The 121,896-nt window shown below is 38.3% G+C and overlaps 7 protein-coding genes and 3 long non-coding RNA genes across 15 annotated transcripts; 9 read left to right on the top strand and 1 right to left on the bottom strand.

Annotated features, from left to right (window-relative positions):
- The first annotated feature begins 2,891 nt into the window (after positions 1 to 2,891).
- Positions 2,892 to 17,592, top strand: LOC139144181 (uncharacterized). The gene is made up of 3 exons (XR_011554781.1): positions 2,892 to 2,957; positions 16,308 to 16,450; positions 17,051 to 17,592. It is a non-coding gene; the product is annotated as an uncharacterized lncRNA (long non-coding RNA).
- On the bottom strand, positions 16,140 to 121,040 carry LOC139144180 (uncharacterized). 4 transcript variants are annotated; one of them, XR_011554779.1, is made up of 3 exons: positions 82,104 to 82,307; positions 76,825 to 76,927; positions 16,140 to 16,399 (listed from the first exon to the last, which is right to left on the bottom strand). It is a non-coding gene; the product is annotated as an uncharacterized lncRNA (long non-coding RNA). The 4 variants fall into 4 exon arrangements; XR_011554778.1 differs by lacking the exons at positions 76,825 to 76,927; positions 82,104 to 82,307 and adding an exon at positions 120,861 to 121,040; XR_011554780.1 differs by lacking the exons at positions 76,825 to 76,927; positions 82,104 to 82,307 and adding an exon at positions 116,738 to 116,949.
- Positions 18,418 to 24,797, top strand: LOC139143138 (uncharacterized). The gene is made up of 6 exons (XR_011554543.1): positions 18,418 to 18,614; positions 19,472 to 19,516; positions 19,789 to 19,918; positions 21,592 to 21,677; positions 23,813 to 23,895; positions 24,250 to 24,797. It is a non-coding gene; the product is annotated as an uncharacterized lncRNA (long non-coding RNA).
- LOC139144179 (uncharacterized) lies at positions 33,127 to 36,255 on the top strand. The gene is made up of 6 exons (XM_070714833.1): positions 33,127 to 33,233; positions 34,389 to 34,616; positions 34,743 to 34,781; positions 34,932 to 35,078; positions 35,491 to 35,580; positions 35,794 to 36,255. The coding sequence occupies exons 2-6, from the start codon at positions 34,394 to 34,396 to the stop codon at positions 35,952 to 35,954; spliced, it is 660 nt and encodes a 219-aa protein (XP_070570934.1). The 5' UTR covers positions 33,127 to 33,233; positions 34,389 to 34,393; the 3' UTR covers positions 35,955 to 36,255.
- LOC139144174 (uncharacterized) lies at positions 43,233 to 47,175 on the top strand. Its single transcript, XM_070714826.1, has 4 exons — positions 43,233 to 43,371; positions 44,008 to 44,337; positions 44,517 to 44,669; positions 45,546 to 47,175. The coding sequence occupies exons 1-4, from the start codon at positions 43,368 to 43,370 to the stop codon at positions 45,677 to 45,679; spliced, it is 621 nt and encodes a 206-aa protein (XP_070570927.1). The 5' UTR covers positions 43,233 to 43,367; the 3' UTR covers positions 45,680 to 47,175.
- Positions 50,156 to 53,730, top strand: LOC139144177 (uncharacterized). Of its 3 annotated transcripts, none has more exons than XM_070714828.1 (5): positions 50,156 to 50,316; positions 50,731 to 51,041; positions 51,451 to 51,615; positions 52,031 to 52,135; positions 52,300 to 53,730. In XM_070714828.1, exons 2-5 carry the CDS (start codon positions 50,789 to 50,791, stop codon positions 52,425 to 52,427), a joined length of 651 nt encoding a protein of 216 aa, XP_070570929.1. In that variant the 5' UTR covers positions 50,156 to 50,316; positions 50,731 to 50,788; the 3' UTR covers positions 52,428 to 53,730. The 3 variants fall into 3 exon arrangements, with proteins under 3 accessions (XP_070570929.1, XP_070570930.1, XP_070570931.1); XM_070714829.1 differs by having other exon boundaries at positions 50,760 to 51,041; XM_070714830.1 differs by having other exon boundaries at positions 50,881 to 51,041.
- LOC139143139 (uncharacterized) lies at positions 59,314 to 62,024 on the top strand. The gene is made up of 5 exons (XM_070713281.1): positions 59,314 to 59,456; positions 60,188 to 60,472; positions 60,885 to 61,055; positions 61,427 to 61,498; positions 61,756 to 62,024. Exons 2-5 carry the CDS (start codon positions 60,214 to 60,216, stop codon positions 61,845 to 61,847), a joined length of 594 nt encoding a protein of 197 aa, XP_070569382.1. The 5' UTR covers positions 59,314 to 59,456; positions 60,188 to 60,213; the 3' UTR covers positions 61,848 to 62,024.
- Positions 77,687 to 80,932, top strand: LOC139143140 (uncharacterized). Its single transcript, XM_070713282.1, has 3 exons — positions 77,687 to 78,010; positions 79,016 to 79,231; positions 79,742 to 80,932. Exons 1-3 carry the CDS (start codon positions 77,818 to 77,820, stop codon positions 79,897 to 79,899), a joined length of 567 nt encoding a protein of 188 aa, XP_070569383.1. The 5' UTR covers positions 77,687 to 77,817; the 3' UTR covers positions 79,900 to 80,932.
- On the top strand, positions 93,591 to 101,372 carry LOC139143186 (DNA-directed RNA polymerase I subunit RPA34-like). Its single transcript, XM_070713317.1, has 10 exons — positions 93,591 to 93,733; positions 94,209 to 94,320; positions 95,027 to 95,146; positions 95,601 to 95,655; positions 96,158 to 96,292; positions 97,472 to 97,707; positions 97,782 to 98,374; positions 100,033 to 100,091; positions 100,470 to 100,588; positions 101,181 to 101,372. Exons 1-10 carry the CDS (start codon positions 93,624 to 93,626, stop codon positions 101,370 to 101,372), a joined length of 1,731 nt encoding a protein of 576 aa, XP_070569418.1. The 5' UTR covers positions 93,591 to 93,623.
- On the top strand, positions 112,500 to 115,184 carry LOC139144178 (uncharacterized). Its single transcript, XM_070714832.1, has 3 exons — positions 112,500 to 112,859; positions 113,720 to 113,912; positions 114,891 to 115,184. The coding sequence occupies exons 1-3, from the start codon at positions 112,610 to 112,612 to the stop codon at positions 114,925 to 114,927; spliced, it is 480 nt and encodes a 159-aa protein (XP_070570933.1). The 5' UTR covers positions 112,500 to 112,609; the 3' UTR covers positions 114,928 to 115,184.
- Positions 121,041 to 121,896: the final 856 nt, after the last annotated feature.

Genomic DNA, 121,896 nt, shown 5'->3' on the forward strand with positions numbered 1-121,896 from the left:
TGGCTAAATGTTTTTGAGATTGGCTAATCAAGTGGGCTAAAAGTTTACTTCGGCTAGGGGGAGCCCTGAGTTTAACATAAAATTATTCTCGTTTGTAGAGGCCATCTGATCTGTGGTGAATGTATAGTGCCCACTGTAACAGTACTAGAAAACGGCATTCATAGGTGAAATTTTTAGACGAAGTTTCGCCAAGGGTCTATTGAAAGTGTACCATTTCCAGTAAAATAGCTCTGTGAAGTTAAAATTGGTATACACAATCAATTGTTACTGAAAAAGAACACTGCTGAAATTTGATCGGTGTTCCAAGATTCCGGAAGACCTTACTAGCCCCGTTTTCTCCTTCATAGACAGACACAAATCGTGTTATGCAACAGAAACTATTCAGTATACACATCGACAATCTTTTGAAGGTAGGTTTTATTTTTACATGACAAACTGTTTATATCAGAAACAAATTCCTAAAAAACAACATATGACCTATAACATTCACTCAGGTCCGCTGTATAGCTGAATGTAGGCATGTTTAGGCGACCCATGCTTGTGTTACCCCTGCGTACTACTGCGACCCTTTGTTTGAAATGAAAACGAGGCTATTTTTCTGAGGGGCGCTGTTCAAATTACACCCCCAGCATTCAGACTGCATTGCATAGAAATATTGAAAAATAATTATCAACACTTGCAGCTTCTGCCCCCATTGCAAGGCCAACTTGTTTTACGAAAATTTAATGGATTCATACATTTTTAGATTTTTTTTTTCGAGATTAAAGACTCAAAATGTGACAACGTTCTAGATTTGTTTCATTATTACAAACATTAGAACCATTGGACGACATCAAAATGTCAGGAGTCAAAATATTTTCAGGTCCCCCTATAGGCCGAGCAAGACTTTCAATTCCCCCCCCCCCCTCGACGACCCCAAATTTTTGAATCCCCCTGAATTCCTCCAGCCCCCCACCATTTTTTGAATGCGGCCTTAATTTTGAAGAATGGGGCACTAAGTGCTTCTATTAATGAAACTTTCAATGAACATGCAGAGAAAAACACTGCATGGACAGTGTTAGTGTTAATGACATATAATACGAAATGTCACACAGACCAATGCATCACGCCCTGATCCGACGAAGTCAGATCCCGTAAGGAGTGCGGTGCCCAGAGGACAGTGATCCAAGGTCAGCGACATGACGGGAAACTTACAAGCACGGAAATCGCTTTTCTGCATGTTCTGTGAATGAGCAAAATCTGGAGTTTTGGCTGAAGTTTCACATGGTATCGTGAGTCTCCTGTATCCAGTAAACTGACGCATAATACACGTGGCACAACGCTGATAATGGGTCTCCAACATAGCTTAGATACGCACTCTTTCAATTCAAAAAATGTTCATGGCCGCCCCACGAACCATGACTGGTCCTTGTCGCAAACATGTTCCATTTCAATGACTACGGTCATTGCGGAACCACAGTTACTCCATCACGGATTATGGCTTAACCAAGCAGATCTCCTCTTATATTTAAAGCGCGGTGTGTTCCGTACCGTCGTACCACCCAAGCAAGGAGAGTTCCTTGAAAAGCTGAACAGCCGCAAGCGTAACTCTCGGGATCGCCAGCAGGTTAACACGCCGCTATCATCGATTATATCCAGTTCGTGTACACTCTAAAATAGGAGACATTGGCTGAAGTCATGACCTTTTGTATTGGCCAATGGCAGAAGGGAATTTCTCATGAATATTTAAATTTGTAAATGCGGAAGTGAAAGTACGATTTTGCTGGAACGAACCCATTGGCAACTTTCGGCGGGTTTTTTTAACCCCAGTTGACAGATATTCGGTGTCTTTCGAATGAAAATATCTCCAAAATGGTCTACACTTTAAAATGGCAGCTTTGGAGTGTGGTACGTGCGAGATTTTTCTCGTTACGTCATTTTGAAGTCAGTCATTGAAACACGCAAATCGCCATCACACTTTCCCGCGATTTTAACGTTGACAGTCGACTCATTTTTGCGGGCGTTTTACGATCGTAGTTCTAGCTTACTTAGTTATATCTTATATCATTCAACGGGGCAGAAAACCAGCTTTCTAATGATGCCTAACACTTGGGTCCCACGGATAGGTGCGCAACGGTGCGCGGTTTTGAAAACGGGAAGCATTGTTGATCGCAGGTCGTGACTAGTATTGCAGCCGTATAGCCCTGCGTACAGGTCTGTTTTCCCGGCGTTATATCGAACCATGGACGAAGACATGCAATGACTGGCCATCCGATGGTTACATCAATTGTTAGTCCTCAGCTCAAAACGTCATGAAGACCATGTGAAAGTGTCTTCCGTCCGTGGCATGAACTTTACGATGTTTAAGTTCCATGATTCTGTTGCTGCGACTCCGTCGTTTTTCTCGATAGGCGGAGTCAAGCAGTCGCGATATGCGCATGTGTCAGACCACAGACGTACGTCTCAACGTTGGCGGCGGTGTTCCGCACGACGTTATCGACACAGTGATTGGTTTATTTTAGTCACATGGGCGTTTATGGGATATATTTTGAACGTCTCCTATTTTAGAGTGTACACGAACTGATATCGTCTGGTGATGTCTGGCGCTATTTTTAGCTATCAATAGTAATTTCAACTAAGGCCTAAATCTATCCGCGTATGTTTGTTAAACATTATATTCAAGCTTAATTTTCCTCTGTAAATTTTAGTCGTTCGACGGTGGAAAAATGCAAATATAAAAAAAATTCCGATCTTGATCATCCGAGGAAACTGCGAACGATGTAATGGTCGCGATTAGGATTTACCTTTTATGTAATTCGGCGGAAGTATAGACTGTTGTTGATAGCTGAGATGCAACTCGGCCGGCGGTCGTCGACCTGTGTAGGCTAACCCAAAAATCACAAGCGACGACTGTGGACCCATCATGGCTATGATAGCCCCGGCCTTACTAGGATGCTGAAGATATGCCAGTATACATGGTATAGTGACCTGTTCCTTACCTCGCGACATTGCATAACAATTACTACTGTTTAGGGACGGACGTAAATTAGCAGGGGGAGGGCCAGGGGGATTCGGGGAGGGTCACACAATGTTTTGAACCACTGTTGGGGAGGGTCACACATTTTTTGAGCTCCTCTGAGGAGGGTCACAAATTTTTGAGCTCCACTGAGTGGGAGGGTCACAAAATTTTGGGCCGAGTGTAGTGGCGTGTAGAAAAAATGTTTAAAAGACAATTTGCCCACATGAAGTACTTCCTATATAATAAACATTCATCCCCTACCACTCCTATACATTGCAAACTCTATGAACATATCAGTTATACTTTCCTACCAACATCTCAACTAAAATTATTTCCCATTTTAATCATTTTCCTGTCCATCATCATCATTGTCCTCATCATCATCGTCCTCATCATGTTCACAATTGTCTTTATATCATCATCATCATCATCATCATCATCACCATCATCATCAGTATAAGTGACTTCCAAATTATCCAGTATTTTCAGATTTGCTTCTTTCGTCACAAACTGTAACTAAAAAAATGTGTTTTAATATCTGAGATCTCGTTTTTTCAATGAAGCTACACTCTCAATGTCAATGTCATCAACATTTATGGCATAGTGGTATTACCCGGGAGCAATATTTCGCAGAACTCTTTTTTAGTTCTCTGAATGTAATTTTGTTCTCCGTTTGCAGGCCTTTCTCTTGTTTTGCGTCCTCTTCCGTTTTGGTTTTTGTCTTTTCGAAAATGACAATTGCACATCTCCTTCCCTTTTCAATAAAACACCCAATTTTTTCATGTTCTTCATTGATCTGTTTCTGAAGGATCAAGCATGATGGAGATTAATTTGGTATTAAATCAGTGTTCTACCTCTTTTCCTGTTATTAGTTTTTGAGTCTTGGTGAAATTTTTGTAAACGATGTTTTCACAGTTACAATCATTTTTTCGGTGTCCTTATTCACTTTTTTTTCATTGTCTTCATTTTATCCAAGAATAACTGTATCGCCTGGTTTAAGGTTCCAAGACAAGAAATTTGACCTTTTTAATCTACAATTCTCTAACAGTTAATAAGCTCAGAACCCCCGTAATGTATACATTTTCTGAAAGCCTAGATATACGGGAACATTTTGGTAACCACAGTGTCACCATTGTTTACATCTCTATCACGTGACAGGTAATTTGCATAACTTTCAAAAATCGGTTTTCCCTACGTTTTGTCTCAATACTTCAAAATATCTGACTCAAACTTGCTGGAATGCAAGCTGTTACAACGCTCTTCCAAAGTGTGTCTCAGATTTTTTATATCTTGCTTAGTTTTTTTGGAGCACAATTTTAAAGAAATCAAGTACGGTTAAATTCACTGCTCTGGAAGTTTTTCTGGCATAAAAACTGTTTAAGAAGGTTTAAAAAAATTCTGAGACACACTTTTGAAGACCTTAGGACAGCTTGCGCTCACACAAATTTCAGCCACATATCTCAAAGCATTGAAACAAAACATAGGGAAAACCGATTTTTGAAAGGTTATGCAAATTACCTGTCACGTGATAGCTATGTCAACAATGGTGACACTATGGTACTCAAAATGTTCCCCTATATCTACGCTTCTGAAAATATATAATTTACGGGGGTTCTGAGCTTATTAAACACTAGAGAATTGTTAGTTTAAAATGGTCAATTTCTTGTCTTGGAACCTTAACCACATGATTTTCTTGTAATAACTGACCGGTCGATGAAGGATCATTTTCTGTTCTGTATTCCTGCCACCTTTCCACTGCCCCTACTGTTTTCTTCAGATCATACTGCCGCCGTCCCTCTGAATGGAATAATTTTACAATTTCCTTTGAGTTTTTGCACCTGAATTTTGACTTGTACACATCTGGTAATATATCATTCATGAATACACTCTTTCAGTTTTTGAGTGTGGCTGCCATCCAAATTTAGTACTTTCCCGTGAGATGTATGAGAATGATCGACACAATCGCTAAACAGGTCTCTATCCTAGACAAGTATGTTCAGCACAACAGTCTGAATTCAAAAGGTTTGCTAAAGGCAGATAAAGTTAGACTGATTAAAGCCCATATTGCAAAGTCTTACATTGAGGACAAAGATACCAGTCAGTATGAGGAGGAGGACGAACAGACTACTGATCAAGACAGTGATGACAATTAGGATGTAATTGCAAAATTTTCAGAATCAGTGTCTTCAACGTCCGATTCACTTTATCTGGTAGGAATGCACTGATTCTGAGAATGATTCACAACCATTAACAGTAACCAGATTTAGCCGTACAGTGACAACATACCGAAGCAGGCTGTTCTTTGGCGATATGGATTAAAATAAAGTTTTGCCATAGATTTAAATTTATAACCCAGTTCTTACCAATCACCTCTTATTATTGAATTGTTAGATGCTGTGCTGTTTGTCTTAGAGTCACAGCATGAATTTCCTTGTTAATGTATTATTTTTGTGCAGCAAGTACATCTTTGTTGTGAACCAGTTGTGTATCAAAGTCACAGTATGTACAAATTTGATAGCTCAAAGATTAAAAGCTGAAGAAACCATACCAGAGCATAGATACCTATAGGTCTGAACTTTTTGTCATTTGTAACATTGGTTATTTCATCAGTGTGTCTTATGTACATCCTGTCAAACTCTACAAAAATTAGACATTCGTAATCTGTGGTATAATTATTCGAGGCTTAACAGAATTCGAGGAATGTATTTTTGAAACTGTGGGAGAGTCACAAATTTTTCAGCCTTACTTTTGGGAAGGGTCATAAATTTTTGGACAACGTGTCAGGGAATGGTCAATATTTTTTGAGCTCTGTCGCTCCGAATTTCACCCCCCCCCCGGCCCTTCACCTGAAATTTACGTCCAGTCCCTTACGTTGCACAGGCGCTAGCGCTCGGCCCATGTCTAATTGCAGACTTCCAAGGTTCATACATAATAAATATGTAAATGGAAAGTGAGGTCGCAGGAATGGGCATGCATGGTATATCAATGGTGGTGCCGAGTATCCATATGAACTCTGGCGATGATCAACTGCTTGATTGTATTTGAGGGAACCAGCAAAATTATACTCTCCAACAACTAAGAATTTTCAGAGCACTGTCCACCCGAATTTCACCCCCCCCCCCCCCGGCCCTTCACCTTGAAATTTACGTCCAGTCCCTTACGTTGCACAGGCGCTAGCGCTCGGCCCATGTCTAATTGCAGACTTCCAAGGTTCATACATAATAAATATGTAAATGGAAAGTGAGGTCGCAGGAATGGGCATGCATGGTATATCAATGGTGTGCCGAGTATCCATATGAACTCTGGCGATGATCAACTGCTTGATTGTATTTGAGGGAACCAGCAAAATTATACTCTCCAACAACTAAGAATTTTCAGAGCCCACCCCACCCCCTGCTGACAAGGAAAAATGTAATGGGCATCCCAATATAACAAACTAGAGTTGACAGGCGCTATATACATATATCTGTCCGCTATCTACCTGTCTATCTACATTTATATATGTATGATACAGATGGATTGATCGATCGATCGATATAGTCTTATAGGCCTATGTGTAACACACACTCACACAAAGCAGCAGTTGCCCCGCTCAGAGTGTTTTATTCGGTATGATTTGCATCGAATAAAACTCAGAGGGCCACATGGTACTCTGGATTTCAATGCCCCACCCTTTGAACATTGTGGCATTTTTCACAGTGACTTATTATGGCGTACGCACATTGTCAATTCCGAGCACCCGTGCCCCTATAAAGTAAGACTGGCAGATCCGTCGCTCGAGGGCGCTCTCTACGCTCCCCTGTACGGCGCCTATCTGACAAAATGTGCTTATCTGACAAAACTCTTTTTAGCAATAAGCTTACCCTGGGGAGTCACTTTAGCCAACGCACTTCACGCGCGCGGGTACATGTCGCTTCGCGCTTCGTACGATGTTGTGTACACGGAGTCTGCCAATTTAACGTTAATACGAATCTGTAAACAACTCTCAAATTGTTGACATGTAATTTATTCTTTTGTAAATTGTATTGTGGTTGTTCTTCCATCGGCCGGGCTCGCGCTCGCTCGCTGCACAGGTTATCGTAACGTTGCTTGGATAGTCGTTCGGGGCGGGCGGCCGCAGGCCGCCGTTTGCTTGGTAAGCGGCGCCAAGTAAACGGCGACCTGCGGCCGCCCGCGTCGAACGACTATCCAAGCAACGTTACGATAACCTGTGGCTCGCTGTACTGTAGTCGAGACCATGGAGACAACTCCGTATTGCAACATGTACAGTGTATAAGTGTAGGCGCTTTTCTTCTCATCCACTTGCATGTTTATCGAGTATAATTTAATGACAAAATGAGCGATCGAGGAAGGTGATGAAAAACAAACACAAGTACTCTTCTTGCCATTGTGGCGATTTTGATACTCCTGCCACCGTGAGAGCGGACGACCTCATGTGACCTCGTGCCCTCTCCTCTACCCCCTAAGACAGCCTCTATGTGTTGGTCGATGTATACACAGTGATTAATTGAGGTGCTCGGCGATTTTACGCAATCAATGAAATTTACTGTATTTTTTAACTATTTTATGGCTATTTTGTGATGTTTGTGATTTTAGACTGCTCCAATTAAGATTTCGTTTGTGTGTTTTAACAGACGAAGTATTGTGTGAGGGATTACTTTCCCCTAATGAGTAAGGCTACAAGCAGTAATTCTCGACCGCGGAGTGACGTCAGTAGGTGAAACACATACGAGCGCGGTGAATGAGTGATCAGACGATACAGAAGAGCGAATGATACAGAAATTGTGTGAAAAAAGTAGAACTAAAAGTTATGTCATTTATGTATATTGAAACTTTGAATATTGCTTTGGTGGTTGAAATATCCGAACTTCACCACGGCGCCCGTGACGCAAAATGACGTAAAAAACCGCAAGTACCCGGATGACCCGCGGTCGCGAATTAGTTATTTTTGTCAGATAAGCACGTTTTGTCAGATATAAGCGCCGTACACTCCCTTCTGAGGCTTAGGGAGCGTCCTCTCGAGCGATGGATCTTTCGGTTTCCTGTGCCCCCTCCTGCCGTTAATTGTGCTCATTCCTTCATAGTCTGGCAGAGACCCTGCCATTCGCGTTCTTCCGGTTGAAACACGCGCGCGCCCTTCAGAGACGCGACGCGAATCCCAGGGTCTGGACGTTCTTGCAAGCGACCGGTCGGATTTCTGCCTGATCCGGGTACTTTATAGAACTCCACAAATCCGTTAATCAAAACAAAAATGACAGGTAGCATAGCCAAATAAAATTAAAAATGAAAAATAAAAACATACCGCGTATATAGGTCTACCAACTACTAGTATACTAGTATATTCTCTCCGCCCAGTTAGATAGGTGTTTCTTTGAGGTCACTACCCTTATGAATATTCATATCCTTGCAAGAACGGACAGTCGCTGTGTCTGGCAGCGCGTGCTCACAGCTGCATAGCGTAGCCTTCGAATGCAGGCCCATCGTAGGCGCGCACAAAACAAGGCACAGCGACTGTGGAGAGTCTAATTCCTTCAGTGAGGGCGACCGAACATTGAAGAACGGAGGGATACTCGAGCATATGGCTGTACCCTCCTTCCTTTACTAACCTTAAACCTCTGTTTGCATGTTTATAGAGTATAAATGTGTTTGGACCTGTAGCCACAGGCGCTTTACTAGTCGCTTCGCGAAGCCTCTGAGAATTTGGTTAATCACAGTCCCTCTATCCACGGACTGTGGGTCAATCAAGAAAAAATGTGAGCAAGCGAGGAGCTATGAAGGCTTGGCGACAGATTTCGACGATCACTAATTTCTTGCTCACAAATCCACACTACAGCACATCATTACATAGGGTCGATCAACCACAGCTAAGCTTACTTGTTGGCTTGAACTCCGCTCTGCAACTAGGCGGCCCGTATACGAGTGTAATACATATATATATACACACACACGTCGATGGGCCATGACGGTGCAGAGCGGACTTTCAGCCAACAAGTAACTGTGCGATCAACGATCAAGTTAATGTACTTTTAATATATTACTCAAACTTTAATATGGGCAAAATCTCACCTGGACTCTCTCACGGCCCCTCGTCCGCTACGCAGCTCTGTCCTCAACCATATGATGACGCGCCTCAACGGTCTTTATAGCAAGCGAGGCTCACCGAGCCAGCCCCAGCCGGTTTTTAGCGTAAACGTTGTCAATTCGTCACTGATGAATGATGTAAAACCAAACCTATAAAAAGCCAATGACCCTTGATCCATTGAATCATGTGTATCACCATTTTCTGTTTCTGTAATGAATCTGCAATTCTTAAAAAATGCATCAAAATGCATTTTTTGCCATAACACTAAAGAGACGTGGTCGTAGCAACTGCAGACAAATAAAGTTTGAAAAACTTTGACTTGATCAGTTTGTGTAATTGATAGTGAAGGTCGTGCTCCATACAGGACAAAAAGTGTAGGCATATGAAAGTAAACATTATCGAATGGTACTGCTCTCAACTTTATCAAAACATTTGGAATCCAGCAAGGGCAAACCAATGTGATAAACATCAGTATCAGAAGGATATATGAGAATACTCTGATACTGTGATTGGAGTGTATGATACCATATTCTGGAGTCACTCTCTTCATGTTTGGGTCGGTACAGAGAAATAATCGATCAATCTGATTAAAATCAGATGTAGAGTGTACGGCGACGTCTATACTTACGCAGTAGTCTCTTGCTGTTGCCTCTCACTACAGTAGTGAGAGGCGATAGAAAATACCGCGTAGGTATAGGCGTCGCCGTACTCTACATCTGATTTTAATCAGATTGATAATCGATATGACACTATTTGCATCTATTTGTTTGGTCCTGTCAGTGTCTACTCCATCAAAGCCACGAGCTGTTAGGCCTACAAGTTTCTGATCTCCTGAGATGTATTGCTTTACCTGCATCTCGCCTTGCCCTTTCGATATCCTTAGGAATTATTCTATTAAGTTGTGGGTGATCAAAGACAATGTGTATTTCATGAGTGCTTTCTTTACTGAAGTATGGTTTCACCCACCTTCTACACAGAAACGACACATAATCCTTGGTGTGATGGAATGTAAGTGATGATGTGTGTTATTAGAAACATTTAAGGAACTGTGTTTTATCATTTGATTGGCGTTCATATGCCTCAATAGTATGCTAGGTCTTTAATGGTTTGCATGACGAATAACAGTTAAATCACTGTGATTGATCTACCATTAAGAAGGCCTACTTTGAAACATGAAATTGATTTGTAAAACTTATTGACAAAGTTAAGGGGTGCAGCACTGCCAAACTCAGCGTATTTTGCTCAAATAACTTTTTTGCAAATATTCATTCAATTTTATTTAATTTGTTAAAACAAGACTAAAATATTATAGAAATAACGGGCGACGCGCGGACCATTAACGTTTATTTGTGGGCAAGGGCGAGAGGAAAGCCAAAAATTAACGGGCGAGGCTTGCCGAGCCCGTTAATTTGGTTTTCCTCGAGCCCGCGCCCACAAATAAACGTTAATGGTCAGAGCGGAGTCTGTTATTTCCATTATATTATCAGCGAACCCAAGAAAACCGTCAGAATTTCCGAAAATTTCACAAGCGAACGACAACAGGGCCAGAACTGAGAAACACGCGACGCACTGTTACGCGCGCTGTAAAATGTTGGCAAATCTGGAAATATTTCAGAAAAAGGTATCTCAACTAGGCCCACAAGTGCTCCATTTTATTTTGTAATTGATTATGATTTACGTTTGAGCTGTAAAGTTACGATACTTTGAGTTGTTAATCTTATTATTGATATTCACGGGCATATAAACAGACCATTACTGTGTATTTGTGGTCAGTCACGTGGTTCAGCTCGACCAATCAAAATGCGACAGGCAGGGCATGGTAATATAATGGTTAAGTTAACATTTTAGCTTGTCAAGCTGTCAAGTGTTAATTTATGCACATGTATGCAAATCACCCGATTTCCTGGCTTCTCTTTTCTCCCAATTGTGTGTATATTCGTCCCAGTATACCTAACAGTGTTAGGTATATTCGTCCCAGACTGCACACATACGTACGTACAGAGCGCGCGCGAGACTTGTTCTGGCACTCGTCCAAGGGGTCCCTTGAAACCGTTCTACAGTGAACGCGCAGATACAGCTGCAGGAATGGGGCGCCGTGAAACCGTGCCGTACGGTACGGGCGCGAGTTCCGTACGGCTTTTTTAGCGCACGCTAAATTCTATTGTTCTCGATGGTAGATGTATAATAAGGAATATTATCCTCCATATCCTCCCTTGTCATCCTGCATGCATAAAGAAGATTTAGCTGATAATCAATTAGGCCTAATAAATTCAATGTTCAAATTTTACCAAGCCTGCAGATTGGTTTAAACGCAAAAATGGCAAATATTTGAAGTCTGCAAATAGGTTTTGAAACACAGTACACCCAATTTAGCTTTACTGCAAGTCCATTCCATGACAGGTGAATAAATGGTAGTTCTATTGGGCAACCATTTCAAGAAACTGGTAGTAAAAATGCAAGGTTTGGATATTCTGCGACCAGGGACTACAATTAATTTCGAACCCTGCCTAACCTGCAGGCTAAGCTCTATCCGCGGGGCTGTTACTGTATATGTTCAGTTAGAACACAACCTCCGACCTCAGGCAGGCAGGCGTAGCCGACAACCACACACTGTAAGTTAGCAAAGCCTAATAACTGCAATAATACGGATGCGCTATTTTGCGGGCTGCGGGTTGCGGGCATGAAAAAATGTGGTATCATTTTCGGTAGTAATTAGAATAACTGCTAAAATAGTATCTACGTATTTGGTTATGGAATAAAAGCCGTGAACTTCTTGAATAATGCCGTTTATTTAAGTTTACATCTGGTAAAGCGCCACCAACGTCAGAACAGTCCATTTCCCATCCAACATTCGCCGTTGCCTACTTAGAAAAATACAATGTGTACGAAAAGTTTTGACCTAAAAAGGCTTAGAAGTGATGTGTATTTAAATGCCGTGTATTTTTCATGGCCGAAAAATGCAACTGAATGATGAAATTTGTGGCTGACACGATACATTTTAGGCAATGACGAGCCTGTGTCGAAATTCAAAAACACACTGACCCCCCCCTATTGGGCATTTCAAAAACATGGTGACCCCCCCTATCACCAAAGTCAAAAACAGGGTGACCCCCCCCCCCCATGAATCCACCGGCCCCCCCCCCCAGGCCGAAGAAACTGACCAGTCCCTTATGTACCGATGCAAGCTGCCTGAATTGTTGAATTCTTGTTAATTAATCATAGTGTAAAGACCCACAATACAGTTGTTAACAATCGATATCACAGATATGATTTTTATATTATCTTATATCTCGAATTACTTTACGATGCCAACTTCAGTGAAAGAAAAACATATGATGAACAAAACAAAAAGTTATAAAATAAAAAAGTTACTTCATTTACTGGCCACGATTATACCCTTCAGATCTCCCCTCCCCCCCCTTTCTTGGCCAAAGAATCATAGTATATCTGATGCAGACTAAAATAAAATGTTTCAGAATTTTGACGGATTTTTTTTTCCTTTTACCTAAGTGCGTCATCTGTTTTTCTCAAGTTTCTTTGGCTGATTATTTTTATTGAAATTGTGGGGAATTTTTTTTTCGAAAATTTTCCACTCCCCAATGGTCCACCCCTTGCCGGCTAAAGGCCTCCCACCACAGCCCTGCTGACCGCCATAGGCAAAACCAACCACTGGTTGCAACACGCAGTTTCTCCACCGAAAACAATCGGTTTTTTTCACCCAAATCGTGATCGATCTCCTATTTTGAGCACGCTCAACTTGTCTAGATGCACGATGAGCTAAGCTGTGCTTTTGAACTTAGACAAAGCCTATTTTCATCTCTCTATGCGATGGGACCATATCAGATGCGCCATATAGTAAATCTCGGTCTTTCACGATAAGCCTCCCACGCACGGTGCACAATAGACAAAACTGCTGATTGCAGCGCGCAGTTTCTTTTCCAAAAACAGGCAATTTTTAATTTATAATCGTGATCGATCCTAGTTTTCGAGCACGCTCATTTTGTTTAGATACACAATGTACTAAGCTGCGTTTTTAGACTTGTGCAAAGTTCGCATTTCTCTGTGCGAGGGGACCATTTCGCGTCCGCCATTTTGAATCTTGTTCGATAGCCAGTAACACTGCCCTGCTCCGCAGAGCTAGCTTTAGAATGGGATGTTGAATTGTGAAATAGGATTTGGAAGTCCATGATGTGTTGTCAAATAGCATGTTGAGTTGTGAAATAGCATGTTGAATTGTCAAATGAAGAGCATGTTGAGTTGTAAAATAGGATTTGGAAGTCCATGATGTGTTGTCAAATGAAATTGGGAAAAGCATGTTGAGTTGTAAAATAGGATTTGGAAGTCCATGATGTGTTGTCAAATAGCATGTTGAGTTGTGAAATAGCATGTTGAATTGTCAAATGAAATTGGGAAGAGCATGTTGAGTTGTAAAATAGGATTTGGAAGTCCATGATGTGTTGTCAAATGAAATTGGGAAGAGCATGTTGAGTTGTAAAATAGGATTTGGAAGTCCATGATGTGTTGTCAAATAGCATGTTGAGTTGTGAAATAGCATGTTGAATTGTCAAATGAAGAGCATGTTGAGTTGTAAAATAGGATTTGGAAGTCCATGATGTGTTGTCAAATGAAATTGGGAAGAGCATGTTGGGTTGTAAAATAGGATTTGGAAGTCCATGATGTGTTGTCAAATAGCATGTTGAGTTGTGAAATAGCATGTTGAATTGTCAAATGAAATTGGGAAGAGCATGTTGAGTTGTAAAATAGGTTTGGAAGTCCATGATGTGTTGTCAAATAGCATGTTGAGTTGTGAAATAGCATGTTGAATTGTCAAATGAAGAGCATGTTGAGTTGTAAAATAGGATTTGGAAGTCATGATGTGTTGTCAAATGAAATTGGGAAGAGCATGTTGAGTTGTAAAATAGGATTTGGAAGTCCATGATGTGTTGTCAAATGAAATTGGGAAGAGCATGTTGAGTTGTAAAATAGGATTTGGAAGTCCATGATGTGTTGTCAAATAGCATGTTGAGTTGTGAAATAGCATGTTGAATTGTCAAATGAAATTGGGAAGAGCATGTTGAGTTGTAAAATAGGATTTGGAAGTCCATGATGTGTTGTCAAATAGCATGTTGAGTTGTGAAATAGCATGTTGAATTGTAAAATAGAATTCGGAATGGCATGTGTGTTGTAAAATCAAAGTAGTAATTTTGGCATGGATTGGACACCATAGACTGTCGCCTGGCGCACTAGTCGCTTGGCTCTTCTCGGGCACAGGCACACGACGTCTTTTAAAATAACTTGTCTGTAATTTTAATGTTGAAACATGCATTTTATTAAATCAGTGCAAACAGAAAGCGTGCGGGCAGCTATTGAGACTAGCTCTGCATGCAGGGCTGTGTGTTCCCGGCGTTATGGCCTGGGAACACACACAGCCCTGCCATGCACAGCTACTATTGAGACATACAGTGAACAGTGCCCCGTGCAGGGCTGTGGCCGATCAGCTCTACTGTTAACATTATTAACTTTATAGTGTGTAAGTAACAGCAGAGCTAAACGGCCACAGCCATGCACTGCACTGTAGTGCATAGTGTAGTGATGGGCACTGTTCACTGTATGCCTCAAAATCTGGCCGCACGATTTCCGTTTGCACGTTTGTTAATAAATGCATGTTTCAACATTGAAAATTCAGATAATAGTTTTTAAAATTCACCGTGCGCCTATGCTCGGGGGTCCGCAGCTGACAGTGTACATGTGTAACGCCCTTCCATGTAGAGATTTTATCTCGAAGCATCCATCATGAGGCCAAGAGGTGTGAAGGTTGGTTCAAGGTCGTACGAGAAGGAGATAGGAGAAAGCGTGATACTTTAAATCAATTGTTTGTAAAAGTTGAATAAGAACAATCGAGAAGGGGATATTCTATGATGTGACCTTATTTAAGCTAAAAAACAATCTATTGGCGGGAAATATCCACGTGATGACCATTGTATAATGATGATAATTTTGTAGTTATGCTAGAAACGTATATAACTTTGTAGTGAATGTACACTGATGACTAAGACCCGGGACGCTGAACGTTACGTTTTCCATGTCGTGATAAGGATTTTAAGTTCCTACAATCAACACTTGGTGAGTCGATTTCAGTTACTGAAAGCATTTTCCATCCAGACTGGTACCTCAACTCGTAATTCCCTAACCAGGGGCGCAACACATGTACGTTACTGGTTGTGGCCCATCGCGTGTACGATCTACGCGACGTAGCTTTACTTTCGCGATCACCTCACCATAAGCACGAAATTCTGCTGGAATTTATTCCTTCAGTTCATTGTGGCTTTTATAGTTTAATATATGCCCCCAGACTTGGCGCTACACTGTAAGAGCAACTATCTCTCGTTGATTAATTTAATGCTTTATAAACAAACTACGATTTCGTTATAAATCAAATTTCCGATGTATTTTCTTTCACAATTAAATCACATCACCTGTGAGACTGAATTTGCGTATTTTTAAGAGCACGTAGACTTAGGCGTCATAGCTTCTTAAAACACGAAATTTATAACTTTTTCTGAACCGTTGTCCATCCTTCGATCAATCCCCCTACACCTAATCGCTCCCTTATCTATTTGTTTGTGCATTTGTGTGTATGGGAGAGTGTGTATGAGAGAGAGGGGGGAGACAGAGAGCAGGGATGATTGAGCTTTCCACCAATTTTCCCCCGTAGTTCCCATCTTTTTTCTGGAAAGTAGAATTTCGTTTCCATTGTACTACGGACTAAAGTACTAGCATTTGACCTTCCAAACTAATCCCCCACCCCCAACCCCGTTGTGAAGTACGAAAATGCCATTGCAAGGTACATAGACACACGCTTCACTGATTTAGTGACACTCGAAATACAACTTTGAATGTACAAATTGAAAACCCAGTCTTTTCTTCACAATATTTTCAAAAGCTTTTGGTCTTAATCCGTGAATTTTCAGTTTCCTGATGAATTTGCGGCTAATGCTTTAATCCAGGGACACTCAATTTGGTCAATCAAACCTATTTAAATCACTTGAAGGTACCAGGTAGAAAAAGAGAAACATGCTAATTTTATTAGTTATTTTAACAAACATTGGTGTGGTCTATCAGGGAATTAAAAGCAAACTGAAGACTTCGTGTTTTTGACTTCCTGCATAATATTCACAGCACTGCATTAGGTGCTCTGTCGATGACGTTGAATTTTTGACATTTTAGGATATCTTGGTGACTCTCTCAGACTTGTTGCTGACGTCATGTGTGTCATCGAATTACTCATAGCCGCCTCCGAGTTGCTGTTCACGGTCTGTCTGCAAAATAAAAGACGAGAAATATGACCTAGAGATACAAACGGGAGGGAAGTAAGTAACTGCGTTTTTGGTAAATTATATTTATATCCGTGTTCAAAATGTAAAGTTGTCAAATACTTACGAGGCAAACTTTCCTCAAGACTAAATATTAGATTTGCATTCCATATAAAGACCAAGATAAGGATTCAAAATAAATACTGATTTATTCGTCAAGAGAGAGAATAAAAGTTGTTTAAATTTGAGATGATAAATATTAAGTTTCAAATTTTATCTCAAATCTCCTAATTTCTGTTGAATCAAAACATGTTAATATTTATGCATTTTATTACAACGAGCTTTGAAAAATCTCATTTTCATTAAAAAGGTAGGAAGTACACGTGGAACCATGGGGCCATGATGTAACAACTATATAAGTGTAGATTGGATCAAACACTTTAAAAGTTTATTTCAAGTTCACCTTACTAGGAGGAAGTGAGATCAGCAAAAAATTGCAAGACTGGCAGTAGCATCTTCAGGAAGATAATTCCAAATATATGCCATCCCCTTGTAACTTTATGAAGACTATGTTTTCAATAATTCCCTTTGGCTGGCATAAGCGTCACACCTAAGTACTGCAATGCATGTGACATAATGAATTTAAATTTGTTTCAGGAAAACTACAACATTGAAGTTATCCGCATAACGTCAAGAATCTAGGAAGAAACGGGATTTTGACGACTGCATTGGAATGTTTCTCCGTACGGTACAATATGTGTCTCACGCCTCATCTCAACGAATAAAACTCAATCTATACCTGAAAAATGACGGCTTAACACTAAAAGGCGCGGGTCAACCTATAGATATATTGGCGAACGAAAGGTTTAAGAATGTTGTCGGAGCTGGCGCACATTACAATTGTCCTTTTTCATGAATTTAAAACTGTTCTTCTCACGGATGGTAAAAGCACGTGCATATTTCGCAATCACCTGGACGGTGGTCACGGTAACTTGTGACGTCATTCGCATTGTTAGTCTATATAATGTAAGCTGTGGTCTTCAAACTATAATCCAAAATCGGCCGTGACTTCATCAACATAAAACAACCTGTTCAAGTTGGCTGAGCGTAACCAGCAGGTGGTCAACTAGCAGTAAAATGAACGGTAAGTTCAGCACTTGCAATCTCTTATATTCGAAATACTTCGGTGTCTTTTGATCGTTTTTATACTTTTTCCACACGTGTAGCATCGGAAACCCTACAGGCAGAGTGACAGTTCTGCCTGACCACTGCTCAGTACCGGCCTGTCCTGACGATCCGAGGATAATAAATCTACTGTAAATCCTTTGCTAATTTGAAAACTTTCGGAATGTAACTGTAACTAAATGGCACGTCGATATATAGGAAATCCCAAAGACCTTAGCTAGTCTGACCTTTGAAAGTGGCTTCCGTCTATGGTATTATATGGAACTTTCGTATACTGGTCTGACGTGGTAGGTATACACTGGTCTGACAGGGAAAGTTCGTACACGACAGAATGTTGGCCTGAAGTAATAGACAATTAACTGGGCAAACAAAATGGACCGTGTTGCCGTTACCTTTCTTTGTATCATCGTATCTGTCCTCAGCAATGTTTTCAAAAGCATTGCCCTCCGTACGAAAAACACAGCGCATCTGATCCTACAGTTCACTAAATTAAATATATATAGTCCGAAGTTGCAGGTACCCATATCGCTTCGAAAAACTCCGGGATGGGGTTCTGACTTTGGTGCAGGTGTAAATACCATGCTAGAGTCAAAAAATATTAAAAGTCAACATTTTAACTGCACTTCCTTGGTCACATGTGTACACGAGGCAGAAATAAAACTCCGATTGGGATCAAATGTATCGGTACATACATGTATGTGTATACCTTGCTATGGCAGCCCCCGGGGAAAACCTAAAATAAAGAGCATGTTAAGACATACGTTGTAGCCAAGCTAATTGCATACGGAGTATCCTGTGGGCGGTGTTTTGACAATTCATATGCTCATTTCTCAGCCACGAAATCCCCGTTCTTGAGTAGCATCATTGGCTGCCCCTTGACCTGCTTTAGAGAACTGTATACGTTCTGTGTGACCAAGGAGAAGAAATAGCCCAGATGAACGATACCAGTGTGTACAGTGTAGTGATGTCTGCCCTGGACCGAACGAAAATCCAGACACGTCACAAGTTTCGGACACCTGTGCAACATTTTGTCGTGGTAAGTGTTATATGCATCAAGATGATAGGGGATGTAGCGGACCACTATCGAAGTAAATAGCCAGATTAAGAAGCGTTATGGTAGCAGCCTATTCAGTAATCAGTAATTGCATCGACGACCCAGGTATGAATCGAGGGTTTCAGAATCGATATCAAATTTCACGTGCTAACGGCTGCATAGTAGAGTGGACGTTGACGACATGTAGGCGTCGCTAGCATACACTAGATTTGACGAGATCAATATTTTGAAAATGGACTATAAATGTAAGAAGATTACTATTTTAAAATAAATATTTTTGAGTTCGTACTTCAATACGTGTGTTGATCTGAACTTAACAATAAAATTTACAGGTTTGTGTTTTGGGATCTGATATCATCATCATACATAGCATTTTTTATTGTAATTTAGTTGGATGAATGATTAGAGATATAAACATACCTACATGTAGAAGTCACGGCACAACTTTCACAAATAGTCTAACTGACAGTAAGGCGTTACTGACAACGCAACATTATTATTATTATTATTATTATTATTATTATTATTATTTATTTATTTATAGAGGGTAATCTGAGTTACAAATGAATTGTAATTTACATCAGAGCCCTCGTCAAGAAAGCAACAAATTAATACAAAGTAAATAATTATATCAACAGAAAAAAGAAAAAATACAACGAAAACATCTAATCCAGTGATGAACCCTTATTAATGAATTGTAGAAAAAGAAAATTGCGCAATTGATATTTGAACTGCGATAGTCTTTCATTAAGAGGTGTATAGATTTTCCCACAGACCATATTCTCTGAGGTCTATGCTCAAACTAAGATTGTAATCTACGCATTTTTTTTGTTCCTTAGAATACCTTCAAAAGCCGATATTGGACTCCAGAGAAGTACATTTAGGTGAGTATGGCACTAAAAGGAGCAAAGAAATGTGCATGCTTCACCAAGTTTTGGTGATTTTGTTTAACCCTTTCACCACGGTGGCTTGGCCCAAATGTTCTCAATGGTTAGTGTGGACCTGTTTACAGGCAACGGGGTGAAGAAGTTAATACTTAATCACAATGTCGTTACATCGTTTGATTTGCAGAAACTTTCCGCCTCCGGAATTTAATGATGGCCTTTCCACAGCATAATCATTGACATGTACGTTAATGTTTTCGTTTCGATTCCAGGTATCCTTGGACCGCATCGGGACGGGCAATTATTGGCTTATACGGCGTTCTGATAGCTGTCTGTATTGTCGTTATCATGACACTAGTATTTAAGAAAAGTGCGCCCCCGGTCGAAGGCAGGATGTCTCTGGTAAAATACATATTACTTGTAGTATGATTGTTATAGTTATCTATCTTGAACTTTGTATCGACCCATGCCCTTTATTTTCCGAAGGGATGTGACATCCTATCGTTCAGGGTTTGAGCCATCAGAGTAGAGATGTAACCGAGATTTTCTGGTGCACTAGCTCATCGGGACGTAACTCTCATTGAAGAGGAGGGTGTTACAGATGTAAAAGTGATTACAATATTATCTAAGGGACTGGTCAGTTTCTTCGGCCTGGGGGGCCGGTGGATTCATGGGGGGGGTCACCCTGTTTTTGACTTTGGTGATAGGGGGGGTCACCATGTTTTTGAAATGCCCAATAGGGGGGTCAGTGTGTTTTTGAATTTCGACACAGGCTCATCATTGCCTAAAATGCATCGTGTCAGCCACAAATTTCATCCAGTTGCATTTTTCGGCGCGCCGTAACTTTAATAATCAGACATATTTTTCAGCACGCCCAACTTTAACATATCAGGCATACATATATCAGAGATATATGTATGTTAAATATTTTTCAGCGTGCTCTTCGAGCGCATTACTTTAATATATCAGACATTTTTCAGCACACCCTTCCTGTGCATTACTTTAATATACAAGACATATATATCAGAGATATCAGGATGTTCAATATTTTTCTCCGCGCCCTTCGGGCGCCATACTTTAACCCTTTCACCACCATGGTTTGTCCCAAATCCATTGTTTTCTATGGTTAAGTTGGACCTGTATACAGGGAACTGGGGGTGAAAGGGTTAATATATCAGAGATATATGCCAGAGATATCTTGATGTTTGCTAAGTGAAAGTGTACTATTATGAAATCTGCACTTCATATGAAAAGCATGACAAATTCCTGATACTTTTCTGTTCTCTCTATGAGAATTCAGTATGAGAAAGCAACATGCACAAATATCAATGTTACAAAAAAAGGTCATCTCAGACTCTGCACACATCAGATTTGGCTAAAATGCCTCTCTATGGCTCCTCAGGAGATTTAATTGGATAGCTGGCAAGTCTTAACATCCATCAAAATTTTTGATTTACTGCTTTTTCCTGTTTGATATTAATATAATTAATGATTGACATCCATTTCTGTACAACAGTTCAGGACATCTGGTTAAGCATAGAAAGTGTGAATACATTCACAGCTCATTCAAAATGTACTGTATTCAAACTTTAAGATTGACACTTTGAAATTCCTATCTTACAACTGACATGCCAACAATTTCATTAAAACACTTTATTTATATATATATATATATATATATATATATATATATATATATATATATATATATATATATATATATATATATATATATATATATATATATATATATATATATATATATATATATATATATTACAGTATTATATTATTATATATTATTATATATCACAGTTGTCGCGTGCAGGGGGGTCACCCTGTTTTCAAAATTTGGAATAGGGGGGTCACCCTGTTTTCAAAATTTGGAATAAGGGGGTCAGCCACTTTTTGACGTCAGCAAAAAATAATACACCGCCCCCCCCCCCCCCAGACCGACGAAACTGACCAGTCCCTAACTCTCCCTGTACGTGGACGCAGACAAGCAAATGCCACAAAATGTGAGAACAAACGTTATTTCCTATAGTCAAACTAATGGCTTCGTTTTTCTATTGCAGATACAAGTAATGTACAGCCACCCAACCAAATGCAACGACACAAACTACGAATATTACAAGTGTGCATGTGACTCAGGCAAATAGTGGTGAGTAGCACTCTTCATCATTACAATAGTAACGCCAATAGTCCATCTTGCGGTGCTGATACTACACGACACAAAGTGGAGTCGCAGGGCGATTTTAGAAACAAGCACACTTTAAAAAAAGTAAAACGTGTCTTATTTTATCGAGTTTATAATTGTTTTAATTGTTGAAGCGTTATTTTTCTATTTTCTTGGTGAGTAGCCGTATTAAGTGGGTTTAGTTGCATTTATCGATAAGTGACGAAGCATAGCGGAGACTCCACTAAAATGCAAACTGCATGCAAATCACAGCAATGTGAGAGTCACTGACTTAATCCTTTTCGTCATTAAGATAGAACACGCATCGAGGATGATAGATATTCGAACTCTCAAACTTTTAAAATATGTTTTGGTCAACCACTTGTGAGAATTTATCTTGAAGCTCTTGGCATAAAGAGAGTTTTCACCTTCTAGGGAGCCGCATTACTTACGGTCTCGGGGTCGAGGAATGTTAAGGGGGGGTCACTCCAAAAATTGAAAACTTCAAGGGGGATTGCTCAAAATTGGAGAGGAAGAAGGGGGTTACTCAATTTTTGGTGCAAAATAATTGAAACACCTCTCAGATTGCACCATTGCACCCATCAATTTCTCAAAATTTTCGATGCGAGAGGGGGACACCCCCTCTCGTGCTCTCCCCCTTGGGTGTTCTAACAGTTTTATGTAAAAGACAAATTGAAAATACCTCTCAGATTGCACCAGACTGCACCATTGCACACTCAATTACTCAAATTTTTCACGGATCTTGGACAAAACTGAACTGTTGTGAATTCATCATTTATTATCAGAGAAACATACATTTCATTGACTTCAGGCTTTTGATTGGAAGCTAGCTCGCAGCTGGAGAATGACACAAGGTCACAGATTTTCCATTTCTGCATATTCGTTGGTCTTCACTCTGGCAAACTGAGAACAGTTTTTTACAAAATGTATTTTCATTGTTTGGTTGTTGAATATTGTGACTCAAACACTGATCATGCAAAAAATGTCATAAAAATATAAGTGTTCAATGTCATTTTCAAATAATTTTATCGAGTGCAAAATAAATTGAAACACCTCTTAGATTGCACCATTACACACATCAATTTCTCAATATTTTCTATGGGAGAGTGGGGACACCCCACTCTCGTTCTCCCCCTTGTCTTGTGGTGTTCTAACAGTTTTACTTGTAAATAAGAAAATTTTAACACCTCGTAGATTGCACCAGACTGCACTATTGCACACATCAATTTCTCAAAATTTCCCACACAAGATAGGGTACATCCCCCTCTGACACTTTCCCCCTCAGCCTCTCGCGTATTCTCCCCATGCACTTTTGAATTCTGCCCAGTCAGATATCCTAGTGAAAACCCTCTCATGATAGCCATCCAAATTAAACAATATTACATGGTTTGATACTGGTTATAGCGTGAGCTTTTATATCTGTATTTTGTTGTCACTTTGAATTTCATTTTGTTGGTTTCACCTTTTTCAACCGTCATGAGATAACTGACGATAATATAGCAGGGTACATCAGGTTTTGAAAAATTTTTACTATTGCAGCAGTATTTCGTAAATTTTACAAATACATATATTGGTATTTATATCTTCTAAGGGGGGAGGTTCAGTCAAAATTTCTGAGTTAGAGAGGGGGTTACTCAAATTCATCATTGTTGGCAAGGGGGGTACTCTAAATTTCGGAGTTTCGGATCAAATTCCTCTGATCCCCCCCCCCCAGGCCGTAAATAATGACGGTTCCCAAGTATTTTGAAAATCGAAAATTTTGCTTTCTTAATAGAGTTAACACAGGGATGACGGCCATTTTTATTTTCAAAAATCTATACATGTTGGTAATTTATTTCACTAGTACTGAGCTTTGTACGGTGACCCCTAACTTTTATTCTTGATTGGATAAGAAAATGGTTCTTTTGCCTCTATGATTGTGAGAAGTGGGTATTGTTGCCGCATGACGTTGGCGCTATTAATCAGTTATATGATTGTTTTCAATAAAGTGTGCTGTAAAGAATGAATGTATAGAAACTGAAATTTGAACGGATTTCTATGATGCAAATCGCTATGGTGTCAGTAACAATATCATAACACATGGTACTATTGTCTTTCAGTCACAAACAACCCTTCTCCACACGTAGTCGGAACCCTTCCGAATCTGAGACTTTACTTGCACATGCTGAGGAGGAACAAACAGGTAACATTTCAAACAGAATCCGACAGATTTAATGAATTAATCAACTTCGGAAATTTCCAATTGGAAATGACACTTGAGTTACAAGTTACGGAAACAAGCGACTGGCTACTGCAAAGTGAAATACATGTGATTCCAAATCATGGGCTTTTGTGAGAGACATCAGTCTATAGGGTTCGATTAAATCGTCATTCGCATTCTTGTATCGATTTTCTTCATCATATGTATACACAGGACTTCCAGTTATCACACAATGCCTTCTTAGATGTCGTTTCAGAACAAACATATCATACAAATAAGGACGCGTACATTACATATAGATGATGAAATAATTTCCTCTTTTCTCTATAAATACAGCACACGAACACACCGAGAGTATGCCACCACTCTCTAGCTCTCACAGCACAACATATGGAGTGCCGGAGGCTGCAGAAGACAAGTCCAGTGATTCACAGATTACTTCAGAGTAACTGACCTACAGCTGCCCCTACAGCTGTCATTGTATTATCAGTGACACCTTGCCGTTTATAAAAAAAAGTCCTTCCAAAATAATTGAAGGGATTACGTTTACACAAAAGGCCTTTTTCTATTTATAACTTTGAGCTATATATAGATTCCCGTTATGACAGCCGCTAATACCCATGTCTCTTTCTACGGTACGTGTCTCTGATAGATATGGAAATCTAATTCTCATATTCAGTGAAATCTTGTCTGAAACGTAAAAAGCCTGATTCCGCACAAGTGGTCCTTACCATGCATTTTGTTCTCTTTATTATATCTTGCGATGTGTAGTTTCATAACGTTCCTATTACTTTCCCTGTAAAGTTTCTGACAGCGTAGGTTTGAACACTGTGTCGTATTTTCTGAAGAATAGACATGAACTCCATTCAGTTGTGTAATTTCATAAAATATGTATTTAGCGTGGTTAGAAAGTCTTATTTCAGTCTTCCTATTGTCTTGACTTAGTCTTATTTCAGTATCCACCTATTCTGCGTTTAGTTTTTCCATAAACACAGAACAGTAACAGTCGACTGTAGTCCGGACTCTCATAGTCAAACTTTTGACTAGATAATCATGACTGTCATGCTCAAACGTTAGACAGTAGAAACGGGACTAGTGTCTATGTTTAATCGTACTCACTGGCTGCTTGGTTCCAGTTCCAAAGCTGTGAATCCATACAATTTCATACTCTTTCCTCGTTTAAGAAAGAGATTGCAACAGTCTCAAGCTGACATATCGATATTCGTGCAAGTCTGTTTCCAATGGATGAGTGAAGCGTCTGAATATTAGCACATGACCACAATGACCACACTCTCCTTTCATATTTTTGAGAAACGCATTGATTTATAAGATCACTTTCTAAGTTCGATAATATTACATGTAAACCTCAAAATTTACTGAATTTCATTTCTGTTTCATATTTCACAATTTAAATATGCCAAGTAATATTATAGGTGTTTTTACAAACATTTGTTTTCGATACTAGCTAGGACTGCAGGAAAATGGTGCCGGTGTTTTCTCTAGATGTTCACTGAAAAGGGCAATTTCTGCCCCATTCATCAAAATAAGGGGCAGACTTGACATTTTAGGACATTTTAGGGGGCGAAACAACAGCAAATTCAAAGGTCATTGCACTATGCGCTTGGGTCACCATCATATGTGCGTATTTGCTTCCTGTGTTAACGTTCTGTGCGCGATTTTCGCGCTGTCATTAACTTTTAAAGGGCAGACAATGGCTGGAAAAATAGTCTGTGTGAAAGTGCAAGATATGTGAAACGTAAAGACAGGAGGTCATAGGAACTGGGTCTGTGAGAATCTCTTGTTTACAAACAATGTATTCCATGCAGGATATTTGGATGCATCACATCAACATAGCTGCAACATTTAAATTTTACGATACAAAATATGACAAATATTTTCTAACTTTGATCAATGACCGACCTATCTAGGTTGTATGGGTCCCATACAAATATTGAGTGGAGTTCCAACGACCCCTGCCATTTAACATTGCTGCCGATTGTCCGATATTTGTATCCGGGCAACATTTTATGAAGACCACTGAAACATCTATTCTCTTGACTTCTATATTTTGCAAGATGAGTTCAGGCTGACTTTTAAATAAATTTAACAAAATAAAATATTGTCATCATTTTGTTATCTCGAATTGAAGTCATCTTATGCATGTCAGTTTGAATGGAATCAAACCAATTATTTAAGATAAAATTATTTTGACCGAAAATGAGCATATTGGCTCCAACTATTGATTTAAGCAAAGCCTTGAATAAAGGGGTGATGCTCTGTTACTTTAAAGGTTCAATTTCTGTTATCCTCCATTTGTTAAAGTGATTCAAAAGCGACTGTCTAACAGAACTTGAAGGCACAGAGTAATCCTTGGACCTTGATGGTGCCTCATCCTCCTGGTGTGAAGTACCTTCAGCAGTGCCAAAAGAAAATTTCACCAGTTTCAAGAAAGCCGGTCGAAGTCACGCCAGGCATTTATAGACCTAATTTGAAAATATAGACCAAAAAAGTCTCACAGAATTGACAGAAGACATTTTGACTTAAATGGAATAATTATGGTCCTGAAGAATCTGAATCAGAACACTTAGGAATGTTATGTAGGTCATTCCCCCACACTCATCATGACTTGAGTTCAATTAGTCTAGAACATTCTCAAGGTCACTGCCCTTGATGACCTCACAACCTTGAATTCAATTAGTCATGTTTGGAATGTTCTGGAAAGTTGATTAGTTGTGTAAGGGAGATAATTTTAGAACAGTAATTAGCATGTCAATAAAAGTTCTAGATTGTTCTTATATGCCTTTATAAAAGGGACGTGCTCAGCTTCCAGTCGGACTTTTGGATCGTGTCTCTTGTGTGTTACTATAAACTCCAGCAGTAGTCATTCTCAAGACTTTTCAAGACCTTCACTGTCAACGCTGGATTTATACTGTGGACTTTGTGCAGCTTGCAAGCCTGCAAGGACTGTTCATTCATTCAACTGACTGTTACAACTCTGAGACTGGAGCTTTGCCGTCCCAGCTGAGATAAGTAGTCTGTACACTTTTAAAGCTTGTACTCTATCCCTGACTTAGCAATTAGTTTTTTTTCGTAATAAATTTTGTTTAAACGTTAACTGCTGAGTTCACCCTTTTGTTCGTTTTCTCTGCACGTAACAAATTGGGGGCTCGTCCGGGAGACGAATATTTTGAGCCGTTTGACAACATTTTGACAGCCTTTTCAAAACTACTGTATACTGTGAACTCAGCGAAATTCAATCATGGCGGAATTCAAGCCAGACGAATTATGGATGACCTTGATCAGGACACATTTAATTCCCTCAGAAAAGACAACCTCATAGCACTGGCAAATTTCCTTAAAGTAGATGTCAAAAGATCTATGCGCAAGCGAGAAATTCAGTTCAAGATTGCAAAACATTTAGTTAATTCTGGCCATTTTGAGGAGTCTGCCTTAAAAGATTATGAGCCTGAGTCTTCCTTCGAACTCAAAAAATTAGAATTAGAAATACAGGCAGATTTGGAGCTTAAGAAATTGGAATTAGAAAAGGAAAAATTGCAAATGGAAGAAAGGGAAAGGCAGGAAAAATTACAAATGAAAGACAAAGAATTACAAATGAAAGACAAAGAATTACAAATGGAAGAAAGACAGAGAGAAAAGGAGAGAGAATTGGAAGAACATCGACTACAGTTAGAAATGAGACGTTTAGAGCTTGGACAATCAGGAAAATTCTTCCCTTCAGACAAGTTTGACATCACTAAGCATTTCAGGTTAGTTCCCCCTTTCCAAGAAAAGGATGTTGATAAAATTTCCTTCATTTTGAGAAAATTGCTCAGAGTCTGAATTGGCCTAAGGAGTCCTGGTCTATGCTTTTGCAGAGTGCTTTGGTGGGTAAAGCCAGAGAAATTTACATTCAGTTGTCAGTAGAGCAGGCTTCAAATTATGATTCTGTGAAGGAATTAATTCTCAAGGCTATGAGTTGGTGCCTGAAGCTTACCGTCAGAAATTTAGGGATTGTGAGAAGGTGAAGGATCAAACTTATGTTGAATTTGCTCGAACAAAAGAACAACTGTTTGATCGTTGGTGTTCTTCTGAAAAGGTCAGTCAGAATTATGACAAATTACGACAGCTTGTTTTGATTGAGGAATTTAAAAGGTGCATCCGGAGTGACATCAAAACATTTATCAATGAACAAAAGGCAGATACATTGGAGGTTGCTGCACGTTTGGCCGATGATTATTCATTGACCCACAAATCTTCATTTCTCAGCAAACCATCCCAGTCCTTTTCATACAGAAACAATGCAGGTAAATTTAACTCCTCCTTTTCATCCAAGAATTTTTCAAAGGAGAGTAGGAAATCAAATGACAACAGTTCACAGAGTTCAAGTAACACTCCCACATCATCAAATCCCAAGTCTCAATCTCCTTCTGACAAACAGTTGGTACACTTTCTTGTAATTATTGTAAGAAAGACGGCCATTTAATGTCAGATTGTTTCAAATTGAAAAGAAAACGTGAAGGTCAAAGTGGTCAAAGTGGATCTAAGCCCACCGGCTTTATTTCTTCATCAACTCAATTAGAGTCTAATAATGTGTGCAACACATTTTCTGAGGTTAAACCCCTCTCATCCCCAATTAATGAGGTCAAGGTCAATTCTTCTCAAGATAGCATTATGGGTATTTTCGAGCCATTTATTCATAATGGTTTTATATCACTTTCTAGTGATTTTCTTCCGCTACCCCTGTCAAAATTTTAAGAGATACCGGGGCTTCCAGTCTCTTTTGTTGGCAGATACCCTGCCGTTTTCTGAAAAGTCATTTTCAGGTTCTAAAGTTCTTATTAAGGGGGTAGATTGTAATGACTACATTCCTGTTCCTCTCCATAAGTCTATTTGTCTTCGGACTTTGTTTCTGGACCTGTGGCTTTAGGTATTAGGCCTTTTTTGCCTTTTGAAGGGATTCACCTTCTTCTTGGAAACGACCTTGCTGGGGACAAGGTCATTACTAATCCACTTGTGACTGATAATCCTAGTTAGATCAGGATCCAGAGCCAATTGAACAAGAGATACCCGATTTATTTCCTTCATGTGCATTACTCGAGCCATGTCAAAGAAAACTTCCGAGAATCAAAATACTCTCAAAAATAATGTCACAGATGTTGACTTAAATGACACCTTTCTCAGTCAGGTGTTTGACACGGATCATTCCGTTATCCCTCGTGGATTTGAAACTTCCAGTAAAACTTCTGCTGACCAAAGTCAGACATTTTCTAGATCAAATCTCATTGCAGAACAACACAAAGACCCAGATATTTTGTCTTTGTTTGACAGGGTAGATGATGAAGGTAAAACTTCAGATAGCTCTGTTTCCTATTATACAAAATCTGGTATTCTCATGCGTAAATGGAGACCTCCAGATGTCTTGGTTGATGACGATTGGGCTATAAAACATCAAATTGTGGTTCCAAAGCCCTACCATGCTGAAATATTGCGCCTGGCCCATGAAACGCCCTGGGCTGGTCACTTAGGAGTAAGGAAAACTTATCATAAAATTCTCAGTCACTTTTATTGGCCTAATCTCAGGCAGGATGTAGCACATTTCTGTAAAACTTGTCACACATGTCAAATGGTAGGAAAGCCGAATCAGACCATTCCAAAGGCCCCTTTACAGCCAATTCCTGCATTTCAAGAACCATTTAGTAGGATACTAATAGACTGTGTTGGGCCCCTACCAAAAACAAGATCAGGAAATGAGTACATGCTGACAATTATGTGTACATCAACTCGGTTCCCAGAAGCCATACCACTGAGAAATATAAAGACAAAGACTATAGTGAAAGCTTTAGTCAAATTTTTCACTTTATTTGGCCTCCCTAAATGTGTCCAGTCCGATCAAGGCTCCAACTTTATGTCTGGTATTTTTCAACAAGTAATGGATCAGCTAGGCATTAAACAGTATAGGTCATCCGCCTATCATCCAGAAAGTCAGGGTGCTCTTGAGCGATTTCATCAAACTTTGAAAAACATGATTAGGACCTACTGTTTTGACACAGAGAAGCAGTGGGATGAAGGAATTCATTTTCTGCTCTTTGCTGTTAGAGAGTCAATTCAAGAGTCTCTTGTTTTAGCCCATTTGAGCTTGTATTTGGACATACAGTCCGTGGCCCACTTAAGCTCGTTAAAGAGAAATTCCTATCAGACGATGATGATTGTCTGAATATTTTGCAATATGTGTCAGATTTTCGTACAAAACTCTCTAAAGCATGTGAATTAGCCAGAGAAAATCTTGAGTCATCTCAGCAGTCAATGAAAACCAAATACGATAAAAACACCTCAAAACGGAAGTTTGAACCAGGTCAAAAAGTTCTTGTTCTACTTCCAATTCCTGGCAAACCACTCCATGCTCGTTACTTTGGGCCATATCTAATCGATAAGAAATTGAGTGATTTAAATTACATCATAATAACACCTGACAGGCGAAAACAAAAAGCAGCTATGTCACATAAATATGCTTAAGCCATATTTGGATAGGGATAATCCTACTATAACTCAGCCTGTCAGTACCGTCAGTTCTGGCCATTATGAAGATAGTGATACTGAAACTGACTTGAGTGAAAATACTCTAAACTCAAAGCTGGGCTCGGTCAAGCTTCAGAACTCAGAAATCCTGGAGAAGCTGGAGTCTACAAAGTTGGCACACCTCCAGCCAGAACAACAACAACAGGTGAAAGAACTGCTCCACGATATAAACACCTGTTTCAAGATGTTCCAACGAGGACAAACGTCATCTATCACGACGTTGATGTGGGGACAGTAAGCCTGTAAAACAACATCCATACAGACTGAATCCAACAAAAGCGAAATATCTCCAGGAAGAAGTCAAATACCTGCTGGACAATGACTTTATTGAACCCAGTAAAAGTAACTGGAGTTCGCCGTGCATACTTGTTCCCAAATCAGACCACAGTTATCGTATGTGCACGGACTTTAGGAAGGTCAACACTTTAACAAAGACAGACACTTTCCCAATCCCGAGGATTGATGACTGCATCGACCGAGTGGGAAAAGCCAAGTATGTGACGAAATTTGACCTACTGAAGGGATTTTGGCAAGTCCCTCTGACGGATCGTGCTCGTGAAATATCCGCCTTTGTTACACCAGACGGATTGTTCCAGTACAAGGTGATGCCATTCGGAATGAAGAACTCTCCGGCAACGTTCCAACGGATGATCAACGACGTCATATCCGGGCTAGACGGGTGTGCAGCTTACGTTGACGACGTCGTCCTGTATAGTGACACCTGGGAGGAACACATCAAGCTCATGCGGAAGTTCTTTGAGAGACTGAGCAAAGCAATGTTGACTGTCAACCTTGCCAATCTGAGTTTGGTTGGGCAAGGGTAACTTACCTCGGACATACTGTAGGACAGGGTGAGGTAAAACCTGTTGATGCCAAAATCAGTGCCATTCAAGTTTTCCCATACCAAACTGCAAACGACAACTGATGCGCTTTCTCGGTATGGCTGGTTACTACAGAAAATTCTGTCCAAATTTCTCCACAATTACTGAGCCTTTGACTAACTTACTTAAAAGAAAGTAAAGTTTGTTTGGTCAGAGCAATGCCAACAGGCATTGATACACTTAAAGCCATACTGCAAAGTGCTCCAGTGTTGCCTCAGTGTTGTCCTGCACCCAGATTTCACTTTGCCATTCAAATTAGCTGTGGATGCTAGTGATACGGCTGCTGGTGCTGTTTTATTGCAAGAGGATAGTCATGGTGTAGATCATCCTGTTTGCTATTTTTCACGCAAATTTAACAAATCCCAGAGAAACTACTCTACAATTGAAAAAGAGTGTTTATCTTGATATTAGCTTTACAGCATTTTGAAGTTTATGTTACTTCTTCAAATCAGCCAATAGTGGTTTATATTGATCACAACCCTCTTGTTTTTCTGCAGAAATTAAAGGCAAAAATCAGAGATTGCTAAGATGGAGTTTAATGTTACAGGAGTTTAATCTTGACATTAGACATATCAAAGGCAGAGACAATTTAATTGCAGACTGTCTCTCTCGTATTTAGAGTTTATTGTGTTCACTTTCAAGAAATTTTATTGTTGTTCACTTAAGAAAATTTCTTTAGAGTAAAACAAAATTTGAGTACTTAAATCCTTTTCAAGATTACATTTGTAAAAGAAAGATTTTCTTTGAAAAATTTTCTTTTTTTGAAGAGGGGGTGTGTTATGTAGGTCATTTCCCCCACACTCATCATGACCTGAGTTCAATTAGTCTAGAACATTCTCAAGGTCACTGCCCTTGATGACCTCACACCTTGAATTCAATTAGTCATGTTTGGAATGTTCTGGAAAGTTGATTAGTTGTGTAAGGGAGATAATTTTAGAACAGTAATTAGCATGTCAATAAAAGTTCTAGATTGTTCTTATATGCCTTTATAAAAGGGACGTGCTCAGCTTCCAGTCAGACTTTTGGGATCGTGTCTCTTGTGTGTACTAAACTCCAGCAGTAGTCATTCTCAAGACTTTTCAAGACCTTCACTGTCAACGCTGGATTTATACTGTGGACTTTGTGCAGCTTCAAGCCTGCAAGGACTGTTCATTCATCCAACTGACTGTTACAACTCTGAGACTGGAGCTTTGCCGTCCCAGCTGAGATAAGTAGTCTGTACACTTTAAAGCTTGTACTCTATCCCTGACTTGCAATTAGTTTTTTTTCGTAATAAATTTTTTTTAAACGTTAACTGCTGAGTTCACCCTTTTGTTCGTTTTCTCTGCCCACGTAACAGGAACCTTCACATCCATTTGAAAGCTACCAGCAGGTACACGGTTTAAAAACGTTTTAGAATAACTCGAAACGATCTCGAAAGTTTACGCATGCGTATTCATGCTGATTTGAGCACACTGAGGCAAGGCATCCCTCCGAATAAATTGACAATTGATCGATGCAATCGACCTTGCAACGTTGTTTGGAGAAATCTCACATGCCAACAAAGGTAACAAAATGATCATATCGTGGAAGACAGACGCCGATTGACGTCACGGATTCAATAAGTTCAACGTGATTGTTGGTGGGACTAAAAAGCGGAGCATCAATTAGCCGGTAAAATGTGATCGCGGGTTTTGGCGGTAATAATATGCAAAACATATTTGTCTTCATGGACGGTATTCAGGGAAATCCCCAAGGTCAAAGGGCAAACCTTACTCCAGATATTTGTGAATCGGCTGATGTAAAAGTTGCAGTTTGCACTCAAAGGCGAGACAAGGTTTTAAAGAAAGTCGAAGCCCGTAATTTCAGTCCTCTTACAGACAGGTGAGTTGTGTGTCAGTAGGTAATGTGCTTTAGTACAAAATCGATGACGTGATTCCGTGCAGACAGCCGAGAGTACAGACATGCCATATCAGACCAGTTGCCTACCACGTGATCCGTGGGGTGGCATATAGGTATTGTATGGACACCTGAAAGAATGTTTCAAATGATATATCATATAAGCTTATTTGGCCCTTCAATGAAAAGTCCCTCTAATTCTATGATATAACGTTGAAAGCAATGATCTTGACAATAGGGCGTTTAGTAGACTATGTAAGAAACAAAATTTGACGATGCAGTGTACTAAGTGAGTGATAAACGTAAGCTCTTTTACCATCATTTTAGTACATTTATAGACTTTAATCAATATTTTCTACAGTTCCATTATCTGTAAAGTGCAATTTCTTTTTTTTGTCTCTCATTACTGTTGACACTTCGAAAGAAATTTCTTCTTTTCTAAGTTAAAAAATCAATTCTATTGAAAAAACAAAAGAACAAGACGAACAAAAACAAAACAGTTTGCAGAAAAAATCGAGTCATGTGCGACTTGTCAATATAGCCAGAATGCATGTTCTGTGGAGTCAAATTTTATTTTTCACAACTGATTTTTTAGTTCCAAGTAGAATTTACTTGGCAATAATGACATTGCATACCTTGTACAAAACTTTGTGTTGGAAAGGATTATAATACTTAGTATTTCAACATATTGGCTTACATTTACAATGACTGAAAAAAAAGGGAAATATCACTTTTTTCCGAACAAGGTCACTGCCATTGTTCCTGTAAAGGAATGGATAAATCAGAGGCAAACACCTGGTACCCTCAGTAACTTCTTACTTTAATTTTGATGTGTCAGTTAGTGAAAGTCACTTCATGTGGTACAAGTTGCTTGATAATTTCTGGCAAAATCGAGTCCAGAAGAGTCGTTAAAATCAATGCTTTCCCTAACGTATAGAAGAAAGAAACACAGTATCGGTAAATTTTACTGACTGCGCATGCTGGCATACACTTGTGTTTATGTCTTCGTATTTTCTATCTATCCTTTTGGACAACTGTCATTGTAATGAATTAAAAATATGTATTGGTGAGAGTATCGGTACGAATAAGACCTTTTGTGAAGTTTGAGTCGTTTTCATACGGTTATCTTCTTCTCGGCAGGGAGAATGGAAAGATTTATCGGAATACTCGTGCTCCTCTCGACGTCTGACTTTGTCCAGGGCCAGTGTGAATTTGACTGTTACACGTATAAGAACTATTGCATGGACCAAGGCAAAGATATATCTGAAGATGTGCGGTATGAGTGTGCACCTTGTAGTGACATATGCCATGCTTCGGACGATGATTCCAACGAGAAACCATCATCCGAATGTGTCGATTACTGTTCTCGTAAGTCTCTGGTCTTATATATGTCCTTTTATCAGAAAAAAATGAATTAATGTAACCGTGTAGTTTAGCAAATTTAGCAAATATTCGATAAATTAATATATCTATCTTTTTTATCACTTTCCTCAGATTATCTCTGGTACAGAAGTTTTGAGAAACAGAACAACGGTGAGACATATAATCTAATCTGTGAATCAAATTGTTATACAAATTGTCTGACATAATCTCTCCGACTTTCTAAAACTACTTATTTCAGCCGATGCAAATTTTGTCCATATTAACTATAAACTGTTTACAGTGCCCTGTTTTTTTTCACAGGTTTTCTTGGCAAAACGCTGTACGGTGATATTTCCCTCGTCGCTATCATATGCATCACATTCAGTGCTGTCTGTGTGATGGTCGTTCTGCGTATAATAGAGAAGTGTAAACTAAAGAAAAAGTACAAGCATTACACAAATGTTACAGGTATGATATCAAGTCATACAAGGATATACATTTTCCGCTCGAAGGTCGTGAAACTGCCGCTTTTGATAATTTTATTTGCAAAGTCTTGCTCTACCCACCAAATTGTTTATTAAATACCATTTAGCTTGTCAGCATAATACACATACATGTAAAATGCACTTACATTGTTTAAATTTGAATTGTAGTCCGGACAAAACTTCACTTACATGAAATTTGGACACTCGTATATTTGCATTTTGTATCATTGAGTGAAAGATGAATGAAGATTTGCCATTTTAAAGTGGAAACTGATTGAAGAGGTTACACTCGTAAACGCTACTTTGTTAGTTGACATTCTTGAACTTTGAGAAGGCATTTGACCTCGTTTACATTTGTCTACATTAATTTTATTCTCACTTTATTCGTCGTTCAGAATTACATAGGAAAGAAGCTGATATCCCCAACAGTGTGTCGATATCTACAGTTACACAAGTACAAAATCATCAATTTGAAAGTAACAACGGTTAGTACATTCAGTATTCAGAAAATTGTCTTTCGTAACAAGTATCCCCGTACATCATCTAGCAGTAATTTTGGAATGAATTGCGATTTGAAAGAAGAATCCCCGTTTCCCGATTTTACATAGCAATGAAATGCTATCGTGTAGAATGCGGATAGGTTTAGGAAGTTTAATCACCATTGCCAGTTCATCCGACAACAAAACTTTCATTTGCAGATCAACCAGCGAACGGGCGTGCACACGGACACCAGCATGGCGGCAGACTCGACAGTGAGACAAACATGACGTTAAACAGTGCTGGAAATGGGCATGCTGTCCTACACGCAATTCCGTCTGACGGAGATAGTGATAATTCGACTCAAGTCTTGAAGTCCTAAGACTGAAAATGATACTTGTCATGGCTATGACTGTTCTATTGATGTATCATAGACTATGATTTTAGTCAAAATTACCGTATACATTGAACGATTTCACGCAAATTTCCTTTTTTTACTCTGAACTATTGCTGAACGCGTCGAGAACGTAATTGGTTGGTTTTGTCGTATTCAGTATACATTAAGCTCAGCGCTTTCAGTACATGGCGTAATTTACTTTACCGTGAAATATATGGATTCCGTTCTTGTAGAAATAAACAAATTATTTTAATGACATTTGTGGTTTCAATATCTCTATACGTAATCACTGCCACAGAGTAATATCAGACAGAGTGGCAACAGCTATTGTTTAAGGCGTGAAGCGGTTACGTAAGCAATCCATGTTTGCCTCGCCTCACGAAGCTCTTGGCTCTCTTTTCCGAAGAGTGCCGACCATGCACCCTTCGGTAATTTTCGGATTTTCACCAATTGTTAAGCGAAAGTATGTTCGACAAAGCTTGTGTTGTTGTTGTCGTGTGGTGCTGATCGGAATTGATGTGCTGGCGAAAACGAGAGTGTTTTGAGCTTCAGGAAAGTGGGTTTTACCGTTTTAAAAATTCCTCTCATATTTTTATGAATATATAATGAGTGTGTTTGAACCAAATTTGAAAGTCTTTTATCGATACTGTCTGGTTTTACTCAATGGTTTACGGTCAGTCATACCGTCTTTTACACGTGCGCCAAGAATGACATGTTTATGAAACTGCTGGCGTGTTATGTTTTGATTGGCGTGAGGCAGTGTTTCTGGCCTGAGAGCTCACAAAGTAACTATGGTTGCTACGCGACTGGCAGTACGATGCCATCTCGTCGTATGTTTCGCATAATCTCGTGTAATTATCAACCACAAACCAAGCCTCCAAAAAGTTTAACACCTTTTAAGCTCATTTTAATATGAAAAGCCAATAGTCTACCGAGACGACCATGGAACAAAAGGCATGCAAGTGTTGCCACTCTGTTTATGTTACTCTGTGTCACTGCTAAATACAACGGTAACTACAAATCTAACAGTCACATTTTATCCAAGCTGGAAACCATGGAGACAGATAAAGAAGGGTTAAAGAAATCTGAACACAAACTTACCCTGGATTTGTAGAAAGTCCACTACACTCAGAGGTGGACATGTAAATGTGCAGTATGAACAATGTGGTGTGAAGATGAGAGTGTGTACTTTTACGATGGGCGCGCACAGCATGACGGAAAGATTTCAAAGCCATTTTACTGAAAAAGGTTACCAGCTACCTAAGAAGACAAGATGAGGTAACATGACTCCAAATAAAAACCAAACATTATGTTAAACCAGTAATCACAAATGCAAGGTCAGATCTGAACTCTTATTTGCCGTTTTTGATTTAAAGAAGACAATAATTGTCACAATATAATGAACGAGTGTTTTCCTTCATCGTGGATTTCTTTGCTAGGTGAACGGCTGACGTAGGGTGAGAGTTCGAATCCGATCGAGTAATTGGTGATGAATGCTTTGCCCTTGGGAAAGAGGTAGTTCTTTAAGTAGACAGAATTGTTCCTGAGGCTCTGAAGTCCAGTTTACATATTACGTTTTAATCACTTTGACAGTTTGTGCGTTTTTTAAAGTAATGTTTGTACATTTGTGCTTCATTCAACTTTAGCTTTGCGACGAAGTCACGGTCAAACTCAAGGCTTGCAATGACTTCATTCGCTTGGTTATTGAACTACGTCTTTGTAAAAATTGTTACAGGGAAGTAGTCGAATGATTCTCATCGCCGCCTTTCCAAAGTGAGTCAAAAGAGTAATGGGTTTATAATAGAGTAGGTATGGTTACTAGAGGCACATTTTAGTACGCAGAGTTAATCACCTACTCGATGAATACGCAGTTTGGTAAATATTTCAGCACATATGTTATGTGTTTTTATATCAATGATGTATTATATCTAACGCAAAATATGATATCTTGGACGGAGGAAAGAATAAAGATAAGAATTGACAAACCATTTCAGATTCATGGTTATGGCGCGTTATACCTAATGCACGATATATGGGATTTTTTTCATTAGCACTACAGTTGCTACAGCAAAGTTAAGCAAGCAATTCTATTTTTAGGCTACATTTTGGAGAACAGTGACTGTTAAACCTTGGATAATAGACTTGCATTTCAGTGGGAAATAATACGAGGCGCAACAGCTACTCCAATTGAACGATAGGAAAAGAAATACACAGCTCCTTTAAACATTGTCATTACGCCAATTGACTGATCACCTCTGAAGAGCCCCCTTAAGGTTAAATACTGTGACACACTCTTTACAATATGCATTATAATAGCTTGTTGACATGTATTATGATACCATACAATGATTTCAATACGTGTTAGATTATGTGTGTGCGCTTTGACATAAATCTTCCATAAGCGTTGGCAGTCTGCTACCGTACAGCCAGACCTGCCACCCAATTTTATAATTTATCACCGTGACACCACAAAAGATGGGGGCCATGCCTTCTTAAGTCGCCGATAAAACAGCGCTAATATGATTCTGGTGTGGGTTTTTGAGCCGCAAAGTCGCCTGAAGTAAGAGATGAGGGGACAAAAGCGATAGAAAAGTAATTCTGTCATCTCAATTTAAATGCATAAACCAAAGCATGGATGGGAGATTAATGAGTTATTTGGTCAGGAGATAATCTCTCGATATTTGTGACCCGTAACAATAACGAAATGAGATATAGTGGCAAACGATAAGTATAGGCTGTTTCTTATAACTACATAACAGTGATAGGAAAGTTGCAGTTTAGTCTTACGTTTATCACAATATTTAACATATATCACATAACATTTAACATACATCTTTCCAATAAAAATTAGTTTTGGCTGGCCTGTGAGACAGATAAACCGTACGCACAAACTCAAAAGAGTACCGGCTCATAGTTGATATGGTGTCGTCACCGCCAGGCTGGTATTTTAAATGCTTCATTGTACCCCAGTCATGTCCTCAGACCGTGGATAGCGTGGATCATAAAGATCCAATATTCATATGAAGGCTATATGTGTAGGTACTACTTTACAAGAGTATTTACCGTCAAAAGCACAAGAGGCAGTACTGATATCGCAGTGCACCTGCATGGCTTCTATTCTTTCTCTGGATGAAATACAAACAGTGATTAAAAACGTTTCACTTGCTTAATCCATTATATTGTCCATCAACATCGTTCGATTTGCAAAGTATCTTGGTTATGTTTTGTAAATTTTGTGAGCATTACAGCGACTGCTACTACCAAAGCATTGTTTATATCTGCTCATATGCCATTTCTCCTTCACTGAGACAACAGCCATCACAATGTTCACCAAAGCTCTCTTAAATACACTTACACAACAACCCGTTCTTTTCGATTTTAAAAACTTTGCCTATTCATATCAAACATGACTTACACCAGCAATAGCGTACTATACTGTTTAAGGTAGAATGCGCCTCGGGGACAGATATTTTGACTCCCAAACTTTTCCCATTCTTTTCTGATCTACGACTTGTGGGGGCTCATTTTAAAACCCTTGAATAAATGAACATTTTCACCATCTTAGTTTTTTGAAAATCGAAAACTTCATTTTCTCCATAGAGTTAACACAGGGATGTGGCCATTTTGAATTTCAAATATTTCAAATATTGCGTAATTTGTTTCGCTAGTACCAAAACTTGTTCGGTGACCATCGATTTCTATTCTTGATTTTGAAAGAGAATTGTTGAAAGATTCCCTGAGGAAAGTTTGAACAAAATGTTAAATCTTTCATCCTTAAGAGTGCAATACTACTATAGTGTTTGTAAATGCCAACACAATATGCTGTAGACTTGTATCGAAATCTACTTTCGAATAAACTGGATGCAGAGAAGCCATGGACGGCCCGGGACAATTTCCATCACGCTGAGGTTGCGTAATGAGCACGTGACTCTGATAAAGATTTTGCTGATTAAGTAGGTCACATATATTATGTGTAATACGCATGGCATGTAACCAATGTCGCTAATTTTAAACTTCAAAACATGCCCAAATAAGGCCATACACTCGATGCTGACAACTTATCCATGATGGGATGTTTTGATGTCCGTTAATATATTTTAATAAAGCGGACAGCATGACTCTCTTCTGTATATTGTGCCATATTACACTGAATATATGTTTTGTTTGCTGAGATTTCGCCGCGTGTAATCTTGTATTTGTGTTACTCTTAGCGATGCTATTTATAGTACAGCAAGTAGTGTGGCACAAGTGTTGATTGGCGAGAGCATTATATTAAAGTACGGCTTTTTAATAACATTCCGCCCTCTCCCTCACCTCGGCTGACTTTCTCTGCTAGCACTTAATATTCCTTTACAAGTTGAAAATACGTTAGCCATGTACAACCATAGTAACTGTTACATAATTATTCCGTATTTATAGGAGAGGCTAACAGCGTGCTAATTCCGCTCTCATAAAAATCCGGAAACTTAAGCCGATACTGAACTTTTTATGCCAGCCTGCAACTTTCGTTATTCGCGTTATATTTTAACGAAATATTTTTAATCGAACCGCAATAACTGAAAAGTGGCCTTGTGGTGACTCGACTTATAGCACGGAATAACCTGTATAGGGATGAACTCGATGGGGAAATTTCCATCACGAAGAGCTTGCGCAATGGAAATGTGAATCTCTTGTAAACGTTTACTTGTTGTGCAGTAGTAGTAGTAATGAATGCCCAAACAAGGAAATTCTAGTCGTCGAGTCTGATAAGGCTACATGTTTACTGTGCACGGGGATTTTCAAATATATTCTGATTCATACTAAATATCCTTAATGTGCACAGAGTAGAGCAGAGGCTCTGAGAATGTGGATTACCTTTTTTGTTTCACACACCAACGAAGAAGAGCAAATCATGAATGTTACACCCATGATTAAACAACTATCTTTAATGTATCATTGCTTAATTTTTTGGAAGGACTGAGTAAAAAAGGTCACAATTATATAGGGCTTCATCATCGTTTCATTTTATTGCTCTATGCCTGTTGCACTCGTTCAACTTCACAACATGTGAAGCCGAATATGCCGTCTATCCAAATAGTCGCTGTTATTCTACAAACAATGTCTCCTAATACAGCTTTGCACTGGTGGGTTCAAGGTTAAACGTGTACATACTTGTACATGGTCACGTGATGACATTTCTCATACATGAGAGGGGCAACATTAAGATAGGCAAGTCGAGGGAGGTTACGTTAAGAAAAGTAGGGCCAAGCATAATTAACTCTGCACTCAGCCACGAAAATGCTTGTGATGTATTCATGCAGAACTTTCAAACGGGGTGTAAATCTCTAAACCCAGAAAAGGTTGTTTCCTTTACAGCCAGACAATAAGTGTCCGCGAAGTTTTAATCTTATCCTCTTCAAACAATTACGTACGTAGTAGTCGGGATATCTGTTTGACTTCCACGGCTATTGGAAGTTGAAGGTCATTTAATTGACATTTTTCTAGCATGGAGGTAGGAACAACTAACTTTATGTGCAGATGTTGTCAGAATAAAAGTTCCACTTGAGTCAAATTAAATGCTTCAAAGTTTTTCAGGAAGTACTAACATTCATGAAATATATACAACAAGAGTATCAATGGGCTGTCAGCGGAGATAATAAAGTGTTAAATATAGTAGTACGGCCAAAGTGCATGCTATCATGTATAGTTCAGTACGACTCGGTAGACACGGCATCTGTCAATAATCAAAGTGAATAAATCTTGCATGCAAGGTCTTTGTAAAACTGTTGAAAACAGTTATAATCATAACCCGCTATGTGACATCAGCCATCCTAGGTGACTCCTTGCGGTTGTGCTGGGATAACATTTTTACAAAATGCCACAATTTATGCGAACATGGAAGCCTTCAGAGAAAACGTTCCACAACTCTAAAAATTGCCTTCGACTGATCTACAGATGTTTATGCGTGAGAGAGAGAGAGAGACAGAGAGAGATAGAGACAGAGAGACAGAGACAGAAACAGAAACAGGGACAGACAGATACTAACGTACTCTCTCGTCTGACATGCCCTTCAAGGAGCGACTTTTGGGCATACAATGTATTTGTATGACAGTCAAATCATGCGATTTAATGCATTCTAAAAAAGGTTGAGTCTTGGTAAGACTAGCGCTGTAGGCTAGTCCTTGACGCTCATTGATTTAAATGAATTTTGGCCAATTGACTGAATTAACTAACACAGTACCCTATAAGCGAAGCTTGTCTCCCTCATGACAAACTTCATAAACGAATACCATACAAATTTTGGTAGGCTGTGCCTTTTGAGAATGGTTACAATGTCGGCTTAAGGGTTTTTTGTCGTGGCCTAAGTGTTGGCCGCGATTCTGTAGTCCTTACGTCGAGAAAAAGTTGAATGGATTATTTAAGTGTACAAATAAAGCCACTTTGCCACTACGATCTGGTATTTAAAGCTTTCTTGTGATAGTGGGGATGTCTTGAATAGGAAGTGTGCATTGGTGAAAGAACCAGACTACCCGAAACAAGCCGGGGTTTTCATCAATCATGACACTGTTAGTACACGTATTAGGACCTGAAAACAAGCTTAAGAGGAGGATGTTATGCAGGGAGGGCCACTATGAATCAAATATTGGTTTATGGAATGTCATTTATGCACCAATAAAGAGAATACGACATTGCTTTGTCGGGATGGCTTGGGCAGCTACACGCCCTTTCAGAAACATTTTCAGAGAATTTCTCTGTACAGTTTTCGCCCGAGTTTTCGTCACATAGTCTGTTTCCTTTATTTCTAAAACAGAGGTAGATTTTACAACGAGTGAAAGGAATGTACAGTCAAGAATTTATTTTCTTATAATTTTATATTTGAGTTTCACGCATTTCTATGTATGGCAAAAGGTTTGTCAAAGCGTTTAGCGTCCATTCTGTATTATAATACTTTTCGCGCCTTTAGTGTTAAGAGAAAACAAAACAAGCCAATGAAGTCATTGGTTATATTTTTAGCTTTCATGCGCCTGCCATGACAGACCACTGGGGAAAACCATGACATCACTGCCAATTAATGCTCAAACTTGGAATGTTCGTACAATGATCGGACTACAGACATGCACGTCCATCAGAGGGGGAGCAATTAGAGTCAACTGGTTTGAATGAACATAAACTTGTCAAAAAGACCACATGAATTTTTGTGCTTTTGTCCAAAAATGGTTTTATGCAAAAAGTATCAAAACACGTTGGCCTAGGTGGTCCGACTCAAGTACCCCATGCTATTCTACTGAATATTAAAGACTTTGTGACCACACGTGGTCAGTAAGCACGTGTAGTCATATCGTGATACCCCAAGCAAACCTTGCAAAGCCGGAATACAAGTTCAAATACGCGTTGCAGTGACAAACACAACAGTGTATTATGGGTGAGTAATTTCATTATGAAGTGATAATTCATCTCGCTGAGTACTGTCAGGGCATATCTGTTCCTATATTCACTTCTTGGCGTACGTGCTGCCGGCAATATCTACAGACCTACGCCCCTACAGACTGGTTTCCCTGCTATCGTGCGTTGATCTAGAATAGCCGCGTCAATTAGGTTGAAAAGATCAGATATACAAAACTAGTAGAATATGAAAATGTTTATCACGTCAAGCACATCAGAGGTGTCCCGTTGCAATAAGACCTTCCAGTTCTGTTACAATGATATTACGAATACGGTTTGATCTCGCTAATACTACAAGCACTCCGAGTGCGAATTCTCGACAATCAACCGACGCGTAACATATATGTTGTCTGAAAGCCTATAGATATTGGCAAATATTTTGCTCCGGACCGTATTTAATTATCATTGTTAACATAAGGATTCTGTGACAGTAAATTTGAATAACCCTGAAGATTACTTTTTACTTTCTCCTGTACAAAAGATTTAGAAGGAAGAATCCAAGGATAAGAAATTGTCTTGCCCTACTGTAATTATACAATCGCCAACCTAAGACCCCCTGTACTATTTCAATGATCGCATGCATTTACTTTCCTCTCAAAATCCCAAAATCTGGCAGGGGCTGGTTTCAAGAGGATTTCAACGGGCATAGTTCTGCTCTGCCTATTCGCCAGCGTTAAGGCAGTGTACTTCACATCAATTGAAGAGTGCAAAACTCATTGTAACGGCGGAAGGTGTTATGATCATGGCGAAGTAATCAGTCTGTCAAGGCGTTATCAATGTCACGGCATGAAAGAGACAGAAGATAATGCATATAACGGAACGAACGACAAGGAAGAACAAAAGACCACTGTTAGTACTCCTTCTCTGACTCCAACTACTATGCGTGAAACTTCTCTACCTGTCGAACAGCCCAATACTAATGGATATTACAAAGTAGATGAGAATGGTGAGTTCCCTCATGTGCCTGTGTTAACTCAATTTTTCAAGATGCTGTAATGTAATAATATAAAACATCTAAAGAAACTGGAATCTTTATAAGACTTTATTTTCGGGGAGCACTTTCATTTTGCCTCTTTAGACCACATCGTGATCACCTACCAGTAACACACTGTAACTTTCTCACAGATTTCATACAAGTCCCAGTTTCAACGATTTGGATTGCCGTTATTACATTCTTCGTAATAATAATCGTCGTATTGGTTCTTTTGATTGCAATCCTGTATGTTCTATGGAGGCTGAAGATGAGTATACCGATACAAATGGAGCAGCTTTTCAGAAGTGAGTAATTGTTGACATCTTTTAATGTCATATTTATCAGAAGAGAAATTCCACTACTACCAAATTGAGTAGAACGGATGACATTGTTTATCATATTTGGCTATTATATGCTGACCCTTGAACAACAAAATTATAGAAAGATGTTTACTTATTCCACAGGCTTAGACAACATTTGTGACAATGGTTTATCAAAATGAAAGTCTACATCGAAAAGTATGGTGGTTTTGAGTGTATAAATTCCTATCCATTTTCATTCGGCTTACGTCGCTATTTGTACTCCTAATACTGTTCTGACAAGTAGTCCGACATTGTGAAAGAACACGATTGGAATTAATTTTGGATAATTGGATCGTGAAGTAATGTCGGTTTAATCAGCAAATGTAAGCTCATCTGCTTTTCTTTTTAAGTTATGTACTTGTTTTTATAAGTAATTTGTATAATTGCAACATTCAGCAATAGGGCACCTAACATGTTTGAGAAATTTGAAAAATTTGTTGATCCAATTATCCCAATTTAGTTCAATCGTGTTAAAGTAAGTTTCCTACGTACCATTAAATAAATGTATTTTAGTGGAACGGTGAGGTCAGAGGTCACTATTCTCTAGTAGGTTTGTAGGGGACTCGGTATGGAATATAGTAGTTTACAATGTCTCATCAAACTATGAATTAAGATACAATGCAAAAAGAATAATCTATACTTTTGTGAAGGCAATGTTCGCTTTAAATAGAAACTCATACTGACGGGTTGCCTTTGATCTGCTCTGAGCATAAGGCTAGTTACCAAAAATTTTAACGTAACCACTAGTTGAGGAATAATTCTTTTGCAAAAAGCGTGTCATTTAAAGGAATAATCTTCCTCGTTTTTTTTTTCTTCAAGGACGAAATGGAGACATAGTTGAAAAAAATGGTGCGATAAAAAGAAGCGCAAGTGGACAGTCTATGGATGTCATCGTCGCTCATCCTGAGGGCGGATTGAGCGAGCACGATGTAACTAATGCTACTCGAGTTTGACGGGCAGATAGGACAGACAGACAATATTATTTATTAGGTTTTATTATATCAATATGAATTCAAGTTTCTGCCGAAAACGGTGAAGTTTAAAATCACAAAATTTTTACTTGTGCCAGGGTAATATGCTAATGTCCAAAACTGACGCACTGCCATTAGGTAAATGGATATTTCGTCGGGATCGGCTGTTCATGGTTAAATGGCCGATGTTATCTATCAGCATTGTGGGTGTGTACCTCTCTTGTCATAAAAATGCAAAAGATGGCAAAGCGAATCTTAAAATTTATTGAAAAGATCATTGAAGGTCAAGGTCCTTTTTACATACTGTGATATACTTTGCGAAATGCTTTTAGGTATGACAAGAATATCACCGTTCTGAAATATTCAGAACAATATCCATGGTCCATACGCAGGAAAGTCCTAGCCACTGTTTGACGTCACTGTAATCCTTAAAAGAGCACCACAGTGTAGTGTCTAGCACCACAGTGTAGTATCTAGCACCACAGTGTAGTATCTAGCACCACAGTGTAGTAGTGACTAGCACCACAGTGTAGTGACTAGCACAACAGTGTAGTATCTAGCACCACAGTGTAGTATCTAGCACCACAGTGAAGTGACTAGCATCTGTTTTGTCCATCACCAAAATCAGTATTTTTATCATATTTGAAGGGGAACTTGATTGGAGCTAATTCATACAATGTTAAACTTATTGTAAGCAGCACTCCTCGTGAGTTTCAATGAAAAATTGATCCTGTATTCTTTAAACCACTGCCCTACTGTGTAAAAAATAAAACCTCCCAATTTGTAAGCTTTGGTCTTTTTATATTTTGTCAAAGACATTGGAAACTTGAACACTAGTTGTCTAGTTGTCTATTTAAATTTCGCAAAAGTTGTGTGTATTAATTTGTAACAATCACGGCTTAGAGTCGTGATTTGTCCATCATCGTCCAAACAAACATTTTATTTTGAAACAGAGAATGGCCCAGCGTTTTAGTAAGATCAATATTTCGTGTGAAAAAATATTCATCTATGCATAAATGCAAAATTCGGAAGGAATATTACAGTTTTCAGCTTTTAAGACTTAATCTGAAATACATCAAAAAGGTAGGATAGAAAGATATGCATTATCATTGTCAATTTATTTGGAAAACGGCAAGGTTTCGCTGGAAATTTTCCATTTCCTAGGCTGTGTCCTATACCTAAAAACCAGTACTTTTTAGTGTTTGAATTTAATGTTGATGAAAATGAATATTACTTCAAGTTGTGTATCATCTTTTTGGGGTTTTTTATTAAGTTGTATTTTCCATGTTTTAAACTTAACCACGGGGAGACAACTTCATTTAGAATGCAGACTTTCTGACAGTGAAATGCCAACTTTTTAAAGTAACGGCAAAATGTACAGGTAGTTTTGATTCATTTCTGCAGCCGCAGCTGTTGATTTCTGTCCCAATATATCTTGCTTTTTTCAATAAATATAGAAAAAGCTTCGGGGACAAGATAAAAAGAGCATAGTCGTGACAATATTTATGCAACTGTGGTTTTTATTAGATAATAACTATAAATATTACCGGGTAATGCACGATTGATGATTAACATATGGGATGAAAGTTAGTATCATAAGTCTGACTTCATGAAATGGTTAATGCGGTATCTTCGACATGTGGTTGTTCAGTTGCATTGCTGATTTGTTAGATTTCTAACATTTACTGAGTTTCTTTGCATGTTGCACACAAATCATGTCCTCGTTAAGACTGGAACTGTTTATTTTTCCATATTTTGGACTTCGTGTTTTCTTTGTCTGCGTTTATATTTTGTTATATTGTTTATCGGTTCTACATATCATAACCATTGTAAAATGCCCAGTTAAATCGCGAAATCCGTACCATGTCTCTGTGTCTACATCTACACAGACGTCATCGAAACCAATCACAGCATGGCAGCTTGACCATCCGATGATGCAATTAATTACCCAAAAGCGTTTTGATTGATGTTGTATTATCCGGGAGATAAACCTTATTATATACCTTGTTATTCAAACTGTTTAATTCCGGAGTATCTAGCAATTACTTCCTTCACCGGATATCCTAAGCCACTTAACGCTATTTCGATGTTTGTACGCTTTCGAAGACCAGGGTGTCTTTAGAGGAGCACAGGAAGCCAACACAATATATATCAGTTAGGTGATTCTGAGTCGGAAGAAACGCCGACACATTCTGACCTCAGGGGTCACACACAGAGTTTATGGCTTGAACTGACCGTTCACTGTTTGTCATCAGCTGGCATGGTTTTGTGACTTTAAAAAAGAACGATAACTTCAGATCTAGCCTAACTGGAAAATAGTTCCACTGGGAGTATATCTACTCTAGGGGATGTTTCGACGCTGTGTTTTTTCCCTGTATTGTACAGATAATTCTCATAAATCCAGTGTTTACGCCATAGGTTATCATGAGAGCAGTGGGTGTTAGATATGGATCACCATTTAGGCAAGGGGTTGAAATCTATGTCTGACTCTGTCTCGATCTCGACATTTATCTTTTTTCTTTCATGAATACCTCATCGATGTACCATGGTGACATATACCACACTACGACATGTGCTTCAAAGAATGTGATAATTAGATTACGCTGAAGTCTAAACCAAACACTCTACTTGTCGTATCAGTCGATTGTTTTAGTGGGTTGTAAACAACATCAAAGCCTAAAGATTATTCTGTCCATGTTTTCTGTTTATGAAATCTTGCATCTGATTTGCAGTGATTGGTATTTCTATGAGCCCTCCCGAACCCAAGCTTAAGTCACTTGAAAATGGTACCTGCGTCACATGTATATATTTTCAGCAACATCCCAGGTTATTAATCTGTGGGAAGATTGAACTCTCTACTCTTATAAGATAATTTACAGTGTTTGGGTCAAGGTTTCAGGGCCGGACTGAAGCCTGCCGACACTTATGCTTACATAGGGACATAAAACCTAGAATAAAAAGGTTTGATGTCTGATGAATTTCACTTCTCAAAGCCAATGATAATAGTTCATGTTGTGATACTGTATGATTTTTTGCAATTTCAATAATATACTTAAGCAATAAAGCACACCAGCGACGGTATACCACGAGATTTTGACCAGTTCACGACATATATGCAAGAGCGATAGCGATAGCGTCAAAATCGAGTGGTATACCGTTGCTGGGTGTTATTCATTGCTATTATATCATAACAGTGTATTGAAATTCTGGCAAGGAACGACAAAAACAGATTTTTGCTAAAGCTGAGAGCTCGCGCGTATGCAGCCATGGTATATCGCCAATATATCACTGTTCTTTTCGCCTCTCAACCAATCATATCGCTGTATTTGCGCCATCAATATACTGTATGATTTTTTGCAATTTCAATAGTTTTTTTTTTCAAGTGAACCTTTGAGAGGGGCTACTGCTTTCAAGGTTAATATCTTAGACGGGACCAATAATTTATTTGAAAGCAAGACCAGAGAGAGAGAGAGAGAGAGCTTTCTCTGCAAGCTTACCCATTGAAATGTCGTTGCAGGAACAGTCGAGTATAAATTATGATACAAAAGATACGCATTTGTGACGTTGAAATGTCAAAATATCATAGTAATTCTGAAGGTGAGGATAATAAGTCTAACTCACAAGGCACTAATTTGAAATGAAACCTGAACAAGAGCGACAATATATGTACATGTACGTATGTACATAATGTATGGATGGATGGATGGATGGATGGATGGATGTATGTATGTATGTATGTATGTATGTATGTATGTATGTATGTATGTATGTATGTATGTATGTATGTATGTATGTATGTATGTATGTATGTATGTATGTATGTATGTATTTATGTATATATGTATGTACCGTGCAATTGACATCTTCTAATCACAAATTCCATACGGTCATTTACGTGTAATTGTTGTCAGTTTTGTAATTGATTGTCAAATTGTCATCGCTGCATAAACAATTACATGAGTAGTAGCTGGCGTGACATATATTGCCAGAATAATTGTAAAGCAAACTTCTCCAGTAACTGTTCAATGAGCCGTGTAAATATTATCTACATGATTAAACTCATTCAGAAAGATTGTTAAATTTCACTGTTCGCCATTGCCGTTACCCCGCAACTATATTTGAGTCGCCTGATTTCAAATTCTTTGATTGATAACACGGAAACCCCTTGTTAGCGCTCCAAGTGCTGGTACGGCGCTTATTAGCACTACCGTAGGCTCTTTGTTACTGTTTGAGTGTTGCCAGCTTGTTCCCACGATTCCTAATGACTGCGAGAAGTACAATAGCCCAAACAATTCTAGGACAGAGTAACCCCCTGAACACCTATTAATGGGACGCTTTCTCACCCCTATCCGTACCACTGGACCTAGCCTGTCCGTTGGAATGTCCCGTTTAGGGGTAACCGTCCTATTAAGGTCCTAGTTATTCTTTGTATTATTCTATCTTAATTAAATATGTAGGGTTAGGTTTACGTTTCCGGAATCGGCACCTCTTCGATCCCCATGTAGTAAGTGCGCTCTTCTCCACGTGACTAATCACAGTCCTGCATGTTTAATTTGCCACTGAACTTACGGTACGCTATATTCGGAATAGTTCTTCACTCAGAATCTCTGCTCATTCAGGTGAGGAGACGAGGTTATTGTTGTTGACATTCTATAAAAGATATCATGTCTCGCATCTCGCACATAATGCACGCTCGTTAAAGCCTCTCTTTTATTTGATGTCTGAACTAGCCTGACATGGCAGGTATGGTCGCGGAGTCCACGTGGCAGTTTCAGTGTTTGTCATATAAGACAAAACAAAACCACCATGCATTACGTCTGTACTTAGAGGCACATTTCAGTTTGTTCCTGTATTGCTTGATAATTACAGATTGTTCCCAAATTGTATATGTATTATTTGCTTTACTACATGCTTCTAGTAAACCATTTTAAACTCGCGCAGGCTTACAGCTCTAAAATCAACTTGGCACAACTCAGGATGCTCCATGCTATACATGTTCTTATCCTGTAACCCTCCTTTCTCCTGTACGACAGCGCTCACGTAAACCACGAACACCGTACAGAGCTAAACTGGCGGTTTTACCCACACAACATGAAATGTATCGCCTTAGGTCTGATTATATATGCGGTTACATATCTTTCCCCCGCCACTACCCATCCTACTCCAATAAATGGCTGCTCAAGTGACTGTGAAATATGCAAGGACTTCGGAGGAGGGATCTATCCTCGCTTTCGATGTGTCAAAAAAATGCCTACGACCAACGCAAAAGAGGACATGGTTACTCCAAAACTGACTAAAAACCCAACCCCCGAACCAGCTCCAAAATCAAAGGCCGTGGATGCTGGTAAGTGTTACATGTATGTGGACGATCGAGTTTCGTTATAAACGAAAATCTTGGCTCGTATCTACGGACATGCCTGAGACCAGCGCTGCCTCACACATCATGGCGAAATAATGACAAGCAATTTATAATATGCAGTCATGTCTGACATATCCTTGGGAAATATATTTCACGATGAGAGAACAAATACTGTTCTGATAGAGATTAAATAATATTCGTTAAATATAATTCACCGTTACTTTTGTATACATGTAATTATTCATGCAACAATATCGTTTACATCTATTATTGGTCTGTCAATGCTAACCTTTTGTTTCACAATGTTTAACATGTTATCGAAATCTGAATGTTTATTGTGGGCGATGATAGTGGCATACATAACTGTACTTACTTAAACTCTCTCGTTTTTCAGAGCGTTTACAATCGAGCAATGAAGTGTGGATATATCTTCATATTGGCCATTACATTTTAGAAATGTTAACCATAGCCATAGTTTTACTATTACTGGTGCTATATCGGAAGAGAAGACATCAAAAGAAGAATAAAATTGAGACCAGCAGAAGCTTAAATAGACTAGGTTGGTAAATGTTATTTAACATTCACTCGATTATATTACAAAATAATTTTTCAATTATAGGTTCACGCATTTAATACATACGCTTTCATATATGCCATCGATACGTTACGTCACATTTACCTATGGTAAATATTAATTAACCATTGTTCGCTGTGTCTGAGAAGAGGTTTTGTTTAATAGCCGACAGCAGAACTTCTCTGTCGAATATTCAATGAATGTGAAAGTGTATTTCTTTAAAATCAATCTAGTTGACACAGAGGTGGTAGTAACAAAAGAATGCACACTTGACTGTGTAAATTGTACACTGGAACTGCTCTGCAGTATTAAATATTAGTTTACGAATGAGCGATGATTTCACGTCCTGTATGATTTTGGCCACGTCCATCACAAAGTTCAACCTGATTTTTCATTGCAGATGCCATGTTCAACCATGGTAACAACAATGCTGAGCGCACACGGCAGGCAGTTGTACAATACTCGCCACACACAGGAAGAACTTCTACAGAATACCGGGAACAAGGTAAATTTATCATCACAGAAACGTCATTAATGTTTTAGCTATGTGCTTGGGATAAGTGCGAGTGTCTTAAAACAGAATCATCTACCACGATATAAATGTATGGCATCGATTGACCGACAGCAATATTAACAATTTATTATCTTGATAAACATTCCTCCCCACAGACACAGCGCTTGGAACAGAACGATTTAGTCAACGAGACGGAGATCACTCAAGAGATGACACTGCCAAAAGCATTAACTGCACTGATCAAAAGATTAAGCATCCTGACAGTTTCCAGACCCGCGTTTGATGTGTGATTAGGGAGCTTTCAGTGATTACAGGGGTGGGCCGGGCGAATTGGGGGAGGGTCACTTTTTAGAAAACTGTCCATGGGGGATGGTCACTTTTTATAAACCTATCTTGGGGGAGGCTCACTTTTAACAGAAGCTGACTTTACGACAAAAACTTCGATTGTCCATGTGATATTTCCTGAATAGGAAATCACCGACGAAATACACTGATTCTTTTAAATACATACGCATTGTCGACAAGCTTCACAAGCAAAGAAGACGCGGTGGTGTCCTACATTAAACACCTTGAACGGTTAAAACTGGTGAAACACAAGATACGAAAACATATTGGACAGATGGCAAAGTTATATCAATTATCAAACGTCCATAAATGCACAGATATTGCTGGTGTTGATTTTGAAAAAATATAGTGAATCAACAATGTCGATGAAATACAAAAATCTAATTTCTTGTACTTCCCATTTCAAGCAAAGTACATTTAAATGTATTATCAAACATATATAAATGTACAAATATAGATTGTTTGTGGGGGAAAATTGTCAATAGTTTGCCTGATAGACTCCATGTATTACGATTTGATATTTTTCGTGAAGCACCATATCAGTCACATCATACCTTCTTATAGTTGCACAAAGTATGGTGACTCTTCCGCAAATATATGAAATATTATGTCCCTTCCAAAATGCTTGTTTGATAAATTGCGACCTTCCCTCCCAAAACGCTAGCCCTCCCCCCTGTAATTTGTCCCTTACTTACATAACAATTTAAAAAATTGTTATGTAAATTGGGTGATACTGTTTCAGTTATTCCTGAGGAGAATACTGCAGTGTTTGGGTGAGGGTCAAGTTTTAGAATGCCTGACAAGGGGGAGGATCACATTTTAGACAGAAAGAGAGGGGATCAAATTTTACAGTACAGGTGTGCGCAAAATTTCCCCGGCCCACCCTTGTAATGTCTGAAGGCTCCCTTAGAGATAGTTGTACCCTTCCCTGCTGGATTTTTTTTACTTTTTTACTTAAAAGTTGTAATCTGTATTCGAACACTGTCTGATGGTCTAATCCGGGGGTTACTCAGTCTGTCAACATCACCCAATGGTACCATTGCATAATGAAATCATTAAGATTTTACTGATGTAATTATTTAAGATATGGGAGAAATTTACTAGCAAATCATTTCACTACTTAGCTGTACATGTTAACTGTATTAATACCTCTTTTTTATTGAAACTGATATTAAATGCAAATTTTTCCATTAATGATAGACTTTAGAATGCTTTTAATAAAGAATACATACCGCTGTCAATATGTTCATTATGATTTCTTCTGGCGTTAGCCAAAATACGTTTTCACGTAAACTGACATTACCTCAGTAATGCACATGAATTTAAGATATTGATAAGCATAGCAGTTCCTCGTGCCAAGTTCATCCTGTGTCGTGCATCAGCTCTATTCATTCCTTGAATGACCGACCAATTAAAATAACTTTTGTCACAATTTATCTCATATATAAAACCCATCCCATAACAACCCAACCGAATTTTCGAGTTGTGTTTCCATATGTAAATACACTATCCTACAAAATGCAAGCAAAATCAAAATTTCGAGGGGAAATGAAAATGTTCGCGACTACCCTCCCGCTATGTCTTTCCCTCCCACTAGTTCCACCCTCTCCATACTCCTCATAAGGAAATCACCCTGCTGGCTCTCTCTCCATTACAAAAGCTCCAAGCCAGCCTCTCCCTGCTCTACATGTCGCATTTAAAGTAAGCGAACTCACGAAAACAAAAGACATTATTCACTGCCGGAAAGCTGGGTCTTTACCATGGAACTCAGTGAGCTGAAGAACAGAAGACTTTTGATTTCCCGCGGGCTGATGATGAAACAATGCCTGACAGCCCGTCCCCACCCTACTATTGAAGTTATCGCTATAATCGAACACTTCTTTCACGAAAACTGTTTTCTACCACTGAGACATGGATCATATCAGCACAAGTTGCCTTTGTATGATCCATGTTACCATTTTGAGAAACACCCTACAATTCTTTTCTACACTTGGCAAGATTGGGTCACTCACAAGTGAAAAGGGTCGTCTCGGACGGATACAGTGAATGGTGGTGATTTTCACATGCTATCGTGGCAGCAAATGTACATAGCTGTTATATATACTGTGAGGACATGCAGAAAGCAGGGCCGTCTGCCCCCTCTCAATAACTCTCAGCCCGCCCGTTGATGATATACCGAAGTGTCACGGACTGATCTCGTACAGGGTAATTATGATGGTTGGCACCAACTCGTGCCTGCCATGTCAGGCTACTGAGCCCATGCATTTCTTGTAGGAGAGGCCACACTGCTTGTAATCCCGCGCCCGCTCCGTGTTTAATTACAGTGTGGACATTTATACCAAGGCTGCATTCACAAATCCTTGGGAGGAATGAAGGGAAGGGGGTGAAAGTTCAAGGATGGGATCTTAAAATACTTTGGTTCCCTATCTCTTTACATTTTAAGATTCCACAGCTTGGTAAATAATTCAATAAAAATGAATATCATAGCCATGTCATCTGATGCCTCTAATATTAATAATAAGCAAATTATGGAAACATTTTATAACTGTTACATTTCATGACTCTTATTTTGAAAATCTAAAGTGGTGAAGTTTTATAAGGAAACCGACTAGTAGACCTTGAAAGATACAACTGTAGATATTTTTATCAATATTTCTGTTCAAATTATCAACTACAGTTCCTTGCTCGCTCTCTCTCTCTACAGCATGCTGACATACTCTATATTACTTGTCAACAAAGCCTGTATGTGAATATAATATCTTTGTTATGAAAAATACACAGTACGTTTACACAGATTATGTTGTCAAGTTTAATACTGGACAGTTGAATAATGTATGGGGAAATAATAGATTACTGTATACACAAAGAGCCAACAACATTAAAATGAAAAAATATTAAAATGTTTTGTTTGATATTATTGGCTTAACAAATGTTTTGCCATGTAATAGAGTGAAGAATTTGAATATTCTTATATAGAGGGGTGGAATTTAACGTTTTGAGGATATTGAGGGGGATCTAATTAGTAAAAAAGATTTAAACACGATTCCCTCAGCCTAACTACCAATGCAGTTTTGTGAACGCAGCTGAAGGGCAAGTAAAGGGAGTGTCAACGTTTGTATTGCCGTTGCTAGGAACGCTTTAGATAAGCTGAATGGGCAGTTTGTAGGATGCTATACGGTAATTTTTGAATTTAACAGGCATTTTTTGTCATCTGTAATGAGAGATTCATAAGCATTTTATTCGTAATTGTACATGTTGTTGTGGCCAGGCATTCATCATAAATATATGGGTGTTAAAACCAAAATTGAAGTTTTCAGTGTACACCAGTGGAAATAGACCTAAAACTGGGAGGAAAATCATGTGTACAGATAGGGGCATTGATTGGAAATGTGTACGAGACAGTGTGTGCCTATGCCTCAGGACTGAAGGGGTTACGTGGGTAGATACAAGACAGTGCTGTGTGTCCCTGGAGGGGTAACAAGTAGAGACATTAACAGTGCTGTATGTCTATGAGTGGATTGGTAACGGTTATATATTAGGCAGTGTTGTTTGTCTGTGAGTTGATCGGGTACATGTAACTGTAGGTATTCGAAGCCGTCATTATTTACGGCCGGGGGGGGGGGGGGTTGGCGGAATCTCAGGGGTGTCACTCAAAAATTTGAAAGCTACATGGGGTGCTCAAAATGTGGAGATAAAAAAGGGGGTTACGGAAGTTTTGGTGCGAAATGAATTGGAACACCTCTAAGATTGCAACAATTCACACTTTAATTTTTCAAATATTCGATGCGAGAGGGGGACATCCCCTCTCGTGCTCTCCTCCTTGGGGTGTTCTAACAGTTTTACTTAGTAAAAATACAATTTGAAAACACCTCTCAGATTGCACCAGACTGCACGATTGCACATATCAATTTCTCAAAATTTTCCACGCAAGAGAAGGGACACCCTCCCTCTGACACCACTTTCCCCTCAGCCTTTCGCATGCTCTCCCCATGTACTTTCAATTTCTGCCCCGTCAGATATTCTAGTGAAAACCCTGTCATGATACCCATCAGCATGAGCTTTTATATCTATATCTATATTTTGTTTGTTTGTTGGTTTCACCTTTTTCAAACGTCATGAGATAACCAATTATAATCTAGCACACCAGGATTTGAAAGGTCATTACTATTGCTGTATTATGTAAATTTTGCCAAAACATGTATTGATATTTAACTTTTCTGAGTGTGGGGATCGGTCAAAATTTCTGTGTTAGAGAGGGGGATATTCAAATTCATCAAAGTTGGCAAGCGGTACTCAAATTTCAGAGTTTCAGATGGAATTCCTTCGACCCCCCCCCCCCCCGCTCCCTTAGAACAGCTTCATCCCGCGTCATTTTTGGCAAGCGGTACTCAAATTTCAGAGTTTCAGATGGAATTCCTTCGACCCCCCCCCCCACTCCCTTAGAACAGCTTTATCCCGCGTCATTTTCATTTGTTGTCAAAAGTAAATTGACAACTCCGGTTACAATTGCACGAAATCGACTAGTTGAGGGTCCTGTGACCAGTGCATTAATCGCATGCTCGCTCAGTTGACCGAGTCAATGTAGACAGTACAAGCCTAACTTACGCGGACGTTAGAATCATAAATTATCGCTTTGGTTTTATTTATTAAAGGAAGCCAATGACACTTACCTTCCGGACAAATTACTATTTCAAAAGCTCGTCTAACTGACAGAGCCCCATTTATCTGGACTGACACTATAAAAATATCACAGCTTGGCCTACATAACTTGACCTTTTAACCCAGATTTTAGTGTAGTCTTTAACGGTTCGTCTCTTTTTTCAATTTTAGTACCATCACAACGTCAGTGGGTTCCGTCGATTTCTTGTGTATTAAAATTGATATCAGTAATCTGGCAGTGAAAATTGTGACACGTCTGAAGGCGTGCCTGATCAACGGAATAAATACTAAGAAGGGGATTTTCCCTGGTATTAAAGGGGACTTATATGAATGATCGTTGACCCACTGCTGGACCGAATATTCATCTTATTGGGATAAATCGGCCTCCTGCTCTGTGTGAAATAATATAGGCTTTGTAGGCTACACAAACGCATCTATAGAAATTGTTGTAGAGACTGCGACACGTGTACGGTTACATCAACAACGTCACACATCTCCGAATCTCCCTCCCACTCAGTTGATCAAATGTATTACACACTGACTTTTGTCCTCATGAAATGTTGGACATTGTATGCGCACGTTCTTGTCTGCATGCCTGTCTGTTGCAACCTCAATATGCTTATATATCTCAGGAACAGCTGATTAGATTGGCATTAAATCTACTCAACAGCGGTATTTTGGCAAAAACTTGAGTTTGGTGTCTTTCGTGATAATGAAGTCATTGAAAGTGAAAGTCATGGTTAGTTAACTCAGCGAAAATGTAAGTAATCTGAACTCCTCAGAACAAGATCAGCTAATATTGGTATTGCTGCTCGTTATTAAAGCATAAGTGTCTGTCGTACACAACTAGCGAAAAGATCATACAGCTTCTGTGGTTTTGAAGTTGTGTCCGTGTATTTTCAGAGACAAGCAGTTCTTGTGCAGGGATCGGCCAGCGCTTTTCCCAAGAAATTTGTGAATTTGTTAGTTAATACCCATCATACTTTTATGTGAGCAGTCTAAATTTTTATACGCATCATACTTTTATGTGGTCAGTCCCAGTCTTTAGTTTCTAAAACTCTCAACCATCTATACACCGAATCTTTCATGTCGTCACTCATACTTTACGGGCATTGCTCGTCCTTTTTGTCCTGCAATACTAAACTGTTATAGACTTCCATAGGCAGAAACGTCTTTGACGTCAGTCCACGTTAGACCGAGTTTTGGAATGTGACGGAAAGGATCGTTTTAGAATCACAAGTTTTTGAGAGTTTGAAGCATTCATAGTTTGAAGGGAACAATAATTTACTGGGAGTGACAAAGTACACCTTAAATGCTTTGTAAGCAATCATGCCCCCGCAAACCGCCTGTGTGAGTAGGGGGCCAGACACATTAATCCCACGCCATTATACTGGGTAGAGTTAATTTGTTCCTTTAAAGCATTCATTCAAAGTAGGGTGGTGTATTGAAGGGAAAAGGAGCGATAGCCAATGGCAAAACGGAAAGCCATAACTGTAATAGGCAAGGCGGAGCCAAGCACGTTAATTTTATTTAATCTCGCTGGCAAACTGCCCAAGCGTTTGGGAAAAACACGGCTCTGGGGACGAAACTTGTCGCAACCAATGTCATCACTGCCATGGTTTTTACAAGCTGTCACCGTGTAGATGACACCTTAAATGATGAAGGGTTCATTCTGCGACAAGCCTACTACCAGAGTTTATTTATTTATTTATTTATTTATTTATTTATTTATTTATTTATTTATTTATTTGTTTGTTTGTTTATTTGTCTATTTATTATATAGTTTCCTGTTAAATATTCCTGCGGCTAAAGTCATTAACCCATATACGTATACACAACACTCCTGCATTCCTTTTTGAATACATCTGACCTGCCATCGTTACAACTTCTGAACTTGGTTGGACGCGATGTATTACGGTAATTTTGAACTATGACAGTGTCGTGATAATGGAAACAGTTCGTAGATAGAGAAACAGTTTGTCGATAGAGATACTTTTGGAAATAGGGAGTCCTTTATGGCCTATTTTCCGTTGACATACAGGCTGTCATTTTGTTCTCACGGATTGGCGGCATTATCGCAACCAAAGTGATGAAATTTTCCCGCGCACAGAACACGCCCACGTACATGACACAGCTTCGGATAGGGTATGCACACGCCCAATAGAGTGGCATGACCATGTAAAACACCATTATACAGTACATCAACTATATAACGAGTACTGTTGACTAGATGGGTGTTTGATTCCCAGAATTGAAGAGCCATTCACCAGAATTTCACGCCTGTGCAGTTCTTAATACTCGCGTTCTGGTAAGTGCCAGTAAATCATAACGTACTTATATTAAGAAGTCAGTAGTGAGTAGTTTAAAGAGCCATAGAGCGTCCTTAACACAATGAGCTTTTAGGAAATCACGGTCCATTTGGGCTGTGGTGAAGCTAATTCACTGTGACAAATTGACCAAATATACAGAAATTCGGTCTTGGAAGCCTCGAAAGACAATACAGAAGCGATGTAGTACATAAAAATATTTATAAACATGCCCAAAGTGACTCGTGGTTTAAGCAAAGGACAATTATACGAAAACGTTGACAGTGCACATGCCACGAGAGGCTATACTCTTTGATACGTCACAACCCGTACACTTCATACTGGTATGTCAGCTATTTGCATACCACAGGTTTTAGGAAGACTTTTTTTGTTGTCGGAGCAGTTATGTACGAAAATAAGGATTTGATCTCGTCCATTGATAGTTCAATGCGAATTATTTCCTCTTTTATTCCGATATGCATCACGATATGATGCAATGTGTTACGAGGGGTCAAGGTTAAGGTAAGTTCTAACAGCCATAGAACGCAATGGTCTTGTGCATAGCGGTGTTGTTATGAGAACTGTTTGTCAGAATACCCGTCACTGATAATGTGTCACAATCATTTCAATGAGTTTCAATGAGCCGGATAATGATTATATGCTTACTGAGGAAAATCGCCGATCAACCTCATGCATTTATTTGTAAGATGCATTTGAATTTGTTTTCTTACAGATTAATTTTAGCAACGGACAAGAAAAATGTTCGCCATTAAAAGTCTGTATCGCCTATTTCCCCTACTTAATATTGGTATGACACGAACACTATTGACGCTGCTTGCCCTTGTGTGTCTGTTCCTGCATACCAATGGTTACCCAGTACAATGTGGAAACAAGTGCCACCCAGATAAGTGCATCGACCATGGAGTAGGAATCAGTCCACGCTACAGGTGTTTTAGTACCGGGAATGGAGTGACAACACCCGCACCCCTATTTAATAGGACCCCGTCAAGTGGAGACAGTGAGTTAAAAGCTCTGTATAATCATAGACAGTAGAGAAACTGTTTCTCTACTGTCTGTGGTATAATTACGTAAAATTTAGATGTTTCACTTTTACGTCAAAACCGGTACAGGTACTTAAATATGTTAGCAAGAGAGAGAGAGAGAGAGAGAGTCCGCCTGTCGATTTGCCCGAAAAAGGGTGACTTTGGCTAACATACACCAATGAACACTCAGTCTCTGAACCAGAATATTGGATAAGTGATGCAATGTTATATGTCGAACAGTCCCCGTTTAACAATGAGAACAGTCCCTTCACCATAAAGGGACAGTGCTGTAGATGAAAAAATACTTGAAAAGATACGTGAACTAAATATGTGTCAACAATAGTGTACTAAATAAACCTGGTCTGTCTGTGCATCTTTTGTTTCCAGCTACAGCTTCTTCACAGGGAATAAGAGCCATGGACATCATTACATTAACATTGGTAGTGCTTGTCATCATCTTGGTAGTAGCTGCGACAATCTTTATAGGGAAACAATTGCGGAAGTTACGAATCCAAGTTCAAAAACTGTATGACAAAATTACTACTGAAGAAGTGAAACGTAAGTGTGTAATCTTTAGTTGTAGCAGTAATCCTTGATCGATTGATAATATTCTATGTGTGCTAGGATGAATACACGTCTCAATTTCTATACAAAAATATGGGTATTTTCACACGTTGGAAAGGTATTTGATTATTTTCATTTTTTCCGTAGCAAGATGACTTCGGTCTTTTCCAACCACATATTTCTTGGACAGATGAATCAAAATCTTAATTTGCAAGGCTATGGACACAGAACAAATTGATAACATGAAATGTGCGTGAAAGGGTCAACAGTGTTAGTGTTAGTTTTAGTGTTATTATACTTGACAATTATTGCTTTTGATATTCATAAAGAATGGATGACTACAAAATGCTCGTTGTAAATTTCAGCCCATGCATCCGCTGGTTTTGCTAAAGTGAAGTTTGATGACCGAAACGGAAGAACTACAACGGTATTGAGAGGTAGTGTATTCCTTCCTCTGTGTTCCTGTACGTTCGTCTGTTCTCTGAAGTCTATTCCGCCATCAAAACGCCTGCATTAACACAATGTACATTTCTACAAGGTCAATGCGTGTATAGCTGCTTCACGCTCAATACTGTCTTCTGCACTGGAATTATATTCTAATATACAGGATATTAATAGAATCCTAACACAGTCATCGCATGAAACACAGTAACGGCCGTTATTTTTTAATCCTCTCTATTTCATTTCATTTTAGAGCCGACTGGACAGATGATACAGAGTATGCAGACAGCACAGCCACATCAATTGAATCGCCAAGGCATACATTATTCACAACCATGCGACTGAAGGTCCGGTCTATACAATGGGACATTTGAATAGACATTCAATCTTGCGAGGACCATGCTCGCCAGTAGTCAAATTTGGTATAGAAAGACTTTCATAATGCTATTTAAACTGCATGATATAATATTTCTGTTTTTTAGGTTTGACACTTTTTAACAAAATAAAGAAAAATCAAATGTCCGTTGTTTAGTCATTTTCATGGTGAAATATATGTCTATGTCAACTCTGACGACATACCATGTCAGATCACATCGCTAACGAACTTCCTGTTGTGTGAAAATCGCTCAGTTCCCATCTCAGAATTAGGAGGTCAATCCAGAAGTTTGGCCCTAATGACAAACACATACTTGGTTTACTGTGTGTCAAGACAGACTAACGAGTGATTTCTATTGGGAAAAATACTCTAGCTATATGAAAAACTACTCATGTCGATTAATTCTGGTTGTTGGGCTATGATGAGTCTCACAAAGAAAAACATGTTTGTGACACAAGCTGACTTGCGATGCGAAGTGCCAAGCTGTTTAAAGACATTGTATACAAAAAACCATAGAGCGAAATGCCGCGTCTAAGGGTATATTGTCAGGGCCTTTCTTCAGAAATCGTATCAGGATAATTTTCTGGGAGTGTGCCGAAAATCATTTCCTCGTCATCAGCCTAGAATACAGGCTGTCTGGTGATAGCAACCGCTTGTTTCCTCGCGACACATTGTAAATAAACATTAAATAAATCAATGGAGAAAAGGGGGCATTTTGACAGATTCAATGCATATATAAAAAAATTCAGCTAACATCCACAGATAGTATGCGAACACATGACTGGCTGTGGATTGACACCAGTGCAAAGACCGCAAAGTATCATGACGATGAGTATTTGAAAGGGCCCTGCCAGGTGAAATACAATGCACAATTCATGATTACCTCTACGATTAAAACCAAATCTCCATGCACTATAGGAAAAATGCGAGACTGGAGCGAGAAAGTGACGCTTTCTCGCAATGGTGAGAATCTCTTGTTATTCTCACCGCTGTCGGTGAGAATTTTTTTTAATTCTCACCGGTGCAATTCTCACCGGTGAGCTGCGAGAAATGCACTCCTTGGTGAGAATAAGGTTATGATAACAGATTCTCACCGGTGAGTCTGGAATTCTCTCCAAGCATGGTGAGAATGGCAATTTTCACGGTTAGAATGTATCATACTCATCATTCAACTAAACAACTAAGTCTGGCTGATTCTCACCAGTGAACAGCGAGTCTACTTGATTCTCACCAGTAAATGGAGAGTCTGCTTGATTCTCACCGATGAACGGCGAGTCTGGTTGATTCTCACCAGTGAGATGAGTATGGTACATTCTCACCATGCTTGGTGAGAAGTTCCAGTCTCACCGGTGAGATTTTGTTATCATACTTTATTCTCACCAAGGAGTGCATTTCTCGCAGCTCATCGGTGAGAAATAAAAAATTCTCACCGACAGCAGTGAGAATAACAGGAGATTCTCACCAATTGCGAGAAAGCGTCACTTTCTCGCTCAATTCTCGCAATATTTCCTATAGTGATAGTATTTGCATTCACCTTACACCAAATTATATCGACTAAAACAGCATTACATCACTTCATCTAAGTTGGCGTGCCAACTGAGATCCAACCAGCTATTACCTGATCCGGTAAAGTGTATGTAATTATTTGAGATTTTATTATGGCAAGAGTCCAGAAAAATATTGATGTTTGTCAATTATTCAAGAAATTACTATTTTTCTCTGCCCGACATTGATATATGTTAAACATCCTTCGAGTTTATTCTTTTATGTAACTATGCGAGGAAATTCTTTTTATGTGTCTGTTCATGCATATATGGCTAACCAACCAAAGTATGAAAGCAAATACCCGCCGGCAAACTGTATTCAACACGTTGAGAGCATTTGTCCACCGTAAACATGCCACAGTACAGGGAATGTATTAACAACTTCCCCAGGATAGGGGTGATGATAGGATTCCGTGGAGTAGCAATAGAAAGTCTGAAATGATTATATCGTTTTCTGTGTAATGCACACCTGAAAACTTTAGAACCTTAGAACCGTTTGCGAAGTGTCAATAATAATTAGCAGTGATTGCGACATAAGACACTGGTCACTTTCTTCAGCCGTGGATCCACGGGGTCACCATGTTTTTTACTTCTGTGAAAGGGGTCACATGTTTGTGAAATGCTCAGGGGTGGTTAGTGTATTTAAGCATAAAGACACAGATTCATGATTCCATAAAATGCATAATACTAGCCACGAATCAGTTATAGTTTTCGGAGATATCAGAGATATATCATAGCAGAGATATGGGGATGTATGCAAATTGAGAGTCTTGTTTCAAAAGCGTACTCATAATTAAACATGTAGTTTATCGTAGACAGTAGAGGTTGTATTACCCCTATTTGTAACAATCAACCCTATTTGTAACAAAATTTAATTTTCAAAAAAACTTTGCCGTATATGTTGAAATATTAATAAAATATGCATATTTGTATGTTTGAGGGCAATTTTCTTTTTTTTTTCCTTGTCAAAACTCATTTTTCCGAAACTGCTTTTGTTACAAATTGGGTTGATTGTTACAAATAGGGGTGACATGTGTCAACCCTATTTGTAACAATCAACCCTATTTGTAACAAAACCTAAATTTCAAAGAAACTTGGCCGTATTTGATGAAATCTTGATGAAATATACATATTAGTATGTTCGGGGGCAATTTTCTTTGTTTTCCTTGTTGAAACTCATTTTTCCGAAAATGCTCGTGAGATTAAATTTCGTTGTGCAGGTTCCTAGGGATAAGAGCCCTACTCGTAAGATATAATCAAGTCGTGCAGATACATGCCAAAGGTTTGTTTTGGGGCAATTTTCACCATTTTCGGTCAAAAATGTTAAAAATCTTGTTTTCTGACCGAAATCATACTAAACCTATATGGGGTTAACTTTTGTTACAAATTGGGTTGATTGTTACAAATAGGGTTGACGTGTCAACCCTATTTGTAACAATCAACCCTATTTGTAACAAAATTTAACCAACTTGAAACTAAACCTAATTTTCTACAAAACTTGGCCGTATTTGATGAAGTCTTGATGAAATGTACATATTAGTATGTTTTTGGCAATTTTTATTTTTTCCTTGTCGAAACTCATTTTTTCCGAAAATGCTCGTTAGATCAACTTTCGTTGTGCAGGTTGCCTAGTATAAGAGGCCTACTCGTAAGATATAATCGAGTTGTGCAGATAGATTTGTTTCGGGGCAATTTTCCCCAATTTGGTCGAAAATGTTAATAATCTTGTTTTCTGACCGAAATCATACTAAACCTATATGGGGTTAACTTTTGTTACAAATTGGGTTGATTGTTACAAATAGGGTTGACGTGTCAACCCTATTTGTAACAATCAACCCTATTTGTAACAAAATTTAACCAACTTGAAACAAAACCTAATTTTCAAAAAACTTGGCCGTATTTGATGAAATCTTGATGAAATGTACATATTAGTATGTTTTGGGGCAATTTTTATTTTTTCCTTGTCGAAACTCATTTTTTCCGAAAATGCTCGTTAGATTAACTTTCGTTGTGCAGGTTGCCTAGTATAAGAGGCCTACTCGTAAGATATAATCGAGTTGTGCAGATAGATTAGTTTCGGGGCAATTTTCCCCAATTTCGGTCGAAAATGTTAAAAATCTTATTTTCTGACCGAAATCATACTAAACCTATAAGGGGTTAACTTTTGTTACAAATTGGGTTGATTGTTACAAATAGGGTTGACGTGTCAACCCTATTTGTAACAATCAACCCTATTTGTAACAAAATTTAACCAACTTGAAACTAAACCTAATTTTCTACAAAACTTGGCCGTATTTGATGAAATCTTGATGAAATGTACATATTAGTATGTTTTTGGCAATTTTTATTTTTTCCTTGTCGAAACTCATTTTTTCCGAAAATGCTCGTTAGATCAACTTTCGTTGTGCAGGTTGCCTAGTATAAGAGGCCTACTCGTAAGATATAATCGAGTTGTGCAGATAGATTTGTTTCGGGGCAATTTTCCCCAATTTGGTCGAAAATGTTAATAATCTTGTTTTCTGACCGAAATCATACTAACCTATATGGGGTTAACTTTTGTTACAAATTGGGTTGATTGTTACAAATAGGGTTGACGTGTCAACCCTATTTGTAACAATCAACCCTATTTGTAACAAAATTTTAACCAACTTGAAACAAAACCTAATTTTCAAAAAAACTTGGCCGTATTTGATGAAATCTTGATGAAATGTACATATTAGTATGTTTTGGGGCAATTTTTATTTTTTCCTTGTCGAAACTCATTTTTTCCGAAAATGCTCGTTAGATTAACTTTCGTTGTGCAGGTTGCCTAGTATAAGAGGACTACTCGTAAGATATAATCGAGTTGTGCAGATAGATTAGTTTCGGGGCAATTTTCCCCAATTTCGGTCAAAAATGTTAAAAATCTAATTTTCTGACCGAAATCATACTGAACCTATAAGGGGTTAACTTTTGTTACAAATTGGGTTGATTGTTACAAATAGGGTTGACGTGTCAACCCTATTTGTAACAATCAACCCTATTTGTAACAAAATTTAACCAACTTGAAACAAAACCTAATTTTCTACAAAACTTGGCCGTATTTGATGAAATCTTGATGAAATGTACATATTAGTATGTTTTTGGCAATTTTTATTTTTTCCTTGTCGAAACTCATTTTTCCGAAAATGCTCGTTAGATCAACTTTCGTTGTGCAGGTTGCCTAGTATAAGAGGCCTACTCGTAAGATATAATCGAGTTGTGCAGATAGATTTGTTTCGGGGCAATTTTCCCCAATTCGGTCGAAAATGTTAATAATCTTGTTTTCTGACCGAAATCATACTAAACCTATATGGGGTTAACTTTTGTTACAAATTGGGTTGATTGTTACAAATAGGGTTGACGTGTCAACCCTATTTGTAACAATCAACCCTATTTGTAACAAAATTTAACCAACTTGAAACAAAACCTAATTTTCAAAAAAACTTGGCCGTATTTGATGAAATCTTGATGAAATGTACATATTAGTATGTTTTGGGGCAATTTTTATTTTTTCCTTGTCAAAACTCATTTTTTCTTAAACTACTCATTAGATAAAATTTCGGCGTGCAGGTTTCTAGGGATAAAAGGCCTCCATCTAAGAGGTAATCATGTTTTTCAGATACATGCCAAAATTTGGTGGGGGCATCAGTCACTAATTTTGGTCTAAAATGCAAAACAAATCTTCTTTTCTGACAGAAGTCATACTAACCCTATTTGTATCAAAAGTTAACGCTATTTGTAACACTTAAAACATAAATTTTGCTCTACCAATAACATGGTTTCAAAATAGGGCAGTTAGGTCGGCTGGTTTTCTTTTCCCCTATATTTTTTTTTAAATATGCACTTTTCAGGGGTTCAGGGCGATCTAACACTTACAAATTTACAATTTACAAATTACAAATTTTTCAAATTTTGTCTTACAAATTTTGACCTAGTGTTATTGGATTATGGATTGGTATGATTGCGAATATTATACTTACCACAACATTTCCAGAAAAAGCGTATCATTCATATTAAAGGACTAATTACATAAAAGACGTCGACGTCCCAAGCAAAAATCAAATATCAGGTGACGAACACGTGATTTTACGGGGTTTTTCTGTCTTTTTGTTTCTTCCGTGTTTACGTTGCTAAAACGTTTAGGGTCGCAGTCTAAAAAATAGGGTAGGTCGGGTTATCGGAACAGGACAAATTTTTTCTTTTGCCTATCCTATCCATCTGCAGGCCACCGAGACTTTGGTCGGCCTCTGTAAAGGATGCTTCATAGTAACTTAAATCACATCAAACTTTAAATTTTAAAAACTTTCAATCACGTCGCCCTCGAGTTCTATATTTTTTCCTCCTTCAGTCGTATTTTTCTCTGTATTACTCCACTAATAATGCCGTACAGCAATGACAATGCCGTAAAATCGATAATTTTATCAAGCTTCAGCAGCCGAAAACCATATGGAATTAAGGCAGAAAGGACCCATCATGTAGTTACTCATAACCCAAGCCAGGCACAGATAGGTGAGACACTACACATACGGTGTCCAAAGTTAGAGAGTGGAGTCGTTTATGTTCCAGATACCTTCGATCTGGTATTTGACCTTATATCGGTCACCCAAATAACCGAGTAGTTCAGAATATCATAAAATATAATCAAGTGCATTGTTTTAGAATTCGAGGGACAGATACTTCTCGATCTTAGTAATCATAATGTTATTGAATGTTATCGTGATCCCTATGAACATAAAAAGTAGAGATGAAACGTGATTCTGATGAGTATTCAGAATGAAAATCTCCGAATCTAAGAAGTGGTGCGGCCGATGCAGATAATAACATCGTTTATGATAGTCTACCTCTTGAGGTTTATGATACGAAATATGCCATGCACTTGACTCATCCCTTCATCAAAGGTCATAGGGTTACTTATCCATCAGCGCTCGGCAGCAACATCGAGTGGGAAATTACCCTTGTGTCTCTGTCTCCTAGTTAATTGTCAGTGAAAATCTCCCTACAGCAGGTTATACAAACTGACGAATATTCAATTTGAATATTAAAATGGTTGTAGACTTCATGACACTACTGACACTGGAAATGCATTCAATATTTGAATTTACAGTTGAGAAATACCTAAAAAAACAACATTTTCCGACGTTGAAATATTTCAGGGCTAAAAGCAAAACTAAGAAATCATTCTTGATATTAAAACAAATGCAAAACCAACTGGAACGTTCCAATGCCTGCTCAGAGGATCAACCAAAACCAACCTTTAAGGGACCCATCAAAGGCAAAATTTCTTAGATACTCGCCTACATGCAATACCCAATCGATTTCAAGAAAAAATGTAGCATTCTTCACAAGCAAATTAATAGACAGAGAATGCACGGCAACATAAACCAAACAGAAACCATACTCAAAACCGTAAATAGAAAAAACAAACAAACAAACATTCACAACATAAAATGACTTGATCTTCACAACAACATTTAGGCTCAACACATATCAAAACAAAGGATAAAAAAGAAAGCCCGTCAAAATATTTGGAAGAACTTGATAAGTGGGAAGCAATAAAAACCCTTTTGCCGAAACAACCAACAAGAGCCTACAATAAACAACAAGTGTATAAATTAAAGCAGCGGCATTGAGGGTTCAAATGAATCCAAACAAATGCCAAGGCCGTATCTGTGATGAATTATCTGAAAATTAGGTAAAACGTCACCACAAGGAACCTTCATACAAAATGTCAAAGCAATAGGACGAGTAGATTCTAAGAAGAAGATTTTTGACCCGTTTTTTTAGCAAAAATGGCGAAATTGCCAAAAAAGAGTCGTGCATAGATCAGCACAGTTCAATACGTCTTGAAGGAATTATCTCCAGAAACCTGTATACCAAATTTCAAAACAAACCATCTCGCAATTTTAGAAAACATATTTTTTTGAAAAACGACATATTTCCCCAAAATATAGACCTAAATTCGAATATTTCATCAAGATTTTATCAAATACGGCCAAGTTTTTTGAAAATTAGGTTTTTTTACAAAATTATTAAATTTTGTTACAAATAGGGTTGATTGTTACAAATAGGGTTGATTGTTACAAATAGGGTTGACACGTCAACCCTATTTGTAACAATCAACCCAATTTGTAACAAAAGTTAACCCCATATAGGTTTAGTATGATTTCTGTCAGAAAACAAGATTTTTAACATTTTTGACCGAAAATGGTGCAAATTGCCCCGAAACAAACCTTTGGCATGTATCTGCACAACTCGATTATATCTTACGAGTAGGCCTCTTATACTAGGCAACCTGCACAACGTAAGTTAATCTAACGGGCATTTTCGGAAAAAATGAATTTCGACAAGGAAAAATAAAATTGCCAAAAACATACTAATATGTACATTTCATCAAGATTTCATCAAATACGGCCAAGTTTTGTAGAAAATTAGGTTTTGTTTCAAGTTGGTTAAATTTTGTTACAAATAGGGTTATTTGTTACAAATAGGGTTGACACGTCAACCCTATTTGTAACAATCAACCCAATTTGTAACAAAAGTTAACCCCTTATAGGTTTAGTATGATTTCGGTCGGAAACAAGATTTTTAACATTTTTGACCGAAAATGGTGAAAATTGCCCCGAAACAAACCTATCTGCACAACTCGATTATATCTTACGAGTAGGCCTCTTATACTAGGCAACCTGCACAACGTAAGTTAATCTAACGGGCATTTTCGGAAAAAATGAGTTTCGACAAGGAAAAAATAAAAATTGCCAAAACATACTAATATGTACATTTCATCAAGATTTCATCAAATACGGCCAAGTTTTGTAGAAAATTAGGTTTTGTTTCAAGTTGGTTAACTTTTGTTACAAATAGGGTTGATTGTTACAAATAGGGTTGACACGTCAACCCTATTTGTAACAATAACCCTATTTGTAACAAAAGTTAACCCCATATAGGTTTAGTATGATTTCGGTCAGAAATCAAGATTTTTAACATTTTTGACCGAAAATGGTGCAAAATGCCATAAAACAACCTTTGGCATGTATTTGCATGACTTGATTATATCTTACGAGTAGGGCTCTTATCCCTAGGAACCTGCACAACGAAATTTAATCTCACGAGAATTTTCGGAAAAATGAGTTTCAACAAGGAAAACAAGAAAATTGCCCCGAACACTACTAATGTATATTTCATCAAGATTTCATCAAATACGACCAAGTTTCTTTGAAATTTAGGTTTTGTTACAAATAGGGTTGATTGTTACAAATAGGGTTGACACGTCAACCCTATTTGTAACAATCAACCCAATTTGTAACAAAAGTTAACCCCATATAGGTTTAGTATGATTTCGGTCAGAAAACAAGATTTTTAACATTTTTGACCGAAAATGGTGCAAATTGCCCACAAACAAACCTTTTGCATGTATTTGCACGACTTGATTATATCTTACGAGTAGGGCTCTTATCCCTAGGAACCTGCACAACGAAATTTAATCTCACGAGCATTTTCGGAAAAATGAGTTTCAACAAGGAAAACAAAGAAAATTGCCCCCGAACATACTAATATGTATATTTCATCAAGATTTCATCAAATACGACCAAGTTTCTTTGAAATTTAGGTTTTGTTACAAATAGGGTTGATTGTTACAAATAGGGTTGACACGTCAACCCTATTTGTAACAATCAACCCAATTTGTAACAAAAGTTAACCCCATATAGGTTTAGTATGATTTCGGTCAGAAAACAAGATTTTTAACATTTTTGACCGAAAATGGTGCAAATTGCCCCAAAACAAACCTTTTGCATGTATTTGCACGACTTAATTATATCTTACGAGTAGGGCTCTTATCCCTAGGAACCTGCACAACGAAATTTAATCTCACGAGCATTTTCGGAAAAATGAGTTTCAACAAGGAAAACAAAGAAAATTGCCCCCGAACATACTAATATGTATATTTCATCAAGATTTCATCAAATACGGCCAAGTTTCTTTGAAATTTAGGTTTTGTTACAAATAGGGTTGATTGTTACAAATAGGGTTGACACGTCAACCCTATTTGTAACAATCAACCCAATTTGTAACAAAAGTTAACCCAATATAGGTTTAGTATGATTTCGGTCGGAAAACAAGATTTTTAACATTTTTGACCGAAAATGGTGAAAATTGCCCCGAAACAAACCTATCTGCACAACTCGATTATATCTTACGAGTAGGCCTCTTATACTAGGCAACCTGCACAACGTAAGTTAATCTAACGGGCATTTTCGGAAAAATGAGTTTAGACAAGGAAAAAATAAAAATTGCCAAAAACATACTAATATGTACATTTCATCAAGATTTCATCAAATACGGCCAAGTTTTGTAGAAAATTAGGTTTTGTTTCAAGTTGGTTAACTTTTGTTACAAATAGGGTTGATTGTTACAAATAGGGTTGACACGTCAACCCTATTTGTAACAATTAACCCTATTTGTAACAAAAGTTAGCCCCATATAGGTTTAGTATGATTTCGGTCAGAAAACAAGATTTTTAACATTTTTGACCGAAAATGGTGCAAAATGCCATAAAACAAACCTTTGGCATGTATTTGCATGACTTGATTATATCTTACGAGTAGGGCTCTTATCCCTAGGAACCTGCACAACGAAATTTAATCTCACGAGCATTTTCGGAAAAATGAGTTTCAACAAGGAAAACAAAGAAAATTGCCCCCGAACATACTAATATGTATATTTCATCAAGATTTCATCAAATACGACCAAGTTTCTTTGAAATTTAGGTTTTGTTACAAATAGGGTTGATTGTTACAAATAGGGTTGACACGTCAACCCTATTTGTAACAATCAACCCAATTTGTAACAAAAGTTAACCCCATATAGGTTTAGTATGATTTCGGTCAGAAAACAAGATTTTTAACATTTTTGACCGAAAATGGTGCAAATTGCCCCAAAACAAACCTTTTGCATGTATTTGCACGACTTAATTATATCTTACGAGTAGGGCTCTTATCCCTAGGAACCTGCACAACGAAATTTAATCTGACGAGCATTTTCGGAAAAATGAGTTTCAACAAGGAAAACAAAGAAAATTGCCCCCGAACATACTAATATGTATATTTCATCAAGATTTCATCAAATACGGCCAAGTTTCTTTGAAATTTAGTTTTGTTACAAATAGGGTTGATTATTACAAATAGGGTTGACACGTCAACCCTATTTGTAACAATCAACCCAATTTGTAACAAAAGTTAACCCCATATAGGTTTAGTATGATTTCGGTCAGAAAACAAGATTTTTAACATTTTTGACCGAAAATGGTGCAAATTGCCCCAAAACAAACCTTTTGCATGTATTTGCACGACTTAATTATATCTTACGAGTAGGGCTCTTATCCCTAGGAACCTGCACAACGAAATTTAATCTCACGAGCATTTTCGGAAAAATGAGTTTCAACAAGGAAAACAAAGAAAATTGCCCCCGAACATACTAATATGTATATTTCATCAAGATTTCATCAAATACGGCCAAGTTTCTTTGAAATTTAGGTTTTGTTACCAATAGGGTTGATTGTTACAAATAGGGTTGACACGTCAACCCTATTTGTAACAATCAACCCAATTTGTAACAAAAGTTAACCCAATATAGGTTTAGTATGATTTCGGTCAGAAAACAAGATTTTTAACATTTTTGACCGAAAATGGTGCAAATTGCCCCGTAACAAACCTATCTGCACAACTCGATTATATCTTACGAGTAGGCCTCTTATACTAGGCAACCTGCACAACGTAAGTTAATCTAACGGCATTTTCGGCAAAAATGAGTTTCGACAAGGAAAACAAAGAAAATTGCCCCAAAACATACTAATATGTACATTTCATCAAGATTTCATCAAATACGGCCAAGTTTTGTAGAAAATTAGGTTTTGTTTCAAGTTGGTTAAATTTTGTTACAAATAGGGTTGATTGTTACAAATAGGGTTGACACGTCAACCCTATTTGTAACAATCAACCCAATTTGTAACAAAAGTTAACCCCATATAGGTTTAGTATGATTTCGGGTAGAAAACAAGATTTTTAACATTTTTGACCGAAAATGGTGCAAATCGCCCCGAAACAAACCTTTGGCATGTATCTGCACGACTTGATTATATCTTACGAGTAGGGCTCTTATCCCTAGGAACCTGCACAACGAAATTTAATCTCACGAGCATTTTCGGAAAAATGAGTTTCAACAAGGAAAACAAAGAAAATTGCCCCCGAACATACTAATATATATATTTTATTAAGATTTCATCAAATACGGCCAAGTTTCTTTGAAATTTAGGTTTTGTTACAAATAGGGTTGATTGTTACAAATAGGGTTGACACATGTCACCCCTATTTGTAACAATCAACCCAATTTGTAACAAAAGCAGTTTCGGAAAAATGAGTTTTGACAAGGAAAAAAAAAGAAAATTGCCCTCAAACATACAAATATGCATATTTTATTAATATTTCAACATATACGGCAAAGTTTTTTTGAAAATTAAATTTTGTTACAAATAGGGTTGATTGTTACAAATAGGGGTAATACAGAGGGGGGCCTCTACTGTCTACGAGTTTATAAATATACAAAGCATTACAAAACCTGACCATTCACTGCTGTGTCTAAACACAAGAATTATCGACATATTTTCGTTGATAGGGCTATACACGCTGATTACAATAATAGTAGTTGTGGTACTTGTGGCCCATATTGCCGAACAGGACTGTATTTCTTATCACATCATTGTTTAATAACGTCCTAGCCTTCTGCCAAAAGACTGCATTAAAATAATTTTGAAATATTTCAATAAAGTCGATGCACCAGTAAATGGAAAACCAACGATTTACGCACGACACAAACTGCCGTTACTTGATGACAAACCAGTTTACATGTACAGTCAAACCTATATGTAGTGGTCATTCAAAGGACCAAGAAGAAGTGATCACTACAGAAAGATGAACTTTCTATTGGTGTTGCATTATTTTCTGTATACGTAATGTGCTGAGCGGTGGAGTTTGGAAAGATAACAGCAATAATAAAATTCAATACAATAAATCTATTGAAAATCATAACGCATCGACTAAGTTTCTGAAACAATTGTGATGCCGAAATAAAATTGTCAATATGGACTCTTCTAGGCAGGTTTTGATAGAGGTCATTCAGCGTCAGATATACTGACCATTATATGCAGGTTTTGTACCAAATCGGAAGCAATAACATGTGACCACTGACCGTTAACAGTGGTGGTTGTTCTGTACAGGTTTAACACGTAAAATGTTATGGGATTGCCAAAGGTGACCACTAAAAAGAGGTGACCGATCTGTAAAGGGTGACCTTTAAGACAGGTTTGACCGTAATTCTGTCATGTGTATACTCAAAGAAGGACGGATTACTGCGCGGCACTGGTTTTCTTTCGATTTAGAACAGTACTTTAGAACTTTTCAAGTGGATGTTAGAGCTTCGTTAGGGCATTACACAATTCTGATTGACACAAACAGATTTACACATAGATAACCTCCAGCAACGACTGAATGAGCTGTATGATATCACGGATGGAAAAAGGAGGGCTCGAGGGCAATGAGGGTTCCTGATCTTAATTAATCTGTTTTGAGAGTTTTGAACAGGCAATGCGACGTGACTTTAATTTATTGAATAATATTTAGATGCATGTCACGTCTGACGGCGATTAAGACTATACCTCCCATGTCAGACCACAAGCTCACAATGGGTCCATTGTCTGAAACGAAGGCCAGGTGTGTTGGGTTGGGCAACTGCAGACATGCAGGTGGCAGCGACTGCGCGCGCACCACCCCTTAACCTATCCCTTCCTCAAAGCCTGTAGCACACGGGAAAAATTCGCTTAGCAAATTTCAATCCAATTAAGCTGTTTGCTCAGTCGTTTAAGTCTCATGTGCGGGCAATTTTCCATGAGTATTAGGGGTTCAAGCCTATCGGCTGGGCCCCTATTGTTCCGTTGGAGTTTTTCTTTCTTTCTTTCTTTCTTCTTCTTCCGTCATATCTTTGCCAGTCTAGGTCTGGAAAAACGCTGCATGTACACTTCCAAAACTTAGGACTGTCATCACGACCATATAGAGGAGGTGCACCTAAGCCTTGAATGTTTAATTAGTCACGTGACCTTGCAGCCATTTTGGATTTTATGAAAACCTAAAAGTGGCTTTTGCTGGTGACGCAGGGGTCTGGTCAAGTTGAAATTTGGTGCGAGTACTAGCATACTGGTGTGAGTACTAGCATGCTTGCAAAAAGCATGTGAATTGGTGACGTGGTTTGGCGGCCATATTGTTTTTTGCAAAGAACGTATGATAACCAGCAAATATTATTCAAGAATGGAGCTAGAAACTTTTCCAGCTCCATGATTCAAGCGAATAATATTCAATAATATTAAAGAATATTTGAACTCAAACTTTCCTGTTATCATCTTTAGTGTACGCACTTTGAGAAAGGCATACGAATGGGTCATGTGGTTTGGCGGCCTTATTGGTTACACAAAAATCTACAATAAAAATGAGATGACATTCAAAATTCTTCCTTACAAGATTAAAAGACCGTTTAAGCTCAAATTTTGTCATCAGTGCAATTACTTTCAAACATTGCAACTGCTTTGGCCCCGCCAACCCTGCTTGCAATTTTATTTTATTTTATTTTTTTTTTTTTTTTTTGCTTTGAGCCGTTGATCATGATATTAAACATGTTTGATATTCTTCTTCCTCGCGAGAAAAGTCATCGCCGTGTACCACAGAGAAGACATCACATTACAGTACAAAATGACCGTCCATACATGCAGCACTGAAAATAATACTTTTCTGCTTCGATCTTCACGCTCGCAGATAAAAAAATGTTTTTCGTAGACTTCGATTTTCGCTTGTTTTTGGAAGTTCCATCCGGACTTCTCCGAGTGCGTAATCTCTTTTGTCCGAGTTCTTAAATTTTGAAAACCTGGAGTCATATAGCGCAGGATAATGGGACCTAATTTCCACAGATTTACCATCAAAGTCTTGATAATTTACATATCCACTGTGATTTCCACGTATGTGCTTCAGTAAGAAAGGACGTGAAGTTTTTTCTCAAGGAAAAAATGTCAAACATCTTGAATATTTTTACTCAATGGTACAATATAGTGTTTGAAACAATATGTATTTCTACCAGTATGTTATTTACTTCAAATTATGCTGAATTAAATTGAGGACTATACAGTCGTACATTTCGAAACATTTACGGGTAGTCACAACGAGAGCACCACCATCAATTGCCAGTAGGAGGGACCCAGTGAGAAACAGCTCTCAAGCCAAGCGTTCGTTTTGTTGTCTCTTATTATTTCCTGTGAGTTTCTTGAACTGTAACATTATTTATTTACCTTTAATGATATTTATCATTGGACCGTTTTGGTTTTTTGTTGCATCTATGTTAATTCTGGTCATGGATAATGCCTTTTTGTCGTAGGATTTGAAGAACTGTACCTGTAGCGGAGAAAATGGAGTATGACTTGTCTTTTGATTTTCCAACGGTGTGTAAAATGTTAACGGCGACGCGAGAGCTTTAAGAGTTCCGAACAACGGTAGAATAATTTCTAAGACTATTCAGTTGTGTAGTTAGACACTAGGATTGAAGAAAATTACAAGGTCTATCGTTAGAATGTAATAAATAACCAAGTAAATCAGTAAACCTTAATTAAAATATATTCAGAGTGAATACGAAACTTTTCAAATGTAGATTAAATTTCAAACCAGTCATAAGAGAAAAGGAAATTTTATGGGTTGCTTGAACAAACAAAATATTTCTTTTTCTACCGATATTATCGCTTTTTCGAATACAGTTTGTCTTTCCCGCCATTAAACCTCGTTTAAATGTAGGAATAGAATATAGATTGTATTGGCTAAATAAATAAGAGAGTTTGAGTTTGAATAACCACACGTGATTCAGGCATGGTAAACTGTGGTGCAGTCTATTAATAGGCATAAGCTTCTTATGGCTTTAATGTTCTCACTGTGTTAATTTACATGTAGGTTATTCAAAAGCGGTGTCCGAGACTGGTCTGCTTCATGTCAAGGTACATTTCCCTTTCTACTGATAGAAAGGGCGTGTCGTATTATGCAAATTATCAAACACCAACCCCTGGTGTTGTGTAGTCACATGTATTGCGGTTATGGTCCACGTGAACCTCACAGGGTATTTCAATGTGCCCAAGCTGAGCATGAGATGGGGTGTCCTCATGTGACTTGAATGTCTACCAAAACAATATAATGAGGCCTGTAGATCGCTGTGGGTCATTTTCGATTATGACATCGCTAAGTGATTCAACTAGTAGTAATTGGAGTCAATAGAGAGTTGGGTGAACAATTCAATAACAATGCCCTTTAAATTCAGTCTGACGTATGTTTCGACAATACTGACCGTATTGTACCGGATATCACCGACCTTGTCTGACACTCCGTGTAATCACTGTGATAAAGGCGAATTCTGCGATACTCTGTTCGGCAACTGCCATGCCTGTAATCTGTGCGACGGACTGCCAGCTGAAGTCAACTGTAAACTATGCAAAGGTAAGCGATACGTTTGTTTCAGTTTGGAACAACATTACGCACAGTCGCTACAGAAATGATGAACGCTGAAAAGGTAATATGCGTCTCGAAAGTGAAAGACTTAAACTTTGCTCAAATTTTCCTCAATGACTACTTCAACTATTCTCTTTCATAATCAACAATAAAAATCGAAGGTCACCGTGCAAATTGTGGTACGAGAGAAACAAATTACAAAAGATTTAACGACATTTGAAATTCAAAATGGCCACCATCCCCATGCTAATTCTATGGGGAACGATAAAATTGTCGATTTTCGAAAAACTAAGCCGGTGAAAGATGTTTTTACACCGGGAGCTTTCAAGTGTAGCCCTACAAGTGGTGGATCACTATGAAGTTAAAGTAGGTCGATTCGTATGAATCCCGGATGCAATATTTGGATAGTGCCACTTTAACTGAATAGTAAGTTCCATGCAAAATAGGTCATTTTCAAAATGTTTCTTTTAAAACTGGAGGTTCTTGATGCCATTGGTAAGAACGTTTTAGAGAACACTAGTTTTCATATTTAAGCTGTAATCCGGACCAGCAGACATTGACAACATCACAGTTCACATGAGGTCATTCTGACTGTCTGTTCAGAATATGTCAGAACTAAAATTTTGTATAAGAACAGTGAATAGAAAAACGATTCGGCGATGTATATCTTTTGAAACATACTGGAAGGCCGAAGACACCAGAATGCTGGTATTTCAAGTACGGAAATTACCGTAACCCGACTTGTAACCTTCCACTGCGCTATTCATTCAGCTAACAGCTTATACTTCGTCCACGTGATCGTTCCATGATACCGGTATTTAACGTCGTGGTGACTACGAAAGTGGAGAAAGGTAAAAGCGTTGCCTTTATACGGATTGCGCTAAAATAGGAAACTTCGTGAGATATATAGGATAAGGTTTCAAACAGAATGTTTCATAAAATGATGACGTCATCTTCTTCTTGACAAATCATGGTCACCTGTTTATTTTGCAGATTCAAAACGAAAAGCACTGGTTGAGCAGATCAACGACGATGATCCTGATCATTCTGGTGCCAAAAATATTCAAAAGGACGTGTACAAATGGCTCTGGCTACCGTCAGGCTTTGCTGTGGCAGCAATAGGGGCCACAGTATGGCACTTTATCAGAAAACGTAGGAATTCAGAAATTCACTACAATCGCACTAACCAAGGCCATGCTGGAGTCCGTGGTGAGTTATGGTATAACATCAAGTTTTCAGCTCAGCTATTTCTAGTAAATAGTGACATTGACCCGATGTGTCGTCAAATTTGCCCCTCGTTAATTTACCCTGACAAGCTGTCCGTTCTGAAAAGAAGACAACGGGAAATTTTACACCCTAAGATTTTCCCCTTCTTTCCTTCAATCGATTACAGTATTCCCAAACTAGTAGATGTAGTCAAACCATAGACGGTAGAGAACATTTCTCTACTGTCTATGGTCATACTGACCCCTATTGTCTATGGTCAAACTGACCCAAGTGTCATAAGCGTGTGCCTTGAAAAGACCTTCTCTATTGCAGTATTCATATTATAGTGAGAACATTTACAACTTTGATTTAAGCCATCTATACTCATATCAAGTCAACTTTACTGCATGATAAATTGAATTCGGGGTAGCCTCTGTTTCATGAAATATTCCCATGGTTTACTGCTTTTATATGATTGCCTGACTATTACATTGTAATCTTTGTTAACTGCAGCTGTTCAAGAGGTGCTATGCCATGACCCGATAAACGAGACAGAAACTGCCGATCCCGAATTGCAGTCACTGAACGCTAGAATGCCGATGGTACATGACGAAGATAGAAATTCATGTTTCGAAAGCAATAATGTAAGAGTTGAAGAGACGGAGGTGTAACCGGAATGCATGTGGTGGTTTGAAAGACTTTACATTTATACAGAAGCTGTGCGTTTTTGTTATATTATGATATTGTAACACAGCTTTATGATGATGAAACTCTTGCCTACTATTACACGTACAGATTTAATTTAGCATCCATTTATAATCTCTGCCTGCCAGCCTATTTATACCGTTTATACATCGTATATGTTAATATATTTCATGTATTTTTCCATATATATATATATATATATATATATATATATATATATATATATATAAAACACGTTTGCAAAGGCACCATATCCGACACATTTACTATTTAATCGGCACTATATCAGAAATGATTTACCAGTGTAAGTGCCGTCATTCTTTGTTTACATGATGTGCAAGTTTACTTATTGATCTGACATAATCAATGCAACATAATTTATTCAGCTTAAATTTCTTGATTTCTGGATAAAAAGAACATGACAAATATTGAGAATATTTACAATTTTTTAAAGTAACACGTACTGCTAGGCTTTTTTCTAGAATAAAGGTTTACAATAAAAATACGTACAAAGTAACCATTGCAAAATAATTTATGGGCGCCAGCAAGATCTCAGTCTAAGAGTTGATGGCATTGCCTTCGGCTGTTATTTACATGTATTGGGTTAAAAATACGACACTATCTTAAAATAATTTTGTTTTGGATCAAATCTGTACCCTTTCGACTTTTGTTCGTAAAGCCAGGACTGTGTTTGATTGAACAGCTGAAGTGCCATGAAACCAATAAATGGCGGACACGGTGACATGTTGCTTTTGGCTATTATTTCCATGACAACATGCTCCTAAAAAGAAGTAATTTAGTTTCACTCAATGATTATCCCTCGCTCTTTGAGGAATCAATTATTATTGTTAAACACTTTAATTAGTATTTCATGAACATTTACATATCTATGAATGCAAATTAGCTTATATTGCCTGTATATTATTGATTGAATTGGTGTCATTTACGCATATTAGAGTTATCTACGAAATTTAATACTTTTAATATTCGTGTATAAAATAAAGGGGACATATTTGTGAAGATGTTCCTTTGTATTTTGTTTTTATGACCCTAGTACGTTTACGTGTTATCAATTTACAGTACCTATATCACTTGGTGCATTATATCTTGCTGCACTGCATGAAATTAGCAAGTTGACTAGCCTATTTAGGGATTTCATACTTTTTGCACAGATTAGAATTAATGTATCTCCTGATTTGTTCCCGGAGAATTTCCCTTGTACTAGCATCAGTTTGAATAATGTTAAATTACGGTGTGTCTAAAGAGCTTTTTGAACTAAACGGTCAGAAAACACCATTTACGACTTGTCACACGTCAGTCAAATTGCAAAGCACTTATACCCTTTGAATCTATGACCTCACAAAATTGTAATGATAGGTAACAACAGATGTGTCCGGGGCTTTGATTGGCCAACGTATAGATAAGACTGACATAGACCCACATTTATCTCTTGGTGAGGAGTTCGTAAACAAAATTGTATACCTAAAGTGTTTTATTTGTACTGAAAACGACCTAAGCACTTCCAATTCAACACAAGTAAATAAATATAAGTATGCCACATAGGGATTTTTAAGAAGGCGAGTTTCAAAGATCTATTTTAAAAACGTCATACGAAAATCTCTCCGGTGGTCTATCTGCACTGAACTTTGCGATACATGTATTATCAGTCCAAATCAGGTAAATAGCCCAGTTACATGGTACTGGCTGCGAGTGCTTGATATTTTGTACGTAAAGCTTTGGTTCGCTCAAGAATCATTGATGACGGAACCGCATTCAATTTGATATGTTTGGTGCAGGCCGGAGTACCTACAAGTGCCAAGGTACAGGCAGTGCATGGTCCTCTGGCTAATTACGCTTGTTCTGCATTTATAAATGTCTTTAAATTGTCTGCTGTGCCGCTAGAATGGTCAGGTCAATAGTCCAGTCAAAATGTGCGGTGGTTGCATATCTCGCGCCATTTTGAATTTGCTCATCCCTGGATCGCATTCTACAGAATACATATATAAACCAATGCTAGACAATACAAATGTTATGTCACTCCTATTGTACAAAGCTCACCGGAAAATACATTAATTTCGTCATAACCATATCCTGTAATATCTGAATGTTTAAGCAACAGATAATCCGTCGATCTCGAGAATCAAAACACAATGTTTCGTTTCAAGCTTACCTGGCTAGTGTAAAGTGGTTGTTAGTAGGTTTATGACGTGAAGTTGACGAAATATCGTTGTTGGAATTACCAGAGCAGTACCAAATCACTCTCACTTCTAAAGACAGTTAAACTATTCTCGTGTCCGAAAAAGGACAGTGTGAAGCAAGAACGTGCCTGTTCACGAGTAAATCTGCCACATTGCTGCTTCTCCAGGGTCCAACAGGTGGTTGTGCAAAAACATAGATGTAGCAATTCCGCGAAATGTGTCAATAAGATTGGTGATAACTTATTTACAACGTCCTTTTGACCCTACTTCATGAGGGTACAAAGTTCATACGTGTTTTTCTAATAGTTGCAATTGGCAGTCAATGTTTGGTGGAAGTCGAACATGTAGAACAAATTGCCAAATATGATGGCAATTACGACTAGATCTTCAATCTGAACTTTAGCAAACCATGTTTCCATCCTGAATTTTGAGGAATTGCGTCGATAAAATTTTTTGTCAAAGGACAACCACCAAAATTTGCAAATGAGAATCCGGTTGCACAATAAACACTTAGAGACAAATTGCAAGTGATCCAGTGTAAAAATATGAGAAAGCTATTTCAAACTGCAGCTGTTTGTGTGACTCTCAACGAATGGCCTTATTCGTCGGCATCCCTCCATTAAAATAGCAATATGGATAGTTGTTGCAAATTGATTGAACTAAAGGGAATCTTATAGGAATATGTAAATGTGACATCAAATATATTGACCACAACTATAAAAAGTAACACTATGCGTATGGTTTCTTCAACAGAAACGGCAGTTGTCAAACGAATAATCTATTTTGCTTGAGACGTTCAATACTGTGAATCTGATTATTCAACAGCACAAGGTTTTTTACAAAATTGTTATCATTCCCCATAACATTAATGCATTAGATATTTAACCATGAATTTTAGTGGTTTTTTGGCGTTTTATAGATCACGTTTCGTCTTACCCTAATGACATGCACGCATGCGCACACGGAACACATAGGAGATGCTACGGGGATGGCAAGTCGAGTATAAGCATGTCTTTATATAAATGCCCTTACAGGCAATACCGGCTTAAATTTTGTTTTTCTTCGGGTACTTTACAAATGTTGTGCACAGGGTGCGCTGTATTTGTGAAGTTTACGGTAACTCAACTGAGTTCACATTTGTGGTTAAAGGCCGCTGCGGCTGGACCCGGGATCGAGCGTCACGCTTAATTTGCATGGGTGGCGATCGGGTGTGGTCTGTGTGGTTGTGTATAATGTGTGTAAGCACGGTCCCTCTATCACCGTGGTGTACGTTACTGTTTGGAGCGTTGATAATTTATTTGCTCTCAAATAAGCTCAGATCAGCTAATATGACTGTTAGCGTATAGCTTCTTTGAACAACCTTGAGCGCAAGCAAGTAGCCCAGAACTCTAGAAGAGCAGTTTTACACGATCAGAGTATACAATGAATGTACATATACCAGCTTACGTTGATCGTGTTTTTCCAGTTTCAAAACGACGTTCTAAGTTTAAACATGAAACGTAATGGGCATTTCCAAATTATACATATCCAATGATCCGCATAGTTACTCGCTTTTAAGGAAGAATGCGAATTGTCTGTGAAATACAAAAATTACGATTTGAAATTGTCGATTTACCAGCAAATTAACGCCGTCCTAATAATGTCATTGGTGATTGATAGAAAGGACGATAAAGACATTTACGTGATGAGACATGTGGGACTGCTTAAAAGAATGAAAGATGACATTTTTGGGCGTAGAAAAGTCGTTATTCAGTAGTTCTATGCTGTACGTTACAAATAAAAAACAAACAAATCGGACTTGGCTGTTATGTCAAAATCACTTTTAGCATGTGCAGTTGAAACAGTGCGCACATCGTCACTTTTTCTGTCAGAAAAACGAGTTATCTAACAGGCAGATGGACTGGTAAATTTAGAAATCGTTTTCTTTATTAAGTTGATTTACTCATGACAGACTCATAGTGCCCGTTGCTTCATTCGTTTGTCATAAGTTGCAACGGACGAAAACGCCATCCTTATATATCCACATATAGAGAAGTGAATGACATCGCAGACCTACTGTAGCTATACAAGTATTGCAGTCCTAACAATTAATGCCGTGGTTCTGGTGGCGGTAGTCACTTATTTAATTGCCGAAAGAGGCCATTTTACCTCACCAGCTGATTGGGGGAGGTGCTTCCCAACAGTATGGAGGTAATTTTCGAAATATGTGTAAATACAGTAAGATGTTTGCCATTCCGTTGTGCAATCTGAAGTGAACAATGTTCACTAGCTTGCAGCTGGTAAATTTTGCCCGCCTCGGACAATTTTCATTACACTTGGTAGCAATGTTATTTGTGACGAATTCCAAATTTAACATTTTCAGTAATGTAATTTTCCATATCGTCATTGATTAGCAAATGTCGGACACTTTTGTATGTCTAGGACGAGATGGGTTAGTTTTGAGTAACACGAAAAATAATTTGGCATTGTGAAAACTTCATGATATGAAATATTCACTTTTGAATATCCAGAAAAATCGTACCACAATCTACACAGTCTTCCGTTTCAGGTTTGCAGTCATTGACTTCTTCAGTTATTTTAGTCTACTCAATTGAAGGCAGTGTTGAAGGGAGACACCAAGACCCATGCAGCTTTCGCATGGAGACACGTAAGAAGTCAAACAGTCTCTTGTAGAGGATTGATGAGTAAGTATTTTTGTACGACGTGTGAGATAGCTGATTAAAGCCAGCAGCCATAGTTTCGCGAGCTTGAGCAAGCTCACATGACCACATTCGTCTTTGAGTAAGTCAGTTTCCATTAGCAACGTCGACACACAAATTAATGAGTAAAAATCGTTTCCTAAGTGGCGACAGCAGCCGTCTACACAGAGATGCGACAGTCAGGTATAAGCTGAGTTACACTGGCAGGTGAGAGGAATTCCTGTGTCACGTAGGATCAAAATCATATGGTGCATAAGACAATGGAATTTTTCATGGTCCATATATATGTGTTACTTCAGCTTGAAGAAATGTATCTTATAGAGCTTTATGATAATATTAGTCGCGATAAGAAATCAATAATTTTTGTATGTCTTGTACATTACCTTTAAGATTACGTCAAAAATGCTCCTGACAGTTCACTCACTGCTACCATAACTTGTATACCTTGCTTTTTATCTCATGACGGTCGCCATCCTTGCCTAACAATTCCATAGTAGCGTTTGTCACTCTGGTAAGTTTAGAATATATGTAAAAGTTGTGCCGTGGATTTGATAAAATGGACATCTTAATAATGCAGAACATTCACGTGCAAACTATACCGTCGACACATGGATGTAACGTGGTATTTTACATTTGGCGAGCATCCAAATTCGATTATATTTAGCCCATGCATTTTAAGCACAAAGCAAATTTTAGATGTCAAAGTAATTCCAATACCCACATCATTGGTATACAATCCAGACTGTTTTTCAGAAAAATGGAGAAAGGTACTTGAATTACAAGTAGAGTGCCAAATATTACTGGCATAGCTTACTCAGAGACTGATATGTAACTTTAAGAGTGTTGATTCAATGTTGGACTTTTACGATATAGGCCTACAACGTGATATACAATGGGGATTCCCCAAAGGAAAAAAAACACGGTTACAACATTCCTATATTTAATGCAAAAGGTTTACTAATATGATCAAAAGACAACGTTGGAACCTAAACCATTTCAAATCACTTCACCAGTGAGAGCAGTACGCCAAGACTTTCAGAGACGAATATTTTTCTCCAAACATGTCATCAACCAACATTTTCCTTATATTTAAAAGTAGCCAGGTAATTTCAGAAAGTAGACGGGTAGACTGCGAGGGAGCGAAGCGACCGAGGGGAAGAGCGCGAGAGGGGTGTCCCTCCTCTCGCAAGGCGAAAAATGAAATTTTGGAGTGGAAATGGTGTTCTCTGGTGGCATCTGAGGTGACATTTGACTAATTCATTGAACATTTAGCTGAGACGGAAACAGTACTTTTTTGTGTGTCTTAGACGTGGCTCATATCCAATTCAATGAGAAAAGAGTTAATGAGGGACCACGTCAAAAGATGGATGTCGGATGAAAAACTTAATTCTTTAAGTTTTGTCCCACTCCTTGAAACTTAATTGATGAATATTTATCAGATGTTACCATTTTCTTTACTGTGATAATTCCAATCATACTTAAAACACAATAAGGATGGAAAATTGACAATAACGACAGTATTCTAATGAAAAACACATTTACTTTTGTTAAAAATACTTATCGGTAAGATAATTCACAGTAATGTAAACACATGCACCGATATAAAAATGTCTATTTCAGACAACTAGAAGAAAAAGAAGTTTTCTAGTTGCAATTACGGCAACGTAAGGAGCAAAAATATGTAATTACATCATCATTTCTTAAGAATTCTCAACAAAATCAAACTACAATATCGTTTTTGTCGGATGAAAAACTTTTAAAGAATTTAGATTTTTATCCGACATCGATCTTTTGACGTTCTTTAGTAAAATACTATATCGATGAACATTATTATCTAAAAATGACACCAAATAAAATGATATATCCTGACATACCCTTAATTTTAACAGTGCGTATACACGCAGACACCTATAACGTATTAGAAGGTAGACTTCGGAAACACAGCTACCTGTGTCTGTGTTATTAATATGGCTAGTTTTCAATCGGATCGGCAACACACATGCCTGTGACCGTGGATTCTAGTACGTAAAAATAATCAATGAAAATAAAATACCCATTCAAATAAACCGTTGGTTCAAAAAAATTTCAGTTCTAGCTCATTTTTTTAAATATAGAAAATGCGTCGGTATTGCTCTGAACTTGACTTGTTGAGAAGATTATCATACTCGTAGTGACGTTGGCAGCCAGCGCGGCGGCGGAAAACCAGTACATGAAGCTTGCCACCCCGGGGGGGTAACTCCAATAATAATAGTACGGGGGCTTCTCACGAACATGGAAACCCAAACTGTTGTGATACCAGTTTTGAGCAAAAAACCTACCCTTTCTGATACCTAGTTGTGGAAAAGCAGCTATCTGTTGGCAGGGTAGCGTGAGTTGCTATGCAGGTCAAAGGTCAACCCCGCAACGAATATCTGTGGTGGGGTTGACCTTTGACCCGCATAGCAACTCACACTACCCCGCCAACAGATAGCTGCGTTTCCACAGCTATGTGATACCATACAATACCATACGTATACAGATACGACTCACTCGCCTTGCGTACCAGGGGTACTTGTACCAACAGTCAAACCGACAGATCGGAAATTTTGATGGTAGATCTGGGATGTAGATACATGGGTTTCCAGTGTTGATAGCATGATTTTTTAACTAATGTCAGTTTGTGTTTAAAACCGGACCCTTTCTCATACCAACACCTTGTGAAAAGTATACCCTTTCTGATACCAAACAGTGCAAAAACGACCCCTTTCGCGCGGACCCTCCCCGTATAGCCATCTATGGAGTTACCTCCCCGGGCTTGCCACTCTCGTGAACTTCGAATCGTTGATCAAAATCACATCTTTTCGGTGCATAAATAAACTAAATGTATTGATGGAATCAAGTATACCTTTTGAACGGGCTTTCTTTGGGAAAAAATATTCCATCGGCAAGGTGCCAGTGGCCGACGCAACATTTCTTTTTGATGCCATCGTTAACAGGTTAAAGATGACCTAAGATGACCTTCATACTAATCAAACCAATCACGCTGCTCGTAACAAAGGCAACACCACAGGCGCGTCCATCAGCCAATCACACTATTTAACAAGTGAAAGATCGGGCTCAAAAAGCCACAAATGGGTATTTAGAAACTGTTTTATGTTTGTGCAGGTCAAAGCGGGGAAAGGGGTCGCGAAACTGCTAATCGTACGCGTTCCGTCTAACAGCTGGCAGTGCGATCCAGAAATTAATAGGGCTATAAAAACTATCTTATTACGTTAAAAGTAGCCTGGGAAAAATGCAAAACAGGCGGGTTATTTACCCGGCACCCGGCTTCTAAGGACAACACTGACCACGGTGGTGTTGTTAAATCAGGCTCATGGGCGTGTTTGCTCCTTTTTATCAGATATTCTGATTTTAATTCGTCCTAACATCATATTGCATATAGAGAATGAAACAGGATTTTAATATGTTGATATGTGGGTGAAATGTTTCACTGACATGTGACATCAAAAGTTGTGTACATGCGATTAAGATTACACATTATGTGAGACCACGAGTTACAAAGCGTCCATTGTTAACACTCAGCCAAGGTGTGAGGGAAATACCCACACACTTGCAAGTGAAAGCGATTACGCGCGCACCACTGGATATTAGTTCGTCTTGCACTTAGAGGATCTCGGTCAATGTTGCAATGTGGCTACCCGCCATTGAAAATAATTTATAGCGTTAAGCCCTTAGTATTCCATTTACTCAAAAGAGATTGTCAACTTTTGGCCCCAGATTATGAAAGTTTGCATTTAGCTATTGGATAATGCAAGATCTCATAGAGGGCATGGGTTAGGGGAGAACCATTTGATTTCTGGGGGTATGGAGCATTTTGAGAAACAAAAATTGTCACCAGGTGAAAGAGAAGAAAAAACAATTGATCCTGTCATGGCCTGAGAAAAATAAAATTGTCATAACAGACAGAAGTGAAAAAAAAATTGTCACAATGCACCAGAAACGAGCAGAATTTGGAAACCTTGTTCTCGTGTATTCTTTGCCGGCGCGCCGCCATAGGCGGCGCAAATGTTTTTACCACTAGCAATTCTTATGGGGTTTTTTTTCAGCACTTATGATATAAGCATGCACAACATAGGTCTACTTTACACCTCAGTGCACTCAATGTTTTCCTTCCCTTTTCTGACCTAAGAAATCATATTTCAGGATTTCTGTTGCAAGATCTCAATGGCATAGGCACTATCTAAAAGGGACTATTTGACTTCTGTAAATTGTGAAAATTTAAAACACAAGGCAGGAGTCAATAAACTAGTATTAAAACCAATATATTACCAATATATCCCCCTTGGGTCTTCTAACAGTTTTACTGGAAAAAGACAAATTGAAAAGACCTCTCAGATTGCACTACACTGCACCATGGTGCACATCAATTTCTCAAAATTTTCACAGGATCTAGGGCAAAACTAAACTTTTGTTAATTCATCCTTTATTATCAAGAAACATGTTTTAATTGACCTCAGTTCAATGACATAGCATATTCAGGCTTTTCCTTAGAAGCTGACAGCTGGAGAAATGACACAAGAAGGGGAAAGATTTTCCGTTCCTGTATATTCATTTGTATTCAGTATCTGGCAAACAGAACTGTTCTTCACAAAATGTATTCAATATCGCTGATCAAACAAAAATGCAAAAAATATCAGTGTTCATTGTCATTTTCAAACAGTTTTACTAAGTGCAAAATAAACTGAAACTCTCAGATTGCACCATTAAACACATCAATTTTTCAAAATTTCCAATACGAGAGGGGAACCCCCCCCCCCTCACGTGCTCTCCCCAATAGGGTGTTCTAACAGTTTCACTAAGTAAAACTAATTAAAAACACCTCTCAGATTGCATCAGACTGCACCATTGCACACATCAATATCCTCAAAAATTTCCGTGAAAGATAGGGGAAAACCCCTGTAACACTCTCCCCCTAAGCCTCTCGCGTGTTCTCCCCATGTACTTTCAAATTCTGCCCGGTCAGATATCCTGTTGAAAACTCTTTCATATTACCCATCCAAATTAAGCAATTATTATATGGTTAGATACTGGTTATAGCGTGAGCTTTTATATCTTTATTTTATTGTGACTTTGAATTTCATTTTGATGGGTTCGCCTTTTTTGAATCATCATGAGATAACTGAGGATGGTCTAGCAGGGTATATCAGGATTTAGAAAGGTCTTTACTGTTGCTGTATTTTGTAAATTTTACAATTACATGTATTGTATTTAACTAATCTAAATGGGTGGGTCAGTCAAAATTTCAGAGTTAGATAGGGAGGTTACTCAAATTCATCATGGTTGGCAGGGGGGGTGTCACTCGAAATTTCGGAGTTTCAGGCCGTAAGTAATGACGGCTCCCGGGTGACAGCTCCCTCATATACAACGCATTACAAACTTGATGACCAATAAAAAAGAACTTGCCCTGCTACTCCATTTAAAAAAAAAATGATGCAGGTGACAGAAGAAAAAAAATGCTGTCACTCTGACAGGAAAAAAAAATTGCTCCCATACCCACTTCCTCCATAAACCCCCCCCCCCCGAAATCAAATGGTTCTCCCCTTATCACCAGATTGTACCTCAATTAATATTTCTTATCGTGCTGCACTTTATGTCAACATGATGCATTTTTCTCTTTCGAACTGTCATTTCTTCATTGTTTGAATAGAGATTCCTACGGGTCTTCTGGTCACTTCAGTCACTTCGGAATCACTAATATTTCTAAAGTTTATTACTTAAATTACTAAAATCGACAAGATAGGGAGTCAGATTCTTCCGGTGTTTCTGGCCCCTCTTAACACACGCAAGTTATTACGTCAGTACAATTACATATAAAAACTTTGGCTTGAAATAGCCTGTAAATTGAAGACAGTTGCTGGAAAAGACTTTAGAAAGGTGAGTGTGGCAATGTCATGACATGCAATGTTCTTAGTGAGTTAAATGTTTGAACGGACTTATGGGTCTTACACGTGATCAAAATTTGACATGAGCCAAGCTCCCACCACAGGCTTGTGTAGGCTCTACTCTACTATATATTATATGAGGTCATACTTAAAGCCGCCGTTCTCAATCCCAGGTTCGCGCATTAGTGGGTGCTCCACCCTATCAACATAGTATCGTTTTCATGGTTTTGCGTCAAACGCTATTATATTAGCAGATTTACTAACATAAAATATTCACGTGGAACGTCGATTAGCGCGTTAGAATACGTACATTTTTGCATGAGCCTGAGGTGCTTTCACCGTACGTGGTCAAAACAGATTTCACCAATTGCAGCTCTGCATGGCAGGGCTGTGTGTTACCGGCGTTACACGGCCTCCCGGTATCCCACCACAGGGAGGCCGTGTAACGCCGGTAACACACAGCCCTGCCATGCAGAGCTACACCAATTGCAGCAGAGTGTCTTGGCGCCGGATGCGGACCAAGATTGATGCGGACACTGTCCACGATTTACAAAATTACTACTACAAGTCAATATACTGGTCAATCTGATTATCAAATGTAGAGAACGGCGACGTCTCAGTACTTGCGCGGTTTTCTCTTGCTGAGAGGCGACAGCAAGAGAAAACCGCGCAAGTACTGAGACGTACGTCGCCGTACACCCAGTGTGACAGTTTCCGGACGACCTCAGTTTTCGGACATTTTAATTTCCACGTCTTTGTCGTGTAACGACGGGTTTCATCTATGGAGACTGTCGTAAATTGATAAAAATAGTGACATGCTGTTACACTCACTTCGCTCCGTATCGATAGCGTTTTACAGCTCATGTGACCTCATAGTTAAGTCAGGTGACACTGTTGTCCCGTTTTCGATAGTTTTTTTGGGTAGAAGCTATTGAGTTCGCTACGAGCGGCGGTCACAAATTGTCGTCTGACACCGCGTCAGTGATATTGTCAACATACTGCCGTCAGGTCAAAGTATCTGAAATTTTGACTAAAGTCCTGATTTTAGCATTGAATTTTGAAAATATTCTTTCCATTGTTCGCTACGATTGCATGTAGCTTTAACGAAAACTGCACAGTTGTTTCTAGGAAAAAAAAGTACATTTAATGAACGTAAGAAGTGTACAAGTTTTCGGACAGACATGTGAACCCTGTACCTGTAGATCATTGAGAGGCTGTACGCTGGATAGAGGACAACTATTCTTTTCGCTTTCCAAAGTTTAAAAATTGTTTTTTAGTTTTATTTTTTACGGGCACAGTAAACATACTTTTCAAGTCCAAACTTTTCATGGCTGCCAGGCATGTGGTATTTTTCTTCGACAGGCATGACGATCTCGGGACATATACGTTACGGTAATTTCCTGGTATTCGCACTGCTGTTAACGATGGCTTCAGGGAATCCTACTCCATTAAAATGTTCTGACTGTCTGGACACTGCTCAGTGTCTCGCCACATTTTCAATGTCTGGATGCATTTCATCACACTGTTACATAGTGTCATCGTTTCATTCAGTGTCCCCCTTCAAAGATATTGTTAATAGGCCGAAAATAAGACTTGCCATACGTCTATGCGTCTTTTCTTCAATCGAAAGGACCATGTCACACAATGGACGTGCAATAACCCTATGGAGACAATCAACCATAACGCATTTATTTTATTATTTTTGTCGTTGTTGGTGTTGTTGTCATTGATATCATTGTTGTTGTTGTTAATATTAGTATTAGTACCAATTCTAAGTGAAAATCCGTAAACTAGTAATGTTATGCTTTACTATCTGTCCGCCTACTTCTCCCTAACACTTGCCAACCTATAATATCCTCCCTCATACCCTATCAAACACAAAGTGTGAAACTAGCTTCATGCTGTATGTCCCTGTAGCTTCAATTTCCAAAATTTCTACAAATTACATCAGGATTGCTGTTAAAATCTTGACTCCTGGGCCAAGCCTAAATTTTCAACTCTCAACCAACCTGGCAAATACCGTACGTGTCACACAATGTGTAACAAGCTGGCAAATCAAGTTTTCACAATGTATCTTGCCCTCCGTCATCAATAATCCTTTGAAAAACCTAGCACCTGGTTTTATGTGATTCAAAAAATGAACTTCCAATGACAAAACCTGGCATATTTAGTGTCATGTGATTCAAAAAATGAAATCAGCAAACCACGTGGCGTGTACTGAAATCATTGGTTCACAATTACGATATAGCTGTAAAATAATACGCTTTCAACTCTAGAATTTTTCAGTACTGTCTAGAATTTTTCAGTCCTGTTTGGGCACACTCTGCAAAACCACAATATAATTATCATTTTTCTACTGGTATTATTACATACTGCAATTTGTAGTGCCTTATTTGTAAAGAGTGTTGACAGTGATAATGTAAAAATGATTTCAGTACAAGCACGAGGGACCGTGGTACAAGTCACACAATTTTGACCATTCAAGGGTCTAGGTAGGCCTAATATATGATACAAATACTACTACTACTACTAATTCTACCTAAACTATTCTGACTCTTAGAACAGTATTGATCAACCTGAGAACAGCAGAACAGCTGAAGCCCAGTAGTACCATATTAAAAGATAACTTTGTTTTGCCACTTTCGAATTCACATGGATGCACAAGGGTTTCAGACATAATGACATTAGAGAGCTATAAGAATGATGGAAACTGTGCCACAATTGATATTCAATTTATGATTCATAAGATTCTCCACCATATGCGGTGCTCATGGTAATATGCACCGTAGATGTGAAAAGGATTGAGGTAAAATTTTGAATTTTTCATAATCAGACGGACAACACCATAGCAGATCGAGATACACGATTGACCATGAGTGACCAGGAAAGTTCCAGCAGTGGGAGCAGTCGTGAATCTGAGTCTGAATCAGAAGTTGAGGCTGACTCAAATGAAGGGCCACCACCGACTCAGACAAAGATGAAGTAAGTTCAAGTTAGCTTGATATCTTTGAGTTTCTTAACATACTGTATTCCTGTATAAAAAGTTGTTCTAGGCTTTGGATAGATATCTGTACCTCCAAGCAAATCCTAGGAATAAGTTAAGATAACCAAAAACACAACTTCTTGATTTAGGGACTATATTCAGGTATATAATGCCTATATTACTGCTGAAATTGTGGCAATTCTCTATTTAGACGGTTTGAACACTTGAAAATTTACTTGAAATAATAGATTTCAAGATACCATTCTTCAAAAAGAATGGTAACACATATAAACCACAATTTTTTATGTGAACCAATTCTGTGAAGGGTTCACAGCAGCTGTCCATCCCCCCAGCTCAAGTTGACATCACCAATTATTGTTGCAATATCAAATATACACTTAGAAGAATTTAAAAGTAAAGTTTAAAACATTCCATGCCTTTTATTTTTTTTAATTTTGCTCAACACGTACACAGGTTTGATTGCCCCGATGACTTTGCAGAAGTGAGTTACCACGACAGCAGTGGTCCAACAGTGGAGGATGTTGGATCGGGCAAAGAGTTGTGGTTGATAAGGATGCCTTATAATGTAAGTTTCCCCATTTTTAGGTCTTGATCAGTCACCATGTCACAAACTTTGTAGACTCTTTCACACCTTGAATATTGGCTACGTAGTGTTGCTATACCTTCCTGCTCTCAACAAGTTTTGAAGTCTAGCTCAGCGAACTGGCCTAGTTTGTTAAGTTGTGCTACACATTGTAAGAGGGCCAAGCCTCTTTCAACCTGACCAGTGATGAACATCATTGTAAATAAAGTAAAGGAAATAAGCTGTGTAGTGGATAAAGTGCTGTTAAAGAAAGCCTTTCAAATGCCACTCATAATCACATCATGTTGCGGCATGGTACAACTCTATTGTTGTTGATCAGATGGTGAGCAATACACAGAAAAATATGGATATGTAGAGGTGTACATGTAATATGTGTTGATTTTGATGGCAAATTTTTTTCAGATGTTCAAAACATGCTTTTATCATGTTTTATTCAGCAAGTTTGATGTGAAAACAGCTGGGAACACTAGTTGAATTCAGTTTAATACATGTAGGTAAATCCCATGAACTGTCACTGCAAATGTCTATTGGTGTGTTTCTCAAGTTATAGAATAAAATCAAAGCTACAGAAAATAAGCCATTGTAGACACATTGTTCTGTTTGTCATGTATAGTTTATATCAGTTTAATGGCATGTAACAGTCATCTTACCAGCCTGTAACGATGCATTTCAATCTGCTCTTTTATAGTTTGATGCAAGCAAACTGAATGGTCAGACTGTGGTCTTGGATGGAAGTCAACGTATTCTTCAAGAAGGTGACTCGGATATAGCATATGAAGTCCAGTCATCGACAACAAAATTATCAGAGGTAACTCTACTACAGTTCTTTGATAAGAATTAACACTCCCAAGTAATTTACTTATTGGAGATGAATCAATTTAACACCTTGTTTAGATATGAGTTACACATTTGCTTGTTCTCTTTCTTCCAAAGGCTAACAGCCCACAATGGTGCTACTCCGGAATAAGAAGAAAGTGCAGTGTTTTACAGATTCAGTTTGCCCAAAAGATCATGTGATGGTGGTACAAACCAACCAATGTGTACAAATGTATACGGAAAGGCACATACTTCACTACATGCATTTGTACATGTTAATCGGTTTGATGGTTCATTCAATTTCCAGGGCAATTCTATTACCAAGTTATAATTGAATGTATATGTAGTCAAAAGTCATTATGGCCAATTTTCAATAAACCTTCAGTGTTACACTACAGTCAAAATAGGATTACCATACTCTTTCTTCTGTACATTTTATTTCTCAGACTTCCAATCTCAACGTGCTGCTGCCTTCAAAAAAAAGCAAGAGACTTGCTCCAGGTAAGGACTAATTTCTGATGAAACCATTCATCAAGAGGTCTGTCAGTCAAAAAAGTATAGAGAGTTAAATAAATACTAACAAACTTTTGCTACGTTTGCAATCCATGTGACCATAACAATGACAAAAATTTTCCTGAGTTTGGCCAAGTTTGACATGCTATCCAGTAAGTTTCTAAGTGTTGTTTAGCAAATGGAACAATCATCAATTTTATTGGTAATATGATATTGCTAAGTCTTGATGTGATTGCTTTCTCAGATTTCATTTTCAAATGATTATGTCAACATGATATAGCTTTGTCTCTTTTTCCCATGTTATTTATATTGATCAACAGACTAAGAGTTGGTGGTGATGCGCTTTACTTTACCTATTCAGTCTTTTGCTATAATTGCATATAACTGTCTTGATAATGACACTTAAATAAATATAGTTTTCGTGGAATAATACCATCATACAGAGATACTAAGTGAACACGTTCTTTGTTCATACTTTCGTGAATGGCAGCACCTCCAATAAGTGGTCAGATGAATATTATCCAGTCTATAGATATACCACCGATGAAGATACCACAGCCACCGGCACCAAAATATACAGAACTACCAGAGGGAGTTAAACTTAGATATAAACCATTCGGCTCACGTAAGTGTGATTTGATCTGTATTGCCTGGCCTAAATGAAGTTCACACTTTCTATTACTTCATCAGACTGTGAAGCATTCTACAAGTTTCTCAAGTTTGCACAGTGGTGCTTTTTTACTCTTTGTCATATTTCGTTCCCGTATCATGAATCTCTGTAACTTTTGATGGAGTTTTAATTGTTTGTGATTTTGCTTTTTTCAACGTATGGTTGGTGTTCTTCACCCAAAATCAATCCCACTGTTCAAATTCTCAATGCAGCCTGTACAAGTGTAATTCCAATGTTATTGTTGACTACTGAATGTTAGTCAGGTCTTGAACTTTCTTTCCAACAATAACATTGCACACTGTGCATTCTTGGTTTCGGAAGAATAATAGTTTTCATTTGAATGCCTTTTAGGGAGAAAAACAAGAAAATGTACCTGATGTATAACTGCTGTAAGGAGAACAAAATTAATGACAATATTGTGCACATATTGACTGACCATTAGAGTAACAGCATAGGTCTGTTTGCTGGAAGCCTGAGAGTTGTTCCTGTGGCAATGAGACCATAGGTGGAGGGAAACAGACTGTTTTGGGGCAACTCTCAGGCCCAAGGGAAAAGAAATGTATGCTGTTAAGTGAATATGGCTGGTTAATATGTGTTTTGTAACACAACTCATCCAACTTTTTGAGAAATTCCTCAGTTATCATCACTTGTCTCAGTCATAGATGACATTGCCGTCTTCTTTACACATTCAAGAATGTGCACATACATAGATGACTTTCAAACTTCCCCAGTAAAGTTGTTCCGAACTGTTAATGTAACGAGTTAACAGTTTTAGAAGCTGTCCAGTGGTGACTTGTTCTTTGCATGCATCAGTGTCAAAATCATGTATACTAGTGATCTGTAACCGTAAATTAACAATCACAACAGAATGTTTGGACCAGGTGTTTTCACCCATTAAAGGTATACTGTCACCTGTTCCAATTTTGCCACAGTTACCATAGAAAGAGAAAATATTACCAATCACAGATTTTTAGCGGGTGGCCGCTTTTTAAAAACAGCGCCCTCACATGGGCATTTTGAATACCAAGGAATGCCCCTTTGACCATATATGGGCATATTTAGATTACCGTTGACTGTATATACCTTTAACTGTCAAACCTTCAATATCACTTTTGCTTATGGTTTGCACAATAGTGACGCCTACACCATCAAAGGCGGACACAAGTACACAACAACAGGATGACAATCTGGGAAGGAAATCAAAAAGACTTCAAGAGGAAAATAAGGAAGAATCTGTAGAAACAGAGGTGGACGCATCAAAGAAAAAGAAAAAGAAGAAGAAAAAGAGAAAGAACACAAGTACACAACAACAGGATGACAATCTGCAAAGGAAATCAAAAAGACTTCAAGAGCGAAATAAGGAAGAATTGGTAGAAACAGAGGTGGACACATCAAAGAAAAAGAAAGAAAGAAAAAGAGAAAGAACACAAGTACACAACAACAGGATGACAATCTGCAAAGGAAATCAAAAAGACTTCAAGAGCAAAATAAGGAAGAATCGGTAGAAACAGAGGTGGACGCATCAAAGAAAAAGAAGAAGAAAAAGAGAAAGAACACAAGTACACAACAACAGGATGACAATCTGCAAAGGAAATCAAAAAGACTTCAAGAGCAAAATAAGGAAGAATTTGTAGAAAAGGAGGTTGACGCATCAAAGGAAAAGAAAACGAAGGAGGAAAATGGAAAGACTGAAGAGAGAGAGGAAGCAGTTGTTGAGACACAGACACCAAATCTGCGCAAAAAATCTGATAGAGGGAGGAGAAGAGAAACAGTAACAGAGCATTCGTCTACCAAGACAGAGTCACCAAACACAACGAAACTGAATGATTTGTCTAAAACAAACAGAGGAGAACAGGCAGCACATCCTGGCAGAACAAAGGAAAGGTCATTTGATTTCACAAACATCAAATGTAAAGAGGACATTAGCTCTTCGAATAATGAGACTGATGAAGTCTCTAACAGGGAAAAGAAGAAAATGAAAAAAGGTATGAAGAGGAAAATGACAGATGAAAGAATGAACTCCCTAGTAAGCCAAAGGTATGTGCAAAATATTATATAATGAGGTAGTAGTCAGATTTTCCCCTTACAAAAATATCCTATACCAGTCCTATAGGGTAGAGGCATGTAGGGTCTTATAGGACATCAGGCAGTAGTAATCTTACAGGATTTTGGAACGCAGTCTTACAGGGAACCCTATAGGGAGCCCTATAGGGGGTCTTATAGGGAGCCCTATAGGGGGTCTTGTAGGCAGCCCTATATAGGGGGTCTTATAGGAACCCTATAGGGGTCTTGTAGGGAGCCGTATAGGGTACAGAATATGCTTTACATATTGTTATCATACTTTCTAAGAGATTGAACTCGCACAAGGCAAACAAACTTCTGTAAAAGAGTGCAGAAATTTTGTTAAGTAAGGAATAACTCCTGATTTTGCTATAGGTACCAATGCAATGAAACTGCAAAACTCACAAAAGTCAGTCAACTTACAAAACAAGTAATTATAAACATGTAGTTTATTTCTAAAGGAATTAAGATTAACAATCAATCAAAACAGAAATCAATGCATTACATACAGGGACTACAAAATATAAAGCACCTACACATATGAATGCAAGGCCTACCTTTGACTTGTCACCTCAGCCAAGTGCATTATTAACTGAATAGATGTGTATCTTAACTCACGTAATTAAGAGGTCAGTTCAGTTGATGCTGCAATGTCGATTCTTACCATTGTGACATATTAGTGAGCTCCCTTCTCCATAACACTGTTAGAATCTTGGTAATGGACCTTGGATCCTAATGTTCCATGCAATTTGGAGTTGAACTTTAGTACTTTACATTAACAAGAGCCATGCATGTTCACTGGTGCACTGCCTCAAGTGCAAATGAATAATGCGTGGCTGTACTATTATGTAATCAGCCCATTGTAAATGCAGGAAACTATTTACATAACAAAGCAAAGGCACAGGTCAGCTCACTTGACCTTGGATCTAACAAAGAGAGTCTTTGTCTGTGTACAGCCATAACATGTACAAACGGCAAAAGGAATACAGGGTTTTACATGACGCGCATTTCTGCGTCCTTTACGCATAAAACCGGACGCAGGACCCCTCAAAAACTAAACCACGCGTCCCTTGGGACGCAGCAATATCTGTTGCTGGTGTACACCTTGCGAAGCTGCTGAACACGTAAAACACATCCCAGTAAACCTTACCGACCCCGTACTTTAATGGAATGCTCCATAGTGCATTGGTCTCCACTGTTTCATAACCAATGGTAACCGCGGAAACAAATTCTATTGCTGTAAAAAGTTACTTTCAAATGTAAACTGATTCTTAATTGGTCGATTTCTTGTTTGTGTCGATTAACACATGTTTATGCATGCATCATGGTGGGTCGTGTCAAACAGGCCGATCTGCGAAGGTTTTTCGGCGGCCGCAGCAACCAGCACCATGCAGGTTTGGTCGAGGCCGAAACGGCAGCTACGCCATGCGATACTGATACATCAGGTCCCCCGACCAAGTCAGCAAAATTACGAACATTCAACAGAAGTTGACTCAATAGATTTACTATAAATGGCTTCGATATTCTGAAGACGAAACGTCATGGAATGCGGTGTATGTTTGAAAGCGAATGTTACATGCCCGTTCATGGAAGGTTTTTGTAATTTTCAACATTCAACTCTCACTCGTCATCAGGACTCGAAAAGTCGTCTCACAAGCGTTAAATCCTAAGCATGAGGACCGGCAGTTGCAGGGTAAGAGCACAGTTACGAGTGGAGTGATACGTAGCGATAAGAGTAACGAACTCGAGGCGTACACTGCACAATTACGTACTGTTTACCTGATCGCTAAACGTGACCTTCCATGCGATGTATTCACTGACATCATTCATCTGCAGAATCTGAACGGCTTAGACATTGAATATTACAAACGTCCTCAGATAGTTATGGAGTTTGAAGAGTGTATTCAACGTGCGATCGAGAAGTCCCTGATTGATAGCATACATGCAAGTGACGTCATCGGTATAATGTTGGATGAGACTTGTGTTGTGACATTTCATTCATAAGAAACTTGCAATATATGTTCGATATATTCAGAATGGCGAGGCGAATTTTTCTTTCCTCTGTAACCAGCAATTACAGATGCCACTGCTGCAGAGATTGAAAACGCCTTGATTGAATTTTTGACTAGGAAAGAAATCTGTGACGCAGCCGTGGACAAAATATATGGACTAGGAACAGACGGGGCGGCCGTAATGACCGGCCGTTTGAACGGGTTGGGTGCAAAATTAAAAGCCAGAAATCCCAACCTTGTTCAAGTGCATCGTGTTGCACATTGATTGAATCTTGCTGCTTCCCAAGCAGGCAGAGATATTGAATATTGCAAAGAATATCATAATATAATCCATTCATTGTATAAATACTTCATTGACTCTAGTGTGAGATATGACAAACTTAGGGAAATTCAAACTCTGTTTGAATGGGAAAACAAAACAAATTACTGAGGCTACATTCATCAGTTTTGAGCCAATTGCCTTGGCACTTGCAAGTGACAAAAAAGGGGGAAAGGCTGATGAGCTGTTGAAATTTATCTCTAATTCATTGTGTCTGCTATTCACTGCCTTATTGATTGATGTTCTTACTGTCATTGGAATTTTGAGCCTTACATTTCAGAAAGATTCTGTCACCTCTTATATCAAAAAAAGTGTTCAGTCTACTAGGGACACATTGAATAGAATGACTAATGATTCACACACTGTCAGAGACGTCTTTAATGATTTGGGTGATGTTCCTGGCAATGGTCAGAAAAACACATACAAAAACATTCAAAATACTGACAATCAGCCACTCAGACAGAGGTTCTGTGATGCAAGAGAAAATTATATCAACAAACTGCTGCAGAATTTAGATAGCAGATTTCCAGATGATGAGATGAATATTCTGGAGTGTTTTGATCTGATTCTCAACCCACACAGATATCCTGAAAATGTGGCCAACCTACCTGACTATGGGTCAACCAGCTTGATCAACTGTTGATTCATTATAACAATACACCAGGTATTGATGCTGATAGAGCTAGGGCACACGTCCTTGTTTACAAACACTTCACAAGATCTCATAGGGAGGCACTGAATTTTGATATGTATATCAAGCTGTTGCTAACTGATTTTACAGAGGAGTATCCTGATTTTGCCATTCTTGCTAAAATTGCTCTTGTCATACCAGTGTCTTCTGCCCCATGTGAAGGGGCTTTTCAGTACAAAATGCCATCAAACAGAGGGCACGAAATAGACTCAATCCTCAAAGGCTTAATAGACTAATGTTCATCAAACTGGTTGGCCCCATCATAGATGGTTTTGACTTCATGAACACTGCTACTGTAGGTTATTTGCTGAAGGAGCTGCTGGCAGAGTGTGAACTCAAACCTACTGGACTTGCTAGGTGTATGCCATTTCAGAGTATGAAATTACTTACCTTCTTGTCAATTTGACAAATTTGAATATTTGTTCAAATTTCACGTTGTGAACTTGTCATTAAAGTTATGAGATAATATCATGAATAATGTTCTTTGAATTGATCAATGAGGGCCCTCAGTATGAACTAGAATTTTCATGTAGGAATTATTTTAAGAAATATGCAACTATTTGCTGTGTGTTTTAATACTAATTGAACACAGTGAAGACCATGGCATTGATAAACTATAAAACATTTTTGTGAAATAAATTGGGACCCCCATATTTTGATGTAGGACTCCCATTTTCTAACACCAGGAGTCCCAGGGACTCTCAAAAGTTAAAAGTGATGTAAAACCCTGGGTTAATATAGTATGTTCCTGGCATGTGTGTGTAAATAGAAATAGCTTTTGAGAAAGGGTATATGAGAATGTGTAAATTCTACAGACTATTTTCGTAAGGGAATAATTATAATTATAAACATTACTCAAACATTACTTGTTCAGTTTTACAGTCCTAAAAGTCAGGCAGAATCATCTTGTAGGGTGTCGTGTAGGGCACAAATATAAGCCTATAGGACTAGTACGAACCCATAAGACATGACACATAAATCCTACAGCACAGGTGTTGTCCTATAGGACGAGTGCTATAGGATGGAGGTAGCCCTATAGGACTCCTGCAGGGATCCTTGGGTCCTACAGGGATCCTGTAGGACTTTTTTGTAAGGGTCAGTTTGACCTTTGACCCTTCCAGGGTCTGTGATGTATACGTATCACAGGTATGTCACTCCACAGATGAAACATCATCATTGCTTGCAAAGGTCTCTTGTCCAGGCTGCGTGAAGCTCCTAAAAATCAGATTTTGGTGGAGCAAGTCATCAGGTCGTGTCTTTTAAAGCACCATTCTATGGTTGCGTGTGACCTGTAAATAGCCAATCATGTGATTGCTTACAAGTACTTCAGTTCAAGATAGTGACATCCATTTGTAATGATTTGTGACCCCGAACAACATATCACATGTGTCTTTTCCAACAATCAAAAGAAAGAAGTGGGCTCAATTTCAAATGGCAACAATGTCTTTATCACAAGTAGAACTATGAAATGGCAAATCTTTGTGCTATCAATCACAGTTACCTGTCTAAACAAAACAGTCTTAGTTGTATCCCCACTCTTGTCATTATGCAGGAACAAAAAAGCAAGTTGCTGAATTATGTCACCTGAATCTGTGTTCTCATACAGTCTTCCGAAATCTCCTACATTGTTTTCCTTTCAGCGGCAGAAGTCAAGTGACCATTCAAGGGAAGAAAACACAAAAAAGCAGAAGAAAAAGAAGAAAAAGAACTAGAACTGCATAAATGCACCACAAGACACCACAGTGTAAATAATTATAATCTACTCTGATTATGAGAGAGGAAAGAGCAGAACAAGTCATTGACAATGACACAGTCCCCACTTGTTAATGGGTACTTTAATTACTAGTTCCCTGAGAGGAAAGAGTCCTCTCCATTAGTTAGGTCTGTGATTAAAAATACTGCAATACAGATGGAGCTAAATGGCCAAAAATGAGTTCCATGGGGGTGAAAACATAAAACCAATGTTAGCCGCCATACTAATTACAAAAGGTCATTAAAATGAATCAATTAGTACTTAATCAACAGGATGCTGCCAAAAATTTTTGCATCCTATCCTAACACTGACAGATTATCACCGGTACCATATTTCATAAAGTTTGATGCAGTACTTTGGGCATTCACCCTAAAAACAAAATCCATCATTGAAATGCAACTAGCAATTAATTTATATATATAAATGATACCACTAAGTGTCATTGATTGGCAGATAGGATGGGAAATGTATGTCTTCCCTGAGGGCAGCTCTGATATACTTATTGCTGCCCTCAGGGCAGATTAATAGATATACAATCATGCAATGATGTGTGAGCATAGGACATGTGTGTCTGCCCTCAGGGCAGATTGGTAGATAGTATAGAAAATGTATGTCTGCCCAAATGCCTGCCCAAAAGGACCTGTACAAATGGGTCTGGCTACCGTTAGGCTTTGTTGTGGCAGCAATAGGGGTTGTAGTGTGGCACCATGGCCATGTCGAAGTCAGTGGTAAGTTAAATGGTATTACATCAAGTATTCAACTCAGCTAATCCTAGCAAATCATGACATCTTGACACAAATGTGGTCAAATTTGTCCCTCGATAATTTACCTCGTCCATGCTGAAAAGCAGTAAATGGGAACTTTTGCACCCTAAATGTTTCCCCTTCTTTCCTTCAATCGTATTCCCAACAAGTAAATGTAGTGAAAGTGACCCAAGTGTCAATATTCATTGACGTGTGCCTTGAAAATACCTTCGCCATTGCAGTATTCAAATCATAGTGAGAACATACTTTGATTTTAAGCCATCTATATTCATATCAAGTCAACATTAATACATCATAAATTGAATCTGAGGATAGCAGCTCTGTTTCATGAAATGTTTCTATGATTCACTGCTTTCATAGGATTGACTATTACATTGTAATCTTTGTTAACTGCAGCTGTTCAAGAGGTGGTATGTCATGGCCTGATAAAAGAGACGGAAATTGCCGATCCCGAATTGCAGTCACTGAACGCTGGAATGCCGATGGGACACGAGGATGATAGCAATTTGAGAGTTGAAGTCACTGAGGTGTAGCTGGAAGCAACCAGAAGGTTTAAAGCGTTTTAAACTAGGTGGTGTTTTTTCTGATATTATGATCATGTTGTGACATAGCTTTAGTATCTTTTTATTATCACTGCCTGGCAGCCTATTTATACTGTTTATACTTCGTTCATGTTAGTATATCCATATATAAACACATAAACTGTGCGTCGTTTCACATACGTGCATGTACGTATGCAAGCATGCATGTATGCATGCGCACACACACAAACACACATATACATACACACATACATACATACATACATACAATACATACAATACATGCAAGCATACATGCATACATACATACATTTGCGAAGATGCCATATCGGATACATTTACGATTTACTGTATCAGAAATGGTCATTTACTAGTGCAAGTTCCATCATTGTTTGTTACCTAATGTGCAAGTTTACTTATTAATCAGACATGATCAATGCAAATATGATTCATCTGGCTGTTTGAACTGCTTAATTTCTGAAGAAAAAATAGACTTTTATTGAGAATGTGTACAGTAGTTTTGAAGTCACACATATTGCTATGTATTTTTTAAGAAAAAAGGTTTACAGAGAAAATACCCATGGAGACACTATGATTATTCGAGTGTGGGACCAAAAGGGCGCCATCAAGTTTTAGCTCTCACATGGCTCTTTGGAAGAGGGCATTCAGTATCATTGTAAAAATCATGAAAATGTATGAGCATTTTGCATGAATCCGAAACGTTTGCATCATTTGTCAATGATGACATCGCCCTCAGAATTGGAAGGGCTCTTTTTTTGGATCAAATCTCTTCTCTTCTGTTTTAAGCTTATAACACGATTGGAACTAATTTGGGATAATTGGATGGTGAAGTAATGTCTGTTCAATCTACAAATGTAACCTTATCTGCTTTTCTTTTCAAGTTACACACTTGTTTTATGAGTAATTTGTAATATTGCAACATTCAGCTATATGGCACCTAGCATTTTTGAGAAATTTGAAAAATATGAAGATCCAATTATCCCAAATTAGTTCCAATCGTGTTTTATGTTTAAAGCTAGGACTGTGACTGCACAGCTATTGAAAGCGCCATGAATCCAAGTTAATAATGGCTGACACTGTGACTTGCTGCTTTTAGACATTATTTCCATGGCAACATGAACCTTAAGGGGAACTTAAAGCAAATTTAGCTCCATTCCGTGATTACCAGTACATACTTTTAGCTGTAAGAGGAACTCAGTCATCAATATATGTTAAACACTTTAATTAATAATTCGTGAACGTTTACATATCTTTTAATGCAAACCTTTTTAGGATTCTTGTAGTTTATCATATTCATATTTCCTCCTTTGTTGTTGATTTCGTTTGTGTTATTTACGCACATTATGTAATACAGGGATTTATGAAAGTTCATACTTTTATTATTCATATCTAAAATAAAGATAATACAATACATCTGTGTAAAGTTACCGTTTGATTTTTTAGGATTCTTGTAGTTTACATGCTATCACAATTTGCTGTCCCCTGGCACATCATATCCATCCACTTTGCAAATAGCTGATAAAATAACATATCCATGGATGTCATACTTTTTCACTGATTATGACACAGTCGTATACAAAACTCTCAGTTACAAAATTTGTTCCCACAGGATTTATCTCACCCTAGAAACAGCTTAGTACAAGTCACTATGGATCTAAGAGCATTGTGAGCTGAAAAGCCATGGATTGTAAACGCTTTTCGCGAGACGTCACCTGTCAGTCAAATTGCAAAGCAATGCCCTTGGAGAGCATGACCTGATGACCTTATACGGTTTGCAGATAATGTCTAGGGCTTCGATTGGCCAATGTGTAGATACGGCTGACTTTACACCCACATTTCTCTCTCGATGAAGAGTTTGTACATAATGTGTGTAACTCAAGTATTTTGTTTTGACTGCAACTACCTCAACATTACCCCTGCTACATGAGTAAACATGCCACATAGTGGCTTTTCAGCAAGGCGCGATTCTGTATTCAAAAAGATTGATTTTCACGTCAACCCAAAGGTAGATGGAAATCCCTGCATCAGTCTTTCTGAACTAAATTTACGATATATGTATATATATAGTCCAAACTTAATTAATGGTCCAGTTACATTGCATAGGCTAGAAGTGATCAATATTCGTTTTTGAAGTTACGGTTCGTTTGAGAATCAGTACTATGCACTGAAATTTGGTGAAGTCTGGAGTACGCAGGTACCTAGCAAGCGTTGAGTAACATGAGGTGCATGCTATGGCCAGCTTTTCTTGTCCTGCCTGCGCAAATGTCTGACCTGGATTCTTGTGCCACAAGAATGACCAGGTCAATCGTCCAGTCAAAATTTGTGATGGTCGCATAAGTCGCAACACTTTGGATTGTTCGACCCTGGATCGCACCCTATATCAGGGCAGATACGCACACAAATGAATGCGAAATGATGCAAATGTTACAACACTGCTGTTGTATAAAGCCTACAGTCACATGCAGTTCGTTATATATCATTATATACTCCATATATCTGTATATTTAGGCGACAGGGAATCCTTCAATTTCGAGGATCAAAACAAAATAATTTAGAACTCACCTCGCTACATAATGAAGCTGTTTTGGTAGGCTTATTACGCGAAGATTACAAAATATATCGTCGGAATTCCCCACGCCAGCACTTTCCTCTTGTTCTTACTTCTCATGAAAGTATAAGGTATTCTCAATTACGGGTTAACATGCCACATTGCTGGCTATTCAAGGCCCAACAGGTGTTTTCGTTTCCGCGAAAGATAAATTGTTGATAGCTTATTCACAACGCCCTCTACATGAGATTACAAAGTTCATACGTGCCTTTCTGAGAAATCGTCGACGATGTTTGGCGGGAACCCCGTAATAGGCAACAATTGCAAAATATGATGGCAAGTACAAATGTCCAACTAGATATAAGGCCAGGGACTTGATCCCCGGGATCAAGTTTGTTCTAGTCTGTAAGGGGATTATGGAGTTTCATAGCTTTTTGTTTTCCATTGAAACTGTAATCTAGTAAGTAGATTTCCTTGCAAATCTGACGCCGACACAGGCCTTTAAGTAAACCACTGAAGCGCAAAGACCGACCAACATTTGTTTCGAGAAACGAGCTATTGAAAACTCAAAACCTAAGTAACGTGTATAAGAAACGTGCCTTATACAGATACAGCGTCAGGTTGGTAACGTCACCATCTCGACGTTGCCAGTCTGCAGAAATCGTGAAAATGGCGCATCTAGGTATCCAAATAAACATAACATAATTGTGAACGATTCGTACTATGCAAAATATTTGTTGCAAATATTCCGTCATATTTGAATAATCGCATGATTTTTTTCTCAAAGCACAACAAGTTAAGTTTGCAAATGAGAATCCTGTTGCACAATAGCGACAGCAAACTGTTAGGATCCAGTGTAAATTTTTGTACAAAGATGAGTACATGTTGCTGAGAAAAGTAACTGCAGCTATGACATTCAACAAGTGGCCTTATTCATCGATACTCCTCCGCCTGCTTGTCAAATGACTTGTTTTCTGACAATAAATATGGCAATATGCGCATTATGTATCAACTACTTAAAAGTATGGACTGAAGATCATTGCGCAAAGAAATATGACGAGCCAAGCGAACCGTGTTTTCGGCGTCATCGGTTGATACCTATAAAGCAGTCACATATAGAGGTCAGATTTTATTGTTTAGTGTGCCCTACCATTTATGAGGGATGATGTGAGTTACTAACCCTGTTTGTGACATACTGCCAATCAGTGAGATGTGCATGCAACGTACATATTTTGTATACGTGTTGGTTGTCACTTTTCTCCTAATATCACAGCACGTTTCCCTACACATTCATAAGAATTTGAAATTTAAGTGAAGTGTTGTAGTTTAAACCGCATATGTGAACGCTGTTGAGTTGGTCTGAAGATTCATAAATATGACATATCCTGTGAAAAACATTTGAAACGTACCCGAAGTAGAACAAAATTAAAGCTGCAATCGTCAGTAAAGGCGTCTATATAACCGGGTATGCTTAGAGTGTGCTATTTCTGTCACATGTCCTACGTGTTCTGTGTGCGCATGCGTGCATGTCACACACTCCTGATAAGACCAGTCGTAATCTAAAAAATCGCCAAATAAAAATGTTGAGAAACGTTATGGAGAGATAGTTCCTTCTGAAGGTAGAATGCGCCTCGAAAGTGAAAGACTTAAACGTTTGCGGAAATTTTTCCTGAGGAATCTTTCGACCATTCTCTTTCAAACTCAAGAATAGCAATCGGGTGTGATCGTGCAGATTTTGGTACTAGAATAACAAATAACCCAAGATTTACCGATATTTAAGATTCAAAATGGCTGCCATCCCTGTGTTAACTGCATGGAGAAATAAAATTTTGGATTTTCGAAAATAGAAGACGGTGAAAAAAAAATTTCTACACCAAGAGCTTTAAAATGAACCCCCACAAGTGGTATATGAGAAAAGAATTGTAAAACTTTGAGAGTCTGAATATCTGTCCGCGATGCGACAATGAAGGTGAGTCAGACGTGAAAGGAATCCTTGTGTCATGTATGATCAAAAACACATGGTGCATAAGACAATGGAATTTTTCATGGTTCATATGTAAACTGTTTTTGCTTTAGATTAAAGAAATACATTTTATAGAGCTTTATGATAACATTACTCGCGATAAGCAATCAATAATTGTTGTGTCTTATACATTACCGTTTAGAGTATCTACAATGCTCCCGACAGTTCATTCACTGCTACCATAACTTGTATACCTTGCTTTTATCTCGTGACGGTCGCCATCCTTGCCTAACAATTCCATAGTAGCGTTTGTCACTCTGGCAAGTTTAGAAGATATTTAAAAGTTGTGCCGTGGCTTTGATAGAATGGGCATCTGAAACATCCGCGTATAATACCAGTACTTTATAATGCAGAACATTCACGTGCAAACTATACCGTCGACACATGGATGTAACGTGGTATTTTACATTTGGCGAGCATCCAAATTCGATTATATTTAGCCCATGCATTTTAAGCACAAAGCAAATTTTAGATGTCAAAGTAATTCCAATACCCACATCATTGGTATACACTCCAGACTGTTTTTTTCAGAAAAATGGAGAAAGGTACTTAAATTACAAGTAGAGTGCCAATATTACTGGCATAGCTTACTCAGAGACTGATATGTAACTTTAAGAGTGTTGATTCAGCCTGAGTGTTGGACTTTTACGATATAGCTTACAACGTGGATATACAATGGGGATTCCCCAACGAAAAAAAACACGGTTACAACATTCCTATTTAATGCAAAAGGTTTACTAATATGATCAAAAGACAACGTTGGAACCTAAATTATTTCAAATCACTTCATCAGTGAGAGCAGTACGCCAAGACTTTCCCAGACGAATCTTTTTCTCCAAACATGTCATCAACCAACTGTTTCAAAATAACTTTACTCTTTTTGCATTTGAGTAAGCTGTTATTGGCAAATCCCGAATGTGATTGCGGACCTGACAGATTCTGCGACAGTTTGTACCAATTTTGCCAGTCTTGTGATCTTTGTAAAGGCGAAAGTCGAGTTCCTGACGTGAACTGCAATCAGTGCACAGAAGGTAGGAGTTTTTTTCCAACAGAGGTACCAGTGATAGTTTTTCTCATTGTTATCATACGATCTGTTCTGATAATGCTTGTTTGTTATTACATATGAATGGCAAAACAATCACTCCTCGAATACCTTGCCCTAATCATCGAATAGTCAGGTGAAGTATGCAAATTCTAACCATGACTTTGAACACAGAGGGACCTTTCTTTGACTGAGTGCCGTAAACACATTTAATATCATTTGCCTACATATCAATACTTTTGCTTTACTGTCACTTCAAAAATTGACTTCTCCAGAATATTTTCTTCGTTTTATTTTCACTAGTCTCAGGAAGCATTTAGATAGAAAGGTAAACGGATGACATCATATCATGTCGTTCATAGATTATTATATGTGCATCTCCGTGTTTATTGCAGTGTTGATCTGAACCACGAAAAGTGAACTTTTTGTAATGACATAAGCATTTCATTATTGGTTTTATCTGTTCATAAGAAATGCTGAACAATAAAGAAAGCACGATGTTTAATGTATCTTGTACAGGGAATGTTGTTTTCTTTCTATGGGACACATGGTTGCCATCTGTGACAAGCAGGTCCTAATGATCAGTGAGTGTGCAGTGTTTACAGGCATGATGTCCACATGACTGCCAGCCAGCTAGTTGCTGGCAGGCTGTCAACCAGTGATCACGTGATAAACCAGTCTGGATGCATGACATGCGTAAATTTGAAACGCGTGAAGTAGAAATTTACAATATATTAATATTAACAAGATTTTCTTGACCTTTCGGTCGACTGTGTGATTGGCTAAATGACGAACCAAGCTTTTTTGACGGACTATATGACCGATTTATAAGTATTGGGGAACATTTGGTTTTACAAAGGGTAACCTGCGTTCATTTGGTTAGTAAGATGTTTGTTTATTCGTTTGTTTGTTTATTCGGGGATGACGTCACATCAACTCATCAACATAAGATGACAAACAAAACAGCCTAGGGTCGTCCTCTCCTTGATCGATTCGTGTTTTTGTGGATCGTACTATTCGTATCTCTCCTAATGCATTGCATATATGTTTCCATTGATAGATTTCACCGAAGAAACACAACGGACAATGACCTTAATCTTGACGTCAATGGTCTGAAGAACAGTTGGAATGGTACAGTCGTCGCTGCATTGATGATTGTGTGCGTCGTTCTAGATGTTGGAATCATCGTACTAATAGTCATTTTTAGGAATAAAAGGGTCGATAAAAATCCGCAAAAATCCTTGCAGTGGATTTAAGAAAATTCTTTCCGAAAGGTTAGGCACTATCTTTGTACTATTAAACAGTAAATTTAGATAACATGAATATGCGCGTTTTACAGTGGTCTGTATCTGTGACCTCCATTCTTTCAGAGTTTTGCTTCCATGGAAACGCCTTTGTAGCTTCTGCACATGAAATTAACAAGATTTGTTAGAGCTTTTTAAATACCGTCGAATACAAAGCTAAAGCGAAACGGTAAGCAAATGTATACCCATACTTTATCTAAACTGAAATCTGTTGTTTCTAACAATTTTTGTGTTCGATAATTTTACAGATGGCCAGATCAGTTTATGATATTGACAAATGATGGAGTACAATCACTTATGGCATGAGTAAGAGCTGCAAGACCGAGTTTAATATTATGTGGAACAAAGAGAAGATAAGGCCAAGCTGACTCCCATCATGCAGTACTTCATAGAATGAACTTTTACTAGAATTAAAAATACATCAAGTTTACGCGAGGGATGGGGGTGACTGCAACCATATCGTGCAGGAATGATCAACTTTGGGCTGAGATAAATGACTTGTCCGAAGCCTGACCAATGACAAAATGCGTTCCATCAAAAATCAAATTAATCTTACATATTCATAATGTTTACATCTCAAAGTTATTCTGTATTAAGACTACACTATGAAATATTCCGTAATGATTCTTTCACACTCATTTAGAGTCATGGCGATTTCCATAAATGCATTTTTAATACATTTACCACAGGCTATCTCAATAATCTTTTGAAACAAAATACTGTTATTTTAGTCGCTGTCAAGCTTATATCCAATAAAATAAACTGATGTTTACAAACCACTTATACGTACTCTGATTTGGCACTCTGAATATTATTTTTATCAACTTTTTCTAATTTTTTTGTTTAATTTTATATGTCGTGTGTTTCTTTCCTTTGTAAAGTAAATTCGCAGAGATTTTTATTAACTTTGAACGTCTACTTTTCGCCGAGCTACATTCCCTTGTGGTCAAACTGGCAACACATGACGTCATGCATAATTGTTTGAATTGCGGTGTGTGCCCATGCGCATAAACTAAGTGTGGGGACTCCCCGCACACTTATTAATGAGCATTGTTATGTATATATATTGTGTGTATCCGGAATACCGAGTCACGCTGTGCAAAGTTGCACTGGAAAGTTCCACTGTTTGGCAAAGAACATTGGCCAACAAAACCTGCATTTTAATTTTTTGTGCAATTCTGTGACTACCTTAATGGCGATGAATCATCGGAGAGCAGCGATTATTTTTGATCAGTTACAACGGAGGTCAATATGGAATTTCAAACTCAGGTACAAGATATTTCTGGTAGTGCTAGTGGTGTTTATCAGCACTGTTTATGGAGATGAATGCAGCTGTGAAGTTGGGAAGTTTTGTGATAGTATACACGGACTGTGTCAGCTATGCACTCTTTGCGAGTCTTTACCGGATGACAACTGTGCTATGTGCCCACATATTGATGGAGGTAAGCAAAACAAGTGAAGTTTATTCTTCGGGGAGAGATCTATAAACTTATAATTTTTCACGTATCTTTGCATTCGAGATCATTCAAACACAGTGAAATCTTGCGTATCTGTATTAATGGGAAATATTTATAAACCTGTATTTTCCAGAACGGATTATACATGTATTCATAACTTTCCAAAAATACAACCATTAAATATCAAACCACAGAATGTGATTTTAACTGTTGAGCGAAGTTGTGATTTTAAACGATTTCTCGACTGTGTTATATATTTTGGATTCAGTAAACTGCGCGCCTGGCTTCCACGTGCAAGTATCGTGCTCCATTCATATTATTAATTTTTTGGCGGGATTCCAAACTACACCATTGCGCATAGATCCGTGTTGTAAAGTTTGAATGGTACATGTGAAGGATGTCTAGTCATATATTCATTTACACTGCGTTCCACATGCTTTGTTTTGACTTTTATTTTGGAATCACAGGTGTAGTTTTCTCGGTAGCAGATTACATTATTTTGCTGCAATGAAATAGATGTAATCGATGTTGAATAATGATTTGCAATAGTAAGATTGTTCATCATCATCATCATTAGAAATTGGATTACAGAACAAACCAAATATCTGACTCGGGCAAAGATTGACAGCATTCCCGCTACATCTCTCCAGGGATAACGATGGATAACACAACCACAGTATAAAAATGAAACAAACCAGGTAGTTGTCATAGAGCACGCGGACAATTATCCGCAGGTTTTTACCTCCATAGATAGACTACTGTCCATGTTTCTACTGTCTACGCGGTAACTTTTGCTCACTTTTTTGTTACAAAGGAGGTGCCTTTTTTCGCACATATTTTAACAGACACGAATGCTGATGGCGCAAATACCAATGATCAAGGTCAAGGAGGGGAAATCAACAACTGGAGCAACATGGGTGTGGATGCCACTGTTGCTGGTTGCTTGTGGAGGTGTTACTGCCTTGGTCACAGTCTTCGTACTGAGAAGACGGTCAAGAAAGAGAGAAAGCAAAACAAATGGCACGATTATAGGGCCAGGTAACGCGAAGGAAAATATCTAACAAATATTAAGGGCTTCGTCATAAGCGATAGATGTATGAGTTTTTCCCAAAAACATCTATGCATTATGTTTGGGATGTTATTACGAAAATACCGCAAGGGATGCACGAGGATATGGGCCGCAGTATCGCCCGACGTGCATTTTTTGGGGATTTTCCTGTTAATCCTACTATTATAAATCTTGCACTCGTGACTTAGGCGGCAAATTGGCCGAGTATTGACTTTTTGCGAGCAATGTCAACAATTTTTCTTCCAATTTATAACACTACCCTGGAAGCGCTTCAGGATAGCGTGTGAACTACACGTACAGAGCGCGAGACTTATTTCTGGCAATAGTCCAATGCAATGGGTCTCTTGAAACCGTTCAATAGTGAACGCCCAGAGACAGTAGCAGGCTGCACATGGGGCAAGGTGACGCCTAGAAACGGTAAATATTACCGAACGAGCGTTCCTCATGGCTTTTTAGCGAACGCAATATTATATTGTTCTCGATTGTAGGAGTATTTTCAGTAACGTAAAGTCCCGAATGTTGGAACAAACACATTTCATTTTCGATGATGGCTGCGTAGAAGTTAGAGCATGATCATGCCGGTACATCGTTTACTTAAGAGCTTTAAAATGTCAAGTACAAATTGAATACAACCTACACCAATCGAGTAGCAACGATAGAATGCACTGTGATAGCTGTTTAATTAAGGGGACATCTCTCCTTGTTGATTTACGACATAGCTATTCCCACAACTTGAACTTAAGTAAATCTTTCTCTTCTGGTCCTTTTGTATACCCTAAAAAGAGTCAGATAGACCAAAGTCTCGTAGATTTGAAAAGTCCCAATATTCACTTACAGAGGTACGCACAAAAGACAGTTTTGTATCTCTCTCCAACTCAAGGATGACTTTGCGAATGTCATGTCATGATTGTTAATTTGCAAAATCAAGGTCAATTTGTTGTTTGCAGAAACTGGTCCACCTCAGCCGGACAGACAATTATATGAGCTGCAGGGAGACAACAATGGCAAACTCCATCAGACGACGAGAATTACCATGACGGGAGCGAAGGAGATTCATTGGCTGATGAGGACAATCCAAGTCACACAGAAAGTATCGTGTAGGACAAAATATTTACAGTAGTGTTTCAAGGCCTTTCGTTTTAATGTTATGGTCTACAGTGCATTTCACCTAGGTACCGCAACTCTGCGTATGAGACGGACACAATCCACGTTCAAAACAAATGATAAGCTTGGGTATCACGACACATTTCAAATCCACCGACTCATTGATTAATTACAGTAAACCAGCATGGGACAGCCGCTCTGTCTAGACTGAGAGATACACTTGATCTACATTGTATTGCTTTTTAGTTAGTTTCTGTTGAGAATACCTTCACCTCTTGAACTCTTAGCTGAAATTGTAAAAGAAACAGTTACATTGTAGATCAAGTCTAGTCAACTGTTTATCTCTCAGTCCAGACAGCGGCTGCCCCATGCTGGTTTACTTTAACTAATCGACGAGTCGGTGACTTTGAAATGTGTCCGTGATACCCAAGCTAATCGTGTGTTTTTGTACGTGGATTGTAAACGTCTCAAACGCTGATTTGCGGTACTTAGGTGAAATGCACTGTAACCGATTCAAGATTTACATGTGTGCTATTTTACTTTCTATCCATGATTTACAGTTTTTGTATAAATATATAGTCCTTCTTATACAGCAAATTATAAACAAGTGCATGACCAAAGCGCATGATTCATTAATAAGTTCGTGGTCCTATGACCTTATCGTTTGGAGTACAGGTCTAATATTTCGGTGTTTGAAACTCAGAACGTTGTCGTTATCATCAAAATATTTTTGTAGTTTTGTGAAGTGCCATAATTAGCAGAAACTTTTGTCTTATATTACATAAAATGCCGTTATTTTTTTATTGCACAGCTGCCAACATATCTTACTTTTGTGAGCATAGTTATTTTTAGACCTATTTACCATGTGAAAATCAAAGGTTACCAATAAATTTCCATCTTTAATGTTATTCAAAAAAGACGGGACTTCGAAGATTATTGGATGGTCATTAAAATGTATTGCCTAAGGATTAGGCCAAAAAAAGAGAAAGTGGTCAGGTCTTTCTTTAAAAAATGCGACGCGCATTTATATTATTTTATTTTATTTTTCCCTCAAGGGAGGGAGGAGGGTCAGTTTTATAGTTTTATCAATATAGTCACATGTATACTGTTCATGCAGTCACTGATCATGCCCCCAAAGAATTTTCTCTTTCTCTTCAGCAATTTTGGCTTGGTGTCAGCCGCGGCCGCAGGCCACAAACAGAAAAAAAGGGTGACGCGCTGTTGTTCACGTGACGCGCGCGCTGACCAGAAACATTACTTTTTCTTTTTTTGGCCTTACCCTGGGTTTTTTTATGTGAGTTAAGAAATACACGGCTGACGACATGAATACCCTCGCCCCGCTCTCTGATTTCCATGTCTAGTAACCTTTTACCGAGGAGAGTTCATGAACTTTGTTGTAGATATTATAAACAGGATTGCCCAGGGGCCACAACATGTCGCGCTATGATTGCGACGTAAACAAACCCTGATCTTACGCACTGTAAAATTCTACATACAACAGTAGCTGCAAATGTAATGTGGTGAGGTACGATCGCCAGTTAATTGATGACGGGCTGAGCATTGAAGCAATGTCTCCGACCATTGCAGTCGGAATTTAAAACCGCACTAACCATTCATTGTAGAGTTACATGCTTGCCTGCACGGTGCAATTTTCATAATATTTTATACATAACAGTATAGGCCTACTCACAGAATTCCAGCGTCACTACTATGATGGTTGGTGTACAGCTTGGCTACAATTTTCTTTATCGTCCAACGTTTATCGTATGTCACTTTGTGAAACAAATTTGTCAATTTCGCCTTATGTCCATGACTCGGGTGCCAATGCTACAATCGTAAACATACACCTGTAGCCGCCTACGTATCTAGTTTTTTGTTGCCTTGACTGTTGTCATGACTCTGACGTGTTGTGCGCATGCGTCAATACTTCAATTGACTCGGCGCTACCTGCATGACAGCTACCCACTTGTCCCAAATAATACCGGAATAAAAATCGACCTTTGAGATTATGACAATCCTTGAAACATGATCTACATAACAACTGAGTCAGACAACAACGCATCGCGGCACCTAACTATGACTAATGTCCAAACTATTGTGACCGTGCAGTAAGATGGACTCAGGAATCGACCATTTGATAATAGAGAGGGTTGTTAAACCAGTTGCTGCCTTTTAAAAATATTTTGTGACGAAAGAGCAAGACTATAAGGGAAAACAATATGCCGACTCCGAAAATCTTGGAAAAGTAAACAAAAAATGGCATATCTTCTTTCTTATTACTCATCTCCAAATGCCTAATAGTCTCCCTTAAACCTTCCCTTGAAACCATGGTCAAATTGATCAATAATTTATCTCATGTCAGCATAATTTTGATTCACGAGGTGGACCTGACACTGTTCTATTTACTTGAGGCCAGATATTATGTTCAAATCAATGTTTTCCGTATTTTCTGTCGTTTGCACCCATCTGAAATATCTAAAACGCCTAATAATATTTTCTTGAGGAATATACAATCTAATATCGCATAACATGTAAAAACATTAAAGGATGGGATATTTTCTCTTCTATTTCCTTGGAGTTATAGATTACTCAGATTTTTTATAAATACTTTTCTTCAGTGTAGATTTGCAATTAGTGTCATTTCACAGAAAAATGCGTCTCATAAAAACTTTCTCTTCATGATCTAAGAGGAATTAGACGTAGACTGATCGAAATTTCGGCATCTGCGCATGTCGATGGGAAATTCCCTGGACGAATGAAAGCGATGCATGTTTTCACATGCAAAGAATTGAAGCAGTTATGTGAATGGAATTACCCGTTACGCAGCAACTGAATGACGTCACAGTGAAACTCTTTTCTGACGTCAAGCTAGCGATGCAATAGTATATACTCTTTGCATGTCAGCTAACTTCTGTAACACGTCATGGACACCTGTCGCATCATTTGCTATTTGCTTATTTTCATATAGTGTCTAGCGTTTTGTCATATATGCACATATGCCATTATTACCTGCAGAGTTCGATGATTATAAAGCATTTATGTTAGAGATTACTAAGTATATCTGTGTGTGTCAGCTTGAATGTCGATGTGTCACAAACATAACGCTCCCTGTCGGAAAGTGAGCAGACGATATCAGCTATTTCATTGTTTGTTGGCAAACTGTCTGCAGTTTCTATATTGTAAATGAAGTTCGAACCATAACAGTAATGTCCGGTCATAAAAGAAGTAAACGGCAAAAATGTTTATTTCATGAAAATCTCCAGAATGGACAAGAACATGATTTTCAGTGAATTGTATAACTGAAATATACTTAACGGTGATTTTTATTTGACTTGACCTGATAGCGTATGCCATGATACAGCTTAATAATGATTTTTTTTGTTTTTTTTTTGTTTTGCTTTTTTACAGAAATCTTCTCCGTACCAAGATTTTCTCACCGATTTTGAATAACTTAACCCGAAAGCTGTTGTTTCAGTGAACACGGCAGCTGATGGGTAATTTTTTGCAGGAATTAATGTAGAGGGTCCTAAATGAATCTTGTAGTTCAATGATATATTCTGGGTGACCCTTGAAGAACTACGGGGTTTTAGGGGATTCAGAATCATATACGTATAGCGCGAAATTCATGACAATCGAACTCAACGGCATAGTTATTAATAACGTTAGATCAACTGCGCAATTTGTTGTCAACATTATAATTTCTGTGAGATCTACAGCATAACGCAATGCGTATGGTCGGTCCATGTTTAGCAACACTTCCTGTTTAAAAAATCGTGAGTTTTAGTTTTGTTGATGGAGGCAAGTAATTATCGTCATCTTTTCAATGTAACTAACTTATAATACAACATTTGAACTTTGGTCTAGAAACACATAAGATGAGTCAATGTTGATCTCGGTGAATAATCTGTGCAATGCATACAACAGAGTAACCACAATAGATTGCCACATCATCGCAATTTGTATAATACGTCAAGCACGAATGCACGTGAGCAAAAAACACGTCACTTTTATAAAAAGAGAAATAAATGAAAGCCTGACCTACCCTATCCATCAGTTTTTCCGACAGTCGTTTTTCCAACTCGATATAAATCCCAGCATGTTTCAATGTTTAAAGTCTTCTTGACCAAAATGCAAAATGTTTTAAACATATCTGATTTTAGCATGGCATTTCTTTCGTATTACTGAGGGCGGGCTTTGTTGAGTTAATTGATACACCAGACCGGAAAGGGACAGTCATATATATCAATCTCAGTATTGAATATCTGACGAGAATGAATTTCCACGAGTTTATAATATTATTCAATATTTATATGAAATACTAGGACATATTTTCAGGGCATTTCTACATCTAGGATAATTACACATGATTTCCCTTACCTTATTTTCTAATTAAATGGAATGGTTTCGGAATGAAAGAAAAGGAAAGATTAGATGTTTATGACACAGTAGCCGAAGTCAAGCCAGTCTTTCTTATTGAAAACTCATCTCTCCTGTACGGTAGGCATCTAAGTTACTTTCTCTTTAAAAACATTGGAGGATTGGTCAGCTATATACAGTTTAATAAGTGAAATAGTCAAGTCAAAGTCATAAAAACCATAAAAATTGATTAAACGCAACACACATAATATCGAATATATCGGAACTGTTCGAATCTGGCATTGATGATGTAATGTAACTGCTTCTCAATCAGCTGTATCGTACTTCATACATCCGGTATGTTTATGGAGCTTAACTTAGGGAACCGTCATTGTTTACGGCCTGGGGGTGGGAGGAATGTAAGGAGGTCACTCAAAAGATTAAAAGCTACAAGGGGGGGTTGCTCAAAATGTGGAGGGGAAGAAGGGGTTACTCAGTTTTTGGTGCAAAATGAATCGAAACACCTCTCAGATTGCACCATTTCACACCAATTTCTCTCGCGCTCTCCCCCGTTCGGGTGTTCTAATAGTTTTACTTAGTAAAAATACAAACTGAAAACACCTCTCATATTGCACCTGACTGCATCATTGCACACATCAATTTCTCAATTTTTCCACTCGAGAGGGTACAACCTCCTCTGACACTTTACCTCTCAGCCTCCTGCGTGTTCCACCCCGGTACTTTCAAATTCTTCCCTATCAGATATCTCAGTGACAACCTGGTCATGATACCCATCCAAAGTAAATAATACTATATGGTTGGATATTGGTCACAGCGTGAGCTTTTATATCTACATTTTATTGTGACTTTGAATTTCATTTTGTTGGTTTCATCTTTTTCAACCTTCGTGATATAACCGATAATAATCTAGCAGGGTACAGCAGGATATGAAAGATATTTACTGTTGCTGAATCGTCGCGAATCGTAATGCCTCGTCTTTTCTCTATGAACGCCCTCAAGCGGTTACTTTTTGAATATTGTACGTGGCGGCCGAATGAATGAGTATAGGCATTTTCATATCAACGATGACTTAGCTGAAGAGTAACAATTGAAACTACATGTGTTGGGCCAAAAGCATGTATCGTTGTACATTGATTGTGCAAAGGCCATATTGTTATTATATCTAGACTGAAAATGTATTGATACGAAAATAATTAATCGCCAGAGGCCTATTAAAAAGAATTTAATTTTCCCGCATTGGCGCGCATTCCGATATAAGTGAAAAGATGCTATCAAATTTTCGCACATCTGATCAACAACTTCATCGATATAGCCTAAAACTCAGCCTAGATCCAAAGTTGAACGCAAAGTCTCTAACATGTATTAATAATTCTTGCTACAGCGTGACTGTTATTGATGAAAATGGTTGAAAGAAACTGGACGTTTTGTTTACTTACCGGGAACTGTTGACCTTCAACCGGGCAATAAGGAAGGTAAAAGTCATCGTGTTAAACCGAACAAAAATTATCGTGTACTTCCTTAACCGGGTACCATAACAGCACTACTGAACACAGACGGTATCAAAATGTACTGTTGTCGTAGCCATTGCAACTTAAGTTTGACGTCTTGGTAAAGTATTTTCGTGTGATTCATACTGAAACCGTTTCTGAAAGTTACCCGGGTTTTTCCCAGCAAGTGGGTGTCAAGATTTGACTGATAAGTCACGCGAATCCTTCTACATGTCGATCCGGGCATGTCGCCTCTACTTTTTGTGTACTTTACTTTACTATAGATAGGTCTTTAAGGATTATCTATGGTGATTACAGCCAGTCCGATTATTTCGTTTGACTAAGGCATTCAGTAGTTTTTCTTCCATAGATCTACGAACCCATATTCATTTCTCATAATGCTTTTACCATGTTGGCTCCCTGTCACATAGTTTGAATTTATTTCATACCCTCTTGGAGCTCGATAAAACAGCATCAATGAGGAAGTGAAACGTCACGATTACAAACAATCAAATGCGCTGGTTTATTTCTCTATACGTGAATACATAAAATTACGAAAATCACCTTTTCCGTGCTCTTCTCACTTGTTTTATATACATCTGCAGTTGTTTTGTAACGATCAACATAAGTGTTTGTTTGTAAACAACAGAAGTCAAATCGTCGCATGTATTATTGCAATTTGAAGGCAGAGAAAAATCGAGCATTTTCTGGATAATCCATAAGGAGGTGTTATATGAGGAGAGATTACGACACTATGACTCAGCAGCGTGATGTAGTAAACATCGCTATTACGCACCCGACAATAGTATCGTAAACAAAGATACATGGCATGGTTCATATTCCGGGGAATCCCCCGCCCACGCGAACTTTGTGCTCTCAATAGTCGAGTAACCTTTGACCTGACCATTTTCTCGGGTGCTCAGGTAGTGAATTAAACATAAATATAACTCTGACCGTCTCTGCTGGGGCAGAACTTGTCAACAAC

The sequence above is a fragment of the Ptychodera flava genome, chromosome 11 (genome assembly GCF_041260155.1).
Source record: "Ptychodera flava strain L36383 chromosome 11, AS_Pfla_20210202, whole genome shotgun sequence".
NCBI classification, from domain to species: Eukaryota; Metazoa; Hemichordata; class Enteropneusta; family Ptychoderidae; genus Ptychodera; species Ptychodera flava.

Coding starts and splice junctions, on each gene's coding strand:
- LOC139144177 (XM_070714828.1), top strand. CDS start 50,789: ATGAAATGTATCGCCTTAGGTCTGATTATATATGCGGTTACATATCTT. Junction 51,042..51,450: donor ATCAAAGGCCGTGGATGCTG/GTAAGTGTTACA, acceptor CTCGTTTTTCAG/AGCGTTTACAATCGAGCAAT. Junction 52,136..52,299: donor TACAGAATACCGGGAACAAG/GTAAATTTATCA, acceptor TCCTCCCCACAG/ACACAGCGCTTGGAACAGAA.
- LOC139144178 (XM_070714832.1), top strand. CDS start 112,610: ATGGCGATGAATCATCGGAGAGCAGCGATTATTTTTGATCAGTTACAA. Junction 112,860..113,719: donor GTGCCCACATATTGATGGAG/GTAAGCAAAACA, acceptor ATATTTTAACAG/ACACGAATGCTGATGGCGCA. Junction 113,913..114,890: donor TGGCACGATTATAGGGCCAG/GTAACGCGAAGG, acceptor TGTTGTTTGCAG/AAACTGGTCCACCTCAGCCG.
- LOC139144174 (XM_070714826.1), top strand. Junction 44,338..44,516: donor TTACAAAGTAGATGAGAATG/GTGAGTTCCCTC, acceptor ACTTTCTCACAG/ATTTCATACAAGTCCCAGTT. Junction 44,670..45,545: donor AATGGAGCAGCTTTTCAGAA/GTGAGTAATTGT, acceptor TTTTTCTTCAAG/GACGAAATGGAGACATAGTT.
- LOC139143186 (XM_070713317.1), top strand. CDS start 93,624: ATGAGTGACCAGGAAAGTTCCAGCAGTGGGAGCAGTCGTGAATCTGAG. Junction 93,734..94,208: donor CCGACTCAGACAAAGATGAA/GTAAGTTCAAGT, acceptor ACACGTACACAG/GTTTGATTGCCCCGATGACT. Junction 100,589..101,180: donor TAGGAACAGACGGGGCGGCC/GTAATGACCGGC, acceptor ACTGACAATCAG/CCACTCAGACAGAGGTTCTG.
- LOC139143140 (XM_070713282.1), top strand. CDS start 77,818: ATGCCCTTTAAATTCAGTCTGACGTATGTTTCGACAATACTGACCGTA. Junction 78,011..79,015: donor CAACTGTAAACTATGCAAAG/GTAAGCGATACG, acceptor TTTATTTTGCAG/ATTCAAAACGAAAAGCACTG. Junction 79,232..79,741: donor AGGCCATGCTGGAGTCCGTG/GTGAGTTATGGT, acceptor TGTTAACTGCAG/CTGTTCAAGAGGTGCTATGC.
- LOC139143139 (XM_070713281.1), top strand. CDS start 60,214: ATGTTCGCCATTAAAAGTCTGTATCGCCTATTTCCCCTACTTAATATT. Junction 61,056..61,426: donor TACTACTGAAGAAGTGAAAC/GTAAGTGTGTAA, acceptor TGTAAATTTCAG/CCCATGCATCCGCTGGTTTT. Junction 61,499..61,755: donor AACTACAACGGTATTGAGAG/GTAGTGTATTCC, acceptor ATTTCATTTTAG/AGCCGACTGGACAGATGATA.
- LOC139144179 (XM_070714833.1), top strand. CDS start 34,394: ATGGAAAGATTTATCGGAATACTCGTGCTCCTCTCGACGTCTGACTTT. Junction 34,782..34,931: donor TTTTGAGAAACAGAACAACG/GTGAGACATATA, acceptor TTTTTTTCACAG/GTTTTCTTGGCAAAACGCTG. Junction 35,079..35,490: donor GCATTACACAAATGTTACAG/GTATGATATCAA, acceptor TTCGTCGTTCAG/AATTACATAGGAAAGAAGCT.